At 41.0% G+C, this 144,179-nt stretch overlaps 6 protein-coding genes across 11 annotated transcripts in view; 1 reads left to right on the forward strand and 5 right to left on the reverse strand.

The window, feature by feature from the left end:
- Positions 1-2,366: 2,366 nt before the first annotated feature.
- Positions 2,367-37,932, reverse strand: per2 (period circadian clock 2). 4 transcript variants are annotated; one of them, XM_061839093.1, is made up of 24 exons: positions 37,777-37,932; positions 29,856-30,412; positions 23,664-23,756; positions 23,410-23,564; positions 22,516-22,637; positions 21,854-22,055; positions 20,274-20,325; positions 18,921-19,063; positions 18,536-18,614; positions 17,829-17,935; positions 17,385-17,538; positions 16,775-16,889; positions 16,381-16,536; positions 15,787-15,856; positions 15,529-15,703; positions 14,664-14,779; positions 13,876-14,082; positions 12,693-12,947; positions 9,834-10,672; positions 9,024-9,146; positions 6,581-6,803; positions 6,047-6,236; positions 5,051-5,201; positions 2,367-3,703 (listed from the first exon to the last, which is right to left on the reverse strand). In XM_061839093.1, exons 2-24 carry the CDS (start codon positions 30,305-30,307, stop codon positions 3,542-3,544), a joined length of 4,341 nt encoding a protein of 1,446 aa, XP_061695077.1. In that variant the 5' UTR covers positions 30,308-30,412; positions 37,777-37,932; the 3' UTR covers positions 2,367-3,541. The 4 variants fall into 4 exon arrangements, with proteins under 4 accessions (XP_061695077.1, XP_061695076.1, XP_061695079.1 ...); XM_061839092.1 differs by having other exon boundaries at positions 13,876-14,085; XM_061839095.1 differs by lacking the exon at positions 13,876-14,082.
- An 8,413-nt stretch (positions 37,933-46,345) lies between these two features.
- Positions 46,346-59,636, reverse strand: LOC133511198 (solute carrier family 12 member 9-like). Of its 2 annotated transcripts, XM_061839895.1 has the most exons (15): positions 59,516-59,636; positions 59,194-59,435; positions 58,045-58,179; positions 56,944-57,081; positions 56,755-56,867; positions 55,501-55,702; positions 55,261-55,368; positions 54,141-54,252; positions 53,332-53,489; positions 51,864-51,946; positions 50,565-50,689; positions 49,786-49,978; positions 48,970-49,144; positions 48,673-48,819; positions 46,346-47,523 (listed from the first exon to the last, which is right to left on the reverse strand). In XM_061839895.1, exons 2-15 carry the CDS (start codon positions 59,417-59,419, stop codon positions 46,658-46,660), a joined length of 2,781 nt encoding a protein of 926 aa, XP_061695879.1. In that variant the 5' UTR covers positions 59,420-59,435; positions 59,516-59,636; the 3' UTR covers positions 46,346-46,657. The 2 variants fall into 2 exon arrangements, with proteins under 2 accessions (XP_061695879.1, XP_061695878.1); XM_061839894.1 differs by lacking the exon at positions 59,516-59,636 and having other exon boundaries at positions 59,194-59,509.
- Positions 59,637-65,085: 5,449 nt separating this feature from the next.
- Positions 65,086-68,841, reverse strand: thpo (thrombopoietin). Its single transcript, XM_061839923.1, has 5 exons — positions 68,723-68,841; positions 68,506-68,630; positions 67,066-67,152; positions 66,805-66,969; positions 65,086-65,557 (listed from the first exon to the last, which is right to left on the reverse strand). Exons 1-5 carry the CDS (start codon positions 68,733-68,735, stop codon positions 65,405-65,407), a joined length of 543 nt encoding a protein of 180 aa, XP_061695907.1. The 5' UTR covers positions 68,736-68,841; the 3' UTR covers positions 65,086-65,404.
- Positions 68,842-97,240: 28,399 nt separating this feature from the next.
- LOC133510862 (zona pellucida sperm-binding protein 4-like) lies at positions 97,241-99,885 on the reverse strand. The gene is made up of 8 exons (XM_061839298.1): positions 99,563-99,885; positions 98,902-99,089; positions 98,708-98,805; positions 98,388-98,545; positions 98,137-98,329; positions 97,906-98,053; positions 97,458-97,536; positions 97,241-97,398 (listed from the first exon to the last, which is right to left on the reverse strand). The coding sequence occupies exons 1-8, from the start codon at positions 99,840-99,842 to the stop codon at positions 97,292-97,294; spliced, it is 1,251 nt and encodes a 416-aa protein (XP_061695282.1). The 5' UTR covers positions 99,843-99,885; the 3' UTR covers positions 97,241-97,291.
- A 655-nt stretch (positions 99,886-100,540) lies between these two features.
- On the forward strand, positions 100,541-137,406 carry clcn2a (chloride channel, voltage-sensitive 2a). Its single transcript, XM_061839301.1, has 24 exons — positions 100,541-100,862; positions 109,000-109,131; positions 110,257-110,385; positions 110,738-110,871; positions 111,510-111,590; positions 114,054-114,077; positions 115,608-115,686; positions 115,855-115,980; positions 116,911-116,995; positions 118,468-118,569; positions 120,742-120,826; positions 121,579-121,734; positions 123,852-123,921; positions 124,008-124,118; positions 126,487-126,700; positions 126,857-126,990; positions 128,021-128,232; positions 130,164-130,275; positions 130,360-130,406; positions 131,520-131,585; positions 132,258-132,296; positions 132,657-132,761; positions 132,855-132,941; positions 134,099-137,406. Exons 1-24 carry the CDS (start codon positions 100,646-100,648, stop codon positions 134,600-134,602), a joined length of 3,051 nt encoding a protein of 1,016 aa, XP_061695285.1. The 5' UTR covers positions 100,541-100,645; the 3' UTR covers positions 134,603-137,406.
- A 2,403-nt stretch (positions 137,407-139,809) lies between these two features.
- The window catches only part of fam131aa (family with sequence similarity 131 member Aa), an 8,661-nt gene continuing 4,291 nt past the window's right edge, over positions 139,810-144,179 (reverse strand). For both annotated transcript variants that reach the window (XM_061839300.1, XM_061839299.1), the window contains exons 4-5: positions 140,614-140,763; positions 139,810-140,498 (exon numbers count right to left, since the gene is read on the reverse strand). In XM_061839300.1, coding sequence (XP_061695284.1) covers positions 140,170-140,498; positions 140,614-140,763 — 479 coding nt within the window. In that variant the 3' untranslated portion in view covers positions 139,810-140,169. The remainder of the gene's footprint in view (positions 140,499-140,613; positions 140,764-144,179) is intronic.

A 144,179-nucleotide genomic window follows, 5' to 3' on the forward strand; every position in this document is an offset into this window, starting at 1 on the left:
GGAAATGGCCGAGTTTTTAAAGGATTATTAAGTTTTTCCAGCAAAGATGAGAAAATGACCTTGGTCGGCTTTGTAGACACTCGAAGGGTGCGAACGGGCCTCCGTCTGCAGGGGGGTCGCTGCCTAATGTTCACAGCTCATCTCAACGCGTGAAGATGAGGAGGTGGGAAGGGGGCACTGCTGTCTTTGATCTAACATATTGACCCTGCAGGATCTGACCCCCAAGTCATTTGCATTAGGAAGGTGAACCTCAGCAGGACTTTTCTTTTGGGGAGTCTTGCATTAAACTTTGGGGGAGAGCTCTTCCTTCCTTTCTTTCTTTCTTTCTTTCTTTCTTTCTTAAAATGTGTCTATGAACACCAAAGGGCATTTGAGGGCCATTTCACTTTCACCGCACTTTATAAAATAGTCTGCAAAATGATCACTGTCGTCCATATTTAAGATTTGGACAATAGCGAAGGCCCATTTTCATCACGTCGACTTCACAACTCGGTACTCCTCTCCTGCAAACAGATAAGTGCTCACTCGTTCCACCCAATGAGCGCTTGTCAGATTTCAACGAATACAAGGAGCTCGTCACGCCGGCGACGAGGCTCAAAGTGGACGTTTGACAGCGATTTATTTGAGGGGTCTAAATGAGATTATTACCACATTGAGGGAGGAGTAGGACACTAAAGGAAGATGCTTGAAACTGGCCGAGACCAGCTTCAAAGCCGAGGAAAAAGCCCCGTTGTCTCTTCGAGGGCTTTATTTACTGCAATAACCCTAAAATGTCACCTCAGGCCCTTACGGATGCTCACGTCCACATTTTATGAGGGACGGCGGCGTCGGCCCGTGGAACAAAAGCTCTCAACTTACACAGATGTGCCTCGAGATACGAGAACAATTCATTTCAAATCATCTTTCCGCGTTCATTTACAAGGGTCACTGTGAAATAGTGTTACGTAGTGAGAAAAATACACAACCGGTAAAAAGTCACTTCCTCGCCACATATATTCCACCCGTCTCACTTTTACTTTTTCTCCACAAGTGCCCCTTTGTGGCCGTTAGGAAAAAATGCATAAATTATTCGCATTACCGCATAAACCACAGGGTTGAAAGCGTGTGCAAAAAGTCGCGACTTGTAGGCCGGAAATTACGGTACTATAACATAAAACTCCAGCCCAAGATTTATTCATTTCTCCATTTACTCCAGAATAAACGTAGCTGTCACAGTGAAACAACTTTTTAGTTTAACAGTGAATAATGAATGTACTGTATTTACATGCTCTTTTTACCCTTTAATATTGTAATGAAATGTTATGTGTGTTTATTGGTGCGCATTGCTGTTGGGGGTGGGTGAGAACCAGAGGTGTTCTTTTGTGCTTAGTGCTGATAATTCCAAGGCATCACTCTGCATGTTGTGGGCAAAACGGGAGAGAAAGAGCATCAAAGTACTCTCGTAGTTGACATTGCGCCCATTGTGCCAAGCCCGCCCTATGGGCTGGTAAAAATCCCGTTCTTTTTTGGGGGTTATTTTGGACAGTCAACACATTATTATTGTTCAAGTTGTTGTTTTTATATATGACAGTTGTTCCACTACATTGTGCCCCTCTGGTAAAAGGTGCGTTTGTCATCCTATCGAAATCTGATCTTGCAGTTTATGGAGTCAGGGCGTCTGAGGAGGGTCTAAATTTCCTCGGGGGTACAACAAAAACCAAGCAAATGAACATATTGATGACACGGATTTGTGCGTCAAACGTGCGTACGCGTGGTTGAGGTACAAATCTGCGCATACACACGGTTAGCGATTGAACGTGATGTGCCGACTTCATTCAAATCAGCGTCATCTCAAAATATGCCCCTCCTTTAATTTTCCACCACATACCCTGTCGGATAACAAAAGTCAAATTACCCAAATCAATCTCTTAAATTTTTCACAGCTGTAACTATTTACAACAAATCGACTAAACAGTTTGAGAAAAATGAATGCTCAACAAATACATGCTAACTTTAGGAGATTGTAGGAAAAATGTTACTCGGTGGGGGCAGCACACGGGCGACTAGTTTGCACATCTGCATCACAGTTCTGAGGACTGGGCTTGAATCCCGATAATGCCTATGTGCAGTTTCCGTGTTCTACCCGTGCCTGCATGCCCCCCCCTCCCCCCACCAGGTACTTCACTTTCCTCCCACACCCCCAAAACATGGATGATTGAAAACGCTAAATTGCCCGTAGACATGAAAGTGAGTCTGAATGGTCGTTTGTTTCTATGTTCCCTGCGATTGGCTGGCGACCAGTTCAGGGTGTCGCTGGGACAGTCTCCAGCACGCCCGTGACCCTTGTGAGGTCAAGCGGAACGGAAGACAAATGAATGAATACTCGGTAGACAATGACTTCAGCAGTTCATTCTTTTGAATTCACATTATTTACAATCACAGTGCAAAACTTGAAAAGAATTAGAGGGCACAAAAAGAAGACATCCTCACAATTTCTCCTCTTACATAGCTCACAAAAGTGCACAAGTGCATTCCGATGACTTTTACACACACACGCCCAGCAAAGTGTCATAACAGCAAATCACTAAAGTGTGATTTTTCAGTCAGCAGCCACAATGTGGTCATTTTCTGTGGCAGTTTTTTTTGGTTTTGTTTTGTTTTTTTTAAACATCCTCACGCTCCCTTTCCATGTCTTCTCTTCAGTGTTTCACAAAAGCAGACATAAAAAAGTTACACTTCTGTTTTTAAGTAATGTGAGGAAAGAATTGGGGGTTGGGGAAAATCGCTCATCTCTTGAACCCTCCTGTTGCGTTCAGGTCAAATGGAGCCTTAAAAAAAAAAAAAAAAAAAAAAAACTTCCTCTTGGAAATAATGTACTGTAAATTCATTTCACGTTTTTTTAACTGAGGTCATAATGATTTACAATGGCGCTTTGATATAAGACTTTAGTTCAGTCTGTGATGATGCTGGTAAATCAAAGCATTTGTATCTCAAATCATTGTTCTCCATTGAAATGAACAAAAACGCCATTAATCTGTTCCAGACTGTCAAAAAAAAAAAAAAATCATGATGTGTTGGTTATCACTACATAATGTTATTTGAACTTTTTGGGTGGATTTTTGAGAGCATACAACATCTCTTGTGTCAAACATATTATAGTAACAGATAACCATCCCAAATCAAATTGACCCATTTGAAACAAGCAAAGCTTGTCAAATATAAAATAGGTATGATGTGTATTCATTCTACAAGTTTGCAACTTGAATTTGACAAAAAAAAAAAAGTACAAAATGTCTTAATTTGAGGATTTGGGGAAATAAGAAGTAAACAAAAATAGGACCTCTATTTTTAACATTAAAAGAAAAATAATAATTTGACCCATAACATAACAGGAGGGTTTTTAAAAAAAAAAACTACAAAAATGGTGAGACATTTCAAAGTCTTTAACAGCAAGAAGCAAAGAGGAATGAAGAACTCCCCCCCTAAACCACCCCCACAGAAAAAGGGCTGGTCAGTCACATTTTAAAATTTACAGCGGGGAGAGGGGGAGGTTCACTGTCTACTACTTGGTAGAGTCTGAATGTGTGTCAACCAGAGTGGAGGGATCCTCTCGAGTGGTCCTTTGGCAGCCCGCCTCCATCATGGGCTCGCTTTCAACCATGTTCAAGTCCGGCAGGTCGTCCGTATGCGGTGCGTGGATGGCGCCGTCACAGCAGGAGCACGCCTGGACCACCAAAACATGTTGGATGAAGGAGACAAAGGCCACTTCAGTAGGAACACATTCAAAGTCCTCCACTTTAGTTTCATCAGAACACAGGACATATCTCCAGAAATTAAAATCTTTGTCCTGGTGTCTTGCAAACTGTAATCTGTCTTTTTTTACGTTTCTTTCAGAGTAATTCCTTCTTCATGTTTATACTTGAGTGTAATTGTTTGCACAGATGAACATGGCACTTTCAAGCATCAGGAAATTGCACCCAAAGATGAGCCAGACTTGTGGAGTGCCACAATTCTTTCTCTGATTTCCTGGCCAAATTCTTTTGATTTTCCCATGATTTTAAACAAGGAAACAGAGTGTTTGAGGTATGGCATTAAATACATCCCCAAGAGTGCCATCAATTAAATCACATTGTCATTGAACTTATCAGGAGGTTCCAAAACTGGGCATCCCCATGTTCTTTTAAAGACTTAGTACTTTTTGTGCATGTAAACTTTTGACCTCGAAGAAAATAATAAAACATTCAAGAAATTCTCCCATATTATTGTGGCATTTAACAAAATGAAATAATTTTGGTGATCCTGACTGAATTGAAACGGGAAAGATTTAGTCCGATTTGACTTCAGACAGTGAGACAAAAACTGAAATGTGTTTTTGCACAGCATGTGTGTATGTATATATATATATATACACACACACACACACACACACACACACACACAAATGTACACACGTCATTAGGAATGCATTTTTTAGTAATAGCAGTATTAGTTTATTATGTATTATTGAATATTCAATTATTATTATTATCATTTTCATAATAGACAGGGGACATTGCGATTGGATGGAGACCAGTTCAGTGTATACCTCGCCTTGCGCCCCAACTCAGCAGAGCAAGGATCCAGTGAGGATAAGCGGATAATGGATGGATGGATGGATGAATACACATGTAAAATGATCCACGATCATCATTCATTTGAATTGAAATATTGTATGTGTAGATTTATTATTATTAGTTGTAGTAGTATTATTTATTTATTATTATTTATTTATTGACAATTTAAAAACATTACTGCAGCCAAATCACAAATTCAATATAGTTTAAATTTTTTTTTTTTTTAATTTTATATAATTATCACCACATACAAAGGCCTTAATCTCTCTCGTTTAAAAAAAAAAAAAAAAGACTTTCATCTACTTTAATCCCTGAGTGCTGCTCTTTGTACTTTGTTGGTAGCTTGGACGTTATTAATATGAGCGGACGCTTTAATACACACCTGCTGTGCCAACTTCTCTAAATCAAATGCGTCATTGCCTTCACAGCCATGACTGCCTTTGAATGATGGAACGTACCGTGACATTGAGGACCTTGGGCAGCCCTCCCTTCTTCATCCAGGGGTGCACCTGCATCAGTTCCTTCTTCTGTTCCTCCGAGAACCTTGGCTGATTCTTCTGCATCAGCCTCAGCTTCTCGCGGTCCTCCTTGAGAACTTTCTGGATGTCGCTGCAAACAAAACATATTTTTGATTAAGCCTCAGACATCTAGAAAGTAACATGGAACATCATTTATTCCATATTCTTAAAGTTCCACATAGTAGTACACTCTTTGTCCTCACTAGTACGACAATCAAGTGCACTAGTAGAAAGCCTGTCTTACAAGGAATATTTACTCCACAGCTCTATGATATTTCTGCAGACTAGTAGGCAGTGTTGGGAAGATCATTTCCAACATAAACACCAAAGGCATAGAAAGATGTTTTAAAAATTGTAGGAAAAGTTTGGAGGGGTGTGGCGGAGTTGGGGGGGGGGGGTTGCCCTGTGCAGCTGTGGAGATTTAAAAAAAAATTTCAACATAATGTGGAAGAGTCTGAAGAGTACAATCAGGCAAAAAAATAAATAAAATAAAAAAAAAAAAATCACGCAATAAATGTATTCACACTGCTCAAGTCCATGTTGAGCTACAAATTTAAGACGAGTTACATTTGCCAATTTCTTTGTCTTTTTGTTCTGGTCTCTAACTGCACCTGCACACGATGCTTGCTGTAATTCTCTGTTTCACTTTATTTTTCAGTAGTATCAACTTCAAAGGATAATGCTCTAGGATACTATCTAGTACAATAATTTTCCATTTTAATTTATTGCAGTTGAACCTGAACGCCACCAGGTGGTGCCAGGCCGCCATACTTGAACAAGTGGCAGTCCAAAGCGATGCACAATTGCACTGCAACACACTGAAGGATGTTGACAGTATTTTGGTTCGGAGAGGCAAGGTACACAGACAAAGAGTTAGGGTTTTTGTGACAGGCTTTACACTTGATTTAGGGGTTCAAATTGAAAGTTGGCACTCACCGTGAGGGTAGCTGATAGGTCATCATTACTTTGTCGTCCGCCTTGGCCATCAGGAGCCACACCGGGTCCGGGAGGACGTAGTTGACAAAGCGCTCGCTCTGTTCCATCTCGCTGCTGCTCGTGTGACCTTTCACCTTCTGGCTGTTCTGCGACGAATCCACGCTGCCGAAGTATTTGCTGCTGTTGCTACCTGCCCGACCAACACAACAGTCCATGAATTTCAATTAATGTTTAGGCCTGTATTGCCAACCTTTTGTGAGATAAGGCATTCAGTTTACCTGAGAAAATTGGCAACAGAAATGTCACAAATAAGTATACTGTACACAGTAGGTAGAGTTTTGACTTATTCGCTGAATTCATTCTGCGACCATGCTTGTAACTAAAAACAATTGCATCTGAAAATATTCAGCCTGCGGCCCTAGTGAGGATAAGCAGTACAGAAAATGGATGATTTCGGCCAGTGGACTGGTCAGCAGGTAAGCGCAATCCAAATTTTCAAAGAAAGTTCATATAACGAGTGGAGTCTCAACCCACCTGTCCCACTTCCGGAGATCCCGCTGCCGGAAGCTCCACTGTTGGACGTCCTGCTGTTGGACGTTCCGCTGGCTGAAGTCCCGCAGCCGTTGGAGCGAGAATGCATGGACCCCGAAGTGGCCGAGCCGGTGCCCGAACAAGAGTCCTCCTGCAGGATTATGTCTAGCATGTCGCTGGAGGACGAGTTGTTGTCACTGTTGTTGCTGTCGCCGCGAGAGCTTCCCTGGGAGAGAGAAATGCACAGACTGTAAGTGAATGGTGACATTACTGTGCTGCGTCCTCATAATAGAAGTCAATTGAAATACATTAGGTGTTGTCTAAAATATTACACGGCTCTTAAATGTAAATGATCGCTGGGGCAAAATAAAAAATGGAGTGGGCTGTATGCAAGCCTTTGGGCCAATTTTTTTACCACCCAGGTGTATTTGATAAAATAGGCCAGTGGTGGGACGCACACACAATTCTTCAGTAATGCCACAAAAAGTCACAAGATTTCTTATTAATCTGCTCCAGCAGAATGAGTCTGCTGAAATCTCCACTAACATCACAAAGAATGTTTGGATTTGTCACTAATTGCGTCAGTAAAAAAAATAATGGTTAGTCACTGTTAAATTAGCTATTGGCGTCATTGCGCCAATCATTTGCAGTCTTGAAGTGTGAATGTCCCTCATCCTCTGAAGGAAGGCTCCGTGTCTCCAAAAGTATCTAAACTCACCACAAAAAGTCACAAGATTTGTTGCTAATCCCTTTGATTTAAAAAAAATAAAAAAATTACTATGGTCAAGTCAGCCATTGGTGGGTGACAATGAAAGTCTCTGTAAAGTGAAAATAAATGTTTTTAGAATTTGACACACTACAGAGAAGAGTGACCCTTATGACATCATCTCCAAATGAAGATCGTCTGACCCTTTCTTGCAAGAACACAGCATAAATGCCACAGAGCCTATTCCTGTTAAAAGCAAGTCTACCATCCCATGGATTTTCTGAAACTAGTTAGAGGTTTTGCAGCACAGATCAGAGCTTAAATTTACACACCGTAAGTCAAGAAAGTTAGGGTGGGATGGGGAAGCAAGAGTCAACAGTAAAAACCAGGAATTCAGATACACTATTAAAAAGACACTTTTCCCTTTCACTGTCTGAAATGAAATCGGACAAAAACATTCCTAGTTTAGATCAGTTTGGATGACCAAAATTATTTCTATTCGGTAAATGCCAGAATAATGAGAGTTTTCTTTTTTAGACAATTTTCTCTAACTTTCGTCAAAGTCTTATATACAGTAAGATCAAATTTTTGGAGAAAGCACAGATGACAATTCTCATGTCTTTGGGAGCTTCTGATTTGGTTTGACTTCTGATTTATTGACAGGAGCCAAGTTATTTAGAGGCAAACCTGTGGATGTATTTTAAGGTATCCCTGAAGGAAACTTCTTTATGTCATATTGTGGGAAAATAAAGAATAAATCAGAGAAGATATCATGAAGAGAATTGTGGACGTGCATAAATGATCATCCTTGATCACAATTTACAGATGCCTGAAGGTGCCACGTTCAACCGTTCAAACAATTATAAGAAAGTATAAAATCCACGAGAATGTCTAAACATCACACTGCTCAGGAGGGGGCGGAGTTCTGTGTCCCAAACATTAATGAGCTTTTGTACAAAATGTGCATTAAAACCTAAGAACAAAAGGAAAAGACCTTGTGAAGACCTGTTTCAAGCAGGTAACAGGATGTCATTGTCTACGTTTGAAGGGGGAAGGTGTCAAGCCTGGGACCACCATCCCAAGTGTGAAATAAGGGGATGGCACCATCAGGTTGTACGTGTTTGTTTCAGGAGGGACTGGTGCACTCCACAAAATAGATGCCATCATGAGGAAAAAAAAAATCATTGATAACAGACTGAGACAGTGAAGCAACATCTCACGACATCACCCAGGAAGTTACATTTTGGGCGCAAATAGCTCTTCCAAATGCACCATGAACCAAAGCATACTGCTAAACTGCTTACAATGTGGCTTAAGGATAACAAAGTCAATGTTTTGGAGCGGCCAATGGAAAACCCTGATCGCAATCAATTAGAAAATGTATGTGCAAACCTGAAAAAGCATGTGCGAGCAACATGCCCAACAAAGTTGGCTCAGTTACACCAATTTTCTCAGGGGAAATGGCCAAAATTCTTCTCATCCACTTTGAGAAGCTTGTGGAAGGACATCCAAAGTCTTACAGTTTAAAGGCAATGGTACCATGTCCTAATGAAACGTGAACAATAAAAGGTTTGGTCTGATTTCATATCAGACAGTGAGCGGAGGGGGGGGGGAGTCCGTCTTTTTATACAGTGTATGCAAACATCAGGTTTAAACTGTACGTGCAGTTTTAACGGACATATGGAATTGGGTAGGAATGAAATTGGATAAGGATGGAAACTTTTCGGATGGTCAGCCTACCTCGCTGCTGCAAGCACTCAGCCTAGAAGAGAATACGCCTTTATTCCAAGACAAACGCTCACAGACATGGATCGTGCCCTCGTAATACAATGGTCCAGGCGGACCAAGGAGACTGAGAGATGGCTATAGGGTGCAAGGCATAATACATCATGTGTTAGCACCCAATGGATTTTGGGACCAAATCGGGCTTTTACACACGGCATTGAAATACAGTGGGGGATTTTAGAAATATTTTTGAAAAATGAAATTCGCGGACCAATGATATTTACATTTACTTCTGTTAGACAGGTGATGAGTGTCTCAAGCTGAATCAAAAATCATCTGTGATGACTTTCAAGGAGGTACATAGAGTGAGTACAGTGTTCCCCGATTTACTGCGGAACTCTGTGGGTTGGAGTGACCATTTCTTCAACTATGGATTTTTACACGATACAGAGGTACCTTGACTTATAAGTAGGGTAGGGCATCGAGAACCGACTGGAACCGGGACTAACGTTGCGGTAACGTGTCCTCGCATTGAATCGAGAATCCGTTGAAACTCCGGTCGAATTCAAAAGACCCTTCTTATAAGTGCCACAATTTAGGTGTGTTCAAATAAATTTACAATGTGGTTATGAACTGTGTTTTAATTCACAATGATTTTAAAGCGTGTGGGATAGGTGAACCCTTTTTAGTTTTTATTATATGGTCCCTACATCATGTAATTTCACCTAGAGCGGAGGGATCTGGAATGTCTCTCCCACTATTAAGCGGGGTTCACTCTATGTGGGTATTGAGGGACTTAAAAAGGTGCGTTGATTCCTTGTGTACCTGATTCAGCTCTTTGGCTTTGCCTCCGACTGTCGCTTTCTCCCGCTCGGCCACGTTCCCGCCTTGTCCTCCGGGGGGCAATGTCGTGCCATCCTGTCGGTCTCCAGTTAGCTCCAATTCCAGGAGGTTCAGAGGGGAACTGCAGCGGGACTGAAAGAGCGGTGGAGAAGCGGACTGTGGCGTGGAGGCGCGAGATTGGACCCCCTCCGGGGCCTTGAGGGTTTCCGAAGTCGTCGGGGGGAAGTACAATGATGGCGTCACATAGCCTACTTGAGAAGGAAAGGGGCTCTGGGGGTTGAATGGTGCTTGAGTCATTAAGGTGGCTGGTCCTGGAATGGTGGGTTGGGCGTAAGGTGGGACTTGGATGGGGAAACTGGCAGTCTCTGGGTGGTACGCTGAATGTGGAGGCCCGGTACTCAAGGGTGGGTAACAGTAGGTAGGCAGCAACAGAGCCATGATGGGGGCAACCATCGGTGTGGTGTAGGGAGAATGAGGGACCACTGGCGGGCAAGGAGGATCCCCATGATTGTTACCAAAGCCTTGCAGAGGGGCGTTCAAACGGGGCACCACAGGAGTGTCTCTGGGGACAACCTGGAGAGGATAGCCAGGGTAGGCTATGGGGAACATGGACTGGGACGTGTCGGAAGCAGACCAGGACGTGGGATTAAGGCCCTGGTTAAGGGGGGGGCCTCGCAGCTGGTGTTGTCTCTGATAAGATGCGGTGCTGTCAGAGGATTCTGTCTGCTTGGCTCGCTTGGATTTGTTTTTTTTGTTGCGCACACCGCGTCGCAGCATGTTGGGCTCAGCCCCAGGACTGCTTTGCTTCCCACACTGGGCGGCTGTTGGGAGGAAGGAAAGTGTTATCCAGTCAACTCGGGAACATTTTTAGGAATAAAATTATCCATGTCAAGGTAAATGCATTCTGCCTATCAGGCAAAATTTGAGACTTTTTCCTCTCACTTGCGATCACTCTCAATACCCAATTATCGGGTATATACAGTATAAAAGAGTACATTGAGCAATTATCTCGTGCTATGGTGCAAGCCAAGAGTGAGTTTTCCTTCCGATGCTCTTGGAAAACAGCTAGGGCCAATTATCGTAAATGTTAAAGCAATTCAATAGTTCCGATCAAAAAAATCCTTTTGTGAGAGAGAGAGAGAGAGAGAGAGAGAGAGAGAGAGAGAGACCAACATTGAATTTTACCAAGCGATGGAATTAACGATTCTGATGCAAAATGGAATGATAGCCAATTATACAACGCACACATACACGTACCGATAATCAAAACATTACCTTCCCACCTTGCAATTAAATTCAGCAAATTGCTTATTTTCAGATGTCTTTCACAGATTATTTTAAGGGTTATCGTGGTGTGCGGTGACTTTTTTTCTCCTTACTTGGTCAAGACCACCCATATTAATGATAAAGCAGTTTAATATTTATGATCGCAAATGCTTCTGTGTGTGGTCAACATGGAAAATTCCAATCATAAATATTGATTAGGTTTAATCTTTAGGATTACCATCCCACCACCTGATGACTGTTAAGGATAATCATCCTTTACCACAGCTGGCCCTCACACTGTCCAACTGTACTTTGTCAACCGTGGAGATGTTTACAACATCTTTTTATCTTTTACAGTGTCAAAGGACCCGAAGTGGGAGATCAACATGAACTTCATCGTCAAAAACGCCCAGCAAAGGATGTACTTCCTGCGGCTCCTAAGGAATCACGGCCTACCATGAGAGCTTCTGAGACAGTTCTACACTCAGATTATCAAATCAGGACTGTGTACTGCCATTACAGTCTAAAAATGACAAACTCAGACTGCAACAGACTGGTGAAAAGATTGTCGCTACTAACTTACCACCCTCAAGGACTTTCACGCAACCTGAACTGAGACAAGAGTAGACAAAATCCTCTTACACCCTCCACTTCCTGGCCACCAGCTCTTCCAACTCCTTCCCTCGTGAGTGTAGGCGCTACCGATCAATGCAAACCAAAACTAGTAGCCCTTCCAACAGCTTCTTCCCCCTTGCAATTAACACCTTAAACTAACTTAAAGTTCAACTGCAACATGCTGTCAATTTTTTTGCCTTGAGTTTCTTGTCACATTCTGCCGGGCCAATTATTATTACACATCATGCATTACTCATCAACTCACTGTAGCAGTTTCACCACCTGCACATCTGTTCTTGAAGCAATACTAGCCTCTCGCATCTGAGTAGCGTCAGTCCCACTTGCACAATTGTCTGAGGAATATCTAGAACACTTGCACAATCGACATTGTCCTAGATTATTGCACGGCTAGTCACTTTAAACTTCAAACATTCCTTGTAGTCCTGGCGCCCTTTGCACCTTGGTCATTGCACTGGACTATTACGCTATTGGGCACTCTAACTGCTCTTAATGCTAGAGGACTGCATCCTTTGCACAAGTGTCAAAAAAAAAAGAAAAAAAAAGCTTCCATCATTGTCAGATTACTAGCAGCATTTACCGCTTTATGACTGTTACCGCAATGTCTTTATGTCTCAATTGACTGTCTGTCTTTTGTTGTCATGTATGTTGTATTAGAGCAGCTCCAACTACCGGGGACAAATTTGACACAACTATTAAGATAGTACATGAGGAGCCCTTAACTATTACTATGATTATCCAAAAACATTATTCCTAGCAAATTGGGGAGAATTCTTTTTCACTCACTCTTCGTCACCACAGAAGAATCATCCAGGATAATCTTTAAGAGATGTCTAATTTGCTTATTTTGACTGTAAATCCTCAGAAATTGTGGTTAGCAATAGCATATGAGTTTACCCCACTTCAGAATAGACTGTGTGTGTAACATTTTTATTTCCTCACCGTTGTTGCTCTTCTTTTCCCTCTGGCGCTCCAAGTACTGAGAGCAGTTTGCTTTGAGGGCAGTGAGTCTGCGAAGTTCCTTGAAGTGAAACAAGAAGGCCTGCTCCTCCTTCTGCGTGTGGGCTGCCAAAACCTGCTTGGTCAAACCCAGTTTTCTGTACGACTCCTTTTCTTGGTCCCGAGACGCCACCGCCTGAGCCGGGTTGTGGCTGCATTCTGCCGCCTCGCCCGCCCCTGACACATCCTCTGTGATCTCTGTATTGACGACAGAAGACCAATAACTCGTTTGAGTACAGATAAGATCATGTTATTTCAGATGCTACAAGAAATACGTATACTAATAACAGAATTTAAGACAGCGGAAGGAAGTTTGACTTTGGACACAAACTTAACCACAACTTATAAACACACGCACACTGTCAAGAAGAGAGAAATATGAAGGAAGCACAAATGCGTCACGTTGATCTGGTGATCTGCAAGACATTGTATCATACACTGGAAGGATCTTTTGTCTCATTAGACTTACTCCTTATTTTTGATCACATCATCAACATGTGCAAATGTGCAGTAAAGAGTCACATAAAAAAAAGGTACGAAGATACATTTACAGTGCTGTGAAAAATGACTGTCCCGTTGATTCTCTCTTTTTATTGCATAGACCCGTTACGAGGACTGTACCAAAACTGCAGCGATCCAAAGGTGATAATGCTAACTTTTAACAAATTATTGAAAAATAAATAAATAAACTATGTAGCAGTGCCTTGAGATGTAAGTGAACTGTTAAATTGCCTTGTGCCATCTAATTGGTGAATTGGCGTCAAGTGACACTAGTGATCACGGTGGAATGGCGGAACGGCGCCTTTGTACAGAAGTCAAAGATAGGGTCGAAAAACAGAAGTCCAATTCATTCAAAATGTTACTTGAGTAGGCGGCACGGTGGCTCAGCTGGTAAAGCGTTGGCCAAATTGTCCCTAGGTGTGCTTGTGAGTGTGGCTGTTTGTCTCCATGTGGCCTTCGATTGGCTGGCAACCAGTTCAGGGTTTAATGTGTAGTACATTTAAGAATTAAAAAATGATTCAATAAATAATTATTAAACGATAATAATGATGATGCTACAAGAGAGGAACCATGCATCAAAAAAAGAAAATGGACAGGAGTTCAATCCTTTTTCACAGCACTGTACCTGATTCTTGCTGAGGTTTCTTGTCCCCAACATGCACTATGGTGCTACTGTAGCTACACTGGCTGGTGATGGACACCACACTTTCTGGTTTGTTAGGTAAAGGTAGGGGCAGCGAGGTGCCCACTACCGCTCTGGCAGCGTCACTGGACTTTTTATCGCGATCTTCCAAAGTGGAGAGACTGGACTGATCCTTCAACAAGGCTGGTTCTGCTGAAGAGAACAGAGGAAGAAAAAAGAAATACTGACATGGGACTGCAATTCTGGAATCAGAGAGAGAATAATAGACTTAAGCAGAGATGAAAGCTTTTTCCACTGAGGGCCACATACAGCAAAAACGGAAGCAAAGAGGGTTAGGGGGTGTGGCACTTCACATGTAAAAACAAATTTAATATGCTGTCGGTCAAATATACTTCCTTCAATGCTATTTTGATACCGTTCAGCACTTGTATTCTTCCTTAAAAAAACTGGTGCGCCATCTAACGACATTCCAATGTATTTACAATTTTAAATAAAAACAACACCAAATGTACATTTTTCATTAAGCTTTTCACATTTAAAAGTATGGTATTTTTTAAATTTAATTTTATGTTGTTACATTTTATTATTATTTACAATGTACATCATAGAAAAAAAACATGCAGCTGGGCCATGAGGGGCCCTGGGGCAGACTTTGGACCCTGCTGCATTTGAGGAAGTCCAAGAAGGCCTTCGGAAGAAATATTTCTTATGGTTCCATGAAAATTTGAAGTTTCTTCTACTTTTATGGGGGTGACACAGTGGGGACATACCTCGGGAAGGTTGCCCTGTGGTGCTGATTTTGCCTTTGTCCTCAGATGACGTTGTGTTACTGGAGGATTGGCATTTCCTCTTCAGAGCGAAGGGGACATTGCAATTCTCCAAGTACCTGCAGGGTCAATTAATTTTTTTAAAATAATAATCGGGAATGCGTCAATAGCACTTTTTAAGGGGGGGGGGGGTTGAATAAGAATACAAAAATAATGCTTTTCTTTGAACATGGCATTTCACTCAGGCACAACATCATAAAGTAACAAACTGCCATTACTGACATTTTAACATCCGACGGCATGTTTTTCTGACAATCCTGGCAAACATGTCACTTAAATGTAGCCAATACCACAAGACAATTCAGTTATGTGCTGTTACAGTCTGTCCACTAGGGGGGACTAGGTGAAATGAGTACGTATAAAAAAGGAGAAGAAAAAATAAGATATGAAGAAGAATGCTGCGGCTGGCGGTTATAAAGAAGAAATATTGGTGCTATGTTATCTGTGTGTTATCTATGAAATAAAGTGAGTAAAAAGAAATACAGAACTACTTGAAAATACCGCAGGTTATAAAGTTGACAACTGAAATGATAATTTATGAAACCATCACACACTTGTCTTTAGGCAATAAGTGCTAGGGCTTTAAGACTTGAGCACAGCTCAGTTGGCCAGATCCGACCTACATGGAGCGGACAAAGGCTTAATAATTTGAGCTTTCCTGGTGCCTTGCAGGGCTAAAAGTGTTCTCAGCCATCTTTTTATCTAACAGCATCTATCTCCATACACATCTCGTACACAGAAGCTGTGTCAGTATTTGTGCAGTAGGTAACGGATCGGTATGTCCCTAGTTTTAATGTAATATTTGTACCTGACAACACTGTCCAGACAGCTGATCTGCTGGTAGGAATAGACAGTCTGTTCATTGAGCGGCATCTCCTCGTGGGAAGAAGACCTGCTCTCCTCCATGGCACTTTCCTTCCAGCTCAGGAGGGCGGACAAGTCCTTGGGGCGGACCACTGTGAGTTTCTTTTGAGAAGAATCAACTAGAGAGAAGGAGTATGGGGTTGATTGCAAGGCAGGATGGGGCGTATTGTGAAAGTACAACAGGGAGGAATTCAGGTCTTACGATTAATTTTCTTGCACTGTTCCTGGTGCTTCTGGAGATGGATTCCCTTACAGATTTCCTGGAAAGTTCGCTGACAAAAGAAAGACAAAATGGTTAGAGTCGCCTTTGACCACTGAATATGATTCTATAGTACAGCTCTGACACTCTGTGTCATTTTATGTGGCTGAAGGAAGCTTTCAACTTTTTTTCTTGGCTTCTGCTGAAAACTTAGCTATCTCTCACAAAAAGTGTTGCAATTGCTGGAAGACACTGCATGATGGCGGCAAAGCACTTTCTTTGATTAGACAAGGCTGTGGCCTGACTTAATAAAGCTCCTCCCCTCATGTTAATGGACAAAGATGCTATATGATGCTGCCAAAGCAATACTCTTATACTAAGCGTGGATTTGGTCTGAGCACAGAATATAATTAATTAATATAATTAATTTCTATGCAGATAATAGCAAATAGGTAAAAAAATATAATTGGTGAAAAGGCAAATATGTGGTGATGTATTGGTACACTGTCCCCACAAAAATTCGCAGGGGAAAAGAGACTGAGCAGTATCCTGAATTCTGTTACCAATTGGCTCCATTGTAAATGGGAGATAACTCACTGGGCGGGCTTTGCTGCTCACGTCTTCCTCCTCTTCATCATCCTCTTGACGGAATTTGCTCCCTTTGTTAAGGCTTTCGCTAGACGAGGTCATGCCCAGGAGGTGGTCGGTGCTGTTTAGACTCCTGTAGCCACTAGAACCACTGTTATGAACCGGCTGATGGATAAACAAAAGATATTTTATAGACTGTATCTACCTAACAATCTTATTTAACTTTCCTACAGGAACATGATGTAATTTTGGCATTTATGTATGGTGGATTTTGTATCAGGACTTGTGGAACACCATTAGCTTTCGACTGAAACCCTCGGCAGTTATGACATTCAAGTAGCATCATTGCTAAAATCTCAGGATTTAGCACCTAGCCCTGTGGACCCTCCTAATTGTTTCTCACCTGGAGGAGGAGGCGGTGGATCTGCTCAGTGATTTCCTGGATGTCAGAGTCCATGATCTTTGTGTCGGCTCCAGCGGAGAGAGGGGCCATGAATACGTCTTCATTCACGGGGCCCCTGGGATACAGCAAATGAAAATATTTATTGAACAGAGTGCCTACCTATTATGGCACCAACTGGTAGAACACTGGAGCTTTCAGAATCTTAGATATGGACCGATAACCAACACCATTGTTATGCTTTGTAACAGTTACTTTGCGATGGTTTTTAAACAGCTCTCTGCTCTTAACCATCATGAGATGTGCCGTGACTCACACACCTTGACGATGAGACATTTTTGTAAGTCATCCATTAGGACTGAACCTGCAGATATTCATTTGCACTGTTATTTCAAATTTTTTTTTTTTTTTTTTTTAAAAACACAGAATTTAATTTCTTGTTATTTGTTCTACTTTCTTTGTATGTATGAATTACTTGAATTGTTCACATTTTCTGGCCAATAGCACTTTTGGAAGAATATTTAGTGAAGAAAACGATCTATTCAATACTTTTTACTGGCACTGTAAATACTTTTGCCACCTATGTAAAATAAAATGTAGAAAAAAAACTCACATCCGCACTTTGTGTCTGCCAATCACAAAGGAAACCTTGCGGCTCCAGGGGTTGACAAAGCTGGACCAGCTGGTGTCCAGGATGACGTACTCTCCGTTGCGTGTGCAGAATCGGATTGATGAGTGGTCGAACGGCTGCCCTGCGTATTGGATGACTGCGGGTGGAAAAGCAATCCCATTACTTTTGGGAAGAGATTTTACAGATTCTTTTTGAACACATAGAGAGAGTGATTGAGGTATTGACAAATGTTTACTTATAAGTATTAATGCAGAAACAACCACCAAAGTACAAATAAATACAAGGTGCAGCATGGAAGAGAAATTAAAAGAAAAACTATTGTGAACTATATTATGGACATTGATTTATAAAGATATATAATGATAAATTCGGAGAGAACTTCGATATGTATTGTGTATCTTTTTCGTTCGATTTAAATCTACTCACTTTTTCTGTGAATGGCCAGCATGATGGGTCTGTCGTTAGGATGCAAGTGGAGGAGGACCGGTGCCCCAATCAGGTCCTGGGGGAGGTAACCCAGGAGAGGAACTGCTCTGAAATACACACGCAATACATATATGATATACAGTCACAGGCAGAACAATTGAATACTTTTCCACCAGAGAGGAAGAAGTTACAATGAACCTGTGTAACCACTTGTTGCCAGTCATAAAACAAAATTCTGTGGACAAATTGCGAGGGATAGGGACCTGGACCACAAATTATATTGCAGATAATTGACACCCTTTACATTGTTGTTGCATCATTTGTGTTTGAATATATGTTGCCTGGGGTGTCATCTCAATGCAACATTGACGCTAGCTTTGTTAGCCCATCTATGTGGTTTTGCATTGTCTTTTATTAGACAAAATTATGTACATTCCTACAGCCTTCTTCTTTAGGTTCATTGAAAATTACATTGTCCACAGCTGTGAATGAATTTTTTTTTCATGGTCTATCCAGGTTCGGGGTGTACCTTGCGCTCATTGTCAGTTGACACAAAAAAAACCTGAACAAGAACCATAGAAAAAGGATGAAAGGATAGAACCCAATGGTTCACAACCACCTCAGCCAAATAGAGAATTCCCACTGTTAGTTATTGTGACCAAGTGACTCAAATAAAAATCGGAATTGATAAAGTATGTTTGGCTTACCGCTCATCAACATCCTGGAACACGCAACTTGGAGAATGTGTCGTCGTGAACACGCGCTTGTCTGTTGGAATCCGGGGTGCTATTAAAAAAAGAAAACACCATTACAGTTACCGTAGAGTAAAACACAGACTATATTCAGTAACATATTGGTTAGTAGCAGTAACCTACTGTATATTTACTATTAAAACGCCAATATTTGTTCCATGAAGTTGTCCTTTATTTCAAACAGTCTCTTCTATTCTCAGATAAATTCAGCTATTGCTATTCTGTCTTTTAAGGTTTCTATAATTGCTGAAGGCCGAGGTACCAATTGTACATCCTGCAATAACAATCGAAGTTTTAGCCGCAAAAGCAAAGACGCATTCACTTATGTCTGGGCACTTGCCGTCGTAACCGGAGTGAACCCTCTCGGCCAGGAGCAGGCAGCAGAACTGGTCCTCGGCGTGTGCTGCGACTTGGACCTTCATCAGGTACGGAGTCATTCGGAAGGGATAGTACTGCAGGTCGCCCTTGCACTCCTTACCTCCGCTGGATGAAGAGGTTAAAAAAAGGGGGGGGGGGATGAAAAAAATTAGCAAAGACCATCAAATGCTGATCATGTTTGCTTTTCATTGCTGTTTGTAAAATAGATTAGCAAAAAGAAACAACCAATTTCCACATAAATTTGTGGAAGAATCCCTTCCTGAGACAAGGAAGAAGTCGTTCATTTTAAAATTCAGGTTCGTAATTTATCATTGAAATCAAAAAAATGATACAAATTGTTCATTTTCAAAGGCGCTTATCCTCTCAATGATGTGCTGGAGCCTATCCCAGCTAACTCCGGGTGAACGGCGGACTACACCCTGAACTGGTCGCCAGCCACTGGTGTGGAACCAAATGATTTTTTTTTTCTTCATACTTTCTGAGAATGCCACGTTTCCATGATTGTGACATAAAACAGAAAGATAGATTAAGCAGGTTACACACACACACACACACACACACACACACACACACACACACACACACACACACACACACACACAGATAATCGGACCAAATTTTATCATGGTCCCTCCCTTTAAAATTAAAGGCTTCATTATTTATGAAGGATTCTCTTTCTACCTCTCCGATCTGTTTGGACAACAGTCAGGGCTGAAGTTTGTATATGTAAAACTATCTAAATATTTGCAAGCATGATTTTCTGTGGATATATCGTTGTGTGTGTAGTGTGTTGTGTTGTTAGGCTCATTTTTCTCTCATTTGCGGGGGTCTCTTGTGTGTGTGTGTGTTTCTTTCAGCTTGTCCCTTTCAGGGTCGCCACAGCATCACATCTCAGATAAACGCACATATATGTTTGGCACAATTTTTACGCCGGATGCCCTTCCTGACGCAACCCTTTTCAGGGAGTGGAGGCCCCAGTGGGATACGAACCCACAACCCCTGGTTTACCAAACCAGTGCTCTAACCACTGAGCTACGGGGCCTCTTGCGGGGGTCTCTTATATACTTAAAAATAGGGTACAGTGTTAAAAATCCCTTAACAAAATAACCACGTCAAAGAAAAGTCAATAATGCAGTATATGTTGTTTGCATAACTGCAGCATACAAAAAGGATCTGTTTAGCGGCGTCACGGATATGATGTCACAAACTTCAAATAAAAATAAGAGAATCCCGCACCGGTATCGGAACAAAAGCATGAATAAAAATCACGACCAGCAGATGGTCTGCTTTTGAAGTTAAGTCGGGGCCCACCAACCTGATACGGCAGAAGAAGGACTTCTCCTGCATGCAGTCAGACGGCGACGAGTCTGCAAGGGGAAATGGGGCATGTTTTAATTCAGAGGTAAAGCAATAGTACATAACTTGGCCTGCTTTTGGTCCCCCCGGGGGAAAGGCACTCTGATTTTCATGAATGTCATTAATGTGTAACTCTGCCTTTTATTGCAATGAATTAAATGTGAGCGTCTGGCAATTGGTAGTCGGGAAAAACAAGCAGTGACGTAGGGGAACTATTTTGGAAGGAGTGGGTGTTTTTCCACTTAAGTCTACGTCACTAGGATGTTTAATCAATCCTAATGTCTTTAAAGCAAGAGTGGACAAACAGTTAGGCCAGTTAATTTAATAAAATAAAGATGTTAAATGTAACATATATTTAAATAAATTTTATTTACATTTTTAATTGTAATGTGATTAGTTAAAATTTTTTTCATGTGAATTATAAGTAAATGAATCAATTTTAAGTCTTTTGAAGTTGCATTCTTTGTCGCAGTGATTCCCAAACAGTGTACCGTGGCACATTATTGCACCATGACCGATCTTTGGGTGTGCTGTGGGAAATGATCAAAAATTACTCAATTGCTCAAAAAAAATTATTCAATTACAAAAAACATTGGTATATCGTTCATATCATAGTACAGTATCTTTTTTTCCCCAGTGAGGTGTAGTAACAGACAAAACAACTCTTCGGTTAGATGGCAAGAAACACATCTAATAATTACTGTACCTACTTTTTGTGACATTTTTATGTCAGTGTCATAAAATTTTGCAATTGTAAAATACATGCCTTCGCTCCACAAAGGTTAGAAAATATCGTTAAATTGTCATTGAGCAATTATGTCTTAAAATCAATGTTTTTACATACAGTACGTAAATTAGCTTATTATACTTCTATATCCTCTAAATTGCTCATAGGTCTGAGTGCGAATGGTTATTTGTTTCTATGCGCCCTGCGATTGGCCAGCGACCAGTTCAGGGTGTACACAGCCTATCGTCTGAAGATAGCTGGGATATGCTGCAACACAGCGGTGACCCTTGTGAGGATAACCGGTGTACAAAATCAATGGAAAAATCATTTCATGAGATAAATGAATTGAGAATAATTAGAAATGAAAAAACACGTTCATTAACCAACTTTAGAGAAAAGTAATTGTTTGTTGATGTGTCCATGTTCCACATACACACAGTATAGAGTATGAAGTGCTGCCTCCATGATTGAAAATGTTTTACCGTCGAAAAAAAAAGATGATGTGGGGCAGTCTATATAATTTTCACTTCTCACTTGCGTGAGACAGGGCTACCCCCTTAAAACAAATTTCAGCGAGACATGATATAGGGTCTCAAGAGTCCTGTTATCATTTACTGAGACAGAAGAGAACTGTTTAAAATTCCAAATAGCAATAATAGGCACACCAGTAAAACCCCGTTAAAAAGCAGCCAGTTCTGACTTTTTTCGTTTTAGTTAATTTAGTTTTTCTTTCGTTTAGTTTTACAGCAAAAGCAGCGTAGCTCTGCACTACATTCGAACAAGAAGGGAGAAAAAGATGCGGGTCCACCTACCAGCTCCGGTGCACATGCTCCATGAGGGCAAGCGGTACGGCGTGGTGAAGCTGTAGAACACGCTGACGTCCTGCGGGATGAGGAACTCCACAAACTTGCTGTTGTTGAACACGTCTCTTTTGCAGTTGAGGATGGATGCGGCCTGATCCGAGATGTACACAATCTTTCCCGTAATGAGAGACACAGCCACTGCGAAAATGTCCTGTCAAGGGCAGACAACACCTAAACTTGAATTCAGTCACATGAAAGATTGCAGGGATACATTTACAGAGCATCTGAAAAGTATTCAATGTGCTTCTTTTGTTTCTTTTTTGTTATTGTAAGTATGTAATTTGTTATGTTGTAGCCTTATTCCAAAGTTGATTGAATTATTCCCCCCAACTCCTGCCCTTCCAAAATTCTCCAAACAACACACCATAATTACAAATTGGGGGAAAAAGTGTGAATTTCAAAAATTAATAAAATTAATAAAGAAATCACATACATATAAGCTAAGTATTCACAGCCTTTGATAAGCCTTTGATGGCAATCACTACAGCCTCCTCCTAATATGTAGTCTTTAGTCCTATCTAGACTTTTCTTTAAGAAGTCAATATCTGTGGACTGAAAAACAAAACCACAAAATTCAAAGTATCTCACTGAACAACAATTCAAGAACTTACATTATTTTTGAGGGTGTATTCAGATGTTATGCTGTCTATCTCCTCGATGGTATACGACGATGCATCTAGGCCGGAAGGTTGACTGTCATTGGTCATCAGCAGCTGGTAATACTCCTCATTGGCTGAACACAAAATCAAGAGGACTTCTTCATCAAGTAATTGTTATGTATGTGTGTGTGTGTGTGTCTGTATGTGTGTGTGTATATATAAATAACCCTAAACACACACACACACACACACACACACACACACACACACACACCACACACACACACACACAGTAGACCGACAGATAGATTATGCCTTTATGTCTTTTCCTTTCGGCTTGTCCTGTCGCCACAGCGTGCCATTTTTTTTCCATGTAAGCCCATCTCCTGCATCTTCCTCTCTAACTCCAACTGCCCTCATGGCTTCCTTCACAACATCCATCAACCTTCTCCTTGGTCTTGCTCTCGCTCTTTTGCCTGGCATCTCCATCCTCAGCACCCTTCTACCAATTCTCGCTCATTCTCTCGCCTCTGGACATGTCCGAAACATTGAAGTCTGCTCTCTCCCACTTTGTCTCCAAAACATCCAGCTTTGGCTTCCCCGTAATGAGCTCATTTCTAATCCTATCTATCCTGCTCACTCCTAGCGAGAACCTCAACATCTTCATTTCTACCACATCCAGTTCTGCTTCCTGCTTTCTCTTCAGTGCCACAGTCTCTAATCCCTACGTCATGGCTCGCCTCACCACTGTCTTATAAACTTTGCCCTTCATCCTAGGAGAGACTCTTCTGTCACATAACATACCAGACACGTGCCGATTGCATATCTATAGAGATAACTAAATACCCACATACATATAAATATACACACAGTATATACACGCACAAAAAGGTGTGAGGCTTTTACCTTCCACCTGCTTGACGCAGCGCAGGGCGTATTTGAGCGTGTTCAACGTGGTGGACTTGCTGCCATGCCTTTTCTCGGCAGGCAGGTACAGCTTCAGCTCTTTCAGGGTCTTCAGCACTTCCTTCTGAGTCTTGGCTTTGGCCGACTCTTGACTACTGCAAGTGGAGCAAACGCATTCCCCCCCGGTCAGATTAGCATAAACCACAAGAACCTGAAAATGCCGGGCCTGGTTCACGGTCCTTGGATTTACGTACCTGCAGCCGCTGGTGGAAGGGTTGTCCTGCTCAGAGCTGAGCAAACTGAAGGCATTTGAACTACTGGGGGGAGATGGACTGTGGGAGTTGGAGCTGGGGGGAAGGGTGACAGAAAGAAAAAAAACTATTATGGTGAGGTAAACACCATCAGACGCACTGACCTAGATTTCCTAATATTTGTTCTATGAAATTGGACTGATTTAGTCCAACAGTCTATGCTTTTCAACTGGTAGGTTTTCTCTTGGCTGCAGTATTTCCAGTATGTGTGTGAGACTGTTGAGGTTTTTTTTGGTGTGTGTATATGAGTCTTTTTTGCTGCCAGGTAAAACAGAATGGAGAATCTGTATCCCTTTTGTGCCACAACAGCTTTATTGTGTCACATTGGAGTTGCAAAGATTCCTCTGTGATGTTTAAAAAATATATTCTAATGTTTATCTATCTATGATCCATCTATTTATGATCAGAAAAAGGTTTCAAGAGGGGGAAGAAAAAGACAAAACGCTAGTTATAAACAGAACGTGAAAGAAAAATTTTTAAATAAATCATTACGTATCTATAACAAAGCAACATTAAATGTAGATATTGCCCATTGACACTGTTTAACATGTACAAAGACTGACAATAACGTCTTGCAATTGCTGTGACTGGCCCATGAAGACTGAAGACCCCACCCAATAAATCGGGGCCCACCCGAGAGCCATCCAGTGGACGGGAGGCGTCCCACACCACCAGGCACTACTGTCACTACCCGATCCACCCGGTGTGTGTGTATTGTGATTTAAAAAATAAAAAAAAAAAGGGGGGGGGATGAGTGTGTATGATGCATTTAAAATACAAGGGGTAGATTCACAATTGCACTATGTCAGACTACTGCAATAAAATGTTGCACGCCGATAACACCATATCGCGTTTTTTTTTTTTTTTTTTTTTTTTTTTTACGAACAGTGGGATTTATCTGGTCAACTCAACTGAGAATAAACATGTTACCGAGGGAATGACAATTGTGATTTAAGAGTTTAATTCTTAGTGTCCAAGCTCGTATCTCAATAAATCCAATACATTTTCATCATTGAAATGAATCGGAATGCCATTAATTAGATCAATCCCCAAATAAACACCCCAATTGTTTTGTGATGTATTTAATAAAGTAAATAGTAGCCTAGCCTAAAAGTTAAAAACATAGTAAAAGAAAAGAAACAAACCGATTCAGTAGTGTAATATTTCGGGGGTAGAGCGTGTGGTTTTTAAAAGGCATATCTGCGCGAGTGATTTCAGTTTGGGTTTGAGTTTTGGCCTCCGGGAGCTCCTTGACAGTGTTCTTATTTTTGTGTGCGAGTGCGGCTGTAATTGCCCATAAGCGAGTGCATTACCATGGCTTTATTTCTCCATTATTCAGTGTATCTGAAGATTGCTCATACCTCAAATCATTACTTCCAACGCACACACACACAAGACTAAATGACAGCTGGTTATCTTTTATTTGCCTTTCTTTAAATTTGCCTTGTGTGTGAATGGCGCTATACAACGAATACAGATGTTCTCTCTCACACCGAATGCCAGGTGTGTCATTCAGTATCACAGCATTTATCTAACAAAAAGGACAATCATTTCTTTGACATTTGGTATCTTTCATAATAGCGTACATTATCGTCAACTAGGTGAGGAAAAAAAAAACTACCAAGGAGCCCTTAAGGTTTACACCTTAGTAAAAAGGCCTTATGTAACAAAGATGAAAAAATTGGTGCGTTGGATCTCGCAATTTGCGCCGTGGTTAAATTTGACCTGGAAAAAGATACGCCAGTCTTGATGCCTTTTGTGGATGAGGGGCGGGAGGAACAAAGGCAACAGGCCCCTTGCTGCTTCCAGAGAGGAACTGACAAAAGACAACGTGCTCCTAAAATGTCAGTGGCTCCTTGCGGAGACCCTTAACCAGGTGAGAACAGTGGGAATGGCGGAGAATTAGGAGGAGGATGGGTAGAACTTTTAAATACAGCCACGGTAAACACGCATTATGGTAACACTCTTTGGAGTGTAATGGCTTTTTCTCAGAGAGGGTTAGACAGCAGGGCGGATAGAGGGACGGACGGAGGGCTATATGAACCCATAGTATAAGTACTTTACACACACAATTTCAATGATGTAAAGTACTTTGGTTTGCACTTCAATTGATGAAAAGTGCTTTATAAAAATTGTTCAGATTTAAAAGAAACACATTTTACGACAATATAATAAGGGAGAGCAAAGCAAAGTAAATTTATTTGTGTTGCGCATTTCATACTAGATACAGTAACTCAATGTGCTTTATGTGATTAAAATTATTTAAATACAAAGAGCAATGTTGCAAGAGCAATGGATAAGAAAAATATTGTATTAAATACATATTTAAAAATGATTATTGGGATATAACAGGCGGCACGGGAGCGCAGCTGGTGAAGCGTTGCCCTCACAGTTCTGAGGTCCCAGGTTCAATCCCGGACCCGCCTGTGTGGAGTTTGCATGTTCTCCCCATGCCTGTGTGGCTTGGGCACTCCAGTTTCCTCCCAGATTCCAAAAACATGCAACATTAATTGGAAACTCTAAATTGCCCCTGTGTGTGATTGTGAGTGTTGCTGTTAGTCTATATGTTCCCTGCACTTGGCTGGCAACCAGTTCAGGGTGTACCCCGCCTCCTGCCCGTTGACAGCTGGGATGGGCTCCAGCACTCCCCGCGACCCTTGTGAGGATAAGCGGCTAAGAAAATGGATGGATGGATAGAACAATGACAGGAATATGTAATGACAATGTTGTAACACCCAATATCTCGTGTATGAAACAAGCGTTAAACTCCTGCATACAAATTTACTGACATTCTGTATTTCGTGCACTCATCAAAACGCACATACAAATACCTCCATCAAATACTCAACCTGTTGAAATCCAATACAAGAACAATAAAAGAATGTTCAGTTTTCATCAGTAATAAATGTTATCACCACTAATAGGCACAGAGCAAATGTTTAACCTCAGAAAAAAAGCCAGGTAGAATATAGGATGTGAGGGCTGGTGCGCATTAACCCACAAACCTAATGAGGATCCTGTAAACCCAAAATGGACTCCGAGATGCTATCTCATCACCACACAGGTGTACTCTACCTAAATAGCAGTCTAATGTGGCCAAGAATAGACCACCCAAGGCACAGATAGCAACATCTGAGGACAGGAGGCCATTGAATGCATTTACATGCAGTGCTCCAAAATACAACACCTGGCTTTAGACCGGACAGCCCCGAAATGTACTTTGCTTTTTATGGGAGGCTAACGGGTCTGCGTTGCATCCTCAGACTCGACGGCTTCAGTTTCTCTTGGCTTGAATGAAAATAGTTCTGGAGAAGTGGAAAATGGACTGCATGCGTAATTATTAATGTCGGCTTTCTTAGTGTGTTCAAGTTCCTATCCCTGTACTGATGTACACAAGTAGGACGCTGGAAATTATCCAATTTCATTTAATTGGTCCAAAAATTACATCATGACTCCATATGGATCTATCTCAGTGATGTATAGGAAAAGGCAGAACAATTCAATGCTCTACTTCATGGCAGAAAGTGCATTAAACCACCTGCTAATATTAGAGGTCCCATATTTTGGTGATTTAGACCTCCATTCAGTGACTTCCTAATGTGGATTTAGTATAAATGGTTGACCAAATGAAATAATTTTTTTCATTAGGCCGAAAGCATCTTGAATTTCTTTGCAGTAGGGGATTGTGCGTTGTCTTGCCTGAGAATGATTCGGTTCTGATTGGGATTGAGGTCAGGGAATGAGGTTGACCATACCTGACTTTTGACTTTTTCCACACTTTGCACCCAGAGCAGCTAAAACATAAATGATATATTTTTGTTTACATGAGATTATTTTATTGAAAAAAGTGCAACCTACTCTAAATTGCCCCTAGGTGTGATTGTGAGTGCAGCTGTTTGTCTCCATGTGCCCTGCGATTGGCTGGCAACCAGTTCAGGGTGTACCCCACCTCCTGCCCGTTGAGAGCTGGGATAAACTCCAGCACTCCCTGCGACCCTTGTGAGGATAAGCAGCAAAGCAAATGGATGGATGGAAGGAAAAGTGCAACCCCCCCCCCCAACAACAACACTCAGTTATAAATGCCACAAATTTTGCAGGTCATTTTGACACATTGAGAGACTGAATCACGCACAAATTATTTAATCACAAGAAAAATGCACTTTACTTTATTTTTAGAACACCTGACTGAGCAAAACAGTTAGCCCAAGTCTATTAACAGGTGTCCGTCATGGTGACTCGCACTGAAAATACCCTACTTAAGCTACCAGAAATAGAGTCGCTTTCATAAATAGCAAGTCCAAGAAGAAAATAGTGACTGTGTTAAAAGTGTCTCAAGTTGACTTGGCAGCAGCAAGTAGGTCAGAGAGAGGGGGAGAATGAGCTTAATGCGGCAACCAGTCTCTCTGTTTTAGTCTGCGGAAGAGTTGAATAGGGCAAGGTGGCCTGATGACACTCACCGTGGTTGAGGGTTCTGCGTTGGCAAATTGTGGTACTGCACTGGAGATGGTTTAGACATGAGATTCCTTAACAATGTGATGTGGGGAATTTTTCACTTAAACTAAATAGTATCATTTATTTACCATAAGTACCATAATTCTCCATTTATCCCAGTTGCATACAGTGACAGGCAGAACAGAAGAGACACTTGTCCATCCTTTTGTTGCCATTCATAAAAAAAAAGGCTGTGTTCAATTAAACAGGCCCAGATTTTATTAAGTACTGTGAATAAATTGAGATGTGATTCCCCCCCCCAACTCCAGTGTGTCTATACCCTTGTGATATTTGTTTTTTGTCTTTCTAGCCTTGCCTCAATGAAGGACAGGAAACTGTGGCTTACACCAAGGGAAGGGGAAACCTAAAGAGAGCATCTGAACTAGCTCCCAAAAAACAAAACCTCAGATGAACTGTCACAAAACATGAAAGGAAAAAAAAAAATTTAAAAAAAATAAAATAAATAAAAAAAAAAAAAAAAAAAAATCACCCAGCAGTGGCCAGACAATGGATTGAAGTTTTTAGCAAAGCTAAAACTAAACAGTTCACACACGCCTGATTGAAGGAACTCCCTTCATCACATCATAGGCAGAGCTTTTGACATGGTAATTTTATTCACCGGTGTGGCTAATGTGAGAAATATTTGCATTGCCACATCCTGTTTCAATTCACTATTGGCCAGGTGGCAAGTGGTCCGCGCCAACACTGATCATTGGGATACTTAAGACAGCTATGTGTGTAAAGTTTGGGAACTACCGGAATAAAGTAAGGCTAGCCTAGACTGATATAAGTCTTTTGTACCAATCCCTATGAGGAGATCAGAATGTTCCACTGAAAGGAGAAGCTGGCAGTGTATGGGCCAAAACATGAGCGCTCACAAGCATCACCGTGTTTCACACCCACCCAGTGATAAACATGGATAAATAATGTGTTGCCGTGGTGATTAACAAAGCGATAGACATCATGACACAGTCCCTCCGGCGTTGGTTTGAAGCCAAGAGGCTAGTCTGCCGAATGACATCAGGCCGGACTTCCTACTGGGAGCAGATGTTTTTCATTTTTGTTTCTTTCACAGCAGTCAAAATAAACTCCTCTAAAGTGGGGTACATGCACTGGTAACTATGGATGATTCTCGCACATCTAAAGCTTATCCTGCTGGATTTTCTTATTGTTTTGGGTGAGATGAGAATCTCACATTTTTAAACACTTTGATCAAGGTTAAAATTTGTACTTGCACTGCATAAACTACAATCTAATCAAAAGTAAATCTAAAATTAAGGCGAACTCATGCCACTACATTTGTTCTTACCAGACACTTTATCAAAGTGCATTTTACTTGCTTCTAGCATTTTCTTCTTGAAAAATCTCACGGTCTAATAACTTATTGAGAATGTCTTAATGATAACAAGCAAGTTTAGTATAAAATAAGATAATTTAACTTTTTTTTTAGAATAATCCTGTTCTAATGGCTGATACTTTTTTCCTAAATTACTGTAAATTCCTCACTTCGTTAATTTTTCAAGCTGTTTTACCAATATGTATTCATAAATGACTGAGCCTATTGATTTTTTAGAATAAATCGAAACCCCTTAAAACATCAGGTCTAGATCCAGATGGGAGACTTGCAAATGTTAAGTGACTAACCTTTTGTTGCTTCCAGAAGACTCCAGCAAAGCAGAATCTTTGTTACTGTTGGAGCTGCTGCCCATGGACTCATGGCCGTTGCTCTCATGGCCGTGGCTGTCGTTCCCGTGGCTCTCATTGCCGTGCGACTCGGTCCCGCTGCCGCTGGACCCGCTGCTCTTAATCTCCACGTCTTCCTCCGGTAGAGAATAGAACCGAGAGCTCTTGCGAAGCTTGCGCGACCCGGCGAGAGGAGGGTCCTGGCCGCTACTGTCGCTGCCCTCTGACGGCAGGCCCAGTTCGGGCCCCCTTTGGCCGTAGCTGCTCATCCGCTGCAGCTGCACCATGGAGCTGCAGCCGGAGGTCCCCCTTGGTATGGAGCCGCACGACGTAGACGCTTGGCACCCTGACGCTCCATCTTGGTCCTCCAGCACTGAGAAGCAATAGTGCTTGGAGTCTGAATCTTCTGACATGAGGAGGATTAGCTGACTTCTTATTGTTGTTGGAGAAATTGAGTAGAAGGAGCACAATCACCCCATTGTCAGTGGTGTTGTAGAAAGGAATGAAATGGGAGTGATCTGCTGAGAAAGAGGAATAAAACTAAATGAAATGTGAACAACTTGAATCTTTAAGCACATCACTGGCCATGACATCTACTGGACAGAGGCTGAGCTTGGACCTCTCCTATTCAGCCTCTATATGCTACACTTGGGTCAAATTCTTCAAAACCTTAATTTTGACTACCATAGCTATGCAGATGACACACAGTTATATTTAGCAGTGTCTCCAGATGACTACAGTTCAATTGAGGTATTGTGCCACTGTCTAATTCAGATAAATAACTGCATGAGCCAAAAATTCCTTGAACTAAATCACAACAAAACTGAGACAATTGTTTTTGGCAATAAAGAAGAGAGAATTGCTGTTAGTAAACACCTGCACTCTCTAGCTTTAAAAACCAAAGACCAAGTCCAAAACCTTAGTATTCTGATGGATTCCAGCCTGACTTTCAAGAATCATATCAAATTAAATCGCAAAAACTGCCTTCTACCATCTGAAAAACATATGTAGAGTCAAGTCTTGTATGTGTCAAGCAAACCAGGAAAAGCTCATCCATGCTTTTATCTCAAGTAGACTTGACTACTGTAATGGTCTTCTGACTGGATTCCCCCCCCCCCAAAAAAAAGTATTAAACAACTACAGCTCATTCAGAATGCTGCAGCTCGCGTTCTGACCAAAACAAAGCGGTCAGAGCCTATAGCCCCAATCCTAAAGTCCTTGCACTGGCTTCCAGTCAGCTTTAGAATTGATTTTAAAGTTCTGCTACTGGTCTATAAATCACTAAATGATTTAGGTCCTGAATACATGAAAGAAATGTTCACGGAATACAAACCCAGTAGAGCTCTGAGATTGACTGACTCAGGTCAAATAGTGGAGCGAAGAGTCCAAAGCAAACATGATGAAGCAGCATTTCGCTATTATGCTGCACACAAATGGAATAAGTTGCCAACAAAGGTGAGGTCAGCCCCAAGTGTGAATGGTTTTAAACCCAGGTTGAAAACTCTTCTTTTTTCTCATGCTTTTTTAGAAAATATCCACTTTTTGATCATATCACTTGCACTGTATGCGGTTTTAATTGTCTTTTTTTCATATTTTGTCATTTTTATTGTTTTCATGCCATTTTAAATGTTGTATCTCTTTGCTTTCAAATGCCTTTAATCATGTAAATCACATTGAGTTACCTTCTGTATGAAATACACGATACAAATAAATTTGCTTTGCTTTGCTTTTGCTTTGAGCTGCATTGTGTTTGTTTACGTACTAGCCATTTGGCTACATCAGGGGTGCCCAGACTTTTTTAGCCCAAGATCTACTTTTCAAGCAGCCAGCCTCTCACGATCTACCTGGGTGGGTTGTGCATCGCAGCAACTGCCGTAGAGAAAGCCAAAGAGAGACTGTAAATAGGTCAACTTGCTAGAACGTGCCTTTACGTGCGTGCAATCGACGTATCTGCCACACCAGAATCAAAGCGACAAGATGGATGATTGACTTTTTTGTATGTTTGTTTGTTTTTTGGGGCATGCCATCATGCGATGGACCAAAACTGTCTCGAGATCGACTGACATGGAGCACCCCTGGGCTATAACATCAGTGCTGTAGCCCCCCCCCCCCAAAAAAAAAAAAAAAAAAAAAAAAAAAAAAAAAAAAAAACTACAGAAGTTACGTTGCATGCATTTCGCCAAGGAATGTACTGTATGTGCAGGCAGTCATTTGGCCTATTAAACTGCTTGGTCAGGTCATCATTTTATTTATTGTGTCACTCATGGCTTGAAGACCTTTGAGAAACTATTTGGGAGGATAATATAGTATTAATGGTTTTTTGGTCTGGTCGCGTGGGGATGTGAGCCCAGACTTTGACAGCTGGCGGTGGCAATGTGTCCATGAGCTTCTAAATCAATGACAGCGTAGTAAATTAGTGATGTTTTGTGTGTGTGTGAAATTAGATATTGAACAAGCTTTGGGGGTGGTTGCTCCACAATAGTATATGGCAACAATAGAAAGTTAAGGAATAATACAAACATGAACGATGTAGTGTTTGGTATGTAACTTTGAAATAGCCATACAAACAGGCTCTAATTTATACTAACGCCAAGAAGAGATCTCCAACACAAAAATCAATGTTATAAACGTGTACATAAAACACTCAACACACGACGGGCTTCATCTTCTGACCTCGAAAAACACCACAGGTGCTTCTCTGATCTACTGTTCAGTGAAAATGTTAGGTTCAAGCTGTGTAGCCTTTTAAAAAGAGGGGCCGGGCTCCATCTGAGCCCTCTGATGCTTTCAAAAGTATCCCCCCCCCACCCACATGAAACACAAACAAAACATTTACCTGAATGTCATGTCAGGTTGCCACGATGTGGTGTTGTTTTGTGGCCTTCACTCGCAGACTCAATCAAGGACTCAGCAAGTGAATATGACAAATTTAAAAGAACATGAAATGGTCTGCTCTATAACTCCACTGTGGAACTTTCCAAGAACATTCTGTGATTATGGGAACGGCTTTGTTTTACAATTCAGAAGGAATATTTTGGTGGGAATCTAAGTAGTTATAACCAAGGAGACCACATCTAACAACATCTTGGTCGGGGAAAAACAGTTTTGCGTCTACTCTAATTTGGTGACCCAATACTTCCACTAGCAGTACTATACTTAGGGTCAGGACTTGGGAGAAAGAAGGTATTTTACATTATCCATCAATTTCCTCGAGTAGACTGTTTATCCAGACCATCATTCTCACTTGATACATACTTTTACTGTCGTTTTACATCAGGATAACTTGGGGGGGAAATCACAGCATCTGCTGACTACATATTGAGTTGTCTGGCCGTCTTCAAAATGAGTCACATTCTTTTCATACTTCGTAAACCATTCACAGACCATTTAAATGACATCAAATTACTTCTGTATGAGGCAATCACTAATTAGTTCCATATTTACTTGTTTTGTTTAGCTCTTTAGTTTAAAGTTAAAATACTGGTCATACTTGTTAGCGATACAGATTTTATTAAATATGATTGCTTGTTTATTTATACAGATATTACATGATATATGGAAACGAACAAAGCAAACTTCAAATATTGTAATTTTTAGTAGCTCTGTGGTGACGTGTTTAAAAATAGATTGGAGATGTTTACTGTGGAACTAATTTGATATTTTATATAGTTACATCAAATGTACAAATAAAAAGTTCTTAGAAGCGCATTCATATCAATGCAGTGATAGTGGTTTAAATTGGGGTAAACCTCCTTTTGACTGTTTCCACTCATGGAAACCTGACTAAAGATTAGTTCAGCCCATCCGGGAGATCGAGCCTTCAGGCAAGTTCACTGGAATGCGTATTCATTCAGCACCGTTAACTAAAATGTTTTTCTTGACCTGTTCCATCCTGCTGAACAGATAGTCTTGAGTTCGTTATAATCTGCGCCTAATGGAGCTAAAGAGCCTCAAAATATATCTGAGCAAACTTTCTGACACTGGGCAGGACATTTTGCTTCAGAATGCCTTGTTGTCTTGAGATTTCCTTGTACTAAAATCAAAGATTCAAGTCACCTGGTGCCTGTTGCAGCAAAATAAGCCCCCACCTCAAGTTTCACAGTTGCTAGTGTTCTATGCTCCTGCTTTCTTTCACAAAACAAATGAGCCTACTACAGTACGTGCAGTTGAACACGATAAGAAACACATCTATAGTAAAGTGTGCTTTCATGCAATTCTTTTCAGAGTGCACATTGCCTGTAAATAAAGGCTGACCAAAAATTGCCCTCTGCATAGGAACATGAACAGAGAAAACACACTATAAATGGCTAATTGGACATAACAGGACACATAAAAACAATTGCAGGAAATAAATTCCTCATCTTAAGCCATTGCATTCATTTAAATGCGATCACAAGTTGCTCCAGGCCCTCAAAAGGTGGAAAAGCTTCCCCTGGGAAATGTCTTTAGTGTGCCAGTTAACAATCAATGGAGAAATAAAGCCTAAAGTGGATGATGACTCTTGAGGCTTTATTGGCTGTCGTCAATATGAAATTGAGTTAAATTGTCATTCCTTTCAAAAAAGCTTTGGTTCAGATGTATGAAATTTGTCATGGGCTGAAAACCTGCTTCAAACTCTTTTTTAATAACTGAATACCATTTCCATTATGATTACATTACATAACAGTCCAGTATTTGTGTTTCAAATGGACTTAATAAACCTTATCAATTGTTTTAACTTTTTTTTTTTTACTTGTTTTCATGCTTCATTATCTTAAAGTGACCCAAGGATATACTTAAAAAAAAAAAAAAAAGGACAAAATGTTCCAAGCAGCTGAGAATAACTACAATAGCGACTCCCAACCACTGTTAGCTCATCAAGTGTGCTGTGAGAAATTACACAATGATTATTAATTATTAACAGCTAACGACACATCTACGCCAGTGGCCTATAGAGACAGGCAGTACGATTAAGTGCTTTTCACTGGATGGTAGGAAGTACATAACTGACATCGCCACAAGATACTGTCAACACCATATATTGCACTGTAATTTGGATCTGTACTCCGGGTAATTCATCATTAACACAAACAAATTCACTGGGCCATCTTTATCTATAAAACACTCACTCACTCTCCATTAAGCATAAAGCAGTCCTTTCTTCGCCATGTGATGAGTTTTAAAATAAATATACATTGAGACTTTTATTTTGCTTTGGTCTACTCTGATGCCTGCTACCAGGTACGTTAAATAATAAATAAAAAAAAAACACATCTACAAATTTCACCTATGAAGAATTTGGAGTCTTCAATGAACCAAACGTACATATTTTTAGAACGTGGGAGGAAGCCAGAGTAATTGTTGAAAACCATGCAAAAATAGGAAAAATGAACACCACACAGGAAGGCCTGAGCTGCGACTTGAACCCAGAACATTTGAGTCTGAGGCAGACAGTCCATTGCTATGCTTCTCCTGAATGAAAAGAAAAAGGGGAATAGGATTGCAGATTTCATCCTGGAGTTTATTGAAACTGGATCCTTTTGTATATTTTCCCACACATGTGCTCATATCATAACCACAGCTTGCCGTGATTTCTCCTTTCGGTGTCACTGAAGTTGTTTTTTGACCTACATCTACACTCGGTGACATCCTAGATCGACTTAATGGATCAGATGCACACTGCCCCACACAGTGCGATCACGTAAGGCTTCATCCTTGATCTCAGTAGCTAAAAAAAAGGGACATGTACCAAAACAGAAAGCCAGGGTCACACTGATTTAACAGTACAACTTTAAACCTGTATTATATAAATGAAGAAATAAATAAAAAAAGAGAAAGAAAGGAATTATAAATAAGCTTCCACTCTTCAATGAGACAATAAGATGAAAATACACTGCCCACAAAACAGCAGCAATCACTGTATCCAAGCAACCTATGCATCACTGCAGCTTGATGTTTTCCTACTTCTAACTCATCCCCATCTGCACTCATCTTGTTTCTGGCTGGACCAAAGAAAGAAGCGTATGTGGATTTCTTGCAATCCATCCATCTATTTTCTATGCAGTTTACCCTCACGACGAGTGCAGGCATACTGAAGCCTATCCCGTCTGACTTTGGGTGAGAGGAGGCGTGCGGCCTGGACTGGTTTTCAGCCAATCGCCGGTCAAAGACAAAAACACTGACAATCACACCTACCGGCGGTGTTTTTGGAGTGCGAGGGAAATCGGAACACCCAGACAAGCCACAATACCATGCAATCGCCACACTGGCAACCTGTCATGCACTCACATGGCCATTTCTTGATATTCAAGATTTAAACACTTATACATGGTCATAGAGTATACCAGTTCAAGTCCCCGGTCAAATCTATGTAATTATCACTTGAAGCTGAGCCGCCCAAAGATCTGTCACGCTTCACACGGAAACTGATATGCATAGTATCTAAGAGTGGTTCCTCCTAGCAGCCTGTTTCAACTTCTTTCATAGATGTTTCACAAGATTTAGGTAAAGGCTGCTTTAGCCTAAGCCCTTCTTTGGTGTTTTAAGATATGAGGTTTGCACCATTATTGTTAACGGACCAAGCTTTTGGAGACTGGACAGCAAAATTCACCGTAGACGACCTTGTTAGTCTTCAGATTTCATTGTACCGTCTCCAAGTTCAAGACACCAATGGCCAGACAGAGAAAACAAAATAGCTCCAGAACATCACTGCTGAAAAAGTAAATGTTATTTCTCTGTACAGCTTCAAGACACCTCAGGCCTGACGTAGTAAAGCAGTCCTAGACAATACAACCCGTGCCAGAGGTAGCATATAGAGCAGCCAAAGAACATTCAAAAAACAAAACAAAACACAAAAGTCCATTTTGCTCCAGGTTGCCTGAACAGTCTTGGAATTTCATTGCACTGAACACATATTCAAGACACCCTTTGCTGGATGTAGCAAAGAAACCCAAGGATACAGACCAAGCTGTCCGAAACTGGACAGTACATAATACTCAAGAATACTTCAAAGACGCTCTGTGGTGAAGCAGCCTTACAACACAAAAGAGGCGAAGCTTTCTGACAGCAGACGGCAAATTTTGCTCCAAAATTATTGAAGGTTTCATTTATACCAAGCATCGCACCGCTTCTTTTGTCGTGTGCTTTTTGTGTGTCCACAAAGAGAGAGCTGATGTTACCTGCTGGCAAGAAGCTCTACTTTTTTCTCATCTGTCCACATAATCGTTTTGGGTGAAAAGGTTCACCTGGAGTTGCTTGCTTGTCTGGTGTGGACTGAGTGCTAAATGCACGGAAATGGATGGCTGCAATACTTGCAGAATATATATATATATATATATATATATATATATATATATATATATATATATATATATATATAAAATTATTATTTTTAATACATATAAGGATTCAATTCCGAGCATCATTCACTAGTCGTTGGCGTATGACAAACTCCAGAGACATGTGCTGCACTGCACTCTTTATGTAAGGTGCAGTCTTGAACTTGTCATGCGGTGCCAATCCCAGCACGTACGTCATTATTATTATTATTTATTAGTATTAACGTTCACTTTGCTGCTTATCTGCTGCCTGCAGACAGGTCGGCATTGCAAATGAAAATCTATTCCCAATTTCCTTACGTGGGTAAATAAAGGTTGAATAACCAGGAAAAAAGTACGCTTTTTGGGGGGCTTCAAAACCTCTTTAACACCTTTTTTTTTTTTTTTTGTTTCTCAAAAGAACACACCTTTAATATTCGTCTCCTTTACAAAGTTTACGTTCTCACGTGAAGGCCCACCCGCTGAGTCAGCTGATCCCGCCTTTAGTCCACTGACACAGTTATGCAACTTAGACAACTGTCACATTCTAAAGAGTGCGGTTAGTGCGTATAAAGAGCCCCACGTACCTTAAAAGAACAGATGACCTCGGTCTTGGCGTTGACACCAAACTAAAAACTGGAAACCGAAGTGAAAAGCCGGCGCGGCTGTCCTTCGCTGCCTATGACACAGTTGCACTCTCGGTCAAATTTGTGCTGGGAGTGCGTGGAGAGTCTCCGGCAGTGAGGTAGTAACCTCATTCGTGGAGACTCCTCCTTCCTTACTCTTATTGGCTTCTAAAGCTGTCAGTCTTGACGTCACTGTGCAATCATCCAAGCGGTGAGGCTTTTCCGGGTAAGGAGGCGTTCCGGCGGGACGCCATGGGGTTCTGTGATTGGTCTAAATTACTGTCACTCTATTTACATAAGTACGTCACCCTTTTCACGTGGAGGACTGGCGGCAGGAGGCGGAACAAGGAAGAAGTGGCCAATCAGAAGCGAGCAGGCGGAATGAATGAAGCGCCTGCGACGGCTGTTGTATAAACGCTTATACAAGGGCCAGTACGGCCGACCACGCATGCGCGGGAGTATTAAAAGTTCCCGGCAGTCTGTGTGTGATATAACACAAGGTGACTTTAATTATCAAATAATCACAGTGAGTTGCGCTGTGATTATTAGATCATTCTTCCTTCTAGAGATCCATATTCCTGAAATACTCAATACTGCAACAGAAGAGGCTGAAGTCAACTGGGGTCTGACTACTTTCCGTACCCCCTGTATAAACTTACATAAACTTTTCATTTTCAACTTGAATTTTGAAACTGGACATGGGCCAGACTATTCTTAGATGAGTTAGTACAACAGCATATGTAAGAGCAACATCTTGTTTGCGAGGTGAGATATCTGGTCGATCCAAATCCTTGGTGCATTTGCAGCTTTGCTCACATTTACCACTGCAAAGAAGCCCCACCCCCATCTTTTTTTTTTTTTTTTTTTTTTTTTTTTAAATCTTCCTTAATGTTAGTTTTGTGTTCTATTTTTACAAGACTTGGGACTCACTGAGCTCATCTGGGACTTTGGGTGTCAAATTTAGTCCCATACACGAGTGTTGCTATGACGATTCACATGTAACTGTAGCTCTATGCACGAGTGGAAAGCCCAAAATGCACAACTTTAAAGCCAAAAATCATCAGTCTTTTCATCAGTCATGCTTATAAATTAGTATTGACACGGGGAGGTGGGGGAAAATACATTTCACGCCACGTGTTAGCGCTGCACCATCTGCTACAAGCAGAGATAGCATGCATTAAGTCAGTGTTAATTGGCATATTCAAAGATCAATTTGGTCCAATTTGCATTCATCTGTTAATCTAACGATTCCCTGACAATGAAAAACAGATTGAGATGAATATTTGGTTAAACTGAATCAATCTTCCCACAGCATCTATATTCACTGATCATGACTGAGTAACTCAATAAGGTGTTAAACTCGTGATGTGGCATCCATTATTTATAGCTCTTGGCCTCATTAGGGCAACTTTTGGTGAGAAATGCGGGGTAACACCCTGGACTGGTTACCAGCCAATTTGCAGGGCACATGTAGACAACCATTCACACACGCATTCATACAAAAGGACAATTTAGAGTCTTCAAAAACAAAACTAACATGTCTGAATCGCACTTGACTTTTAAGTCATTGAAGCAGGGTACATCTACCCTGGATTGGTCACCAGTCAATCGCAGGAAACGGACTGGCATTCACACCAGTTTGACAAAAAGTTTTCAACAAACCTAAAAAACACGTTGTTGATGCAAACGCCACACAGAGATATTACAATGGAGATTTGAACATTCAGACAGCACACTACAATCCACCCTCCTTACAGTTCTGTTCTATTAGAAAATGCATGATAAATATTCTCATTTTCTGGTGAGCGTCTCTTTTTTTTCCTTTTCCTTTTTTCCAGGGATTCCAGATGGATGGGAGTCTGTAGAACACTTACACAGAAAAAAATAAATATTTCCACATAAGGGATGGAGCAACAGATGGCAAAACGAACCAGTTTTTTGACAATGTTGTTGTTGTTCTTGGTGTGTGTGGGGGGGGTGTGGAATGTAGATTTTGTAAAGTGACCCACTGTAAGAGAATGTTAAAATGAAATCTATTGGAACATGAACTTGTTTATATGTCCTCACATCCATCCATCCATTTTCAGGAGCTCCTTATCCTCACAAGGGTCGCAAAGGGAGCCAATCCGATCTGTTATCGGGCAGGAGCCAGGGTACACTCTGAACTGGTTGCCAGCCAATCGCAGGCCACATGGAGACAGACAAGAGTTGCGCTCAGAATTACACCTTGGGGCAATTTAGAGTCTTCACTTAATTCATGTTTTTGGATTGTGGAAGGAAACCGGAGTGCCTGGGGAGAACATGCAAAGTCCCACGGATGGGATTCGTTGTTCCACCAGTTCACGCATCAAGTGTGAAATTAAACAAGACGATACATTATCTTTTATGTCTGAAATTGTGTCTGTGAGCTAACCTTTCTGAATTTTAGGGAATGGACCTTTCCGACTTGTCAATCACTCGTAGAATGATAGCCGCATTCTCTTAACCCCTGGCTTGACACGCTCCTCTCGCCATATTGTCCAACAAGCAATGCTGGTTGTCAGTAGCGTGCGCTTGGAAAAGTTAATGTTACGAAGAAAATGGTCCTCAGATGTCCTTGGGGAACGCGCAATTCTGATTAAAAATATCCGACTAGGTTACAAGGGGCCCGGTTGATTCATTTTCCAAAGCCTAAAACACAGTTGACGAAGTGTCTACAATGGATTAAGGCTCGCGGAATAGCACGTGTACAACTAAGTGAGGAGAATATCAACAAACACAAGGCTGTATGTTCGAAGGTAAGTGAGGGTGAAGTATCTTCTCCGAGTTTGATTTCATGATTATGAGTGCTTTATACATTGCAGGAGAACAACTTACACTTTGCTAGCGTATCACTGACCCGCCGAATGAAGTGTGTAATGTTTTATGCCGAAGAGTCGGGTTAGTCATACATAAATGCACCATGTCATGCAAGAGAAATGTCTATTTGCCTATTTGGATCACATCGGACTTTTAAGACAGAGCACTGGGTTCCATTACGAGCCAAGTCAAAATTTTTCATCTGCTGACTACAGTACTGACTGTCACTGTTGTTTAAATGCATTTGTAGGAAATCGAACCCAACTCACTGATAAAGACTACAATTTACATGTGCAGTATGATTCCACTATTTTATTCTGTTGGATCTCAATATGAAGTTTGCGAGGTGTCAAACTTTTTTTGCATCGATTGCCAACGTTTCGCTGTAACTGACATTGCGTCCTGCTCCGTCCAAGATCTTAATTCTGTGTACATATCCTTGCGTGAAATAGTTGAGAACTCGCTGTAGAACTCTCTTGGACAAGTCTGACGCATTTGGCAAAAAACATACCGCAATATTATCTAGAATACGCGTTGGAGAATCGATTTCAAACTTCTTTTGTTCAGTTGCCATTTTGGAAGCTTGTGGGGCAGGGCAAATGTAGCCAAAGGGGGCGGGGGGCGATCTTAAGATCGACAGACGGAAAGGTCCATTCTTAATCACAGTGGGATTAATTTATTTTGTAACAGTCTCCACAACTTTTGCCCATCCAATCTTTGATAATCTAGCCAAAAGTTGTTGAATGACGTTGCCATTGTGATGTTTCATAATTACATATAGTATGTATGTAGATTACATTAGCTCGCATTCCTCAGTGACGTCACCATCTGTTAAAAAAAAAGACTTTTTAAAACTTGTATTATATTTAATATAAAGGTTTATTTTATTCATATTTATCTTGGGTATAATTTTATTGTTTGTACTATTTAAACGCAAAATACACTTTTGCAATTTGGCAAACAGGCTATGTGATATTCTGACAATGTCAAAAACATGTGTTATGTAGAGCTAAATGTTTAGTATTCAAGTCTGTTTTCAAATATATTTTTTAAAGATGCTACAGTAAATTTATTACTAGGTACTTTTTTAAAACAATATACTCCTTTTTTCCATTTTAATTGAACAAACATTTATACAGTATGTATTTAGAGAGAAACATCAATGCTGCCCCATCCCAAGACAAAGAAAACACTCTATAATTGTCAATGTGTGAGAGCAGCATGAACGAAGTCTCACTACTAGCCTTCAACTGTACATTCATAATGGCGATGAACTTTGCCAGTGACGAAAACAGACTTATTTACCACGGATACAAGAGTGCTAACGTCCTGGAAAAGACACCTGTCCAATACGTTGCAAAAGACATGACGAAATGACTCAAATGAATCACTTGTCACTGCGTGAAAATGATTCACATCGGCATTTACTGAAGGAGAAAGGCATCCCCAATGTGTGGGGGTGGACTGAGGGCGATGCCACGTATCAGGGGTGGCAAACACGGGTCTCGTTTCTTGCCAATTGCCAGTACTGTAATCTAATACAGACATACAGACAACATAGAACTAACAAACCGCATTAGTATTTAGGATGTAGGATGACGCACATAACTCCATTTCTGGCCTCCCTCTACTGGCTGCCTGCACATTGCGGGTTTTAGGATCATTTATTTGGTTTAAACCCATTCGTGGGCAGCGTCCCATTTTTGGGACATCATGATTTTCACGCATTATATCCTTCAGTATATCAAAATATTTAAGTGTTTTGATGTGAAGCCATAATTTGGTATCAGGAGAGGATAACTCATCAGTCAAAGTTAGCATACAGTTATTTCCCGTTCCTTCCTGACCCAACATGACTGCCTCAAGTACACGTGGAGCGTTTTCCAAGAGAAGAAAGAGTGAAAGGTCAGTATGCAACCAAGTTTGTCTTCAAAATGCTAATCCATCAGTATTATTAATGCGTAAGTGTCGTTCTAGAATGAGAATTAATTAATAAACATATCTCCAGTATGTACCACTTCACAGAACTGATAACATACCCGTCCCAGTTTTGGGATGCTGCCCGCGAGAGGGTACGTCTTTTTTGCCCTTTGTTTTATGCGCTAAACGAAAAACAAGTTATTTCCTTGATTGTGGCCTGTTCGGAGACTTTTATCTCAATAAGGCAAAAAAATTGCCACCCTGGCCATGAATGGGTTAAGATTCTAAAATGATCTCTCCAGTTTTAACACTTTTCTTTTTAAATCATCATTCTTTGTCTTTTCACGTGGGATTTCATTCTTTAAACTTGTTTTGTGGAATGTTTAAATTGATTTACATCGTGAATTAAAAAAAAAAAAGAATCTGTGTACAGCACTTTGTTCTTGCTGTGGCTGTTTTCAAATGCCTCAATAAAGTTCGAGTTGATCTGAGTTTACAGCCCATGATGGCCAAATGTTGCATTGTAGGGTTTAAATACTGCACATATTTTCCCAGTTATGATGCTCAGCCACTGAAAATATTTTGGACAGTGGAAGTATTGGCTGGGAGGAACAGCAGGCAGACAACAGGATGCGCAACTGTTCCCTACGAGGAGAGGACGCTTGCCAATGTAGGCTGTGAGCAAACAATTCTAAATAAAGCATCCGGAAGCTGACGTTATGAAGCACGGGGAGGTGCTACCTCACACCTTAGACTAAATCCGTATGAGGAGCTCACTCATGGCATGTGTTGCTTGGAATGTCTTTCCAAACTATATTCATCCATCCACTTCCTATAGCACCTTGTCTTAGGGTGGCGACTGAGACTTAAGATGCGAGGCCGGGACTTCCTGAACTGGTAGCCAGCCTGAAGGGGCCATACAGACAACCATTCACACTTATACTCGGACTGCTGGACAGTCTCAAATGATTAAGATGGATGGTTTTGGAACATGTGAGAACATTGAGTACTTGGAGGAACCCCACCCTAGAGCAGAGAGTTGAACCTGCGAACTGAGTCATAGAGATTATCCAGCGGATGCTGCCTTATTAGGCATCAGTTGGTAGGAAAACAAAACCAAGTAGAGTCTTCTGTTGTATTGCAGATTTTTCACAGAATCTGGTCACTGCATATTGTTGGCAGGAGAGATGATGTTATTTTGTTTTTCAATAACTACTAGCAACTGATAACTGTTGACTCACGGCATTTCCCCACCGAACCAAGTGACACCGAAGAATGTTATAGCAGTGTATCCCAAAATAGCGGACTCACTCTTTGACTATCAGTTCTGTTTGAGAAGCAAATAACACCAAATTGAAACATTTCAGTTAAGATTGAGATTTCAAAGTATTAGTTTGTGGAAGTTATTAATTTTAGTGGAATTAAGTTGTGTGCGTTCCTCCTCCCCACGATGCCATGTCACTCACCCTTCTCTTTGCATCGTTGCTCAACGCCAAAGATAAACAAAAATAACTTTGTATTATTCTTTACATTATGTACACTTAAGTAAGGTAAATGAACATAATTTTGCATTACTCTTTATGTACACTTTGAATGCATATTTTTGGCTGCGTTGGGTGGTGCTTGCAACGGATTAGGCTATTTACATGTAAAATCCGTTTCTACTAACAAAAGTTTCACGTTACGAAACGACTTCCGCAACAGATTAATTTCTTGAGTTGACTGTGAGCTGCCCCTTCTAATATCCAAGCCTTGGCCATCAGGGCGCAGTTGAATGCATAATCACACATAAGTGAGAGAAGATAATTATCTAAGTTTCACTGTAAATTTTAAGAGTGCCAATAAACAACTTGAAGCCTCTTTTTTTGTCGCATTGTTCACTATCTGATGAAGTGCTCCTTGTTGTGAAGTGAGTCAAATTCACTGCCACCATACAGCACTCGTTTTTTTTCCCCTCTGCAAGTAAAAGCAAAAAAAAAAAAAAAAAATTAAAATCCTCTGAATCACAACACATTCCCAGCTCTGATTGGGCAAGTTGGGTTATTCATATCTCAAGGAGAAATACTTCAATTGGGTGCAGTCCAGTGTACACATGGCCCAAGTGGGAGAAAATTGTTCAACTCTTATGCTATTAATTTACCTTAAATGCAATATTACTGTAATTAATTTCTACCACGTGAATCAAAATGAAATGTGTAATGCCCTGTCAGAAAGGGAGTAATTTTTTTTTTTTTTTTTAAATTTTAGGGGTGGACAAGTGGACATTTTTTTTTTCCATCTTCGCAGACCTGGGTGACTTCACTCTCAATGCTGCATCAATTTATAGTGGGCCTACTTGGAGCCAGATCTGCCTCCATCTGCGAACACACTCAGTTTGGCCCTTTTGCGTAGGCAGGTGTCGCAGCCGCCTCTGCACAAGCGCATGTGAATGTTCTAGCACTACACGACATATGCCACAGATGGCACTGGATTGACGTCAGAAGGTAGAAGTTTCCACGAGGCCCACTTCAAAATGATTAACTACGTAACTCCGGCTCAATGAAAGTATGTATTGATATGGTCTGCTCATACAGTAGAAGCCCCTAAGACTTCTCAAACTAGATCATAAAGTTTACATTGTTCGCAGAGCTTTTTCCACCAAACATCTAAAATACTGTACATAGCTCTATAAGAACCACAATCAAAAAATGTCTCCACATAAAACGAGTCAGTAATATAAATAGGGGTGCCAACAGTTTTGTAGCGGAATGGTCAAGAATTGATCCTAATTGTTATGGAGATCTAAATTGCAAGGTTCAGGTTATTGTTGCCACAGGTGGGTCAACCAGTTATTTAATTCAACAGTTTGCTAATTTTACTCCCTGTCCCATGATTTTTAAGAAAAAATAAAGATTTTTTTGAGGCAGACTATTTATTGCTCCAATTTAGACTACAATGGATGACCAAGTTAAGCAGAAGTTTAAGAAACTCCAAAGGGTTCGGATACTTTGTTTGCCCGATGTAGATGTGCACATGGAAATAAATGCATTTTGGCACAAACTTACTAAACAATTTAGTATTTATGTTAAGCGGGATACATCTAACAAATTAATTCTTCCAAAAGCAGCAAAGGGCCAATTATTGAACACATCCAAGATAATCCTGACAGACTTGTGGTGTGAGAGTTGCGATTTCGCTCTCTTGATTCCCTCCGTAAATAGTCCGGCCCGACAAATCACAAACTTTAAACCTGTTCAATATTTACCATGACAAACCCCTTATGTGGTGTGTACAGTAAATTGGCTCAGTGACAGAGACAAACTAAATAAAATTAGAAAAGCTCATTGATGCGGTCCTGTTGCTTGGCGCAAATAGAGTAACTGGTCGCTCATTACGTGAAAATGGTGTCTCATAAGCCATCATCCACAAAATGTTTACGACAATGTACAGTAGTTGCCAAATAAGGAACAACCACTACTGCTCTTCTCCCTTGTCATTTGTCAGCTATCTACATTTATGATAATCTGTACTGTAAAATTGTACAATATAGACCGCGGGTGGTCAAAGTATGGTCCACCAGTCGTATATGGGCAGCTCAATTATTGAATGCAGCCCACCAGACCTAACATGCTTCATCTTATTTTACATACACATTTTTTCTTTAAAATCTACAAATGACACATACCAAAGGGCCAATTAGCACCAAAAAAAAAAAAAAAAAAGAAAGAAGAAGAAAAGAAATCACCCATGGTACAAACTTTATCAGCAGGATTTCAATAATGAGGGGAAAAAAAAAAAAAACAAGGTAACAACTTTATTCTTTACACCAACATGTATAAAAGACATTTAATACCCATGAGTGATAAGTACTTATTTCAGTCCACAATACCGATCCAAGAATCTCATGATATACAGTCCATGTACTGAACCTTCCCTGCTTCCTTGATACTTTACTGCAAGGTAGTTGAACTCAAATGTAAAACCGCTGCACTGAAGAATTTATTGCTGTGCTTCCAAATAGCAACTGAATGAGAGTGACTGAAGAAATCAGCGACTGCCAAATGTACTGAATGTGCCTTGACTCAATGAAAGTTGGGAAACTGCTCTAGATGTCTGTGGTGACAACTGGAGTGACTCCGTGGATGAGCAATGTCGGACCTAAATCCTGACTCAATAGATCCACCTGGTGCAGGTAGGCCAGGTAGCGGCCTGTATCCGCAGGTGGGCGCGGCAAATAGAGGAAGCGCACGGCCGGCCGGGGGTCTCCATGCCATTGAATAAGACCCTTGACGGCGTGAATGTACTCATCTGTTAGTTGGGGTGCATTGCTGGGCAATCCTTCATGTCCATCCTCCACTACAGGCCTTTCTCGTGTTCCCCTGTATAGTGCCACCACCTGGTCCCAAGCCACAATCTGCACTTGCGCAGACATCCTGAGTTCCTTGAGCATCAGTCGCAGCTTGGCTTCCGCCTCGTCCCGCAGACTTCCCCCGGTCTCCACGCACAGGAAAATGCGCAACCTGGCCTGGCTCCAGGCACGGGTTTCATGAAGTATGCAGCCCAGCTGAAGCAGAAACAGAGAGCAAATGTCCACGTAGCCGCGATTGTCCGGTCGCAGTAGATTCAGCGGCCAAACGTCAACAAATGGGCCTGCCGTGCCTTGGGGAGTCCTGGTCTTTCTCCCGCATCCTAAAACTTCTTCCCTGTTGAACTGGCTGAAATATCGAGCCAGTGTCACATTCTTGCCCATTTTTAAAGCGTCGGCAATAATTGACACGTACTCCTCTTCCTTGATGTCTTTGGGTTTATCAGTACCACGAACACTGGAGAAGAAAGGGAACAGTGGTCCTCCTGGATCTTTGTTTGTACAGACTGTCGACCTATGGTCCGGAGGTAAAATGCCTTGGAGGTGGTCTCCAGGGGGGCAGTTGTCATAGAAACCCAGGACAAGAGTGTTTGGCCTCATCCCGCCTAAGAAACAAAGGGAAAATTTGTTTTAGTCCAAAGGTCATTCTGTAATAATAATAATAATTAACCCCCCAGATTTTTAGTATGGAAAAGCAAATTTGCCTATTTTCAGATTTTTGGGGGAACCTATTCATCATTCACTGAAAAACCAACCTAAATCAGTGTTTACTATAAAAGTATTTTGTTTTATAGTAGGAGCTTGATCTAGTCTGGCCTGAAAGTCCTGTCTACTAGGAAAGTAGGCATCTACTGGAAGTTAGGAGCCTTTGGCTATAATGAATTTACCCACGTCCGTGTCAAGGTACTGGGATGGCAACTGATGGGAAAAACATCTGTTGAAATATACGATAACTTGGGTTTGTTCAATTGGTATATTTAATCATTTGGTGCTGGTACTTTTCAATGTGGGAATTTCATTCAAAGTTCTTAAAAACGAAGGCATAGCTCTTCTAGCCAACACTATAGTGTGCCGCCCACCATGTTCAGTGATTTAACTTTTTTTTAACTGATCCTGAACAGTTCAAAAAAGTACTACAAAGACTGTTACTCTGCAAGAAAGTTCCAGTAGGTGATGCTCCATCTTTTCTCTCCCTGCTGATCCAGAAACTTAGATGCTGTGAGAACATTGATCGTGACGGTATTGCAGGGTTGTCATTGTTTTGTTGGTTGTGTTCTGTATTTATAACGGCAATTTCTTTAATTTTGCACCATACAATGAAAAAGTTTTTTTTTTTTTTTTTTTTTAAATGTTCAATGTGCCGCAGTGTTAACTTTGCTACAGCAGTGGGTTTTATGTTAAGTTTTGATTAAGATAACTTTACTCCCAAAAGTTTGAAAAAGCATTCAAATGTTTCAGGGATAATGGTATGTAGTAATTTCAACTGTCCTTCTTTCGGCTTGTCCCTTTCGGGGTCGCCACAGCGTGTCATCTCAGATGAACACACATATGTTTGGCACAATTTTTATGCCGGATGCCCTTCCTGACGCAACCCTTCTCTGGGAGTGGGGGCCTCAACTGTAAAAGTACTATATTCAATTAGAAATAATTTCGGCACTCATCAATTTCTCAGTTTTTTCCATTTAGAGGACTGTGCATACATACCCCTTGTGAATACCGTGGGAAAGCTGTACAATATAAAAATGCACACCTACCAAAGCCTGTGATGAAAAGAAGGTTCTGAACTCCACGTCGAACAGAGTCTGCCAAGGTGAGATTGACAAAGGCTTTGATGTTCAAATGGTCCACTAAAGACAGCCAAGAATCATAACAGCTCTGCAAAGGATCAGATGGCAACTCATCTATAGAAGCACACACACACACACAAAGTCAAACGATGGTGGGATCCCCAGCTTCACTCCATGTGTAAGTGTGAATAGGTGGATGTGGCATTATTGAAAAGCGATAACCCCAATAAAATGGTTTAAAAAAAAAAAAAAAAAAAGTTGTACCCAGCAATCCCAGTTTGACATGACCCAATACATAGAGGCCACTCTTCTTTAGGTCATTAACGAACATGAGCAGGCCTATGCAAGTACAAGGGTTGGCCACCATTAGCAGCACTTGAGGCCTCCAGAATTTGACATGGTCCTTGCGCACGTCCAGCATCAGGAGGTACTTGCGGACCTGAGTGACGAGGGGTGAGAAACAGATTTAAATAGTCGAACATGTATACTGGAATCTTGATAGTGAATGGGTTTATTAAAAAAAAAAAAAAAAATTCTAAATAGATTTAAGAATTCATTTAATATGGAGTTTTTATATGAAATGATTTTCAAAACTATACGTATAAAAAATAATTAATTTAACAAAAAAATGACATTTCAGATTCTTTAGAATTTAAGTTTTATATTCAAATGAATAATTTTTTAAGTAACTAATTTTGAACTCTATTCAGTTTTTCCATATACAGGTTATAATATTTTATGTATATAATATTGTATGTACAATACATGTAATGCTACTAACATTTTTGCCAGGTATGATTAAAAAAAATACCACTAAGTTTTTACAGTGAGTAGTTGCATTCACTATTATCAAATATTTTGATAAATAAAAACAGTACTTTGCAAAACGACTCCATAAAAAGATTATAGGTTATACATTAAACGGTAAAAGTGTAATGAGACAAGTGATGCTTTTACTTTAAAATATTCAAATACTTCCTTGAAGTCAGAATTTAAGTGAATTTAATTTGAAAGGCTACAGTTATTTAAACAAGTGTGTGTGCGCACGTATGGGGGTGTGTGGGGATTGGGTATGCGCACCTGGTGGAAGATGAGAGCCTGGCTGACGTAGCCCCAGTTACTGATGGGGCCGAGGTAATGGATGAGCATTAGGAGCAGCAGCATAAATGCTATGCTGGCAAAAGCATAGATGGCATTGATTAGGAATATCATGACCAGGCTGCCAAGAATGCCCAATGTGCAGGTGTGCCATGTGAAACAACGGAAAGAGGGCCTGAATGAAGAGGAAAGAACAAAAAAAAAAAAAAGAAAAACATTCAATTAATGTAGATTTGTTTTTAATACACTATTCAAAAGTATACATTTCGAATTGGTTACATAAACATTTTAATTTTAGTTTTTCAGTCCAAAACAGGTTTGATCATTTCCCAAATGAGCCGAATTAAAGAAAAATTACTCAAATTGGTTGATCAACATTCAAAGCATAATGGGGAAGAAGCTCATGAAAAGTGTGGAATAATCCAATGCCTTGTGAAATGAACGAAAATACAAAATAAAGAAATACATATTTGTGTTACTGACAAAAAACAGGTTGCGATAAAAGCACCAAGTCTCCGTCAGGTGCATGCACCTTATCATAGGTTATCCCTAAAGGGTCGCTCTATGAAGGTGGATGGCATTGTAGCTGCTCACAAAGGATGAGTGCTGGAGTAAGGTGACAATCATAACTTTTTTATTTTTGGTCAAAACAGCATTGTATTTCCAATATACACGTCTGAACGGACACATTTACTTCCAGTATAGTTATCATTTGGAACAGTATTTACCAAATCAACTCACCGCTTGGTCCTGTAGCTTACCTAAAATTTGGTGCAGATGCCCACTCCAGAGCCAAACAGGCCAGGTTTACAGTGGCATACACCAATAAGAAGAAAATGGTCACAATACCAGCGATGGAGTTCAATTTACCAGCAAACAGCACCACCTAGTGGCATACAGAGGACAAGTCACTAGCCGTTTCAGACTGCAATATATTCCGGTATAAGGGTGGTCAGATGTTTAAAATTAAAAATAGGTGTGTAAAATTACGCAATCGCACTATATTTAGGCAAGGACACAGCTCCATTTAGAATAAAAAACAAAACGGAATTTATGGATGAGTAATGATCATTCCATATTCTATTACTCGATCACTCAACTTTGAAAATAGTTTTACTTGATTACTTAGCTTTGAAAGTGTAATTAGTCTAAATACATTATAATTTGTGTGTAGTGGCGGTGCCTTGAGACAAGTGACCCAAAAAGGTTTTGAGGCATGCTGTTATTTGGCCATTTTTTTTTTTTTTTTTGCTCTGACTTGTGAGCAAAAATTTGAGGTAGGAGCCACAATGGTAGCAGCCGAATCAATACTTCAAAACATGGAGCAGAAGGGCAGATGTTGAACAATTAAACAACAAAACCAAAATGGCCTTCAAGCTGTTTAATCCCACTTTCAGTTGGAGGTTACAGGCAAACTAAACACTGAATAGAGAATGTCGCATTCACATCGTAGTTGACAGACAATACAGTTTTTAGCCTTTGCAAAAAAAGTGACTACTACTGCAGCTAAATTAGTCTATGCGTTTGTCCGTGTAATACTGCCCCCATGGGACCAAGGCAAGCACAGGAAACTGAAATTGTTTTTTTTTGTGGGGGAATTACAGTCATTTCTTTACATTCTAATTATATACATTTTGAATGTTCATAAAATACATTGTTACTTATTGGAAAAAACATTACATTAGGGTAAGAAATTCACAAATTCCCACTGGGAAGTGAGCTTTATTTTTCTGGTGGTTGAATAATCTGAAAATTGATCTTTTTCATGCAGTCAATACTTTCAGCTCTCGAGCCCAAAACAGCTTTGTGACTTCTGATGCTGGGGGGGTAAAATTTTTGTGAAAAAATAAATACAAATAAAATACAATAATGGGGGCACGGTGGCCTCACAGTTCTGAGGTACCGGGTTCGATCCCGGACCCACCTGTGTGGAGTTCGCATATTCTCCCGTGCCTGTGTGGGTTTCCTCCAGGATAATCTGGTTTGCTCCCACATCCCAAAAACATGCAACATTAATTGGACACTCTAGAGAGAAACTGTTCCAAAGCAAAACCCTTTACCTGTACAAGCAGCCAAGAAGCAAGTACTGAGGCCCAGGGGTTGCCACGGCGGGATGTCCTCCTTGCTAGAGCAAGTACACCACCTGTAGCGGTTATAAAAAAAAAAAAAAAAAACAAAAAGGCAAGGTTCTGTCTGTTGCTGCTCATGTGGTTCTCAATGAGACAAACAACTGAGTCATCCCGAGGTGATGCTTAAGCAAAACACAGTGATGGAAATTGTGTGTGGAGAAAGTCAACACTGTTAGCCATCTGTTGTCAAATGGTGCATTCCAAATGAGCACTGCGCTATCAGGAAAACAAGACAAATGAGTAACACTAGTCCATTTCTTGCAGATGGCTGGCTATTAAAATGCTGATTCTGGTTTTACAGAGGGGTCATCTGGGGTGGAACCTTACCAGTGAATGTCACCTAAACTATAAATATGATACATTTCATCCTTCCACACGTCAGGAAACATGTTGGGCGATGAATCAATTCCTGACACTTAGCATGCAGTACATCTATGATTTACCATGTTCACTCGTGCCACGGGAATTAAAAAGTTTTTGGGAAAAATGTAACTTTTCAATTTTTATCTACAACAAAGTATATCTTGTCGACGTTAAAGTCTTAATCACAAGAACAAAGTCATAACATGAAAGTCAAAGTTACGTGCGGGAAGAAAATCTTCAGCACAAAAAAAAAAAAAAAAAAAAACGTTTTTAATCCTTTAATATACCTTTATTAAAAAAAAAAAGACTACAAGCTCCAAAAAAATGTATACAATAAAAGTAGAAGATTAAAGCTTATGAAATTAAGTCCTTTTATAATTTAAAAAAAAATGGACTAAATAGAAATACCTGATAAATTTTGCATTGTAGACAAAAAATACATTGAAACAGAAATCATATGCATGGAATATCAATAGTGACATGAGAATTTTAGAGCGTGAATAACGGGGGTTAGGCTCGACAGTTTTCAAGGAGAGACTTTTTAATTATAGATATGAAGAGTGTGGTCTAAACTGGCCCAAAGTTAGGGAGGTGTAATTGCACAATTTGTTTTTTGGCACACTAATCCCCATGTTTACAAAATTACACGACTCTTGTTTCTGGAGTGCTTTGTTAATTTTTTTTTTTTTAATCCCAGGTACAACTAAATGTACATTTGTTTGATCGCAATGATTGAAAATAGCTCACAATAGTTGTACATTGAGCCAGATTGGGGTTTTCTTGACAGACCGGTAACCAGAATCACTGTCAAAAATAAGACAAGGATGGAATCAGATGCATTTTCATCGTTAATTTAAAGTATTCACGTATATACATTCAGTGAGACCAAGCATCAAGATGGATACGTATGCAAGTGAAGAAACAGAGGTTGACTGCTTTTCTGTATCTTGGTAAATGATAAATCAAGCTACACCTCACACACACACCTCAGTTTGAGAACCACTGATCTAGGACACGCAAAAAACGGCCGTCTTACCAAACAGGTCATCTTTGGACAGTGCGTACAAGACTCTGGAGGCTCCGATTAGGTTGCTCATGGCAGCGGACATGGCCGAGGAGTAGACACCAACTGTGACCAGAGGAGGCCAAACATTGATGGGCCCAAAGAAACTGTAGTCTCTTTGCAGAATGGGACTACAGATGGAAGGAGAATGCACAAAATTACATTTAAAACCAAAAAGTATGAAACTAACTTTTTCATGGATGTTGTCAATGAGCCGTAAAAGAGTGAATAGTGCATTTTTTCAACAATTCTCCCAACAGTTACGGTCTCATTTTATTACTGCCATTGTTCTGTGACTACAAATCTTCACTGGAATAGCACAATATGTAACTAACTGGGATTTGCTTTTGTATTTCATTTGTTAATTTAACATATTGGTGTGGATGTATGAGAGGGGGGTCATACTGTTTCATCTCATCTAAATAGCATTCCCATTTGTCAGTGTAACCCACGTTTTGCATACAAACAACGCAGAAGCCATAGACTTCAGAGGTACCTTTATGGTGATATTTTCAAAGTGAAGGATTTATGGAGGTGATTTATTCGATGTCTCCGGAGTTAAAATGTCACTTTAAAAAGGAGGGCATGTGACTCAGCCGCCTCAACACGCCTGATGCTCTTCTAGGAACTGCCTTTTATTAAACGTTCTTAAATGTTAAATATGTGTGTGTATATAATAATACCTTAAGAAAGTCCTTGGCCCCTTTTCCCAGAATTGAAGGACCTCGGGTAAAGAATAGAATGCCAGATTCTAACCCATTTACCCTGATAGCGATACTAACCGTTCGCAAGACAATGCAACCAGCAAACTTAGCAGGTTGTATGTGATGAAAGTTGTAAATACAGCTGCCAAGGTCCCTCTCGGGATGGAATAACTTGGGTTCCTCAAATCACCTGGAAACAACATAACAGAAGTCAAGATAATCAAGCCTGTTTTTATGGCTTCTAGGGCTCTGCAATTTTTAAAATAGCTACTACCTGGATAAATCCTACTAAGAAACAGAAAATGAGCAGAATGATCATAAACGGAATGTCATGGAAGGCAATCAAAGTCCATCGTGCAGAACATTTCCAAAAACAGTGCCTATTTACATTTTGCAAGAAAAGTAATTTCATGCAAATATAAGTACACCGTGTTTAGACACCTTAATCCAATAATGTATATGGTGAACTTAATATGTTGAGCAGTAGGTAGTAGAAAGTCTGTCACTGAACTATGTATATTTACATTTTTATTTCATTGCTACCAGGTGGAATTGTGTGTGTGTGTGTGTGTGTATATATATATATATATATATATATAAAATTAACCAAATTTGGGAGGTTTTTGGCCCATGACCAGCTGTACCTGTGGATAAAAAGCAAAATAGGTTGGTCCCTTGCCTGGTTTGGATGGAGGCTTGGATTCCAATTAGAATTGTGTTAAAAGAAAAATAAAAGAAAAAAAAAATCCTCCAGTAACACCTGAGTCACAATACAATCTGAATTGAATTTGATTCAGTTCCACAGGGGTGAAATATTCTCTCCCCCCCACCCCCCAAACCAATCCAAAGTCATGTATATGGTCAATTGGAATTGTGAGGGTGTGTCCTGTTTGCGCATGGTCTGACATAAATACGATGACGTCATTTACGCAGTGTTTCCAACCAGGGTTTAGCTGTGATGGAGATTCTGTATTTGTCACTTGTTTGTTATTCAAGGTGTTTCTTTAATACTAGTATAAAACAATCCAAACTCCAGCATTAGCTACATGGCGAACCATTTTGATAAATTGTGTTTATACCAGTTTGCACATACCACCTTTGAAATAAAGCTGTTCTGATAAAATGTAGTGTGATTGGACAGTAATTAAGGCGTAATTGTCCAGTTCAGTCACATCATTTTGCGTGTGCCAGGCCTTACCTGACATGTTAGAGCCAGCCATGATTCCTGTGCAACCGTTGAACATGACTGCAAACACTGTGGCAAAATTCATCATGGCTCCAGTGGTATAGTCGACGGTGTAACTATCTATGAGGGGGAAAACAAAAGACACCACCCATTCAATTATGTTGAACTACAAACAAATATCACAGTTCTGAAGAGTATCGTTGCAAATTATCACAAGGCGTCACATTCATTATGACAGCTAAAGCAATGTACCCCATAGGTTGCTCTCCAAGGTGTGGAGTCGGAGGCCAGTATAGTTGGCGGTGGTCTGGGTCGAAGTGTTCAAAATGGAAGAATCTGGGAGTGTGATCATCCTGGGCTTCACAGCCAAGAAGCTGCTAAAGATTGATGCCAGGACAGTTGTAACGATGAGAAAGATGATAAAAGTTGCTTTGGCGTAGATGTGGGCGCCTACCTGTAAATCACAAGCCACTTGACATGAGAGGCAAATTAAATACGATGACTTCATGGATAATCATCAACAGTGGAAACAGTAAAGTTGACAGGCTTACAGGTTGTACAGTTTAGAAAAGGGTTAACTTATTGGGGTTGCACAAATAAACTTTGGGTTGCATACAAAACAGAATGCTGTACCAGATTTCTTGCAAGAATGGGAGGTTATCTTTTTTTTTGAGGAGGTGGGGGGGGGGGTTGATTTTTAGTGACCCGAACTGTCCTACAGGAACTATTACATTTCAATTATGTTCTGTTTTACACTGTCAGTTAAGCCTCCTAAAATGTTACAAGGTCAAAGTGATAGAATGTTTAGTCATCAAAAGTACTGATTTGAAAAAAATATATACCTTTTTAAATGTTATGATGAATAGTACAGTACGTGGAGTTTTTACTTTTTAAAAAAAAAAAAAAAATCTATTTGTAACATAGGTAGCATAGCGGATGACTGAGCGTCTGCATCACAGTCCTGAGGACTGGGGTTCAAATCCCAAAAAGATGCACAAAAAAAGATGAATGAAAAGATGCATGGAAGCTTAATTGATTACATTGCCCGTAAGTGTGAATGTGCGTATGCATTGTTTGTTTGTCCTGGGATTGGCTGGCATCCAGTTTAGTTCAGGGTCTACTCCGCCTTCTGCCCGTGACCCTTGAGGATAAGGGGTTAAGAAAATGGATATTCATAAAAATATTCAGATTTTCCTACTTCAAAAGGGATCAAGCGGACCATTAAAATGAAGGGATTATGAAAGAGCATTGAAGAAGGAGGGAACACAGCAGTTAACTTAAAGTTACCATGCTTGTGAAATCAAAGTGAAAATAAATTGCTAAATTTGACAATCTGGATTAATTTTACAGGTTCTTTAATAAAGAATTTAACATTGAAATTTCTATTATTTCCGATGCCAAAGAAAATTGTTTTGCACATCTAATTATGTGGGCCAGTACATATCCCAAGAGACTGTGTTCAACCTTCAAGATTCCTTTTATATGACTGAATGAAATGTGTCTCACCAAACAAACAAGGAAACAAATTAAGAGCAGCACAGTGCCATAAAGCAAAGACCACCAGTATCCTGAAGGCAACACTCGATGGGATGCTCCAATAACTGCCACAGACTGTGAAGCTTTAAATGCACACGAAAATGAATGGTTAGAGCAAGATACTGCTATGTCACTGAATGTGATATTAAAACAACCAACCTTCTGGGATGCCAAAGGCAGAGGTGATTGCTTCAACCAGACCCAAAATGTAGAGCGCGCTGCCACACACATTGGCAAAGAAAAACATGATACCAATACTGCCACCGAACTCTGGACCCAGCGCTCGACTGATCATGTCTTGACAGCCATTATTAAGGACCTCTTTAAAAAAAAAAATAAAAAATAAAAAAAAAAAAATAAAAAAAAAGACTTTTGAAATGCTTAACGGTTTGTCTCTCAGAAGTGTCCGCCCTCCTCCTCCACAAAGGTGAAATTGCAAAACAGAATATTTTGTTAGCTGCCCATTTTGCAAAAAGTGCTTGAAACTAAACTGTTTTAAATTTTGCCAGATTGTGATGCAACAATAGGTTTTCTACTTTACATAACTTCCCATTTTGCCCCCCCCCCCCCCCCCCAAGTTTTTCCCACCTAAGATTTTGCAGCTAGGCAAACTCCCACCTTTTCCAAACGAAAGCTAGAAACTTTTCACCGCACTACAGGTAAGCACTACCAATTCAGAGTCAAAAGGTAAGCAGAACTGCAGTATTAGCACACATCACTTATGCTATCTTTAACAACTGGCACACATTTGAATTTTTGGCAAAGTCGTAGTGTGCGGTATTCATATTTGGTAAAGTTTCTGCTACACATACGCGCATGTGAACTAGTGGCTTAATGATGTGTAATATTAACCAGTGAAAATACAAATCCTGCTTTTATTTCATATTTACACGGGTCTTGCATTATTCTTCAGAGTGTGGGCACCCCTTGTCTAGTTGCATAAAATTTGCTTCATTCCCATTTATGGCAAAGAAGGCCCACTGGCTTTCTAAAACAGGGAGGTTGGGGAAGATGTATCTGACGGGCCTAATACAAAACTGCCACTCAAATCTGGGTAATTTCAACCAGTGTTCCCTGCTATTGTTTACCCTTTATGGATTTTTCCTGAAGAATGTCAGAGGCCTTTAAAAATATAGAAACAAAAGCATAACAATAACCAGGAGTGCGGGGTACAGATCACGAGTAGACCAACTTCTGACAATTATTAGCAACTAGAAAAATAAGCATATGGTCTCAAAGTGTAGATGAATTGAAAGATACAATAGGCACCTCCCGCATCCAAGGCTCCATTAGTAGAGATGGCGCAGACCGACAGGACAGTCATTGTGATAATGATGTAGGCCAGAAAGAACATGGCAATGGCCTGGTATAGCCCTGCTTGACCAACAACAAATCCTGCAGGCAAGTAAAAAGTTTTACTGTACAATGAATGTGACAGAAGACTCCAATTGCGGTCTGACAGGCAGGTGATGTTCCTTGTAAAGTTGAATCTGAAGAAAGCAGAATGGTTATGTAAATCGTCACGATATATTGCACACATTTAAAACAGCATCCATGTATATGTCACAAGTATGTCAAAGATTTAACAAAATGGTCAATAGGAAAGCATGAACTGGTATTTTTAATGGTTTCGAAGCACTGACAAATGTACATGTACCATGTGCATTTAAAAAAAAAAGTGTAAAACAAACCAGACTAAAAAAAAAAAGAAAAATCACAGATCATAAAATGATCAAAACCTGTAATATGAGGATAATAATAAAAAGCCAACAAAAAATAGATTGAAAGTGTGACAACATTCTTTCATATTCTGTTTAAATGCCTACCATGGTCATTCACTTCCAGAAAGTTTTTAAAAGACAGCCTTGCCAAGTTAAAGTAACAGGATGATGCTTCTTTAATAGAGTTTTACTGTTTTGTGATCTTTGAACATTTGTGGTTTAAACTGAGTATAGATAATTCGCAATATTTTAGGGCATGTTCATTATTCACCTGGTCCTGCAGTCTAATGAGGGTTCAACCTGGACTCTTTGATGCTTTACTATTTGCTTGAAAATAAAGTTTAAAATATAACTTCAACTCTACCGTAATCATTATTTAGTTAGACACTAATGCAGAATCACTACCTTTCAAGGAACAAACAACCATTTTTTTTTTGCGACTGACTTCCATTTGCCTGAAGTCATTTATTATGTGCCTTTAACTCTTCTAAAAGGAAATAACAGAAGGCATAAACTGACAAATTAAATACCGCCACTGGGATTCAGAAAAAAATGCCGAGTCAAATGGGTTTGTTGACCATCGTATTAGCTTGTAGCCCCCAACCACCATGCATGTTAAATACAATTGTCTTTTTCCTCCCCATGTACTTTTAACAAGTGCACTTCCAGTCCTAACTTTCTTACTCACCAATTCGCAGAAACACGACGACGCTAAACATAGACAGCAACGTGGGAATAACAACCCCGAAAAGCACGCCGAGCTTTCGGTCACTTTCCGGGTCAGGCAGACGCTGACCTCGGTCTTCGGCCGGCTCGGGTCCCACGTTTGCGGGGTCATCCTTCGACTCCAGACCGCCACCGGCGAGGGTGCTGTCGGTGAGTCGATAGTTGAGAAGGGGAGCCTTCTCAGACATCCCAACGGTTGCGTGTCTACAACGATACAGTAAGTCTCAATTTCTTTAATATGTTGGAAACGTGGTGCCAAAGCAAACGGCATGAACTGAGCTCACCTCAACCGCAGCCAAGTGGGGAGGAAATAAAGCACTGCAGCCGGTGAGCAAGGTGTACTAATGAAGCCGGTAATGTGACGTCACAGTTGTGTATTTTTTTTGGTGCGTGCGTGCGTGCGTGTGTTGAGGGTTCGGGGGAGGTGTTGTAATTAGTTCCCTTTTGTGCACAGTTTTAGTATCAGTGGTATTTTCTCATACAATTGAGCTAACAACCAAAACGTCTCACTTGCAGTTTTATACCAAAACCGCTTTAAAACAATTGTTAAATATTCAGCCCTATCAAGCTACTGTCATCTTATAAGTGGAAACACACACACACACACACACACACACACACACACACACACACACACACACACACACACACACACACACCACACACACACACACACACACACACACACACACACCATGCAAACAAACTTACACTTTAACTAGTAGTAGCATGTTGCACAAGTGGTTAACACGCCTGCTGCACAATTTAGTGGTTCAGGGATCAAATCTCTCACTTCCTCCCACATTCACAAAACATTTATCCTTTTTGTCAGACCGCTTTTTCTCATTAAGAACCTGGATCCAATTCCAGATCATTCAAGGCCAAAAGTGGAATATATCCTGGATTGGTCACCACTCAATCACAGAGCACATATTGAGGCAGGCAACCATACGGAGCTCGTGGACGTGACGTCACCATTTTCACGACTCCATAGTGCCGGTCAAAAAGAGTTCCTCGACAGTGTGGGGGACATTGAACCGGAGCAGAATATTCACAATACCCGAGACCTGTTGTGCTGTTGGTTTTTACAACATATGGCACAGATCTTCAAAGAGATCATTCTATAGAATACCAGCTAAAAAGACGAGAAAAGATAGATGGATTTCGGCAATTAAACATGACGGATGGTCCCTAACCAAATACACATGACTGTGTAGCGATCACTTCATTTCTGGTAGGAATTTCTCTTCTCAATCTCAAATTCCCAAGAAGTATTTATAATGCCAAGTTGGCTCATTTGAGAACAATGCGTTAAACAAACAAACAAACAAACAAAAAAAGACAGGGAGTCGTCTTCAATGTACACGGAAGCGTGTTGCGGCCACACGCTAAACTTCTGTAAACCTCTCCCCGGCAGATGTTTATTTTTTTTTTAAATATGCATTGTTCTCAAATCAGTCTAATGTGTATTTAAAAAAAGCAGAGAGGTTTATGTAGCTTAACGTGTGGCTGCAACACGCTTCCGTGTGCGGGGGCTGAAGGCTATTCCAGCGGTTTATTTTCTTTTTTTAAATATGCATTGGACTCATTTGAGAACAATGCATATTTTTAAAAAAACATCTGTCACGGAGAGGTTTACCGAAGTTTAATGTGTGGCCGCAACACGCTTCCGTGTACATTGGCGATGACTCCGTCTTATTATTTTTTTAACGCATTATTCTCAAATGAGCCAACTTGGCATTATAAATACTTCTTGGGAAACGCTACGGAGGACCCGACTCTCTTGTCCTCTTTTTTTTTTCCAATCATAGTTAATGAATGCGAGTTTGTGTAAAACCAGGAGTCATTTATTTAAATATTGGTATTTGTATTGAATACTAGCTGAAAAGATTGATGGATTTCAGCAGAGGTTAACGTGTAGCCGAACACAGATCTGCGTTCACGAGCCATCTCCTTGTTGAGAACAAATCCAGCAACGAAGTATTTGTGTGCCTCCAGATTTTTATACGTTTTTTATACGACTCACTCACCAGATACATGTGTAGATCCAGTTGTCCAAGACAAGTGGAAGCAAATTAACAGTCCAATTTCTTATCGGCGAATACATCAACTTCAGCATTAAATATTGGTCCTCTATGCCAAGTGTGTCATTTTTCCACGTACCTTCATTTATTATCACCTTCTAAATATTTCACGGTTTGGACAAAACTCTGGGTGTCGTGCTATAAGACGTATTTTCATGTCGTCTCCAACCAACTTACAATTGAACTGTTTGATCTCTGTTTGACCGGCAATATGGCCAGTCACATGATTTCGGTGACGTAGGTGCATGAGCTCTATTGAGTCAGGTAACCATCTACACTAATCATCTCTGATTTGGAAATGAACACACGCTGGCTGCACAGAAGTCAAACCATCAAACCATCAATGATTTGAAAATATGCATGAGGATAATCGCAGACTCTAAATTGTCCACATGAAATTTAGTCAATTGTTGTGTCTACAGTATATTTGGCCCTCAATTGGTTGCTGACAACTCCAGAATCTAAGCCTCTTTTCTTGCCAAAGGTCAGGTCACTTGCAACTCTGAGGACAAGCACTCCAGAAATCGGGTGCATGAATGGTATTTCATTGAATCGGAGTAGCTTTGTACGCCATGAAATGGAGGTCAGTCCATTGCGTATCCATGTTCCCTCAGCCAAAGTCAACTGAGGTTGGCTCTAGTTCACGTTAGTTGGAACAAGTGTTATAGAAAATAATGGAATTGATTTTATAGTGGGTGTTACGGTGGATAACTGCTTTGCCTGTGTGGAGTTTGCAGATTCTTCCTATGCCTGTGTTAGTTTTGTCCGGGTACTGTGGTTTCCTCTCAGATCTCAAAAACCTACTTCATCGGTTAAGTCAGGGGTCGGCAACCCGCGGCTCCGCGCCACCCTCGTGGCTCCCGGGAGCATTTAAAAAAATATATGAAAATGGAAAAAGATGTGGGGGGGGGGGGGATATATTTTTTGTTTCAATGTGATTTATGTAGGAGGACAAACATGACCCAAACATTCTTAACGTATTCTAATACTGTAAAAATGTATTAAGTGTCAACATTCCTGTCAATGAAGATTGCGTCATAGCCTCCAACATGTGTTTCTTTGAGCTCGGCGTGGCGGGTGCCTGTCTTACCATTTGCCAAAAGCTAATAATGCACAGAAATCAAACTTAAACTATTATTTTAAATTTATATACTTTACCTTTTCAAAAGGGTGCTGATTCATTTTACAATTGCAGGCTGCATTTTATTATTGGTTAGAGCATTGGTTGGTAAACCAGGGGTTGTGAGTTCGTATCTCACTGGGGTCTCTACTCCCCAAGAGGGGGTGTGTCAGGAAGGGCATCCGATGTAAAAACTGGCAAGCAAATAAGAGCAAATATGAAATCTGAGATGTTATGCTGTGGCGACCCCTAACGAGACAAGCCGAAACAAACTTACTTACTTTTTATTTTATTACTATGGGGAGGTCTAAAATTACAGGAGGCATGTTCCATTTTTTTTTCAATCCTCAAAATAATAATGACATAAAAAAAATTCTCTATCTTTCTATAATTTTATCAAGTTCAGCAAAACATAATGCATCAATAATCAAAGTTAAACTTAAAACACCATCGTACAGCAGAGTTGTTACGTGGTACGTCATTTTCTTCAGGAATCGATTGAATCGTGAATGTTAATGATGCCATTTGGATAGTTACACATACAGCATGTATTACCTTCACTGTAAGGCTTATATAAGGCTTTCATTTGAGAGAGATTTGTTTTTTGGATTTTTGGTCCAACATGGCTCTTTCGACATTTTGGGTTGCCGACCCGTGGGCTAAGTTTAAGACTCTAATTTGCCCATAGTTGTGAATGTGAGTACAAATGGCCGTTTGTTTCTTTGTGCCCAGTGATTGGTTGCCAACGAGTTCAAGGGGTGCCCGAGATCACTTCCAGAAATAGCTGGGATAGGCTCCAGCACACGCGCCGTGACCCCAGTGTGGATAAACTGTATGAAAAGTGGATGGATGGATGTTTGGCATCGTAATAGCTTGATTGACTGGCAACCATTCTGCGGTGTAAAGCAGCTTCTCTCGGCTAATGTGAAGATACATCAACTTCAAACTCATGATCCTATTGAGGAAAGGCACTGTTAAAAAAATGGATGGATCATAATGTGTTGCATCAGTCTAGTTTTCATTCTCTTTCTTTTATTATAAGCATTTGGCTCATGACCTGTTAATGGTGTACTTTACTTCTCTCCCCCAAAATTGGGTGAGATTGGCTCTCACAAACCTTAAGGAGTACAATCACCACAGAAAATGGGTTATTCAACCAGCATCATAATAAAATAAGATAAGATAAGAAGAGTCACTGATGGTGTCATGGTACACTTGCCTGACTTTGATATGGGCAGCGTGGGATTGATTCCCGCTCAGTGATAGTGTCGATATCTACCCTGTGACTGACTGTTCAGTGATACCTTTCGCTCGAAGGTAGCCGAGATAGGCTCCAGCTTTCTTGCAACCCTTGTGAGGATAAGCAGCTTGGATAATGACATTTCAATAAAATAAGAGAATGGATGAACTGACTAATTCATAGGAAAATGTATACTTGCTGGAGAAAAATAATGTAAATGCTTTATTTGTGGTGTTTTGAAATTGGCATTCATTTTATGAATAATCAGAGGATAAGAAAAAAAAAAACACAGCATAACTCATGTAAACACAAATCAAATTTGCATCAGGAGTGTGTGTACCAGACACAGTTCCTTTCACTGTTTGTAGGTTTTCAAATACTCTGCATGTATTGTTGAAATGTTACTTTAACTCATTATTTGCTAAATTTCAACCCAGTAATCAGTCCTGGAGCACAAACAAATTCAGACCATGTGTGCTTCTCTGCTTTCTAATCAGTGCTGTGTAACAACAGGGAATATTTATGACACGATGTAGAAAGTGATAGTGATCATCGTCGACGTGAAGCCTGGAGGCTGTCAAAAACCCCCCAAAACATTCTGTTCGGCAGGCTCATTAAATTCAGTAACAGTGGCATTTTGTTATGAAGAGCTTTATAGATTCAAATTTTCCCCATGTGCCTCAGTTTTGACAATGTCATTCAAGTGGTGGTAGAATGAAAAGTTTCATTTTCCCTTTTTCTCTATGATTTTCAGAAATAACTACAGGATGAATGATTGTTGATTATGGTAATTCTCTTTTAAAGCAGACATATGATGGAAAATTTACTTTTTATGGTTCGTATAGCAATAGTGACTGTAGTTGGACTTCTGGCATGCTCACCCATTGACACATTTTCTACCTACATTTGAAAATGTCTCTAAGTGAGCTCTTCTGAATTTTTAGCTTTTATAATATAAATTAACCGATGTGGGACATAACACGTTTGCTAATTTTCACAATACCATCCCTCACCAAGTTTCTTCGTCCTCGACATGATCAATTAGGCTGGGTGAAGGTCCACAGCAACTTTCAGGCAACCTGTCGCCCCACCACACTGTCTGAAACCCTATCATGCAGAACCTTCAACATCCGCCATGGGTGTGATGACAAACCCCAAAAGTTATCATAGCTGCATTGTTGAATGCACAGATAAGCGTTAGCTAACGTCGATAGCTTCTGATAAGCGGCCCATACTGTACTCTATTGCTTAGTGACGTTATCGAAATGGCGCCAGTGGAGGGTCTTTGTGTTTGTGGATCTATCTCTACAAGTCATAAACACATTGTACCATATGAAATGCTACTTCTATGAGGAAAAATGCTTTTACTGTTTTTACTTGATTATTTATTTACTTTCACACTTACTTACTCACCATTGGTTGACATGGTAACAAATCCACATTAAGTCCACATTAAACACGTTAGATTGTGAAAAAAATCCATAGTTTGGCTCCTTTAAAGAAATTGTGGAAAAATGGAGTGCTTTCTTCGGCTGCAACACATAGAGGGGCTCTTGATTTAGCGAGTCAGTTGACTCAACTAATGATTAGTCCAAAGAAGAAAAACATGACTTCAGATGTGTGTTCAGCATCGTCCTCACTGACTTGCAATTTGGGACGATCCAGCATTCTTTGTTTTGTTTGTCACTGGCAGTGACGAAAAGTGGGTCTACTGTAGATGAGCTTCTCTTCATTGCGGAAGACATCTGCTTTCCAGGCTCATCATCAGGCGCTCGAGTTTGCCCATGATCAAGCGCCTGTAGTTGAGCAGGACTGTGCTCAGACTGAGGGTGGTTCGAGGAACACAGGACAATTCTGGGCTCTCCTCTGGCTCCTGTTGCTCCTAAAAGAAAACACAACAGGAAAGGGAAAGGGCATGTACGGATTAGAGACGGTGGCACTGAAGAAACAACAGGAAGCAGAACTGGAGGTAGCAGAAATGAAGATGCTGGGGTTCTTGCTTAGAGTGAACAGGTTGGATAGGATTAGAAATGAGCTCATTAGAGGGACAGCCAAAGTTGGATGTTTTGGTGACAAGGTTAGAGAGAGCAGACTTCGATGGTTTGAACATGTTCAGAGGCGAGAGAGTGAGTACATGGGTAGAAGGGTGCTGAGAATGGAACTGCCAGGCAAAAGAGCGAGAGGAAGACCAAAGAAAAGGTTGATGGATGTTGTGAGGGAGGACATGAAGACTGTAGGGGTTAGAGAGGAAGATGCACGAGATAGGCTTCGATGGAAAAAGATGACACGCTGTTGCGACCCCTAACGGGACAAGCCGAAAGAAAAAGAAGAAGAAGAAAGGGAATAGCGAAGGTGAAACAAAATAACGAGACTGCAAAATCTTCAAATTCAAACAAGTTGTACTATTTGAGGTTCAAACCCCAATTTTTCTGGAAAAATATGTCTCAAAAGCCAACCAAACTAAACGATGCAAATTAATTCATTGCTTTGAAGTTGGAGCAATTTAGTACTCAACCGATGTTATGGAACATAATGTGCTCGAGGTTGGAGACTCCAGTGTCACACGTTTTCAAAAACCTGAATATAAAAACACATAGTAGAGGGTGTACTCTACATTTTGGACTTTTAAGAGGTCTCATGTGGAAAGTATGCACTCCTATCTTCTTCTTGTCCTGAGGAAGGAAGCCTTTGGGGACACAAAACATTCCCAACATTGCTCCTGGAGCACTACTCCCAAACGCCTCTGATTTACAAGAAACCCGGATGTTTTCATCCATTACGTACTGATAAAACGTGTGAATACGATTCAGGGCACAAAGAAGCCCCCATTGACACGTTTTACATTCACTGGCTGTGTGAAAGAAGCTTGAATCAATATTTGTCTCTGTTTGTTGTCATGTGTTTGTGTAATGTGACAAAAGGACACCTGAACCAGTAACCAGTGATTTGGTGATTTTAAAGTCAGTTAAGATTATTGGAAAGATATTCTTGTGAAATAACATACCAGGTTTAAAAATAACTTTCAAGCTCAAGGCATCTCACAATCTGGACAATCCGACTACAGTTGACCAACAAATCACAGAATGAGTGCCAACTGCATATAATTGTGTGACCTTGACGGCCTCTTACATTCAATTGAAGATGTGTAAGGATGAGGAGGTAGCCATTGATGTTATGCTCCAGTCTTTGCAAAAGCACTGAGGCGCATTCTGCCCGGCCGAGGGGCCTCGCAACCTTGACACCCTCGAAAAGATACCTCAAGGATGCACTGATGTCTTGTCTCCTCTCATGGTGCTGTGAAAAGAGACATACAGACAAAAGGATTGTGACTGTTGGAGGCAGTTGTTGAAGAACTGAATTATCAATGGACTCGTGAATGCACTAACATACTGATTTTCTTTCCCAAGATGCTACATGGAGCTCTGTGCAGGGTAGCAGAACTGGCGTGGGCAGGATGGTGGAACAATTGCACTCGTTCTGCCAGGATGGAGTTATGGAAGTGGAGAGACAAATTAGTACGTGACAGAATAAGGTGGGGCCTCTACATTTGAACCCTGTATTTCATAGTTTAGCAGTCAGGCAAGTTGTGCAGTGATATTTGCAGTTTGGCATTCACAAAAAGTTACTTAGATTTATTCAGTTATAATTACTTGTCCCATTTCTAAAACTACTGCATGCAAATACCTAGCTAGCTTTACTTACATCTGAATTGTCCCTAGATGCCACAATTTATACAACAGCTTCAGTGTTGGTATGTACTGTAAATACCTCTGTTTTTGTATTTTGTGTTCTTTTGGCTAGTGTAATCTATGGGGACGCAATTGGACAGGGGCACCCATTTGGCGCTTTCATCGTTTTAAGAGTGGAAGCAAATAACTTAATTTTCACGGTTATGAAAACTAATTTTATGTACTTGTGAGTTTTTTTAATCACTCAAATTTGGCAAGGTTGTTAACAACAGTCTTCTCTGTGGTGTGTCACATTTATGTAATTATTTTTTACTTTAACAAGACCTTAAGTAAAAAGTGAAGACATTTAACGATTTTGGCACAGATTTTAGCAAGAAACATTAAGTACTGTAGACATACATGATTTCCTTTAGGGGGCCATACAAAATGATTTGTGGGCCTTTTGCTTTCATGTTTTCTTATCATTATTATTTTTATTATTATTATTATTGCCCCTTATTATCCCTCGTGAGGAAAAACGGCAAAGAAAATGGATGGATTATTATTATTGGATGGCATGGTGGCTCAGCGGGAATGCGTTCTCACTGTTCTGTTCAAACCCAGACCCGCCTGCGTGGGTTTTCTCTGGGCACCCCGGGTTCCCTCCCACATCCCAAAAACATGCAACATTAATTGGACACTCTAAATTGTCCCTCGGTGTGATTGTGAGTGCAGCTGTTTGTCTCGATGTGCCCTGCAATTGGCTGGCATCCAGTTCAGAATGTACCCTGCCTCCTGCCCGTTGACAGATGGGAGAGCCTCCAGCACTCCCCGCGACCTTTGTGAGCATAAGCGGCTCAGAAAATGGATGGATGGATGAATTATGAATTATTATTCATCACATTAATAATAATATTAATAATAATGATGATACACTTATTTGACAGTTAGGATTATAAAAGTGTTACTCAAAATATGACATTACCGTGAATAAGGGTTTACAAAAGTTAATTTGACTCTAGAAGTGAGTCAAATGATTTTGGATTTTTGATTCCATAGATTTTTTATTTTTATTTTTTGGTATGAAATGGATCGTAGTTGAGTTTAGTGGTACCATTGTACCTCAAAAAGAAATGTGAGAAAGTGTAACTTAAAGCCTCACCAGCGCTGTCTGCATCTCAGTCACAATATTCATCGCTCTCCTGGACGATCTGCTGCACACAAAGTCAATGGGCTTGGTCTCAGCATATCGCACTTCAGAGGCTAGCATATATAGCAACAGGAGTCCTGGATGAAAACACGAGCACACGCTGAAGCGGAGTTACAGCAAAACCCTGAGTCCAGTTCAGCCGGCAAAGTACTAAACTCTCGCTACTCACTGCTTAAAGCCATGCCCTGTTTTGCCACACTCGATAAGTCCACATTTGTTCCATTAACAGGGTGAGCCAGGTGGAAAATGTCTCATACAGAGGAGCTGCGTTTCCTTTTTATGTTCTCCCCTCTTGATTTCCAGCCTTGTAATTCAGAAGGGGGGAAGCGCTATCTAGCCTGAGAACAGGCTGTGCTCCAACTTTCCAGCATACCGAACGAAAGCTGTATGGCACCAAAACTGAATTTAATTTTAATTGTGGGGTTTTTTTTTGCCACCCATGGAGGCTTTTTGGTGCTCATGGGACGGCTTCTTGGCTGACAGGTTAATGATTTATGATTGCGAAAGACTCCATATGTCCACAAGTGACATCAAATCATCAATGCTGGAGTCTATTTACCTGTTGTCAAAGTTTCCAGGAGAGGTAGCACTTCTACTACCAAACCGTAGTAGAGGGAGCAATTTGTGATGGTGTGTGCTCTAAATGTGTGGGCATTCATCAACCTAATGCAATATACAGTACTACTTTATGAATACAGCCTGTGACCAATAGCTAACTAAGTGGTGATCCAAATGGGAAACCTTTTTTTTCCCACGGCTTAACAACAGTGGACGAACGGGTAGCCAGCGGGAAGGTCACCCTTTTGTCTACTATGGTGGACTCACCCACCCTTGGCCGATTAGTCTATCCCGACCGTTTTCCGAGCAGATAAGGGAGAAAAAAACCCTAACCCATCACTCAGCATAATTTTCAGAGAGATCTGACAATCTGGCCTTTGTAGACTTTGATTTGCAAATGAGGTAAAATTCTCAAATTTGCCCCGATTGTCAAAATATGTATACCATTCCTTAGGCCGAATCCCATCCATTTTGGGACATTGCTCTACCTCTGTAAATTGTTCAGGGTTTTTAACAACAGTCCCAACAAACGGAGGTTTTGAATGGTCTGCAAGGAATTAGTTTGTGCACTGCGTAAGAATACATGGTCATGAGGAACAAAAGGCACACAAGTGAGTTCAGAAGAAAACTGGACATTGTTTATCCCATCCATCTGTACCCCTTGTCATACACTGGTGACCAGTCTAGGGGTCTACCCTGTCTCTCACCCAAGTCATCTGGGATAGCGTCCTCCTCAACCGCCACTGTAAATGTGTACAGGTGGTATTAAAAAAAAAAAAGAATGTATGGTTGTTTCATCAGTATCCACGCAACCCAAGCCATGTTGTGTGTTGTTTTGCAGTCATCAGTCATCATCCATCAGGTTGTATGTCTGAGGTGCCACAGCTGCAAGACAGCTAAGCTGCAATGTGATTCTAAGGTTGAGGAGCCATAACACAGCATGTCACAGAGCAGACTGCGGGAAAAAAACACACAAGAATCCCTCATCCATCCTCATTTTGGACACCTGTGTCTGTCTTCTGTTAGTTTTGACATTGACAGAGCTCCCCTGCACCCTCTAAGCTAAGCTGTTCATTATTGAGATGCATAATTCCTTAGGTGGTGGATGCTCAGGGCCAGCAAGGCTTTCTCTACATGCTTAAAATAACAGTTTAAAACAGTTTCTTTATATTTTTTTATTTTGGTGGTGTGCTGTGAGAATATTTGAAAATGGAAAATATGACATGCCTCAATAAAGCTAGTCTGCTCAGGGCCATGAGCTAGTGATAAATTCAACTAAACTAACAATGGGGCTCTTTCTTAGCCAATCAAATTCCCATTCATCCTCCCACCTTGATGACGTCAACATGTTTGCATCATTTTAAAGGTTGAATCAGATCAATCCTTCGACACCACTAACAGTCTGCACACATCAATAATTTAATAATCACCTGGTTCGTTGATGTGTTTAATGAAAAAAAAAATAAACGTTAATTATATTATTAGGTAAATATTGATTGTATTGGGTGATATAAACACTGATTATGCTCTGGATAATGTCCCTTTCAGATTCGTGTTATTTCATTTTGTATAAAATTGTTTCTATAATTGCAACGTTATATGACTGTGGTGAAACTAAGGTGGTGGTTAAGTCTGCACTGAAGATCCAAGTACCAAGTGCACGGCCCCCCCACTGCCTCAACTACATTTTGTGTGCATGCATGGGAGAGAGAGGGGGGAAATCAGGAAGGGAGACTGTTCACATAGTGTTCCTCCTCCTCCCCTCCCGGGTCTCTGCAGACAATGCAGAAATGAGAACAAATGCACACAACGGCTCCCGAGCGAATGACCGGGGCGACAGCGTTTCTGCACGCATGGAGAAAGCTACCGGACGCGGCACCGTCGACGCTACCCGCATTGCATCACGGACACGACTCCCGGTCCCCCGCTGTCTTCATCCTCCCACGTCAACCTACCAGAGCTGGCCTAATAGGACGACTTTATTTCTTCGCCTGGGGGAGTCTAGAGCAGCACGAACATTCATAATCGCAGATGACGATATAGAGCCAAAGGGCTCACTCTCGTGCGCAAAAGCCGCTAATTACGCGCGGCGCAATCAACTTTAGAGCGCCGCTGAATGGATTGCGCATCTGCGGGTGGCCGGCGGGTAGCATCCTGCGAGACCTCCCACGAGTGTCATCTGCGGCCCGATCACGTTATTGATTAAGGAGAGCGCCAAGCACACGCAACCTGTGGCTGCGCGCACCCTTGCTTCAACTTGTTTCTTCTTCCCGTGAGGTGAAATGGAGCGACGCAGCTGACGATTTGGAGAAGAGACGCGGGGGAAAGGTAGGCTCAGTATACTCCACGTCCGACTCGTTTCTTCCTTTGTAAACTTTCAAAGGGGAAGTCTGTTCTCAACTTTGTCCGCATCTTTGCTCAAGGGCAAATGCTAGCAGAAGGTGATATCGTAATATTGGCTGTTTTTGTTGACATTTTATTTCCAACCCTTCTCTGGGTGATTTTTCTAGTCAACTTGAAGACTTTCTGGTCTGGTTCTGGACAGGTTGTTGCATATTGTGCAGCAGAGATGTTGGTGATTGTGACCCCACCAAAAAGCACAGTTGTGCCTGAAAATCTTGACTGGCAGGCAACCCAGGCAGGCCCCTGAGCTGAAGGAGTGACCCATGAGACGGCTGCCGGTGGCCCAAATCAATGACAAAACAATGACACTCCTCTGGTTCCCCTTCCAATGACCGTATGTGGGCAATCCCCCCTGCATTGGGGCCTTTAGAGGTGTTGCTGGCTTGTGGCAAGTAGGGGTCCCCTCAGAGAAGGCTGACATTGGGCCATATCAGCTACACAACTGGAGGACTGCAATGATAAGTCGGGGTTCAGGATTCTCCCTATAAGCAAAGAACGCACTGATATTGAATTGAACTAAACTTATTCAGGTCCTACAAAAACAAGTATAACAAGAAGAGGATGAAGAGGAAACAAATTTAATAGTGGTCATTCAGTTATTTGGTATAAATATATGTGAATGGTTAAAAAAAAATATTTGCTTATTCTGGTTGTTTTGTTGTCAAAATATTTACTTTCAAATACTGTGATGTATTTGTTAGTGGATGATTGAAGCACTCGGGTTAGTCAGGTGTACCGATAGACTGATCAACTGTACCTTCTGCCATTTAGTGGAAGGACATTTAGTTGTTCTCCTTGTTGCTGGACACCACTAGCATGACAAAGATGCATTATTTGTAGTCAGTAATTCATCATTTTTGGTCCAACTAAGTGAAATTCCATAACATTAACGTGGTGACACAGTGTTGGGGAATCACTGGACTTGAGTATGAAGTGCTGCTTCCATGAGTGAAAAATGCTTTAATATTCTTTATTGGAGAGCAACAGTATTGTTTCATGCCGAGAACGAGTGCCACAGATGCATTACTTGCCTTGAGGTTGCTTGTGGTAAAGTACAGAGAAGTTCAGAAGGAGCTACGTTGTGTCTTTGTGGCTCTAGCGAAAGCCTATGACAGAGTACCACGAGAGGAACTGTGGTACTGGATGGGCAGGTACGGTGTGGCGGAGAAATATGTTAGAATAGTACAGGACATGTATGAGGGCAGCAGAACAGTGGTGAGATGTGCCGTATGTGTGTCAGAAGAATTTAAGGTTTAGGTGGGACTGCATCAGGGATTCACGCTGAGCCCCTTCCTGTTTGCGGTAGTAATGGATAGGGTGACAGATGAGGTTAGACTGGAATCCCCTTGGACATTGATGTTCGCAGATGATATTGTGATCTGCAGTGAAAGCAGGGAGCAGGCGGAGGAACAATTAGAAAGATGAAGGCATGCACTGGAAAGGACAAGAATGAATTAGCCGAAGGAAAACAGAATGTATATGTGCATGAATGTGAGGGGTGGAGAAGGAAGAGTGAAGCTCCCGGGAGACGAGATAGCGAGGGTGGACGACTTAAAATACTTGGGGTCACCAATAGAGAGCAATGGAGAGTGTGGTAAGGAAGTGAAGAAACGGGTCCAAGCAGGGTAGGACAGCTGGCGGAAAGTTTCTGGTTTTCTATGTGATAGAAGAGTCTCCGCTAGGATGAAGGCCAAAGTTTATAAAACAATGGTGAGGCCGACCATGATGTACAGATTAGAGACGGTGGCACTGAAGAGACAACAAAAAGTAGAGCTGGGGGTAGCAGAAATGAAGATGTTGAGGTTCTCTCTCGGAGTGAACAGGTTGGATAGGATTAGAAACGAGCTCATTAGAGGGACAGCCAAAGTTGCATGTTTTGGAGACAAGGTTAGAGAGAGCAGACTTCGATGGTTTGGACATGTTCAGAGGTGAGAGAGTGAGTATATTGGTAGAAGGGTGCTGAGGATGGAGCTGCCAGGCAAAAGAGCGAGAGGAAGACAAAAGAAAAGGTTGATGGATGTTGTGAGGGAAGACATGAGGACAGTGGGTGTTAGAGAGGAAAATGCATGAGATAGGTTTAGATGGAAAAAGATGACATGTTGTGGCGACCCCTAATGGGACAAGCCGAAAGGAAAAGGAGAAGAAGATTCATAGGAGCTCACTTTTTCTCCCTCAACACTCTGGACTCCACTTCCACAAGTAGAAGCTCCTGAGGTTGTGTGAAAAATGTTCCTTGAAACAATATATTGATAACAGAGGTTTTGTTGTGCTAAGATCTACTTAATATTTCTCGTGGTGTAGATTTTTTTGAATACCAAAGTAGAACAGTTTGTAAGTCAACCAGTGTCAGGGAACTGAGTGGTGGATTTGAGTTGGGAGTCTTCACAGTGAAATGATTGTTTTAACATCATTTCTTTATAGGTTGTAGACTTAATTTCAGTCTAAGTTAGAAATCCTGCAAGAGGGCAGCATTATGTATTTTTCCCTCATTGTATGGAGATTGTTCTTACTTACTAGTATCAAAACCTATTTATCTTTGTTGTCCTATGTAGAGACGTAACAGGTGACATGCTCAGGCAGTGGCCCTCCATGTGAATGGTGCAGTCCTACATAGCACTGTGGAGATGTTGCGATGTGGGTCAGTGTGCTGGTGCTTGTGGCTACAGAGCACCTAGTTCCTTAGCTGTTGTGGCCACAGTACCTCAGTACTCAGTACCTTACAGGCCGAAAATGAAATTTGTGCAGATCCTCTAGGCAAAGAAATTATGCTTTTTAAAAGACATATTTGGGGGGGGGGGGGGTCTGTATTGCATAAAAATAGTTGGTTCTTTGGATTTCCTCACATGAAAGGTTGAATTGGAAAAGTAATGTCTTTTGCTAGTTGTCTATTTCTGTAAGTGAACCCTTCCAAATGTTCCTGATTTACATAATATTTGCTTTTGAGTTTTTCCGGGCATAACTTGGTTGGTATTCTGGCTTAAGTTCTAAAGCCATATTCAAGCAACACCGTGTGAAACACAATCATGTCAAATACATACTCATTACTTGACGTGACGTTGTTCCCATAGAGGTGTTTGGCAAGGCGTCTGCTGGAATAGAGTGTGAAAATGAATTTCACATGTTTTTTTCCACTCCACGCCCTTGGCTCACCTTCCTCCAGTTGAAGCTGCTTTCCTGATTCAATGCTTATCAAAAGCCTCTATCGGCATTGGTCCCAGAGAAGAAGGGGCCAGGTGATGAGTGGCTCATTTGCATGAGACAGAAAGGCCCCCTCAAAACAGGCTGAGTTCTACCAGGCTCATTTTGTGGAATGTAAACTGGGCTGTAATTCTTGATCTTTGAGGAAGTTTTACGAAAGCAGTGAAAGACATTGTTATTAAGATTGACGGCGTTAGCGTCAAACTCTTTCTGTGTACCGAGGCTCATAACCGGGTGTACTAACGCTAGCGGGACGCTAACACTAGTGCCCCATCACCGCACAAACTGCAGGGTTGAAAGCATGTGTGCTTATTGTTGGAAATTACAGTACTTACAGTATTGCCCTTGTATAAAGGCCATTTGGAAACTGTTTTGAAATGGGGAAAATGCATTAATTTAATTTCCCATTTCAGAATAACCGCCCATGTTCGCCAGGATAATCGTTAAGAAACATCAGATAATCGGGCCTTTGCTGACTTTGATCAGCAGAAGAGAAAAAAACTGCTGAAATTTTTCTAGATTACCTGTGTGCGTGCCCCGCTTAATTGGCGATAATCAAGCAGTCTGTGGATCGCCCAACTCAGTGCTAAATAATGATGGCGTTAAACATTTCCGATTTTTGACATTTTCAGATAGGATTGGGGCCTTTGTTAATTATTAAGTTCAGAAGTCTGGGGGGGGGTTGAATCTGACTGATTATCTATATTTGTCAACCCCATTTAATTGGCTATTGTTCTGTTTCACATCGCAATTGTACAACTGTAGTACGGTTCAACTGAGTATTGGCGATATGTTATATAGAACAGGTTTAACATTTGCTCATGTCATGAAGAAAATTCACTCATCGCACTATGGATAATCACTCTGAGTAGTCTTTTAGAGACATCTGGTAATCTATTTTATGATGACTTTAAATGGAAGGGGAGGGCAAATGCTCAAATTTCAACTATCAGTATGCACGTACCCTGCTTTACCATTACCCAAAGCAATGACAATAATAATAAAAATATTTATCACGTCATAAATTCTGAGCATTCAACCGACAATAAACCTGTATTTACTGTTTTGTTATTATCAAATACTATCTAAGATAATTGTGTAGGTCTGCATGTTAAGCGATTCACTGACACCGAAAAAGACCATAAGATTCATTATGAATTGTTCTACCCAGGAAGATACAACTGGGTTGGGATAGATGAATCTAATGCTGATAATAATGCAAGTTCCCATACATAATGCATTGTTTCCCCTTTGCCTTTGCTATTTACTACTGTATGTTGACAATAGAAGAATATGTTGTTGTCCATTTCAACAAACCAGAACCATACTTTAAGGTCACTTATGTCAGAGAACATAACAGATGATTGTTGATCTCAATAGTCCAATCCCAATCGTGTTTGATGAGTGACCTGCTTCCTGTATGTATACGCACCCCTATTTTCTTCTCAGTAAGTGAATATTCATGGTTATTTCCTGGATTTTCCCGAGGTCCAGTGTGTGAGCTGAGAGGATGTTTTAATCATTTAAATTGGCACAAAGACATTTAAAAATACAGTCACTAATGGTGTAGCGGTACACTTGCTTGACTGGTGCAGGCAGCGCGGATTCAGTTCCCAGTCAGTGGTGGTGTCAACATGTATCTTGTGACTGACTGGCGCCCAGTTCAGGGTGTAGTCTCCCTTTTCCCCGAAGTTGGCTGAGATAGACTCCAGCACTCCCGCAACCCTAGTTAGGATAAGCGGCTTGGAAAATGGACGGACATTTAAAAAATGCAGATGAGTGAAAAAATGAAGTAGCTGGAACATATGCCCACTCCCTTCACTGAGGAACCGTTATTCAACAGCCAATGTTTACTTTTTCTCCAGTTTGCATCAATTTAGAGTGTTTACAAATGGATATACTCCATTGGTTTTAGTCATAAGGATGGGATGATTCATCTGGAGGAGCACTCAGCCACTGAAATGTTTTTTTGACTTTAAGAGAGAGATGAATTGAGATGAATTTAAAACGGTATAAAAGGCTTCCATCCCTAGCCACCAATTTGGAGCCATTCAGTACCTCTGACAGACTGGGACCACCGAGACTAAATACAGTCCTTTGCATGACACTGCTCCACCGCTGATTTGTTCATTTATTTATTACTTTCTATCGGGAAAAAATTGTGATACAATTTCCACATCATTGTATATCACATGTATTTATATATAAATAGAAAAAAAGAAAAGGAAAGAAAAATAAAAAGAAAAGAAAAGTGAAAAAAAAAGTCAACTAAATTCAGGTGTAGAATTAATTCACATTGACTAAAAATGAAACGATAACATTTATAAGAGCCAGCATAGGAGGGTTTCCATTCTCAACCTTAAATAAATCCTTACCGAATCCGATCTCGTAGGTCATCCTCAACCAAGTTCATATCGGTAAGTGAGCAGAGGAATGAACATTAAATAGAAAATAATAATAACAATAATAATCAGAATAAGAAAAAAAAGTTTGCACCACCTCAAAACAGGTTGCAACCAATGTTTTAGAAATAAGGTATAATGATGAATATAATTTGCTTTAAGTAAACATTTTGAGTTTCATATTTTCTCAATATCAAAACCTTTGGATGGTACCTGCTCTGACAATAATAAAACAAAATATAAAGCTTGAGAGTTCAAAGAAAGTAATACATTGCATACAAGTATAACATACTTGGGCAAAATAAAGTGAAAAACAGACTGATTGCAACTGATGAACACAATTAAGCTAGACTTTATTTTACATTATGCATTGACATATTTTAATGTTGTGGTAAACTATCCAGTTTTACTAATGTCTCTTAAACTTGTCTTGTTCTTGCCTCAACATGAAAGTTAACTTCTCCATTTTAAAGATTTGTTGTACCACTTTAATCCAATCCTCTACTCTGGGAGTTTTCATTATCAACCAATTCCTTGCGATAGCTTTTTTGCTTGCTAGTAACAAAATACTGTATATGTATTCGTTTTCTGGTGCCTTAACGATGTCCGGTATTAATCCCTTGTCTTCAGTGGCTATTCTGAACTGATTTTTTTATGGACACTTTTATTAATATATGTAAAATGTATGATCGCAAATCCTTGTGTGTGATAAATCCTACAAATATTTCCACCAATGAGTAGTGGAGCACGGCCCTATGCCGTACTGCATCAAGTGTTATGACACACAAGTGTTGCGAAGTTGGTCCGTGTTTTAATATGAATCAAGTTCTCGATATTACACAGTTTTACCCACATTATTGGATGTAACATTTTAGTCACATAGCTGGAGATTCACTTTTTGCCGCTCCCTTCGTTTCTTGCCACCAGTACTGCGGTTCCAGATCATTGCCTGCCAACCAATAGATTGATAGATAAAAATAAAGTGAGAGTACCTCAGTCTAACAGAGTAAAATGACAAAAATACTCAAATAAAGATAAAAGCTTGTTGCTTTAAAACTCACAAGTACAATTTATTCCAAAAATTACTCATTTGCCACAAATGTAAAGGAGTAAATATTGCACAGTACTTTCCATCTCTGGTGATCAGTTGACTTTAGACTTTAAACCTCGATGCAGATGGGTAAAGTCGAACTATCGACAAGCCAGTTCAAGCCCTACTTTGAAGCATACATGCTGTGTACACTTAATTAAGTTTGTCATCAATGTGTCCATTTTCATCAAATTTTATCATCTACAATATCTCAATCTTGATTGCAGTGCAGCACTCCAACCACAATAGCCAGGAAGCACAAGCACATAACCCACACACATTTTGCCACTTGTATAGCACATCAGTGAAAGCGAGAGGTAGAGGGGGGAGGCGGTGTTAGGCAGCGAAGCCGCTGGACCTGACTCTGTTGCCTCTCACACATGGACTACGGCAGCTCTGTGTCGCCTGGCATTATGATCCTCTCTCCGGTGAGACCTGTTACTCCAAGCTTACACCATGGCGGCCGCGGTGGTGCGTTAATTAACTAGCAGGCTCCTCACGCTCCGGAGGGGTCTTGGGCTGTTACCGCTATGGTGAAGGAGAAGATCGACAAGCGGACGCTGCAATACCAGCAAACTTTGGTGAGTCAACGATGAGGTAATGCATGATCTTTTTGTGTCAGGTGACTTGCGCCCCCCTCCCGGCCCCCTTTCTGGGGCTATAGAGGGAAGCTTTTATTGCATAGGTGGTAGGTAATATGTGATTGTTTGAGGTGAGTTAATGATTGCTCTGGCTCCTGGGCAGCTTTTTAAATGATAATTTTTGTAAAATATGCAGCGTTTTTACTTTTATCAACCACTCTTTTCCCCTTCCAATTCACTTTGAGCCACAGGTGTCGTGTCCCTATGTCACCCCATCAATGTGATTAATTCTTCTTCATTTAGCTTTCACCCTTCCATGTCAAATTAGTTTTAAGGCCTTAAATGAAAGGCAATTATTGGGGTAGGCTGATTACTTTAACTTACGGTCCATTGATTGAAATATATCTGAAGTATTAAGAACAGAGTTTGACACCACTACATTTATAAGCATAATATCCTGTGTCTTTGGACCACCATCGTCTGTATTCCTTTGCCCTCCTTCTTTTTTTAAACCAAAAGAGAAGTGTTTCTGAATATTAATTGCCTCATGCGCAGCCCCCCCCCCCCAACCCCCCACTCTCGTGTAATAGTAGGACTGACAGCTATGCCCCGGAGCACTGCACAGGAGGACAGAAGCTATGGAGAAGCGCAGGCAGACTGTGAATCAGTAGTGGAATCCGTCCAAAATGTCTTGCAGTTCTCTTTCTTCATCTGCTCTTATGCCTTTGAGATCCACGTATTGGGTGGTGCTTTATTAATTACGTGCGCTTGGCCTGTGTGGCAAATGTATACTTCTCCAGATCGATAGCATTCCCAATTTCTCAGGATACAAAATCGATAGTAATGTAAGATGGCAGTTAAAATCTCACTGTGGAGTGAAACATGCTGTCTGTGCCATCGTCGCCTCCGTTTCTGGCCCCAACACTCGGATCAATGACTCTATCGTACGCTTGCAGCATCCGAGTCCATTAAACTCCACGAATAGATGCATGTTTGAAAGTGTAAGCGATTGTACTGGGCTCAGTTGCATTCCCTTAACTGACTAAGCGGGTGACTCAATCAATCTAGCTGCCCATTTTTTCTTAACAAACAGTAAAAACATTCATACACGACAGAACAACCCTGTTTACGTTAGGGTCGTGTTCCAGACAAACCATTGATGAAAGACCATGTCACACTTGACCAAATCCTACCATTTTCTGCTTAATTGTCTTTGTAAGATGTCAGTACACAACCGTCTTCATGCATGACACCATGACATCCGTTTGCGTCACTGGGTGCTTTGGACGGTAGAGAAATGTTCTTCTCCTGACCTCAACCCTATTGAGAACCTTTGGGGAATTATCAAACACAAGATCTGTGAGGGTGAAGCGAATCTCTTGGCGACTGTTTTGACGTGCAAAAAAATTCACTTCATCTGATGACCGCTGAAAGATGTCCATCTCAGCCATTGCGCACACAGGAATGAAGGAGTAAATTCTGGTCTCTGTTTGTAATCTATCAGCCGACATGCTACAATTCAATGGCAGCCTGTATTAGAAGGCAATGCGGTACTTTAGCTTCAACATCACTTCCGATCAGATGCTGATAATGCCTGTAATTTCACCCAACATGGCGCCTCGGTGACAATGCTGTTTAATTCTTATTCCACAAACGCAATATTAATCAGAATACAATACATAACATTGACATACAGTGAATTCTTACGATATAATTGTTGATGTTTTTTTCCCTTTTAAAATGTAACCTGATCTCTGTTGATGTTTTTGATTTGGAATAGATTTCGATTTCAGCAAAATAGCAAATGGCTATTTTCACTAATTAAAAACATGTAAAATTTTTGAAACTCTGCGGTGTGTAAAAATTTAGAACTGTATTTTAGGGTTTTTATTGTTAAAAAAGTTATCCCATGTGTTCACAAAAAATGTTATGCTAACAGTTAATGATTTCAAAATGAGGCTGACTGTCATTTGCATCAACTATCACAAAAAAATCTGAGAAAAATACAACTTACCGAATAATTTGGACTGTTTTGTAAATAAGTAAAAAAAGTACCTATGAGTAAATTAAAATGTAAACAATATCAAAAACTGACAGCATCTAGTTGGCTACTTAAGTAAACAACCTGAATCAGTGTTTCAAAGTTTACACCATTTATGAAGCTATGACCAAGGCACCACCTAACCTTGTTGATACCCACACTAAATTAATTCAGTTCCACATGTTTCACAAAATTCTTAATTAATGTAAAACCAATAGAATTGATGTATTTGTCCAAGCACCATGTTTGCATTTTCAAGACTGTTACACTAATCATCAAATGTCCTCCCTCAGGCGAGACACAGCATGTGTGTTGTCCCTCTCAGGGAACCTGTGTGAAATGCACAGATAGAGAACACATTGAAATCAGATAAATCCAAACCCACGCCGATGGCCTCACGTTTCTCGCAGGCTAAAAATGGATTGCAGTGTTGACAAAGCGTCTTCAGAGTTTTACTGTTTGCCATCAAGATTCAGAGCATTTTCAAGCTTGTCTAACTAGGAATGACAACGGTGAAACTCTCACTCTAGCAAGGCAGAAGGGATGGATATATATATATATATATATATATATATGTATAAAAAAAAAAAAAGATGCATCTTGATATGTTATCCAGGAGGAAATCTGCTCTATTGCAGGTATCGTGTGATAGTGCGCCATATCATGGCAGTATTTTTGCGAAAATTTAAAAATAGAAGCAACATCAGTTGGACAGGACTGTTTTATTTAAACCAGGAAAAATGCACTCACTCCATAATAGCAGAAATTTATTCAGCCTTTCCGAAATATGGAGGGCATAATAAACAGGACTTGAAATGGTCACAGAGTCATTTATATTTCTATGGCTGGATTTACACTCCAGGTCGCAATTCCGATTTAATGTCAGATTTACTACTGTATTTACGCTCAAGGGACATACCCGATATGGCTTACACTGATGGGACATGTAAAACTGTCCAAATTGCACATGAATAACTCTACACGTGTCAGCTGCGAAGTAAACAATAATACATAAGTGATACAAATATTAAAGGCCACATTGCGGTCAGTTGGTCTGGGCAGACAATTTCCCAATTGATTTAAAGTAAATTCAGGGTGGCTACAGCACAGCCGTATGACACATTGGGGAATCGTCATGTGCACTGAAAAGAAAGAAGGTTATTTCTTCACAATCCTCTGTCATTATGTTCAGTAAAAAATACTTGTGCTTTGAGTATCGTGCGTACTGAAGAATAAGTACTCGTATTGTTATTGCTTTAAAAAAAGTGGCAAAGAACATCTCTACTTCAACTGTCTCGAACATCCATCAATCCATCCATTTTCTGTACTGCTTATCCACACTAGGGTTGTAGTAGCTCTACTTTAAATTATCTTAAATAAACTGTAAAGTGAATTCACACATTGTACATGTTTGAAGATTTATTGCTGAAACATGCAAAAATTGAGAACTACACAATACTGAATTGTGGACTTTTTTGGGGGGGGTGGAGGTGACTAAAACCGTAGTTATGCATTTGGGCTCAGACATGAATTCCCCCTCTTCCACTAAAAAAAATCTTGACTGCCTTCATTTACATCAGTTTTTATGTTGTGCAACTTCAACATTCAATTAGCTAGCTTAGTGATGCCTACGCCCTAAAAATGCATTTTCCACTTTAGACCACCTCTTTGTCTGCTGTGAATGGCCACATGTCATGAAGAGAATGGTGAAGGAGAAAGAGCAAAGAGAGGAAAAAAAAGTCCTACATGACAGCCATCGTGTGGTCCTCGGTGGGTTTAGAGCGCCACGTGGTAGCGGTGCGAAAAACCCTCAGACAAGTCAGTGCTATATATTCCAGTTACTGGGATGGGGTGCACGCGTACATTTTCCAGACAAAGAGACATGTATTTATCAGATAAAGTGTATGTATTTAGACCGCATATTCACAGGATTTGAAAGTGGAGGAAACAGCTTGGTTTGTCATTGTCACATTTTTTAAATCATTCAAATATGCCAGCGTAGTTAACATTATTCTTTACTGTGGTGCGTTAAATTTACACGATAGTACCCTTTTCACTTTATAGCTATTTTTTCTAAACTTGTAAACTCTTTGCAACACTTGCTGTTCTCTAACAAAGAGCCGAAAGGCAAAATTCATCACGTGCTTCATCATGCTGTTCACATTTTTGCCATCATGAGACCAAACAAATGATCAATGGCAACGCGCCATTGTGAGATTGCTGAGGAAAGTTGGTGTAGTGTCATCAGTAGGTTGTAACAGAGATACAGAGCAATTGGAAGAGTCATATAAAGTCATAGAAGTGGATGTCCTTGGAAATGATCATGGATAAAACACATCTTGTGAATTTTGCCATTCTGTTCCTGGTTAGAGAATATCAAGTTGTAAAAAGTACCTAAACATTCAAAAGTGGGACATGCATTCAAAAGTGTAGACAAGGTCAAATAAAGTTCACTTGTAAAAGTTAGAATACAGTACATTTTAAGTTTTGTGAGAATTATTCCGGATATTTGTGAGCAAAGCAACTCGTGGCTTCGTTGCGGTGCTCTCAAGTTACTCTGATGCACTTGAGATGCATCTGTGAGGGACAGCAGGAGATCCACTAGGGATGGCTTCACGGGTCACTTGGCTTCTTCACTGCTGTCAGGTGCATTGCATGCTGGGACTGTAGGCGGCGGGTATCTCTCTTGTACGGATTCCACGTGGGATGGGACAGGTGGGCAGAGATTGTGATTTGATGTCAAAACGTTGCTGCTGCCTTTAATCTGCATTTTTTTCCCCTCGCAAGAAACGTGGGAGGTATAAATATGTCCCATTTTGTTACATTTCTGACACGTGTGGGCCCAGTTGCAGCATAAATTTTTGCATGTGCACGTATGCACCTTGCATTGGATTATACACTCCGTCCATAACATTAAGTACACCTAATGAGAATCAATAAGGAGCAGAACAACAAGTTCAATACTAATATTTTTTGCTTTTGTGACATCTCAGACTATAAGACAACATGACTGAGGAAGGGTTTTTGATGGCCAAATAATAATTTATCGACTGATATACATCTAAGAAACCCATTGTGAGTGGCGCTGGCTGACTGCATGGTGCAAGTTGATCAACATTTAGTTTAACTTTTTTTTTTTGTTTTTGCATGATTTTTGTCATGTATTTCATTAATTGCATTATCTTCTACTGCCTACCACAACTTCCAGTATATTCTGTTTGGACTAAACTTATACATACTCTCATCACGTGAGTGCCTGAGGTTGTCCGGTGTCTTCGACTTTCTCTTCCTCGTAATCGACATGACAAACTAAGACTCACCTTCTTCTTCTTCTTCTTCTTCTTCTTCTTCTTCTTCTTCTACACAAAGGTTGTGCTGATCTCAAATCCTAAAAGATGCAAGGCCAACACCGTCAGGGATCTTTTGGTCACACAGTGGTTTACAAACCATAATTTCACAGACAAGCTTGTCGAGAACCTTTTACTCGCAGATGAACAGAAAAACAAATGACAAAAATATTGGTTGTGCCAGTAAATGTTTGGAATCAAGTTGTACTGCTGAATTTAGCCCATTTTTTTGGGCTGGGCCAATGGCGTGTCAGAGATTTGGGGTGGAGATGGCTCCTACAGAGCCTATACTATGAAAAAAAAATGAACACCCAAAAAAGGAGGTCAAAAGAGTTTTCAATTGTGGATGGAGCACTTCATTCACTAACCGTATGAAAACTGATCACTTTCTAACTTTTGGGAGGGGTGGAGTAATGGGCCAAGTAACATTTTGTAGTAATCTTTTTTTTTTACTTTTTTCTTTTGCAAAATGTTCATTTATTCATTGCAAGCAATATTTTCATATTCATATCCTATCTTAGTGAATAATGGATGAATCTTGAAATATTTCAGGCATATACAGAAGCTCGGCATATGTGAGGTGCTGTCTGCACTCCTCTACTGAGTGTAAATTTAGTTAAATATTAAAAGTCAGACTGAATTTTAGTTTTACTTTCTTTTACACTGGTGTTTATTTCATCTCCATTTTTAGTCCATCAAATGAATAGAATATTAAATGCTCCATTTCCTTTGTGCACGTGTACCAAACGAAACGTCAGGAATGTTGATGTGTGTATTGGTGGGCGGGAGCGAGCATATGTTTTCACCTTCATATACATGCCAGGGTGTGGTGCGTCTCAGTAAGAACAGATGTTTTGATGTAGTACGCTTATATCCTTCTGACCCTGGGGAGCTCAGAAATTGGCAGCTGCTGGGATCAAAGTCACGAGTAGGTAAGCACAAACACACCGACGAGCTACATTCTCATATTTGTGTCATGGCATTTTATTGATACTTTCCCAAGCTCTTTATTTTGTGGTGTTTCTTGTGGCTGTTAGATTCGGTTGTCCAATCAGTATTCAGCCTCTTTGTGTTGCCAAGGCAATATAATTTGCCCTGAACCTTTAGAACCTGTAGTGCTTAACTGCTTATTTTAAAAAATATTAGCAATGTTTAAAAAAAAAAAAAAAAAAAAGACTGGCTTATGTAGATGTCACTAATTTCCGTCCTATGTTTGGTCAAAGCAAAACTCTTCAACTAACAAAACTGCACGTATGCCCCACCACTGTGATCCAGTAAGCGCACGATGACAAACACGTACGGCTCACACGCGCACGCACGCACATACACACACACACACACACTACACGGCGCTGCAGCCCCAGTGGAATACCGCAAAGTCCATAGGTTGCCAATCATTCCAAATCCAGCCAATGTGTGCGCATAGATTTTCATCATGACAGTTCAGCACTGAGAAGATCCACTCCTGATCTTACGGAATGGGCTGGGCTGATTAATATTTAAAGCCACACTGCCGCAAGATCTTTATGTAAAACATACTACAGTGCTGCAGTGGCACGAGGCACAAGGTCTGATGGATGCAAGGCAAATTGAATGTTTAGCATCAAGAATGGTATTATCTGAGTGTAGATTGCCTTCTGATTATAGCAGCCTACTGCAATCGCGCCACCCGCACTCACCGGCGTGAGATCAGCTGCTTTTGGTTTAGTTTGTTTCAAAACGTCAGAGCAGCTTGGTAGTTTGCTGTATTCTTCTAGGTGTCAAACCTGTGGTCCACCGTGTCCTTTTATGTGACCCCAGCCAAAGCTTGCGACCATTTCACCTGGGCTACTGTTCCAAACCAGCCCCCAAATTTGTAATGTCTCGCACTTTAGCTACAAGCCTGTAAACAAGCACAGTGCAGCTCAGCTTCTGGTTAGCATGATGCAAGCGCGACTTCGAGAAGCTTTTAAACAGGTTCTCCAGCACTGTTTTCAATGGAGCCAAAGCAATGACAAATGAGCTTATCGGTCAAGAGTTTTATAGCATTATAAATCACAATGTTCAACCCGTTTCTTTTTTGCATTGTTAATTTCCATCAATTGAAGACTGACTTTGGTTTTCTTGTGTGGAGATTATATATTCTCCTCTCGCAATTTTCTCCAATATTAAACACAAAAGCATATTAGGCTAATTGAAGACTAAAATATACACCGGTTCGCATGTGAGTGCCAAGTCTCTATGTACCCTGTATTATGCTGATGACAAGTCCAGGGTGTACCCCGTCTCTTCAATGTCAGATAATATAGGTTCCGGCTTTCCCATCATCCTAATGAGGATAAGAAGTATAGAAAATGGTTGGATGGCTGTTTCATTTGAAATATCATTAAATATATTGTATTCCAGTTTACAAAAAAACACAAGCAGTTTGTTTTGATGAGTGGCTGAAATCACAGCACCCGTCATTGTCAAGGTTGCTGTTGTTTCACAATACTGACATCGTGTGTCCCTATCGTGCCCTGTAGCCTTCTCTTCTTGTGACCTTCCTTTCTTTCTCCCAAGACACTCAAGGTAAAAGTGCTGTCTCTGTGCATTGCCCCTAGTCAGCACTCGTGTCCTTTCTCCCACACCGCAGCTGGCTTGGGTCCAATTCAGGTGCTGTGAATGCCAAATTGGACCCTTACCTGTGCACCTCTGCAGAAAGAATTGCTGCATAGCCTGCAGAGAAAAATGTGAAATCTCTATTCATTTGATTCCTAAAATAGATCAGAGAAAGTTTCACTTTATAATCACCTTGAAATTGTATTCAATTGAACTTCTGAGGTTTAAACGTAACATAATGTTTTTCCCAAAAAATAAAGGAGGAAAAATCACTCTTAACAAAGGCCACACCACAGAATAATTTCTCATGATTAGACATGAGGTATCCGATAATCAGGCCTTTGCTGATTTCTTTCAACTGGGCCAATTATTGGTATGTGTGTATGCCTTTGAATTGTTTGTCGTTCTGTTTCATGCCACAATTATGGTGTCTGTGGATCAGTTGAATTCGGTGTTAGCCACAGACAAGGATCTGTGATCGTAAAAATGTAACAGGTTTAACATTTACAATTGTCAGCCTCCAGTTTTTCCGAGTAGATCAGGAAAGAAAAGTCACTTTTAATACACACTTCATCACAGGATAAATGCTCAGTATGCTTACTTGGAGACATCTGCTAACTAAGATTTTTGTCGCTAAAGAAGGTAGTACCTCTGCGTACTACAAGCAAGATAAGGAAAATGGTTATGCTAAATGTGTACAGAGGCAGTTTGAGGCTAGTGGCGGAAAGGGGGAGGGCAGCCTAGGCCCATTGGTTTTGTCCCCCTAAGACAATTCTTGTCTTGGGCGGTTGATTTCAAAGTTGTTAATCAATACCACAATGGAGGTAATTTATAGAGTTTACTGACTAAACATCATGCATCCATTGGAGGATCACAGCGAATCCTGGAGTGTATCACAGCTATCTTTGGGTCACAGTAGTACAGTAGTGTACATCCTAAATTGGTGCCCAGCCAATTGCAGGATACATGTAAACAAACATTTGCACTCACATACACCTATGGGCAATTTAGAGTCTTCAATTAACCAACCATGCATGTTTTTGGAATGTAGGCTGAAACCAGAGTACCCGAAGAAAGCCCACCCAGGCACGGGGAGAACATACAAACTCCACACAAGCGAGGCTGGATTTGAACCCGAGTCCTCATAATTCTGAGACAGATGTGCTAACCAGTCGCCTACCCTTCTACCTGACTGAACATAACTGCCAAAGCTATTTCGGTGGTAACTTTTTCATGTTTGGGGCTGACCTGATGGAAACCTGGGGTCGCCACAGCAACGACCTAAGCACCGTGTTTGTGGGGTGCCAGATTCGCCACTAAATGTATACCTCTCTGACAGTCTCAACCAAAATTCCGCATTTGTATGGCATTTCTATAAAGCCTATAAAGCTGGACACTCACATACACCGGCTGAAATAAGTATTTAATAATTCACAATTTTTCTGAATAATATACTTCCAAAGGAACCTCCATCCATCCATTTCTTAGCCACTTATCCTCACAAGGGACGCGGGGAGTGCTGGAGCCTATCCCAGCTGTCAACGGGCAGGAGGCAGGGCACACCCTGAACTGGTTCCTAGCCAATCCGAGGGCACATAGAGACAGAGAGCCACACTCACAATCACACATAGGGGCAATTTAAGAGTGTCCACTTAATGTTGCATGTTTTGGGGATGTAGAAGGAAACCGGAGTACCCAGAGAAAACCCAAGCAGGCAGGGGGAGAACATGCAAAGGTGACACAGGCGGCGGCAGTATTTGAACCCCAGTCCTCAGAACTGTGAGGACAACGCTTTTCCAGTTGATCCACTGTGCCGCCTCCAAAGGAACATGACCTGAAAATTTCACCGGGTGTTGGGAACAATCTAAGTAATCCATACATACAAATAAAGTACAACAAATAAAATCAGGATTTAAGTTGTGTGTAAAAATATGAAATAACAGGGAAAAGGTATTGAACTCATGAAGTAAAGGGAGGTGCAAAAAGGCATGGAAAGCCAAGACAAGACCTAAAGTCTATCAATAATCAAACTGCAATACAGCTTCTTGTCCATGTAAATGAAAATCAGATGGTTCAGTCCTAATTGACTGTCTACAAAAAGGTCTCATTGCCAAGGTGCGAGTCAAGCCACATCTCGTAATGAGTAAGAGCAGAGAGCTGTCTCAAGACTATCACAAACTAATTGTTGCAAAACATAATGATGGGATTAGTTACAGGCACGTATCCAAGCTTCCCTACATTCCAGTGAGCATTTTAGGGGCCATAATTCAATCAATTCAATAATTCATATTTCAAGGGGCAAATCATACCATAAATTTGCCCCGGTCAGGCGCTCATCGCAAGATTTCTGACAGAAGAGTGCAAAGAATAATCAAAGGAGTTGTCCAAGAGCCAAGGACCACATGTGGAGGGCTTCAAAAAGACCTGGAATTAGCAGGCACTGTTGTTAATAGGAAAACAGTGAATCATGCAATCTACCGCCATGGCCTGGATGCACACTCGCTGGGGTGAAAAAAACATGTCAAAGCTCATTTGAAGTTTGCCGAACAACATTTAAACAAGCCAGTTAAATCCTGGGAAAATATAGTGCATTCTGATGAGAGCAAAATTGAACACTTTGGATGGAGTAATGCACCCCATGTTTAGAGGAAGAAGTGGCACTTCACATCACCCTAAAAACACCATTCCAAAAATGAACATCAGAGGTGGGAACATGATGGTGCGAGGCTCCATTTTAGCAAGTGGTACTGGTTAACGTCTCATTATTGAAGGAAGGATGAATGGGCAAATCTACCAAGAGATTATTAATAAACATCTGCTATCATCTATGAGGAAACAAGGGTGAACATTTCAACAGGATAACGATCCAAAACATACTCCCTAGGAAACTCTGAATTGGTTTCGTAGAAAAAAAACAAACCTCTGAGAGTTACCGAGAAACTCACCTGACTTGAATCTACAGAAAGAACTGAAACTCAAGGTCCATAAACAAAACCCACAGAACCTTCAAGATTTGAAGACTGCTCGTGTGGAGGAATTTGCCAAAATCTCATCAGAGCAAGTGTGTAGAAGTACAGAGAATGTATAAAGTTTGGGATCGTTGCGCACGGCATGTTTGTAAAAGCACCCTTGTGATTAGATTGTGTGAGCGAGCCTCGGTCACACGTACGGTGATTGTTGTTTTTGTCCTCGGTATACTGTGTCTGACTCTAAGTAATGGCCCTTTTAAACCCGTTGTAAATGTCACGTTGGCAGGTTTCAGGCAGCAACAAGCAGCTCTGCCCCTTCCAGTCTTTTTCTGAGGCTATCATTCTCTCAATCTGATCCCTCAGCCTCCGCATCACTCCAGCACCTTCCTCCTTTCTCCAGCCCTTGTGCTAACAAGATTGCGTGTCGCTGCGCTTCCTTTTTTTCTCTCTCTCTTGGCGTCACATTCTTGTCACATTCGGTCTGTTCGACAGCAGTGAGGTTTTTTTTTTTTCTTTTGGTCTTCACCCTCCTTTGTGCGCCCTGACTCGTGGGCAACCATTTCTAAGAGTACCTGCAGTGACGCAAACATTGATGGTGAGATTAGTCCAATTTGTCTTTCCTGTTGTAATTTAATTTTCTCTCTCATCCCTGATCTTATAGGGCCCAATTATTTTTGTTTTCATCGCATTGATGGTCTTATAAATCAGTTGTGGTGTTAAGAGCACTGCAAATAAATGAGCTCAAAAGAACACGAAAAATGTCATGACATGAGGAATAGAGTGGTACCTTCACTTGACGTGTTTAATTTGTTTGCATATGTTAAAAACCTGATATCCCATACTGAAATGAATTCAAATGTCATTAATCTGTTTCAGCCCTCAGTCAAAAGGATCTGCCAACAGAAAATGAAAATATGACTTGGCAAATGTTCTTTTATAATGTAAACATAGCATGAAAAAAAAAACACTGTCTTCACACTAATATATAATTTATACCAGTGGTGTAATTGAGGGCCACTGACAATTTCTTATTGTCATTCACTTTTACAGACGTGAAGAACAATACAAAACATGAATTGTTTGAAAATAGCATTAGAATATGTACTGTATGTGTCATTTTAAAATTTAAGTTACAACACATGCTTACATGTTCATAGTGCCTTTCAAAGCACCTTATAATTATAATTGTAGTTATGATTACAGTAGCTATTGGAATGAAAAAAAATCTTGATAAATATAAAAGATTCCAAATGCAAAACAGTAAGTAGAGGAGTAATTGTGCGCCATCCATAACCTCTGAACTTATTTTGGTAGCTGTCTGCAACTCACCCATTATAGGTCCTTTACTCACTTCTGGATTCTGACCTACCAGTTGAAAATCGCTCGGCGGCACAAGTGATCCACCCTCTCTTGACGTAGTTTAAAGAGTAACTGAATTAAAGATTCGCACTGTGTGTCTTGTTGCACGGGCTTAAAATCGAGTGCAGTACATTTATGTACATTTCTGTTGTCTATCCATCCATTTTCTTTGCTGCCTATCCTCAACAGGGGTTGCGGGATGCTGGAGCCAGTCCCAGCTGTCAATGGGCTGGAGGCAGGGTACACGCTGAACTGGTTGCTAGCCAATTGCGGGGCACAAGGAGACAGACAATCATCGCGCTCACAATCATACATAGGGGCAATTTCGAGTGTCTAAAAAAAAAAAAATTTTTAGGAGTTGAAAAAAAAATTACTGCTACTGTACTTTAATGCTCATTATTCAAGTGGTACTTGAGCAAAGTATTTTTTTGTTTTTTGATGGTTGAAGAAGTTTGCAAATATACCTGAAATTTTTAAAGCTAAATTTACTCATAACCAGTAATAAAATCTTATACCTTATTAAGACATTTAAGGGGCATGAAAAAAAACTTAAAAAAAATGCTACTAAATAAAAACTGCCTGTTATGAAGAAATATTTGCTTTACTTTTGGGATACTTAGCGGTACTGTAATCTTGGTTATATTTACTTTCTCTGCTATGTAATCCACATTAGTCCTTGAAAAAATAACAGTCACACTGTGATAATACTATGAAGATATAATGAACAAATTTTTGTTCATATCAGTCATAACCCGTTTCATTCACGTTTAATCCAGATTTAAATCAGTGTTCAGGTGGTTCCATCACTATCAAATTTGTTTTTTTTTCTTTCTGCTTCTATTATGAAGACCTTCAACAAAAAGTGCTTGTAGCAAAAACACATAACATTTCATCTTAAATTTATATTCTAGATTTTACAGTGATGTTTGTGGCGTGTGAAATCAAAATTTTGATGAGCTTATCTGGAAGGACGCACAAGGCTGTGGTCATTAGAATGTCAAATATTTGTCCTTTCCACCACCTCCCTCTCATCACGCCGAATTCATTACTCCGCAGCGCCTTGGGATTTGCTGAATAATGAAGAACTTTAATCTCATCTGTTGTGCGATGCTCGCACATGGTCAGGCTTGAAAAACGTGGCCGGGAGAGTCATGTGCCACTCGAGCGGAGGTTGTTTCCCAAGGGAAAAGTTGTGTGGATATGAGGCACTCTGTCCTTGTTGTTGGAGAGGTCTCTCGTGGGGGAGTATGTTTAACACTCACTCAGGGAAGGTGTGCAAAATAGCATGATGTTAAGCACACATACCAAGAATCCGAGATTTTACCCAGGATTTTTTTTTTTATTCATTTATTGCTTTTAACTCTTTCATTGGCGTGGACATCTATATTTATCCATTGGAATCCAAATTTCCTGCTACAAAAAATATATATTTAAGTACTTTTTTTAACGGTTAGGTGTAAAACACGGTCTCGCCCAGCTTGTCTGTCAGTTTCAAGGTGGTCTTGAATGACTTAAGGATCCCTGTAGGTGATGGCGTTGGATCACTTTGAATTTGAGATTAGACTAGCATTTGATTCGAAATCGACATTTTGGAGCTGATTCTCATCTCGTCACATCGATTGAGAGGAAGACAAATGGTAATGCGTTGAAAGTCAGTTTAGGCACCTGACAGCTGAACAAACTATGAAATAAAACGTAAATATAATGTTGTTTATTTTTGATAGTCCCTGTTCTGCTTGACATGTTTATTTTCACCTAAAGCTATTTTTCAATAGTCACTGATGGTGTAGTGGTACAAACACCTGACTTTGGTGCAGGCAGTGTGGGATCAATTCCTGCTCAGTGATGATCTTGGGATCTGCCCTGCAACTGACTGGTGACCAGTTCAGGGTGTAGTCAGCCTTTTGCCCGAAGCTAGCTGGGTTAGGCTCCGTCTCTACTGTGACACTTGTGAGGATTAGTGGGTTGGCTAAAGGAAGGAGGAAACTATTTTTTTTTTTTTTTTTTTTTGTCAGAAACCTTTGATTTATTGATTCCAGGCCATGTTTGACTGTTGTTGATTAAAGAACAGAAAAAGCTTGGAACAAACTTTCTTTTTCTGATGAAAGAAAATAGTCTACACTTTCTTTTGGTAGGCTCTAGTGCTTCTAATCTCTCTGAAAATATTTAATGTCTTTAACAATCCATCAAAATGCTCAAAATGGCTGTGAGCTTTGCTTTGGATGACAGTGGATTAGTTCCACAGCGGTACTGGATATGAACTTTCTATCGTTAAAGTTTGTTTTTAACCTCTTTAGTGTGTGTTCTTGCATCATCACATGTGTTATCCTACTAAAGCACTTTACACAGATACAGATAGTCCAGCTGCATTCTCGAGGGTTTGTGCCGCCTTTTGATCAAACTCAGCTACTGTTTGGGTTCAGCTCCTCACAATTTGGAGAAACTGTAGAAAATGAATGAATGATTGGAGATTTTTTTCCATTATCATGAAATTGCTTCACAGGATAATTACAGAATGCAGAGCAGTTGAAAGTAAGAACTTGTAACAATGTAGGCAGGACACTTCAATAATCACCCACCCCCCCCCCCCCCCCAAAAACAACACTCTCCCTGCAGTGCAATCACAAAGCATCCAACTGCAACCAGATGGGAGGTGCGGGAGATGAACTGGTGTCCGGGGCTGAGTGTGGGCGTTAAACTGACTAATTCGGATTCTGAAGTTGGTCAAGTGGGAGGTGGACCAGTTAGAGATGGCAGCTCTAGTAACCCACCTGCTGCTCTCTCGCAAGGGCGCCGGTAGCCAGATGGCCAGGTACTGCTCTATCTGTCTCTCACACCAGCAGGACCAATAGAGAACCAATAGCATGCCCCAATTAAACACTTTGTGGGCTTAAATGTGTGAGTGCAAGCTGTCTACTGTGAGTCATTATCACTTTGGATGAAGTCACGGGTCTCAATTGCAGGGCGCACACAGCAAACAATCTATGGACAATTTATAGTCTTCAGTGAAGCTTAAATTCTTGGCAAGAGAAGCAGGGTATGCCCTAGAGGGGAGAGGATTCCAACCCAAAACCTCAGAACTATGCGCCAGACATAGTAACCACTATTCTACTGTGTTCTCTGTATCTTAAATCTTGTTTTAATTAAAAAAAATGCAGCCTTAATTAATACCTTGATACCCGTATCACTCGCGTATGTTTTTCACCCCTCCCAAAAACATGCAAGACTTGTCCACAAGTGTGAATTTGAGCGTCAATGCTTGTCGATATTTGTGTCCTGCGAATGGGCGGCGACCAGTCCAGGGCGTAGCCCTCCTTTGACCAAAAGTCAGCACGGTTCGGTTCCAGCTCACCCGCAACCCTGAAGAGGATGAGCAATAGAAAATGATTGAACGTCTTTTCAATATCAAATAAACACTTCACAAGTCTAGTACAGAATGCCAAGTGGTGGAAAACAAGAACTTCTAACAAGGTAGGCGGAACACTATAAAAAGGGAGTGAGACTATAAAATACTATGTAGTGAAGTGAAATAGCTAATAAAATATGCAGCTGCCATTAACCAGCAGGATGGACCCCAATTAAGTCTTTCTTGATCCTTTTGGCTCAAGGACAATTTCTCTCATTCATCACATAGCTCTCATCATTGCATTTTTTTAAATGTTCTGAGGATCATAAAATACAAAATCTCCCAAATCCGTCGATCTGCGAATGTAATTGACGCAACTTTGCAACCATGTTTTATTGAACTGACCGGTCCTGCAATTGATGCAAGAGCATTCAGCCAAACAAATTTTTTCTGCTTCTATCATTTACCAAACATCTGTCCATCCATTTCCTACGGTGGTTCGCAGCTGAGCTGGAGCTGATCCCAGCTGGCTTTGAGAGAAGCAGGGTACACCCTAAACTGGTTGCCAACTAATCGCAGGGCACATGAAACCTTTCACGGTCACACTTAAACAATAAGGAGGCCTCAACCTGACTTGCGAATGTTGGGATTGTGGGAAGAAGGACAGGAAGATTCAAACCCAGAACTACAGAACTGGAAACACTGTGCTGCCCAAACCAACAAACAGTTGCCCGATTTCCCCTAAAGACAGATTTTATTGCACAGTAATAAATCGTCAGTTGCTATGACGATTTTTTATTTCAACCTGTAACTTTAGCATTTGGACCTAAAACCCCTCCCTCTGGGATGAACATTGTCAACAGCAGATGCTGAATGCTTGTTTGTTGGCACTCTTTTGTTCTTCTGTAGGGATTAGTGGGTAAAGCACTGTACACGCACCAATAATAATGTTCAATAGCACCAACAAAACACGTGTCATGTGAAATTTTCTGTACATTTCAAAAACTGCTTTACACAAACGTGATTCAGTTTTTAACATAATTGGATTTTAGATTACAGGTTAATGCTTGACTCAATTTACCTGCTGTGGATCAAGAATGTTTTATAGCTCTTTGTGTGGCATACCAAAGATGACCGCAAGCATACCACACATCCATTTTTTGTGGTTCCAAGAATGGGCTAGTAGTTGAACAGGTTGATTCGCTTGTTACATTTACTGTGATAAGATTTGTCTGTTATATTGAACAAGCTTAGCATTCACAATTTTCAATCTCAATTTTCCCTTCTAGAACAGGGAGGCAGAAAAATCAATTTGGCCTTTGCCAAGTTTGATTGTACAGGTGTGTGTGGCGGGGGGGGGGCTGCTTTTATACACCACTTGACACCCTGCATATAGCTCTCAAAACTGTATGTAAATAGTAAATTAGCATGAAGGGAAATAAGCACTGTTCTCTTTGCCTATCAAGAGTCTACGTAGTAGAGAACTGCTTTGCTTTCCATCTGCAACCCTCCACCCCCCCCCCCTCTGTTCATATGAGCAGAACAAGCAAGTCTGGAAGAATCGTGATGCCCATTTCAATGAAAGGAGGGGGTGGGAGAAGGCAGTGTGCAGAGCAGTGAGGGAATGATGCACAACTTGCAAGGAAAACTACAAAGGCAAGAAAGTCTCAGACTAGATTCGCAACTATAAACTTGATTCCCAACATTAATGGAAATATCCCTGTAACCATTAGCCACTTGAAACATCCTCTGCCAGGATTTGAGAGATACTGCACCAGGTTTCCATTGAACAATAAGGTCATGCCTAATGTGTTGTAGATTATATGGCCTACAGCAGGCGTGACCAGACTTTTTTTTAAAACATCTACTTTAAGCAGCCAGCCTCACGTGATTGACATTTTACAAAAATATAAAAGTATTAAGGATGCTTCATGTAAGTTTGTGTGCCTTGCATAACCGCATGAGCCAATATTGCACAACACTGAGCCATACATATTTTTGTAAGAGTTCAATCACTAAGCATACCATAGAAGGAAAATGCACACCTGGGCTGTCACGTCAGTGGATTTCTCCAACTACAGCGAGAAACACGATCTCCAATGTCCTTCCAAACATCAGCCATGGCTTCACAGCACCATGTAACTGTACTCCTTTACAGCTGCAGAGATTTTGTTGAAGACATTGTCCACCTTATTTTTAAAAGATCAGAAGAACTAGTCAGCTTTGCTTTCAGCAGTCCTGGAAAGACTTAAGTGACATGACTAACCCTGAACGCTTCTGTTGTGGCTTTCACTGAACTGAAGTGACTGCTGTGTGGCCAATTGGGATTTTAGTTCAATTTTCCTCTCTGCTTGCTTGTCGGCAGAATGTTTGTGTCGTATTTTCCATGAACAGTTTGAAACTGCCAGATGAAGCAAACTCTTTGAAAATGACAACAAAAGTCCACCTTACATTCCATATGAAAGTGATGCATTACTCAGACATCCATAGTTTAGATTTAAGAGTGCTTAAAATAAGTGAAACCACTGACTGTTTTCCTGTGCTGCTGTTTGCACATACGCAGTGAGCTAAAGTTTAGAAAAATACAGCTGATGTCCCCCCGCCCCCTCATGGCACACAGTCTCGATCGAAGGATTGAGCACCCCTGGCTTACAGCATCCAACTGACAAGTCAAGAATGTTTAGTTATCCATAAACTTCTAGAGAATTTCAAACATTCTATCTTAAGGGCAAAACTAGTTCCATTAGTGCCTCTGCACACCAAGTCAAGGCAGTGACCTTCACATTAGCAATGAGACAAGATTTTGCTGAAAGTAGTTTTAACAAGCCTTTATTAAATGTCATGACCAGCTTTGGGGGAGGTGGTCATCTCCATTTTTTCAGCGGCTCACTGGAGAAACCCCGCACTGGAGTCAAAATCACCTGGTTGCTTGAGACCACGTCCTGGCTTTGAGAGATACGAGTTCCAGGTTCTGAAAGAAAAATAAGCTTAAAGCCTGAAATGCAACAGTCGTAAGTTTTAAGCAGTTACCATGTCGATGATGGCATAACTGGGCGCAGGAGTTTGCGCTGGTGGGGTTGCACACAGCTGTAGAGCAGTGGATGAAAACCTGGAAAGAAGTCTGTATTAAAATTGTGGATAGCATGTATGCAGTTGGGGGGGGGGGGATTATATTGTACACTTCGTGAAATTATTTTTCCAATATCTGCAAAAAAGGCCTGACAAGAGTTTAAGGGCAGGGGAAAGAAAGCCCAATAGAGGTCAGAATCCAAAATGATTCATGTGGGGTTTATCACATGATTTCATGCCAATCAAAGTCAGTCACATGATTGCTTGTAGCAAATTATGCCCATAGTGATATTAAGTCCTCAATATCTATTTAAAAAAAAAAAAAAAAAACAGGTTCAGTATGATTTGGAACAAGTTATCCTAAATAGAACAAAGTTGACACCTAATTTTTCTGAGGTTTTGACATTACCCTGTCCTTCTGGGGACTGTAGTACTTAGGATCAACAAAGGTAAACATCTTAAAGATGAAACGCTTGTAGTGTGTTGGGTATTCTATGGTTGAAGACTCCCGCACAGGCACCATAATAGTCTGGTAGCGGTCATCGTGGTAGGGGCACCTGCAACCAGCAAGAATGCATTTTTTAAAGCCTAGAAGACGATTCGTCAAGGAATTGCCACTCAAGTCAAATATTCATTGTACCCATCAACCAGAAGATCCCACTGAGGAACGCTGTTTGGGTTGGGAGCTGTGGTGGCCCAGCACCGCTCCAAGTTCAAAACAATGTTTGGATCAGACCTCTCAAGGATGCGGACCTCCACATACACTGGTTGCTTCAGAACTTTGGTGACTGGGTAGTCCGCCGCAGTGTAGAAGGAGTTGTATGCTGCCTCTTCTGCAAGTAGTTTTCACTTAGACCCATCCTAAAACTTGACTACTGTGGCAGTACCCACCTTCAACACAACCCTTTGTGAAACACTCTCCATTGGCCAATCTGAGCTCCACTCTGAGGGGCCCAGCAGCAGCAACTGACTCAGGTGGAGGAAGGTCATTGACCTCCACGACCAGAGCTTCAACAGCGGTGCCAGAATATCTGCACTGGAACAGTAACCTGGAGAAGGATTGCATCAGGAAATTCAAAGTTAGTCATTTAAAAAGCTGATAAGGCCCAGATTTAAAGATTGTCTAGTTTATATTCACATTTATTCTCCTTTTGGCTTCCAAAAAGTATACAGTATTTAATATATATATATATTTTTTTTTTTTTACTTACTCAAAATGGCTGTCCCTGGTGATTGAGCCTCTGGGGCCAATTCCCACTTCATACGATGATGACATATGGTTCTCATACACCACAAAGTTGTCCTCCTCCTGCAGTTAAAAACCCATTAAGCTTAGATAGTAAAATCTACTTGAGTGCCATTAATTTTAGTAAATTTAAGTCTCTGCATAGTTTGAAAACAGAACCTTGATTGTTGTGCCACACATGGTCATGGGGAACTGAAAGATAGCAAATGTGGCAGTGGTGTCAACGGCATTGCAAGTGGGGTCGTTCATTTCCATCAGGCTGATTGAGTTCACATCCACTGGGGGCGATGTAGAGTCACGAGCCACCACCACCACAAATTGGCCATCTCTTGTGCACTGCACAGTCACTGACAAGAGAGTGGGGGGCAGTGCAATAGCATTGTTATGTATCGCCTTTCTAAAATTTACATTAAAAAAAAAAAAATAAACTAAAAATGTTCACCTTTGTAGATTTAGTTAGCCAGGTCATGGTAAGGAACAAATTAAAAAGGAAACTGCTGCTGTTTTACACCCCCCCCCCCCCCCAAAGAAAGTAGGGGGGTTAACAAAACCCAATTTGCTTAACTCGAGCTAAAACACAGATTCAGTTTTGGGTTGAAAAATACACCTAGCTGCCAACTCTTAAAGTTACTTCATTTTAGTGCATCTTTAATTGAACAAAATGCAGTAATGTGCAGCTATGCAAGCTACATAAAGTGCCATTCAGTGGAAAAGCATTAGTTTTTGTCCCCCCCCCCCCCCCTGCACATCAGTGATAGAGAGCTAAACAAATTCAGCCATTGTTTGTTATCAATACATCAGATAATGGCAAAAGAGTTACCCGCTTTGCCGTAATAGCACTGGTGTCCATTGTGGCAGCAGTTGATGGCGCCGCATTGCTCCCGGGTGATGTCGCGGGTTCCGCACTGGATCATCTCACTGTGCTCCACTTGGCATCTGTCGACATGAGTCGCTTGCAGAGGGGCCCCCGCCTGTTTCCGAGGGAGCGAGGCAGGAGGGTTGCGGTTCAGAGCCCCCATCCATTGCTGGGCCACAGCATGACAGGCCAAAAGCCCGACAATCGCCACCAAAACATCAACCAGGTTCCTGGACCACGCCATGACAGTGCTCAAGAGTGCAGGGACACTGTTTACAGCTCCGATGCAGGCTTTATACTAGATGGATGGCAGTGAAGTTGGGTGGGGGGTCTGCTTTTTGTCATTAGTTGTCAATTGAATGCCATCCGCGTAGAGTTAATCAGGTGACAGCTGACTGGTGGAGCTCATTGGCTGGGAAAATTCTGCCAAAAATGCCTGGATTTGAAAAAAAAAAAAAAAAACCACACATTTTGTAACAAGTTGATTGAGGTTGCTTTTTTTGTGTGATCTGTCATCTTACATTTCTTTAATCAGTAGAAATTTTTTTTAAAGTTTGACCACCTCACATTGATGACATTATCCAAAATGAAAATTAAAAACAAATATATTACCAAGTTTATATGTTCACATGGATCAATCCAAGTTTCATGGTTGATTGGAATCAGTCTTGTGTAGTGTGGTTTGTAGTCAGGGGGGACTATTGTAAATGTTAAACATGTTCAATATTTATTGATTGAAAATTCTTATGTATGTGGTCAACTGAGTTTGGGTCTTTGTAGAATCATTTCTACAATATACTGTTTATATTGCCTAGTTGGTAATACTGGACAAGTGAAGTACACATATGTCAATAATCAAATCTAAATGAGCCCAATTCCCACTTTCTTGAAAGTCAGCAAATACCCGATTGTCAAGATGTCTTTTAAACATTATCCTGTGTGTGTATCCTGTGGTTTGTTAAGAAGAATTTCTTCTGCTTCTGTTGTGGTCATCTAACATTAATGTGAAACATGTACAGTGAACAAGCTTCACGATTGTAAATCTAAATGATTGTGGCCAATGAACTCTGTGTAAAATCTTTCTGCCACGTACAGATGTATGGGCGCTACAGCCAGGAACTGGGAGTCTACGCCAAGGCGGAAGCGGCCCGCCTACGGGATGGCGGCGTGCGGAACGGTGGAGGTCAGCGGTGGAACAGCGGAGTACGAAGTCGCGCAGCAGACCTGCAAGAGTACCAAAAAGACCCATGTACAAAGTGCCAGTGTAAGTGCTTTTGTTTTTTTGTGACTTTTTTATTTTTTACATTCCCTTCTCTGTCATTCTACAGCAGGTGTGGTCAAAGTTTTGCATATACATAATCCATCCATCCATCCATCCATCAATTTTCTTAGCCGCTTATCCTCACAAGGGACGCAGGAGTGCTAGAGCCTATCCCAGCTGTCAATGAGCAGGAGGCGGGGTACACCCTGAACTGGTTGTCAGCCAATCACTGGGCACATAGACACAAACAGCCGCACTCACAATCACGCGGAGCGGCAATTTAGTGTCCAAATAATGTTGAATGTTTTTGTGGTCTGGGAGGAAACCGGAGTGCCCGGAGAAAACCCACGCAGGTACGGGGCGAACATGCAAACTCCACACAGGTGGGTCCAGGATTGAACCCGGGACCTCAGAACTGTGAGGCCAACGCTTTCTAGTTGATCCACCGTCTCGCCCGAACAGTTTATTTTAAATTCAACTATGTTCCAGTTGCAGTTAACAATTTGCCGAATTTTATTTTATAAAAAAACGTGAATACATGATGATTAAATGAACTAAAAATAGTAAAACTTAAAACTGAGAATGATCTCCATTCATGATCAAATTTAACACCTGCCTTTTAACTTATTTTCAAGTTGATCGAGGAGTGTTTTTTTTTTTTTTTAACACTTTAAGATTAAAAACTCTTTTGGAACAATCCTTTTGCAGCTATGTAGAATTGCAGCTTGAAAGTGGAGCAGCCGGTGCACCTGAGTGGAGGGGTGGTGGAAGGGGGGTGAAGATATGTGACCATGATTCGATTAGACTGATCTGAGCAATGACCTCCAGCCAAGCAGGCTGGGTCAATGTCAAAGACAAGTGCCCAACCTTCCATTGTGGGTTTCTGAGGGTGTTGTTTTCTTGTTGGTGCAATCTCGACTGTCGGATTATTTCTTTTGTGTCATTTTGTGATGAGATGAAGGACTTGCCCCTCTACTTCTGCCAAGCAATGTGTGGGAAAGCATATCAAGCCGGATACACGCATAATGATAATCAGCCTTAATTTGACCAATTTTCTCTCCTTCCAATCAAAGTCTGCAAAGGACCAATTATCAAATATCTATTGTTGTTCGCCAGTCTGCTTGGAAAATAAAATCTATCTATCTATCTATCTATCTATCTATCTATCTATCTATCTATCTATCTATCTATCTATCTATCTATCTATCTATCTATCTATCTATCTATCTATCTATCTATCATCTATCTATCTATCATCTATCTATCTATCTATCTATCTATCTATCTATATCTATCTATCTATCTCTATCTATCTATCTATCTCTATCTATCTATCTATCCATCCATCCATCTATCTATCTATCTATCTCTATCTATCTATCTATCTATCTATCTATCTATCTATCTATCTATCTATCATCTATCTATCTATCTACTATCTATCTATCTATCCACTGTGATTATACTTGTCAGAAGTGCACCTTTCGACAGCAGCAATAATATTAATAATATTTGTGAGTTTGCCCTCAAAGATGGAGGGACCGCGACACAGGTGAAAGCACCTTTAAATCAAGCCTGACTCCGTCTTTATGGGAGCCGTTACAAACCCTCACAAAACAGCCAAACATGGATTTGTGATCTGGATGCCTTTTTATTAAAAAATCAGGAATTCCCAACCAGGCGGCATGGTGGTTCAGCTGGTAAAGTGTTGGCCTCACAGTTCTGAGGTCCCAGGTTCAATCCCGGACCCGCCTGTGTGGAGTTTGCATGTTCTTCCCGTGCCTGCGTGGGTTTCCTCTGCGCACTACGGTTTCTCCGACATTCCAAAAACATGCAACATTAATTGGACACTCTAAATTGCCCCTCAGTGTGATTGTGAGTGCAACTGTTGTCTGCCTCCATGTGACCTGTGATTGGCTGGCAACCAGTTCAGGGTGTACCCCACCTCCTGCCCATTGACAGCTGGGATTGGCTACAGCACTCCCCGCGACCCTTGTGAGGATAAGCGGCCAAGAAAATGGATGTATGGAATTCCCAACCACGGATCAGGTGTATACTGCAGTATTGATCCAATTTCACTTACTGAATCAGGAAATTGTTTATTCATTCAACTTCCAAGCTGCTTATCCTCACTTGGGTCTCTCGTCAACTCCACTCAGCTGGTTGTCAGCCAATCACAGGACACGTACTGGATAAACAACCAACCATTCACACTTTCATTCAATTAACTTGTGTCCACCTGTTGCTTTTCATAGAACAGATTAATAGCTTTATGTTCAGCAAAGTACATGCATATTTTACATAGAGTCTTCTTCTTCTTCTTTTCCTTCCGGCTTGTCCCGTTAGGGGTCGCCACAGCGTGTCATCTTTTGACATCTTAGCCTATCTTCTGCATCTTCCTCTCTAATCCCAACTGCCCTCATGTCTTCCCTCACCACATCCATAAACCTTCTCTTTGGTCTTCCTCTCGCTCTTTTGCCTGGGAGCTCCATCCTCAGCATCCTTCTACCAATATACTCACTCTCTCGCCTCTGAACATGTCCAAACCATCGAAGTCTGCTCTCTCGAATCTTGTCTCCAAAACATCCAGCTTTGGCTGTCCCTCTAATGAGCTCATTTCTAATCCTATCCAACCTGCTCACTCCGAGCGAGAACCTCAACATCTTCATTTCTGCCACCTCCAGTTCTGCTTCCTGTTGTTTCTTTGGTGCCACCGTCTCTAATCCGTACATCATGGCTGGCCTCACAACTGCTTTATAAACTTTGCCCTTCAGACTCTTCTGTCACATAACACACCACCTTTCGCCAGCTGTTCCAACCTGCTTGGACCCGTTTCTTCACTTCCTTACCACACTCTCCATTGCTCTGTATTGGTGACCCCAAGTATTTGAAGTCGCCCACCCTCGCTATCTCGTCTCCCAGGAGCTTCACTCTTCCTTCTCCACCCCTCACATTCATGCACATACATTCTGTTTTACTTCAGCTAATTCATTCTTGTCCTTTCCAGTGCATGCCTTTATCTTTCTAATTGTTCCTCCACCTGCTCCCTGTTTTCACTGCAGATCACAATATCATCTGCGAACATCATACTCCAAGGGGATTCCAGTCTAACCTCATCTGCCAGCCTATCCATTACCACTGCAAACAGGAAGGGGCTTAGAGCTGATCCCTGATGCAGTCCCACCTCCACCTTAAATTCCTCTGTCACACCTAAGGCACACCTCACCATTGTTCTGCTGCCATCATACATGTCCTGTACTATTTTAACATACTTCTCTGCCACACCAGACTTACGCATGCAGTACCACAGTTCTTCTCTTGGTACTATGTCATGGGCTTTCTCTAGATCCACAAAGACACAATGTAGCTCCTTCTGACCTTCTCTGTACTTTTCCACTACCATCCTCAAGGCAAATAATGCATCTGTGATACTCTTTCTAGGCATGAAACCATACTGTTGCTCGCAGATACTTACTTCTGTCCTGAGTCTAGCCTCCACTACTCTTTCCCATAACTTCATTGTGTGGCTCATCAACTTTAACTACTTCATCTAGTTCCTTCCAGAATTTCTCTTTCAACTCTAGGTCACATCCTACCTGTGGGGCATAGCCGCTAACCACATTATACATAACACCCTCAATTTCAAATTTTAGTCTCATCACTCGATCTGATACTCTTTTCACCTCCAAGACATTCTTAGCCAGCTCTTCCTTTAAAATAACTCCTACTCCATTTCTCTTCCCATCTACTCCGTGGCAGAATAATTTAAACCCTGCTCCTAAACTTCTAGCCTTACTACCTTTCCACCTGCTCTCTTGGATGCACAGAATATCAACCTTTCTCCTAATCATCATGTCAACCAACTCCTGAGCTTTTCTTGTCATAGTCCCAACATGCAAAGTCCCTCCACTCAGTTGTAGGCTCTGTGCATTCCTCTTTTTCTTCTGACGATGGTTTCCTCCTCTTCTTTGTCTTCGACCCACAGTAGTTAAATTTCCACCGACGCCCTGCAGGTTAGCAGTGCCGGTGGCGGGCGTTGTTAACCCGGGCCACGACCGATCCGGCATGGGATTCTTTAGATGAACGCTCATATTTGTTTGGCACAGTTTTTACGCCGGATGCCCTTCCTGATGCAACCCTCTGCATTTATCCGGGCTTGGGACCGGTCTACAGATTGCACTGGTTTGTGCCCCCATAGGGCTGCATTATTTTTACATAGAGTAAGTACATCAATCCATTTTCCAAGCTGCTTTTCCTCACAAGGGTCGCAGGAGTCCTGGAGCCTAGAGGGCTACAAAACTTACTAACATTGAGGGAACAGTTTTCTGTCCATCCATTCATTTTCCTAGCCGCTTATCCTCACAAGGGTCGGGGAGTGCTGGAGCCTATCCCAGCTGTCATGGGGCAGGAGGCAGGGTACACCCTGAACTGGTTGGCAGCCAATCGCAGGGCACGTAGAGAGAAACAACTAGGAGACAATTTGCTCTAAGATTCAACAAGATGGCGCCAAAGCTTTTTCTAACCAATATTGGTGTCAAGGAAGTATGTTGACAAATGAGCTTTATATGTCAGGGAGGAGTTCAATTCATCTTGGGATGTTAGTGGAGTTATGAGGAGTCTTCACTACATGTACAACTCATCATCTGTGAGTTATTCATTTTCAAGGGTAATCTTGTGAAATGATTTTTGAATAATATTAAATTGTTCTCCCATCATAATTTGTGGTTTGGTTACATTCTAAACTATTAAAATAGGGATGTTTTTTTTTTTTTTTAAATTGGGCAGGTTTTGCTCTTTGGACATGGCCTTGGTCCCTATTACAGTACCTAATCCTAAGAGTACCCTGATTTATCAGACACGTCAGGTTTTTTTTTGTCATGTACTGCGAGCAAAAATTTGAGTAATAAGCACTAGATGGGATCACTGACCAAATCTAGTGACTCTGGGAAACCACTTGCCACAATGGCTGGTGACACAAAGAAGTTGAATGGTTATAAGCCTTTAAACAACATATATTTGAACACAAATAGTGCAGAAACACGTGTAGACAGATCAAAACAATACTTAGTCATGTATTTGTTATTCTCTGTGAAAATGCTCGAGATTACTGCACATTACTTAGCAGTTTGGAAGTTCTTCTTCACATTTCTACCTATGCATTGATTATACTGCTCCCTGGCGGCCAAGGTACACACCAGAAATTGTGCGGCTCAATGAATACATGAAATTATGACGTGCAATGTACAATACTGTACAGTGTTGTAAAAATATATATATATATATAAATATATATAAATGTGTTTGTGTTTTGTGGGTGACTTGGATCGAATTAATGGTGTTAAACATTCATCTAAATGGGGAAGGATCATTTCAGAGCGTGGTCACACAAATGTTCTCTTGTCAGTGTGCCATAGGATTAATTAGGCACCGTGGCATAACGAAGGTCAGAAAACCATTTTTCGAACTATGTTCATTTGGACTCCGTGGCTGGACAGTCACTTGTTAGGTAAGAGCTGAAGCAAGACAAATTCGACAGTGGTAGTTTTAGTGATTCCCTCTCGCTCGCTCGCGTGCGTGCGTGCGTGGGCGGGCAGGCTGAACCACATTTGTGTGCTTTTTGATGATGAGTAACCAGAGCTGGAGCTTTTTGGACGAGGGCAGCCCACGCATGCAGCAAAAGGACAAGCTTTTGGGTGGCACTGAGCTAAAAACAAGCCCCACATCCTTGTGTGTGTGTTTGTTTTTAAACTTCAAGCGCTAAAGCTTGCGAAGACTTCTTACGCCTATCTCCGTCTTGCAAGCGGTGGCCAATGAAGTGTAGAGAGGAAAAAAATAATAATAAATGTGTGTATGTGTGAAATGTTACACGTCTTTGTCCAACTGACAATGAAATAATTCTCGGTGGATTGGAGTAAAATGTAGATTTTTTTTCTCGTATAAAAAAAATCTACTCTCCGGAAACATATTGGAATAAATTCGTTTTTCAAAATAAAAAATAGATTTTTGGGGAAAAAGAAATGAAAACAATACAAAAATATTTTTTAAATGAAATTAGATTTTTTTGGGCATATAAATTCAGATTTTTGGGTGGAAAGATCTAGAATTGACTGTTCAACCAGGAGAATACTTCAAAAGGTTAGAATATCTCTTTGATAACATCGTTATCATTACAACCGTATTTCGTCTCTGAGAGTCAACAACTGTCACTGGCTCTTCTTTGTATTGTGTTGCAGCTTGATGAGGTTTCAAATGGTTAGTATTCCCGCTTTATATAAATACACTGATTAATACCCTAAATTGAATCTCCGGCTCTGTCGCTGGCTCTTCTTTGTAATGTGACACAACTATATGAACTTGATTCATTCATGAATCTTAACTATCCTTAATACTGTACCTTGTTACAATGCTTGATGTGTATTATTTTCTGATATTATCGAAATCATTTTGCTCACTGTAATGCTGCAGTGAAATTTTCATACCGTCTGATCTCTGGACTGAACGCTCGGTTTGGACAACGTGCCATGCAGCGTTTTTTTTTTTTTGGTTTTTTTTCTGGAATATGGATCTGGCAAATGTGTCAGTAGAACATGTGTGCCCTCTCCAGGGACTACCACATCTACCAATGCTCTGGATAACTGAAGCGGATTGCAGTCTTTGGCCGTGTCCGCAGACGAAATGAGTCCAGTGATGCTTCTTTTAGCTGACCTAGCTCTCACTTTATAATTTAATGTAACAGTAGAATTATAACCGTGACCCAGCTCTGTAGTGTTTGTCATTTTTCAAAATATTCGCCATGTAATTGCTTCGTTTTCAATCACTTGTACCTAGTACAGAAAATTCACTGTACTGTATATACTGTATTTTAATTTGACAATGCCTTGCTATTGCACCAAAAAAAAAAAAAAAACAGCTTGGATGTGGTGCTCACATTCTGTCAAATTGACATGAATTACGAGGATTTTTGCATATTTCATTATTTCCCCAAGTGGGTTTACAAAAGCAAACGCTTTGTCATTAACGGTGGATCTAGAAAAGCCTCTCCACAAACATTTCACATAATGAGGTTATTTTCTAAGCCTCGCCACTGATTGCCATTTGGATCTTGGAGTTGTTTTTTTTTTCTCTTGTTGTTACAAATGATTATTCTCTCCATTCAAATGGAAATGCTGCAGAAAGAGGAAAAATTGGTCTCCAGCGACATTCCCACATGAAAGAAAAGTCAATTGCTGTCCTTGGGGGTACAGTAACGTAGATTGTGGGTATAATATTTATGATACTGCTTTTTTACTCTTGTAGGGATTAAATATGTACATCTTCGCAATCCTGTTCATAGTGATCTAAATTAGCATTATCAGTATTTAGATGGTATTAAATAATGCACCTTAAGCACTGCAAAGTTGTATTTTGAATATGAAAAATGTTAACATTGGCAACCCTAAATACTTTTTACACATGAAAGGGTAGCAATGAAAAGTTATTTTCATGCATGCAGTATCCCAACATTCATCACACGCTTGCCGTGGAGCTCTTCTCTTTTTAGTCAACAGAATGTAAATGAGAGAGTATTTGAAGTATGAACTAGCGATAGATGCCCAGATAAATCTTCACAAATAATCACAAATTGGATCGAAATGGGCGGCATGGTGGCATAGCTGTAGAGCGTTGGCCACAGAGTTCTGAGGACCGGGATTCAAATCCAGGCCCCACCTGTATGGCATTTGCATGTTCTCCCCGTGCCTGTGTACGTTTTCTCCAGACCCCGCCTCCTGCCTGATGACAGCTGGGATAGGCTCCAGCACTCCCCGACCCTTGTGAGAATAAGCAGCTAGGAAAATGGATGGATGGACAGAAAATGTTTCCCTCAACGTTAGTAGGTTTTGTAGCCCTCTTTCTGCGTATTCTCAGGATGTCATTGTTGCCTTTTCCCCTCACTGATTTAAAAAAAATGGTTCCTTGTTTCCCAAGTGTTTCCTCAGCTATTTAACCTTGACAATGTTTCATTTTTTTGCCCTTGTAAAGTGTCTCACTATGTAAAATTTGCCTTTTTTTTGCCTCCTCCTCACATTGTGTACACATTAAGTCATTTCTTTCACAACCTGCTGATTTCTATCATTCCTTTTTATCTTTCTCCACCTTCAAGCGTGTGCATCCAGATGCCAGAAGTTCCTGATCTCGCGGGTGGGTGAGGACTGGATCTTCCTCATTCTGCTGGGGCTGCTGATGGCGCTGGTCAGCTGGGTCATGGATTACGCCATCGCCTTCTGCCAAGAAGGTAGGAAAGAGGCACAGAGCAGACAAGCAACCTTTTAGAGAGCTTACACTCACAGGGGCGGCAAACTTGCTTTCATTCATTCAACCAGATTTGTGCCATTTTCTTGTTGTAAGCATTCATTGAAAGTTCTGTCATTTTTTGCAACCATAAATCTGATAATAAGGTGAGGCTTAGTTTTTTTTTTTTATGTCATTGTTTTGTTATATTGAATGTCCTTATTTGAGTACCAGGTCTGAAAATACCAGGAGTGGATTTTTAGCACAGAATAGAAAATGCATAAACTACTGCCACATAGCAATTATGCTAATGGAATGTTGACCCAAAAAGAAAGCATTTAGAAAAGAAAAAAAAATCTAAAACACTTTTTATATAATGGTACAGAGCTAAGATTTGAACCCCTGGAATCATATCTTAAATATAATCAAATATACGGAAAAAGAAATGTGTGAACTTACTTTTGGGCTTCTTACGGCCTGGCGTGGATCTCAGTAATGCAACTTCCTGTTGACCATGTGACTTGTGGCATATTAGAAATTTCCACATGGTAACAGGAATACGACTAAAGCAGAATTTTAATTTTTTTTTTTTTTTATTATTGTAACCCAAATATGTAAAGGAGTCACTGATGGTGTAGTGGTACACACGCCTGCCTTTGGTGCGGGTGGCATTGGATCAATTCCCGCTCAGTGATGGTGTCAATATCTGCCCTGCAACTGACTGGCGACCAGTTCAGGGTCTAGTCCGCCTATCGCCCGGAGCTAACTCGGATAGGCTCCAGCTTTCCCGCAACCCTTGTGAGGATAAGCAGCTTGATTAATGACATGACAACTATGTAAAACTATAAAATGGATTTAAGGTAATTAATTATATTTCATGGTAAAGTTTTATCTTAGGACATGGCACATGCTATTTTACTGTCGTTCAAGGTGGTTGGAATGAATCTTTTTAATTGTATGTATTGTGTAAAAAGAATATTATTCTTTCATTTTTTCGTGCATTTTATTTCCTGGAGACGCAGGGCGGGCGCCCATTCGGCCGAATGGCTCACAAATGCTTCCGCAATCCACCGTAAAAGGTGAAGATTTCACCGCCACTGATAGCGCACGTGTATACATGTGTGTGCAGCACAGAAGTGGATGTACGGCGGCCTGGACAGCAATCTGCTCCTGCAGTACATCGCCTGGGTCAGTTACCCCGTGGTGCTCATCACGTTCTCTGCAGGATTTACCCAGATCCTGGCTCCTCAAGCCGTGGGTGAGACGCCTGTTTAAAGACTTAATTCACCGACACATGTTATAGATCGTTCCGATTCGCGGCCGCCGCTCTCTGTTCGAACAACGTAATTGGCTCTGTAATGCACCATAAGGCCTCCAAGGACGCGGACGTAGGTCTCCTTTCATGCTCACGTCGGCGGGAAATTCATAAAATATCGCTGTGATAAGATGTGCATACAGGAGATTATATGAATATCAATCAGCACACACCCCACACCCCTCCCTCTCCCCTCCTTTTTGTTCCTCATTTATTCCTGTGTAATTGCTTTCTTTCAACTCCTCTTTTTCCTCCACTCCATCATGGCAACACCTGGTTTCTTGTCGTTCCTCAGGCTCAGGCATTCCTGAGATGAAGACCATCCTGAGGGGAGTGGTCCTCAAGGAGTACTTGACTTTTAAGACGTTTGTGGCCAAGGTCATCGGGCTCACATGCGCCCTGGGCAGCGGAATGCCTCTGGGAAAGGAGGTAGAGGATCCGTGGGCCATCTTTGATGCTTGACAGCTTCCTGTCGGGGTGGAATCTAACTCACAAAGGCTTATTTTTTGTCTCATGGACATTACACTGCTAGGTGGATCTGCAATTTTGCTACAGGATTTGAAGGGTGATCAATTTATGCAATTGTATGAATACATACAAAATGTATCTCAAATCATTTCTCATATTGTCGCTGTCAGGCGGAAATCCCAAATATTCGGGATTGGACACGATCTTGAGGTGATGTACTGTTGATTTTGGTGGTGATTTTGGAAATGCGAAGAAATCACTCGACAGCAACAATATGCCACACCGAAAATCCAAACTGAGTTTTTTCTTTGTTTCGGACATACTGTATATCGATCCAGAGATCGACATAAAATCTAATCAAAACACAACATAAATCAACATAAACAAATGGCTTGAAGGCAAACTTGATCCGCTCTGATTCTGCTCCCCTTCAGTTCAAAGACTTTGTCACTTTACCCTTTAATACACAAGGCTGCAAATGAAAGGATAATTGCTCAGAATAGTATCTTGCAGACATCTGATGGGTTGAATTCAATGGATTAAGGTGTTTAAAGAAGTTTGCATTCATCTAACGTCCCATTCTCCGTCCTGCACCTCAGGGGCCTTTCGTCCATGTTGCCAGCTTGTGCGCTGCCCTTCTCAGCAAATTTATGGCTGCTCTTTTTGGTGGCATATACATGGTAAGGCACATTCAGCCTTTTATTGAACCCCTTTGAATATTTTATTTCAATAAAATTCTATGGTGCATTAGCAAGTCAATGAATAGTTGTATAACCGAGTCTGACGTCATCAGATTTTGGGCAGTGAACCAGACTTTTCAGAAAACAGCTGTTAACTTCATTATGTGTTTATTATGTTATTAAGGACTTATTTCACGTAAATTATCAAGGTTGGATTCACACTGCAGGACCAAGTACCCAATTCCAATGACATTCAGTTGGGGTGGGGGGTGGGGGAGAGTATTTGTACGGCCACACATTGTGCAAGTTATCCCCCTTAAAAATGTGAAAGAGTTCTGTCATTTTCAGCGTAGCCATACTTCAAATGTAAGAGACAGAATGTGAAAAATAATTTCATGAAATCAAATTTTGTGTGTTGCATTCTAAATATCTCGCCAAACATTTATTTTCCATGGACATCTACCAACCAGCAAGAATTCTGGCTTTCACACACCTGCTCCTTTGTCTTTAAGAACGTCTTTGATCCTCCTCACATTAACTGTGACACTTGTTTTAACTCGGTATCTCAGACGTAATTATTAAAAGATGGATGACTGACAATTTCCCTCGACCAGGGACTCCGTCCAAGATCTCACCTCGTGGGGTATCAATGATCGTGAGAACGGTGAGGTATTAGCCTAAAACTACATTGGGGGATCTGGTCAATGACCTCAAGAGATCTGAGATCACAGTCACGAAGGTTACCATTCGTAACACTCTACGACATAATGGATTCAAATCCTCCAGCGCCAGTAATGTCCCCCTGTTTAAGCCAGTACATGTCCAGGCCCGTCTAAAGTTTGGTGCGACCTTCTAGAATGATGCAGATGAGGATTCAGAGAATGTTATATGGTCAGATGAAAGGCAAAATAAAAATGTTTTGATATGAACTCCAGTTGGCGAGTTTGGAGGAATAAGAACGATGAGTGGCGTGCCAAGAACACTATCACAACTGTGAAGCATGGGGGTGGAAACTGCTTTCTGGAAAAGGGACAAAATGACTTATCTGTGTTAACGAGAAAAAAAGTCCTTTCCTCCAAAACAGCACTGAAGATGGAATATGACTGGGTCTTCCATGACTGTGACCCCAAACACACAGCCCGAGCAACAAAGGAGTGGCAGCATGGGAAGCATTTCAAGGTCCTTGAGTGGCATAGCGCGTCTCCCGAGATAGATAGATAGATAGATAGATAGATAGATAGATAGATAGATAGATAGATAGATAGAGATAGATAGATAGATAGATAGATAGATAGATAGATAGATAGATAGATAGATAGATAGATAGATAGATAGATAGATAGATAGATAGATAGATAGATAGATAGATAGATAGATAGATAGATAGATAGATAGATAGATAGATAGATAGATAGATAGATAGATAGATAGATAGATAGATAGATAGATAGATTATGTGGAACAATTTGCACAATCGGTGGCTGTCCAAATACATTTTTCCCCACTGTATCATCTTGTGCCATCAAGTCACAGAACTTGTATTTTATGCCCGGGATTTTTGTGTTCAAATAAGTTTTGCAGTGTGTATGAATATGTCTAAAACATATTGACGGGGAAAAACTATTGCATAAAAAATGTATTTAATGTGAGGTCCCGGGTTCAATCCCAATCAGAGTTTGGATGTTCTCCCCGTGCCTGTGTGGGTTTTCTCCGGGCACGCCGATTTCCTCCCACACCCCAAAAACATGCAACGTTAATTGGACACTCTAAACCCCAACGTGTGAGTGCGACTGTTTGTCTCGATGTGCCCTGTAATTGGCTAGCAACCAGTTCAGGGTGTACTCCGCTTCCTGTCCGTTGACAGCTGGGATAGGCTCCAGCGCTCCCCGCGACCGGAGTGAGGATAAGCGGAGAAGAAAATGGATGGATGGATGTATTTAATGTAGTTTCTGTGTAATGCGGCTTCTTAGTCACCCATCATGGTTGACATCAGATTTCTATTTACTACTAGAAGAGGCTTGAATATCCTTTTTTAAAAACTCATCTCCCAATTGAGTTTAGAGCAGAAAATCAAGGTTGTATCACTTGAACCACGCAGTGTAAATCGACCCTCTGTCAATCTACGCTAAAATTCCTCATGTCTCTAGTCTTGCAAGCAAAAGGGACTGTGCCAAACCCAAGCTTTGATGTCGGTGTCTCTACCACTCAACAGGACGCACTCTCAAAGACGGACGCCGGCGACGCAGAGGAGAGAAAACACCACTTTCCGTTAGACTCAAATAGTCCGAGGGGGTCCAACTCCCGTTAAAAGATAGTCAGTCCGGGAGGATGTTCATTCAGTCCAACTCTGAGCGTTTGCCTGAGTTCATTTGCTGCTCGTTTAAGTGGGAGAAGGTAACTTGTGCACGCTTGCACTACTCACACATTTCTCTCTTTTCCCCCCACCCACAATCCCTGCTAAAGGAAGAACCCTTTGAAGGAAGCAAGGTATGAGTTGTGGCCACTTCCATCAACATTAATCATGAAAAGACATTTCAGCATTTATGCCATAGCCTTCATATTATTTAGCTTAATGTGGTCCCTGTACTAGTACGCTCTCTGTAAGACAATTCAGCGCACTAGCAGAACAACTGTTTTACGAGTATTGTTTTTTTGCACTACTCACAACTGTTTTGGCCAACTATTACAATTTTAAGATGGATGTTGTTCATTTAATATCCTTTGCTGTAATATACACCTTCAAGTATGCTCTTTCTCCAAGTAAACATTTGAATGACTATCCTACTAGTAACATTTTTTTCCACCACTGTATGACATTTTTCCAGACTACTTGCACAACTTTGGCATACTAGTAGGATTTACATCCATGTCCAACTAGTACTATGAGTGAAGCGCTAAATGTTAATTTGTCAAATTTTACCCGTAGTATTAGTAGTATACTGGAACTACTGCACAGTTTTGTCTCACTAGTAATGTAGTTGTCCTGCTAGTATACCAAAGTTGTCTTCCTAATGAGGACAAAGAGCATACTAGTGCACAGACACTAGTACGACAATAATTGTTGTATGATAATTACAACCCTTACTTACCTCCATGTAGTTGTATGCTCTTTGTCCTCACTAATAAGATGACTCAACGCACTAATACAACAACTGTGTCTTACTAGCAACGTTATTCGCCACTACTGCATGACATTTCTGCACACTAGTAAAGTAACTTTGCCACACTAGCAGGACAAATGCACGTTGCTAGTCAGGCAAAACCACAAGTTGGCATTTTGGTTCTACTAGTCGGGTTCAGGAGGCTACTACCTGACACATGCACCCTAGCTGGGCCTAGAACGGTTACTAGTGCAGCACGGTAGTTTGCTAGTGAGGTTTCATAATGCTCATGAGTGGTGCTACTGTAGTAGTAGAAAACTATATTACTAGTAAGACACAGTTGGTCTACTGATGCACTGAATTGTCTTACTAGTGAGGACAAAAAAGCATACTAATACCTCAAGCTGGATATGAATGATATGGAATAAATGCTCAGAGGGGCCGCCGCACGCTACGTCCATTTGCGGGCACGATGAACGGAAGCTTGTGCATTGGAGTGCGGCGTGTCCTCCATCCGCGTCACTCATCATTCTGTGCAAACGCGTCCTTCCACGATTTCAACGTGTCTCATACCAAATGTGAAACGATGACCGCAGCTTTGTAGGCCGGCTTTTTGCTTGTACAACTTGTGTGTTCGTGATTTGCTTGAATGGCAGCTGTCTGTGTGAGGGGAGGGGGGGGAGGGGGGTGTAACGAAATACTGTAAGCGGGACAGAAACGGATGGATGGCTACTACACGGCTACACTTGGATTAATGTTTCCCACAAATAGTCATCATGTCGCTACACTATGGTGCATTCAAAAATCAGGTAAAGATGCAGAACTCCATCATAAAGTGAGCGCACACTCTGTATATATGTATATATATAGATATATATTTGTATTTTATTTTCCATATGTGATGCTGTTTGGACAGAACGAGCTGCGAAACACTGAAATGCTGTCCGCCGCTTGTGCCGTGGGTGTGGGGTGCTGCTTTGCTGCGCCTATTGGAGGTAAGATGACACCTATAGAAATCCGTTTGAGCATTTATTCTATAAGCACTTATGCCACACGCCACATTTGATTTATTGTATGTAACTAGAACCTGTACACAGTGCATCAAGAAGTAAAACTGGATCCTCTATGCCAAATAAAAAGTTGAGTTTGTGCATGTGCCAAAGGGGTGTTGTTCAGCATCGAGGTTACGTCGACGTTTTTCGCGGTGAGGAACTACTGGAGGGGCTTCTTCGCTGCTACCTTCAGTGCCTTCATCTTCCGAGTGCTGGCCGTGTGGAACCAGGAAGAAGGTACACAACTACAAAGCCTCCATTCTTATTACCTCTCACATATTTTTTTGGGTGTGACAGTTTGTGAGGAACTTTACATGAGCCTTGTTCGTCGCAATTGTTAGTATTGTATCAAAACAGTAGCTACTTGTCTCCCATGAAACTAGCGTCTGTCGGTATTAACCGTTATGGAACGGGTTACAAATAAGGGTAATTTAAAAATGTCTCCTTTCTGTTTGTCAACTTCTACTGAGCCCAAGCACATATTATCCAGTGGAAAAAAAATAGCACACCACAAAAAAAAAAAAAGGATGGGGGGACTGTGATAATTTCCTCACGCCTAAATATTCAACACTCGACTGTCAGCTGCATTATAAGAACATGGAAGTGCCACTGAAAATTTTATGTTGTAAAATTCACATTGTTATTTCAAATTGATCCAATTTTCAACTTTGTTAGCTTTTCAATGTCAACCAATCTGTCATTTAAAAAAAATTTACCTTTAAATTTCAAACGGCAGCTACGCTTTCTTAGTATGTGACGTCACGTGACTAAGAAAGTGTACCTGGATTGGCTGGGTGTTGGCTTCTGACCTATAGTAACCGTGCATTCTTAACACTGAATTTGGGTGGTGAATTTCAGACAGCGAATTGTAGCCAGTTGATTCTCGGAAGACGGAAAATGTCGCTTTTGAATATTAATGGTTGAATTTTTTTTAGATGGCGAATTTGTTAACATTGAAAGCTTAAACTGAAATACAGCTATTGAAAATGTGATCACTTTGGAATAACAATGGGAATTTAACAACATAAAATTTTCAGTGGCATTTTTATTTCAAGTCCTTGTGGCACATATTTACTTCCATAGATTTCATTAGGAATGATTTGAAGGAAGGATTACATTATGTTTATATGCCACATTTGTTGATTAAACTTACCTGTTTTTCATCAGAGACCATCACTGCTCTCTTTAAGACTCGCTTCCGACTGGACTTCCCCTTTGACCTTCAGGAGCTTCCGGCCTTCGCCGTCCTCGGGTGAGTTGTGGCATCTTAACCCAAGCGCCGAGTTGTTCGCCCGCTTGGGTTTTGCGAAGGACGTCTCCGTCCGTTCAGCCTCCTCATTTGCATTCCTGTCTAGTTGAGTTGATTTGTGTTTGATGATCCGGGCGTGAAATTAGCTTTTTTTCCCCCCATTGATTTACTCCATTTTACACTCTTGTCTTTTTTAATACAGTGTTCCGCTACTATATCACCGTTCATCGTTTACGCCCTTGCTATTGCTCAGATTTTTAAGCAAACATTATTTATTAATCCTTATCAGATTAATGCGATGTATGAATATAGAATTTCTCGTCTTCAGTGTTGTAGCACTTTGTACCGCAACATGCCAAGTGAGACTGAGATCCACTAGGAAGTGATACAGCTGATTCTTATTTGGAGAAAGGGGGTGAGGGGCGGGGGCTGTGAAAACAGGCACTCAGGAATACTTTCAAAAGTGTGTTTGATGAGTTAAAATGTGTTTAAGCGTGTGGGAACAGTAAAACTGTCAAACTTCTTTTCATGTGGTCATTCAATATTGCAGATTTTTACGTCTGGAATGTATCTCCAGCCACAAATGGGCATTTACTGTCCAGTTATCCCCGCATTTTTGCTGTTTGCTATTCACAAATACACGCAAATTTGTGTGTGTATTTTTTTTTTTTAATTGTGGAACCTATCCCCAGCTATTTGTTGAAAAGTCACCTATTTTAGTTTTTGTGCTGGTTCACCCTTAGTTACCACATGATGCCACCATAGCCCTGTCTAATAGCAAAGTAGTGGATTGGTGTCAAGTAAGTATGTTGAGGTAATACATCATGAGTAATCGACAAACTGTAGGTTGGGGAAGAGATAAATTTAGCCAGGGTTGTTAATGGAAATTATTCGACAATCTTTTCCTCACGTGCATGTCCATGCACACTGCAGGTGAATTATTTCTCAAAATCGAAAATCTGGAACCCATTTATATTTTAGTGCATTATCTTAAGGTAACGGGACGGTGAATCAGCTGGTAAAGCGTTGGCCTCACAGTTCTGAGGATCCGGGTTCATTCCAGGCCCCGCCTGTGTGGAGTTTGCTTGTTCTCCCCGTGCCTGCATGGGTTTTCTCCGGGAACTCCGGTTTCCTCTCACATCCATGTGGCTGTTTGTCTGTATGTGCCCTGCGATTGGCTGGCAACCAGTTCAGGGTGTACCCCGCCTCCTGCCCGTTGACAGCTGGGATAGGCTCCAGCACTCCCCGTGACCCTCGTGAGGATAAGCGGCAAAGAAAATGGATGGATGGATGGATATGTTAAGGTAACTTTTAAATGACATTGAACTGATTTTCGACCACCTGATTTTACTAATCGTGGCAGCACTCAACTAAATCACTTTACGAAACTTATCCTTATCAACAACCAAAAGTCAGTGGCTGAACCCAGTCGTAAAGAGTCAGACTTTCTGATGTCATTGGTGTATTATTTGCAGGATCGCCTGCGGTTTCGGGGGAGCCCTTTTTGTCTACCTGAACAGGCTCATCGTGGAGTGCATGAGGAAGCAGAAGACCATTAACAAGCTCTTGCTGAGGAAGTAAGTATCTCTTCCTTTCCAGGCAATTGAGTGGCACCCTCACAGTAGCCCTCTAATTGTTAAGATGCCACAAAAGCAGCCGGATGATGTAGTTGAAACTCCAGGGATTGATGAGCTTTATCTGTGAGAATTGAACTTTTTTTTTTTAACTATTCTATCTTTAACAAGAGATTTAAAATGGGATAAACGCAGATATTTAACAGATTATTGATATGATAGAAACATTCTTCTTTTCCTTTTGGCTTGTCCCGTTAGGGGTCGCCACAGCGTGTCATCTTTTGCCATCTTAGCCTATCTCCTGCATCTTCCTCTCTAACCCCAACTGCCCTCATGTCTTCCCTCACCACATCCATAAACCTTCTCTTTGGTCTTCCTCTCGCTCTTTTGCCTGGCAGCTCCATCCTTAGCACTCTTCTACCAATTTACTCACTTTCTCGCCTCTGGACATGTCCAAACCATCAAAGTCTGCTCTCTCTAACCTTGCCTCCAAAACATCCAACTTTGGCTGTCCTTCTCATGTGCTCATTTCTAATCCTATCCAATCTGCTCACACCTAGCGAGAACCTCAATATCTTCATTTCTGCTACCTCCAGCTCTGCTTCCTGTTGTCACTTCAGTGCCACCGTCTCTAATCCGTACGTCACGGCCGGCCTCACCACTGTTTTATAAACTTTGCCCTTCATTTTAGCAGAGAGTCTTCAGTCACATAACACACCAGACGCTTCTGCTAGCCATTTCACTGCAGGTTACAATTATCATCTGCGAACATCATGGTCCAAGTAGATTCCAGTCTAACCTCATCTGTCAGCCTATCCATTACCACTGCAAACAGGAAGGGGCTCAGCACGGATCCCTGATGCAGTCCCACCTCTATCCTAAATTCTTCTGTCACACATACGGTGCATCTCACCACTGTTCAGCAGCCCTCATACATGTCCTGTACTATTCTAACACATTTCTCCGCCACACCGTACCTGCCCATCGAGTACCACAGTTCCTCTCGTGGTACTCTGTCATAGGCTTTCTCTAGAGCCACAAAGACACAACGTAGCTCCTTCTGACCTTCTCTGTACTTTTTCTCGAGCATCCTCAAGGCAAGTAATGCGTCTATGGTACTCTTTCTATGCATGAAACCATACTGTTGCTCGCAGATACTCACTTCTGTCTTAAGTATAGCCTCCAGTACTCTTGCCCATAACTTCATTCTGTGGCTCATCAACTTTATTCCTCTGAACGATACAATGAACAAAGAAAGAACACGATAGAAACATGACGAGAAAAAAAAAATGGACCAGTGTGTGGTGACTACTCTTACTAATATGAGCGGCACTCCACGCACATAACCAAAAGAAAAAAAGAGTGGAAGGAGAAGAAGAAACAAAAGAACAAGAGCGTCGCTTCTTAATTGGCTGTCATTCCGTGTCACATCACATTCGCGTCATCCGTGGCTCAACTGAATTCTCCACACACATACACACACACACGTGTTTGAGATCGTAAGGTTTAACTTTCACGTCAGTCTTTTATTTACTTCTTGACATACGTATGTGAGAAAAGTCACCGATCAGGAGTTGGAGGATAGTACACACGTACTGATAATTGGACCAAAACCATTCGGCTCCTTACGTTCAAATTAAAAAAAAAGCCCAATACCTGATATCACAAAAAGATGATCTCATGCAATCATCATATGATGTGCAAGTGGTGATGATGAGTTTTCCTCTCCAATCTGTTCAAGAAAACAAGACGCTAATTCTAAATGTTAAACATCTTGAACTTTTAAACGCAGTAAGAATACGTGCCCATTTTCTTTTCCACAAGTGGTGTGTCCGAATACCTTTGTGGACCCTGATGCAAAGTAGATTTTATTTTATTGATTGTTTTCAAACGTTGGAAGTCCACATAATGACGGCATGAAAGGAAGACGCATTTAAATCAACTGACGTTTAAATATGCTGGTGAAGGAGAAAAATTGCACTGGATTGCCCCAGACTTGTGTTTAAAATTGGCCTGGCGGCGTGTTAATTGGGTCAGTTAGTCTCAGACATCACACAGGAGCTATTTGCGGACCATGCTCCCTCACCACCTGCGCTTGAAAAATAAAAATCTCTCTTTCCCCCTGGATGACGAGCGTACCCATTAATGACCTGGCAGTCCTTCTCTTCCTGTCAGGCGTTTGGCGTATCCGGCGCTTGTCACCCTGCTGGTGTCCACCCTCACGTTCCCGCCAGGCTTCGGGCAGTTCATGGCAGGCCAGGTGAGGACACTGCATTTTTTGTTTTCAGGGAGGAGTGGGGGGCAAAATGAATGGGGACTATTTTGAAGAAAAGTGAGCATCACCTACAGTAGAAATCTTACACACGTTTGCGCTCAAAGGCTACATTTGACTGTTTTAAAAGGCCTTTAAAAAAAAATAATACGTTATAATGCATATGTAAAAACTGAAAAACACTATTTCAATAATAAAATAAGGAAATTCTGTTTATGCAATTACTCCAATAAATAAACACATACATTGTTAAATGTGTATGTAAATAGATAATATGGTTAATTTTAATAAGAAAGCAAAAAATTCCTTGTTTCACTTATAATCAACCAATTATTCAATTTGAATCTCTGTATATGTAAAATAGTTTATTTTTTAAAAAATTAAACACTAATTAATTCTTTTTTTAATGGAGTTAATTGGCAAATTGGTTGATAAAAATAAAAATGTTACATGTATGTAAAATGTGTTTTTTTTCAATCATAAAATAATAGTGATCATTCGTATTGATAATTTATTTAATTGTTTAATTCTAAAACGATTTCCTTTAAGATTCTACACATAAAATCCCAGAGTGACATATTGACACCATGAAAAAAATGAGACTTCTTTTGAGACTTTTGCAAAAAGAAAAAAAAATCCATTTGGGAACCAGGTTGTAACATAAAAAAATGTGGGAAAAATGAAGCACTGGGAATACTTCCCAGATGCTCGTAAAGTGTAACTTGTGGCTGTGACCTCAGCTGACACAGCACGAGTCGCTGGTGGCGCTGTTTGACAACCGCACGTGGTGCCGCCAGGGCGTGGCCGAGGAGTTCGACTACATCAGTCACCACCACGGCTGGAAGCACCCCCAGGTCAACGTCTTCATCACGCTCATCCTCTTCATTGTCATGAAGGTGTGTCTGTATTTCTGGTACACGCTTGTAACTCACGCAACTAGTATCTCGAATCATCGGTTTTCATTGAAATGACGTGAAAAGCTGTTCACCCCTTCCAACCTCCCAAGTAAAAATCCATAAACATCTTCAATGTGTGTTCATCAACAATTAAAATAGCACTCTATAAAATTGTATTTCAGAAAAACATGCAACAATGACATAATAAAATGTAAAGAAATGAAATTTTTTTTCCGTTTTGTTCCAATTCAATGAATATTGTGCTGCTCTTTTCGGTGAGGATCTCTTGGCCTCCAGGGGGCTGTATTTTACAGTCATATAGACATACACTATAATGCCAACAGTATTCGCTCACCCATCAGAATAATCAAAATCAGGTGTTCCAATCACTTTGACCGGTGTATGAAATCAAGCACCTGGTCATGAAGATTGTTTTTACAAACATTTGCCAAACAGTGAGTTGCTCTCAGGAGCTCAGAGAATTTCCAGCATGGAACTGTGATAGGATGGCACCTGTGCAAGTCGATTCGTGAAATTTCCTCCCCCTAAATATCACACAGTCGACTGTAAGATGTATTGTAAGAACACGGAAGCATTTGGGAATGACAGCAACTCAGCCACCAAGCGGGATGTCACGTAAGACTGTGACCGAGCGACGTCAGTGGATCCTGAGGTGCATAGTGAGAGATTTTCTGCTGAGCGAATCACTACAGACCTCCGAACTTCACGTGGTCTTTAGAGTTGATCAAGAACAGTGAGCTGAGAACTTCATGCAATGGGTTTCCATGGCCGGGCATCTGCATTCAAGCCATACGTCAGTGAGTACAATGCAAAGCGTTGGAAGCGGTGGTGTAAAACACGCCACCGCTGGACTTTTAGAGCAGTGGAGATGTGTACCGACGCGTCTCCATCTGGCAATCCGAGTCTGGGTTTGGTTGTTGCCAGGAGAACAGCACTTGTCTGACTGTGCTTTGCCAAGTGTAGCTAAATTTGGTGAAGGGGGAATTATGGTGTGGGGTTGTCTTTCAGGCGCCGAGCTTGTCCTGGTTCCAGTGAAAGATTTTGCACAGCTCCATGTTCTCAACTTTGTGGGAACAGTTTGGAGCTGGCCCCTTCCTCTTCCAACAGGACAAGGTCCATGAATGGATGATAGAGTCTGGTGTGGATAAATTTGACGTGCCTGCACAGAGTCCTGACCTCAACCTGATAGAACACCTTTGAGATGAATTACAGCAGAGACTGAGAGCCAGGCTATCTCTTTAAAGATCAGTGTGTGACCTCAGAAAGAGGAAAAATTTCTTTTAACACACTCCTAAACCGGAAGAGATGAAGCTGTTATATTTGCAAAGCGTGGACAGACATCATATTGAACCCTCAGGATTAGTAATGGGATGTCACTTAAGTTTATGTGTAGTGTAAGTCAAGGCAGGAGAGCGAATACTTTCAGCAATATAGTGTGAATGGAGATGGTAACTCTTCATTAAACCCCAGTAATATTGGCTGTTTTTCTCAGAGGATAAAGAATATGACTGAATATTCTATTCTCTGTCTACATCTGTTTTTACCGCTTGAGTTAAAATCAAGTGTTGAAATGTTTATTTTTTTCAATTTTATTTTGTGTAAAGGTTTTTAATGCAACATTGATGCTAGTTTTAGAATCTCCTCTGATATTTTGCATTGTAAGTTAGTATTAAGCTAGTTCACTTCCTAAGGTACTTATGTGGTGGTTTTAAATATACGAAGTAAATCTTTTGTTTTATTTTTACTTTGGCAGTAAACCTCAGTTGGGAATGGTTTTTTTTTAGATAAACTGCTGCTTTTCTCAAAGTTAGTCAGCTGCCATCATGTAACGCTAGTAACCCAAATTTTTGGCTCAAAGTCAAGATAAAAAAAAAATAAAAAATCTGCCAAAAAACTGCTTCCCAAATGTAGCCCACTAGGTCCTTTGCATTTCACACTCTGCTCCAGGCAAATAGAGATTGGACCCTTTTAAGTCAGAAAATTAAAGATTTCCTTGTTTAATTTCACACATGATTTTTGGGTTTGTATAAAAGCTATTCACAAGTCAATTTTCCATAATACGTACGTCCACTTCAATGTCTACTCTGTCATCTCAGTTCTGGATGTCTGCCGTGGCCACCACCATGCCTGTTCCTTGTGGGGCCTTCATGCCGGTTTTCCTCATCGGTGAGTCACAGCTGGCGCAAGTTATTTCTCATCATAATGAAAATTTTAAAGAAAGAAATCATGTCGTGAATGTACGTGATGGTTAGGTGCAGCATTTGGCAGACTCGTCGGAGAGAGCATGGCTGCCATGTTTCCTGGTGGTATCCATGCCGACGGCAGCGTGTACCCCATCGTGCCTGGGGGTTATGCTGTAGTGGGTGAGCATCTCTTGTTATCTGTAAGCCATTTATTTATGAAAGTAAATATGTGCCACCAGGATTTTAATGTGAAATATAAAGTGATCACATTTTCAATGGTTGTATTTCAGTGTAACTTTTCAATGTGAACAATTCAACTGTCTACAATTCGCTGTCTGAAATTCACCGTCTGTGGCACCAGGCAGGGTTACTTCAGGTCAGAACCAAACAGCCAATGTCAAGTATATATTTCCTAAAAACAGGAATTCAAAAACAGTGGAATAGTGTGGAGAAATCAGCCCAAATTTTGCAGGCCATAAATGTTTTAAAATGAGTGTCGCACACTCATCGACTCAATGTGGGTTTCTCTTGGGTGTCATTACGGGAAAATTCCAGTGGTTTGGAATAATAATGTATCCAATAGGTCATGTAATATGTACTCTATTATGATAAAGTGATGTTAAATCCTCTCTCATTTAATAATGTTTTGAGAAAATTTTTATCGACAATTACGAATTTGCAGGGGTGCCGCCATTTTCGCGAGTCACATGACCTACGTGGGCTAATGTGAGGTGTTACGTGCCGTTCCAAAAGATGGATTACATGGGACATCATTATGCCCAGCGCTGATTTCTCGGATTTATCCTCATCTGATGAAGAAATAGCAGTATCGGTTGATCGGGTAGACGGAGGAATACGTCCATACAGATTTGAACCTGTAGGTGTAAATAATGTTGAACATTCGGATGGTTCTTCGCGCGGAATGACGCTCCCCACCGAGCCACAGAGCTCCGTCGAGCTCGCTCGTCAGACTCCGCATCATTCCACTCGAAGAACCATCCGAATATTCAACATTGTTTACAGCACCTGAAAATTCGTAATTGTCGATTAAAAATCTTCACAAAACACTATTAAATGAGAAAGGATTTAACATCACATTATCAAGATAGAGTACATATTACATGACCTATTGGATACATTGTTAATGCAAACCACTGGATTTCCCTTCAGTTTGGTTCAATTGTCTCTGTTGGCTTCAGTTTGGAGAAGACTGCAAATTTGACAATTGGCCAGACAGCCATCATTGACACCCTCCATAGGATGCATAAGCCACAAAAGTTCATAGGTTATGAGGGTGGCTGTCCACAGAGTGCTGTGTCCAAGCACATCAATGGAAAGACTAACAGGAGAAGCAGGAGAGGATGCACCAGGAAATGAGATGATTCTCAAACAGAGAAGATTCAATCATCTGGCAGAGATCCAGAAAGAGTGGAATGAGGCAGGAGTCACAGCGTCACATTCAGATGCATCCTCCAACTCTCGAGTTCCTCTGGTCAACTAACTTCTGAGCCTGAGCCAACATAGGAAGTGTCTCAACTGGGTCAAGGAGAGGAAAAAAAACGGACTCAACTGCAGGCCAGTGGTCCAAGGTCCCTTTTTTCCGATGAAAGTAAAGTCTGACTTTATTTTGGCAATGAAGTTCCAAGTGTTTGGAGGAAGACTGGTGAAGAACAGAACCCCAGCTGCTTGAGGTCCAGTGTCAAACGTCCACAGTCAGTCAGAAATTAGGGTGCAATGGCCAGTGTTGGTGTTGGTAAATGCTTAAATCCAAGGTCCCCGCAACAGTCCCCTAGATTGTTTACAAGGTCTAGGAAATAAATGATCTTAGCTTTTTAGATGATACTAAAATGTTTTGGCATGATACTTTCAGGTAAATTTATAGTTTAAACTACAATATCAATAAAGGTAATGTTAAACATTTCATTGGGCGGGCGGGGTGTCAATTCCAGGCTGATTTTTGGTACTCACGACGGGGCTTGGTCTGAATGATTTCATCGCTTCACAGCATCACCGTCCTTTACCTAATATGGCTTCAGACAATTTTCAGGAATAAATCTGTGATCTGCTGCCATTTTTTATCACCTCATCGCAGCTTCTGGGATGTGACTGATGAAAATTGATCCCACTTAGGTTCAAGATTATACTGTATCTCGGGCAGACCAGAAACAGAAAACGATTTGTAGATAAGATCGCCACGGTCTCGGCACAAGGTTGTCTCCCATACGCCCAAATATATAAATTTGTCGCACACTGAGCGATGCGCCCAAATTTGAAAGAAGTGTAGTATTGCGGGAAAAATTCCAGTTTCCAGCCGCACGTCCTTGTTGCAACGAAGGAACTGCAACCGTGTATCGAGTTGGTTGTAAGCCAATTTCCGTTTTTGATTGATTATTTACCTCCTGGACTTTGAACAACATTACATGGTTCGGTATAACACATTGATATTTAAATATTCAGTCCATGTTTAGGTTAATTTTAGAGTAAGCTTCAACTATATCACTACAACTATTTATTCTTAATCATCCTCCACTTCACCCTACTTGCTCAGGTGCCGCAGCGCTGTCCGGGGCCGTCACCCACACCGTCTCCACCGCGGTCATCGTCTTTGAACTGACCGGTCAGATCTCGCATATCCTGCCCGTGATGATCGCGGTGATCCTGGCTAACGCCGTGGCCCAGGCGCTGCAGCCATCGCTGTACGACTCCATCATCCGCATCAAGAAGCTGCCGTATCTTCCGGAGTTGGGCATGGGGCATCACGAGTGAGTCGTTACGCTTTAATAATAATATAGGTCTTTTTGATCAACTTTTTAAGTTAAGTTATCAAGTCCATTATCTTAAAGTCCAATATCATGAAATTTTTGGCAGACTTTTTCCTTTCTTCGCATTGGCCATATTGCTTACCGTCCACTTTACAGGAAGTATAATATCCGCGTGGAGGACATCATGGTGCGGGACGTCCGCTTCATCACGCTCACCTCGTCCTATCGAGAGCTGCAGGAGATGTTGGTGACCGGTCAGCTCAAGACGCTCGCCTTGGTTGAATCTCGAGGTAGGGCTGGATGTTTTCTAAACGAGACATATCATGGGATTCCATCCATCCATTTTCTGAGCTCCTTATGCTCACAAGGGTCACGGGAGTGCTGGAGCCATTCCCAGCTGCCATCGGGTAGGAGGCAGGGTACACCCTGAACAGGTTGCCAGCCAATCGCAGATTTTATGCGATTGTTTTTCACTATTTTGATTATTTTCCACTTATTTTGATAACATGCCTTGGACATGCTTTTGACCAAATAGCCAACGTTATCAAAATACAAATAATATTATGACAAATTCTGTAGAATAAAAATAATACATCACGTTTTGGGGCGTGATGAGGGTGTGCGCTAGAGCAGAGCACATATGAATGCTGGTCCAAATTCTTCAGTGTGGGTGTGGATTTGTGCAGAAAGATAAACATGCTTCAATATGGAGCTAGTAGAAAAATTACCGATACATATCCATTACTTTTGGTGAGTTCATGTGACGCTACAGGGATTGAGAAAATCTATTTTTTATTCTATTTTATATATATTATATATGTTATATATAATTCTATATTATATATATATTTCTATTTTTTTAATTGCAGCTTATAGTCTAAACTTCACTGTACTCTTAAAACATATTTTACATAAATACATATTCACCACTGTTGATAAGTTTGAGGGTCACTGAGAAATGTTCTTATTTTTTAAAGAAAAGTAGTTCTTTTGCAACGTTTTCATTATTTCTGATGAAAAGTATATATGCGCCACCAACATCCGCATTCAGCAAAGGAGTTGAAAGCAGGAACTTTAAATGTCTACGATGTCTTTAGTTTACACACGATGTCCTCACAGCGCTACCAAAGATGGCAATATCCCATGTTTAGACTTTTGTTCCTGTGTACATATTTCATATCATATTGTATTTGACTCATGTGTCATAAAGAAAACATTTTAGCATGACCCCAAACTTTTGAGCAGTTCCGTTCTTATCCAGATGTGTCCAATGTTAAAGGTGACACCCACTCGCCAATTTCCATCCCCTTCCCGCTCTAGACTCCATGATCCTCCTGGGCTCCATCGAAAAGCTTCAGCTCCAGTCTTTGCTCTCGCTGCAGCTGAGCCGCCAGCGCCGCCTGACCCACCTGCGCCAGCTGGTCCTGGACAGCGACGCCAACGACAACCTGACCAGCCTCACAAGCCTGACCGGCGACAGCGCCCCCCCTTCTCCGCGCAGCAGCAATGCTCATCAAGGGGTTCGCTTCCTGGTGAGCACCCAAGAGGTGTGGAGGCGTTCGGGGCTGGGGCCCAAGAGTGAGGGCGGGGTCCGACCGGGACTGCGCCTGACTCCTTGCTTGGGTTGGGAAGTAGCGCTTAGACCTAAGACACAGCATGTGGGCTGCATGTACTGTCACAGGAGGTAAAGGCACAGATGGAGCTTGTGCAACAGTGTGGTGGTAAATAATTTGGATGTAAAGTGAAGACGACACAGTGTGAAAAGGTAATTATGATGAGCAAAATAATCACAATTATTGGTGGAGCTGTACCTTAAACAGCTGATTCACTTTAGTTGTAGCAATGGAGCATAAAAAAACTGTGACGTCTAAGCAAAGTAACACAACATCAGTTCCAAGGTCGGAACAAAATATAGTGTACCAGATGACAGCCTTCTTCTGAGCACAACAAAATGACCTTGTTGTGTTTGGCATGGTAACTAATCCAAGATGCAACACCATGGCGTCGCTAGGAATATTTTGGGGGGGATCCCCTAAAAATGTTTTAAGCCCCCACCCCTCCTCTAAATGTTGTTTATGTGATGGTGTTAAATTTGCTTTGCCTCAGCCACCCCAAAATGCCTCTTAAGCCCCTCTCAAAGAAATCGTTCTTCACAAAAATAGAAATAAGATCATTATTGAGATTAAAGAGGTGGCACGGTGGAGCAGCTAGAAAGCGTTAGCCTCACAGTTCTGAGGTCCTGAATTCAATCCCGGACCTGCCTGTGTGGAGTTTTCATGTTTTGCCTGTCTGAGTTTTCTCCGGGCACTCTGGTTTCCTGCCACATCCCAAAAACATCCATCCATCTATTCTTTTTGCCGCTTATCCTCGCGAGGGTCACGGGGAGTGCTGAAGCCTATCCCAGCTGTCAACGGGCAGGATGCGGGGTACACCCTGAACTGGTTGCCAGCCAATCGCATGGCACATACAGACACACAGCCACATGGATGTGGGAGGAAACCGGAATGCCCGGAGAAAACCCACGCAGGCTCGGGAGAACATGCAAACTCCACACAGGCGGGGCTGGGATCAAACTCGAGTTCTCAGAACTGTGACGCTTTACCATCTGATCCACCGTGCTGCGCTCCCAAAAACGTGAAAAATTAATTGGACACTCTAAATTACCCCTAGCTGTGATTGTGAGTGTGACTGTTGTCTGTCTCTATGTGCCCTGAAATTGGCTGGCAACCAGTTCAGGGTGTACCCCGCCTCTTGCCCGTTGACAACTGGGATAGGTTCCAGCACTCCTGCAACCATTGGGAGGATAACCAGCTAAGAAGATGGATGGATGGATGGATGGATGGATGGATGGATGGATGGATGGATTAATCATACCCCCAATCAACAATTATGTTTTTTTTTTTGGGGGGGGGCAGAATTTCTAAATATGGATCAGGGGCTAAGCCTCACCAAGGGATGCCCATGATTCAAGATGTCAGTTTTGTTACTACTTTCTGTAGCTACTGGTTTCAAAGTACTAAATCACCAAGTTTTAACACCACCTGGAGCAGCCCAATGTCAATTGAATGTTTTTCCTTTACATTCTATTTAATTATGCCATTTTTTATAAATTACATATTCAGTGCTGTTATTTTTTCATGTAAAACAATTGGGCTGTCTCCCCCCTTATATTTCAATTTCTAAAGATGATTTGAGCTATGTTTTGCATTACAAGCGTGGTCGTGGAAGAAATGAAACCAAAGCCACCACCTTACTTTTAACTGTTTTCATCCCCATTCTAAACTGTTGAAATATGCTTTCAATCGACATTAACTCGCTTGTCTTGTGTGTCTCTTGTCGTCTGTGCCCTTACCTGTGCTGTCTCTGTGGTTCCTGCGCATGTGATCCTTTGTCCCGTTTTGTGTGTGCATGTGCATGTTGTGTGTGTCTGCGGCTCTCCTTCGTTAATGTATCTTCCATCCAGATCTCCACAGAGGAGTCATCCTCCTTCAGCCCGGTGGGCTCCAACATCCAGCTTCCTCTTAAATCGGCACTGAAAAGCGTATCGGCCGTCAGCAACGCCGACACGCCCAACGGTACGTCATTTCTGAGCCACCGCGTGATTCCAATCCTTTTGGGATCTGAGAATATGAATGTGTGTTTTATTTTCTCCCCCAAAGGCTCTCAGACACTGTCCTGTGCTGACGCAGACAAGGAGCTCTTAGAGGTGAGAGCTGAAGAGTTGACCTGTGTGACAGATGGTGCGTTCGGAAAGTATTTCCAGTGCTTCACTTTTTCCGCGTTTTCTTCAATACGACAGCATTTCAGCGTTGATTTAAATATTTATTTGTAATTTTAATAATAAAGTAGGAATTGGCTTTCTGGGAAAAAAATTTCAATATATATATATATATACATATAGCATATACATATATATATACTATATATATATATATATATATATATATATATATATATGTGTGTGTGTGTGTGTTCCATTCCAATGTTTAATATTGTTTTAAATTTAAGTATTGAAATAAATAAAAGTGGATTATTTTTCTACCATAATATTCAAATGTATTGGGATGTACCTGTCAATTATAATTTCATTTTATTGTATTATTTTTCATTTTCACTTGAAAATGTAACTATTTCTAAATATCACAATATCATGGGAATACATGTAATTATTTTTATTGTAATTAAATTAGAATGAAATTTAAAAATCTATATTTTAAATTGTATGAATAAAAATAAAGTGGGTTTTTCCCTCTAATTGGAGTTTACCTTTTTTACAATTTAACTGCTTAAATAAACTTTTCCAGCACATTAAAATTTGAGATGCACCTGCAAATATATCCAAATGCGTACATCAACTAAACTTAAAAACAAAAACAGTCTGAACTAATATCTTCTTTGCAAGCTCTGTGTTTTTGTGTGCTTATATTTAGTTTATGTTTCATTCCTCATTATTTTCCTCCCTTGTCAATGTTGATGTTTTCGATTTTTGGGGGGACATGATCGTGATCCTTGTTTTTTGGGAGGGGGTTGAAATGAAACTGGTTTCTGAGACTTTCATACGTATGTCTCGCCTCCCCACTTCCCTTCACTTGGCTCCTGAAGGTTTTGCCTTGGTTCCAACACCATGCAACCCGGACCCTGACACATGTTTTCCTCCAGTGCTTCACAAGCACTGATGTCATCAACACAAACTTTGCGCTACACCACAATGCTTTCTTACTATTATTATTATTTTTAAGTCAAGCCCCAAATTGTCTTTTGTCACTAATACGTGTTTATGTTCTCATACCTGTGTTTTTCTTTCACCCCTCTCGGTGAGAAGAGTCCATCTGAGTCGGCCCCGTCTAAAAGAAGGAAGGCAAAACGTGTGAGGATCTCCATGGCGGTAAGCGTGTCGTCTGTTGCCTGGTAACTGTTGCCTTACGACACACACGCAGCAAATACTGGACCCAAGTATTTGTGGTGTGTGTGTGGTGGTGGTTGAAGGGAGTCGGAGACGGTCGCCAGCCAACGGCATGGAACATACACACAACCCAACAGCCGCACTCATATTTCCACCCATTAACAATCGAGTCTTCATTTCACCATGAGGGGTACACAGCCAGCCAATCGGAGAGTAAAGCTACACAAACAAATATTCTTACCACGAAATGTCTGTTTTGGGGATTCATTCATTCATTCATTTCCTCAGCCGCTTATCCTCACAAGGGTCGCAGGGAGTACTGGCTCCCAGCTGTCATCGGGCAGGAGGCGGGGTTCACCCTAAACTGGGTGCCAGCCAATTGCAGGGCACATGGAGAGATAAAACACCTTGGGGCAATTTAGAGTGTCCAATTAATGTTGCATGGAGGTGGGAGGAAACCGGAGTGCCCGGAGAAAACCCAAACAGGCAAGTGGAGGACATGCAAACTCCACACAGGCAGGGCCGGGATTGAACTTGTGTCCTCGGAACTGTGAGGCCAACGCTCTACAGCTGCTCCACCGTGGCGTACATAGAGCATATATATGTAGTATATAAGTATGTGTACATATATAAATATATATATTGTCTTTACAGGAATCAACTGAAGTAGAAGATTGTATGAGCCCAACTGAGGTGAGACCTGACAATCAGACACAGAAGAATTAAGGGGCTAGATCTAACCTACAAGTAGGGTTGGGGTTAGGGTTATGGTCATAATAGTCATAAAATAGTCTTTGTAGTAGTACATTGTTTCCATTAAAAAGCATTAAGTCAAATGGATTTGGTGAAAATGGAACAACAGCCTTTTCTGGTTGGAGTTACCCGTTTTTCCAAGTTGTATTGATGTGCATGCCGTAGGGCATTCAAATTGTTCTGTGTCAACAACAGCATTGAAAAATATTAAATGATAAGTGCTGAGAAAAAAAAAAAAAACAAAACTTTAACCCCGGCAGTTGTCGCAGTGGTCTGATGTCCATCTCGCTCTTGTCTTAGATTGCCGAGTGGGAGGAGCAGCAGCTGGACCAGCCGCTGGATTTTAAGAACTCCAAGATTGACCCGGCTCCGTTCCAGTTAGTGGAGCAAACCTCCCTGCATAAGGTGGAGCCACCCACCAACCCCACCCACCTCTTGTGCTTACCACTGCACTTCTGTTGTTGTTGACATCCTTCTTTCTTTCTTACGCCCCTGCAGACCCACACCATCTTCTCCCTGCTGGGTCTGGATCACGCCTACGTGACCAGCATGGGTCGTCTGGTTGGTGTCGTGTCTCTCAAAGAGGTTTGTGTTTTTCTTTACACCCAGAAAGATTCTCAACATGCTAATGAGAAAAACATACATTGCGGAATTAGTGAGCTTTTAGAGAAAATCGGGGTTGAGTGGGTTTTACTTGGGAGGGGTGATGAAGAAAAAAAATCTAACACACACGACACCACAGGATAATCACTCAGGATTACGTTTGAGAGACATCCAATAATTTAGCTTTTGCTGACTTATGTCAGAAGGTCTGCTTTGGGTTAAAAACATCTTACTGACTATCAGTATGTATGCACACCGTTTAAGTAGTTATTGTTCCAACTTCATACACACACCTCATTCACATAAGAATTTGTGATTGTAAATATTGAACATTTTTCACATTCATGATTATCTGTCTTGTCAGATGATTTATGATGACAAGAAAATTACTCAAGATAAAGTTTTAGGGCCATCTGACAATCGGCCCTTTGCTCACTTTGATGAGAAGGAATGAAAATATTCAAATTTTGCTTGAGTGCACCTGGTTACAAGCCTCACCGAGTGCATTTGTAAAGGAAATACCATTTGGTAGGTACGTACCCCGCAGCTCTGTAAAAGCCGCAAGTGCGCACATTGAAACACAAGATATTTACAAAGACAGTACACAGAAAGGGCTAGCACAGCGCTAAAGGTGCCGGTAAAATTCCCTTCCTCGGCACATATATTCCTCTAGTCTCAGTCGCTAACGCTAGCGCAGTAAAAAGTCTTTTCCTCAGCACATATATTCCACTAGTCTCATTCTTATCTTTTCTGCTTGAGTGTCCCTTGCGGCCGTGAGGAAAAAAATGAACAAATTAGCTGCAACACCGCATCACCGCATAAACGGCAGGGTTGAAAGCCTGTGAAAGAAGTCGCGGCTTGTAGGCCGGAAAGTACGGTGTATATATCTCACCTCACATTGATAATTGTCAATCCCAAACATTTTTCCCAGTCGATTGGGGAGAGAAAATCCCTCGTAACACTTCCCAGATCACAAGATAATCACTCAGGGTAGTCTTTTACAGACATCTGATAGCAGGGACTTTAAAGACTCTGATTGCAAGAGAGGTAATCAGGTTCGAAAGTGACCTGCTCATCGGTATGTGTGTACTTGAGCCTTGTTTTCTTGTCACTGATGCCGCCGGTGCCCGCGTGTGCAGCTCCGTAAGGCCATCGAGGGCTCGGTGACGGTGACCGGGGTGAAAGTGCGCCCCCCTTTGGCCAGTTTCCGTGACAGCGGCAACACCAGCAGCATCTCCGAGGTAACGGAGCTCCACAAGCTGTGCATTCGCCACCGGGGACTCTCGTTGCCGCGGGAACCCCACCCGCCGGACCAGGTGGAGGACCAGTCGGACGTGGCGTACCAGGAAATGCCCGTCGACGTGTCCCAGCAGACCGGCTTACGGTTCAAAGCCGGCCCGGGCGAGGTGCCGCATCCTTCGTCGGAGCTCCAGGAGAGCCCGTCATTCACCGAGGACCAATCGGACTTTACCTTTGACTGCAGCCCCTCCCACACCGAGGAGTCCGAGCTGGTTTGTGACTTTGAGCCACCGCCGGGCCACACTTCTGAGGCAGACCAAGGGGAGGAAGGAAACGGGAGTTCACCTCTGGACCAATCAGAACCTGAGGGTGGGAGACCAATCGCCAACGTCCAATCAGAGTGATAAATGTTGACGTTGCAGCCGTTTGTATACCTATAGTACCATCGTTGGGAATGACTCCCTATCCAGTATTTAACATCCTAAATACGCTAGTGGGTTTGGCATTTTTAAGGCTGTTTAAATGTATTAAACGTATCCTGACATCAGTGGTTCTTAAACATTTGACACCAAGTGACAAACATTACAATTGATTTATAATTCCTAAAAAGTGCATTTCTTATTAATGTCAGCAACATGCAGATACATAACAATTACTCCTAGGCATATTCTTTATCCTCTGCAAAAACAAATATTATTACTGCAGCTTATTGAGTCAGTATAACTATGTTATACTGCCCCCTGGTGGCCAAGTCTCGCACAGCAAAAGGAGCTGCAATGAATTACTCATGAGACGCAAACTCAAATTCTTGACATTCTATTCCATTTTCATTTCAGTATATTTTTACAAAGTACAATATTATATAGTGCCAATTTACTCATTAAAAAAAGATTTTATAACTTTTGAAATTATTTTTGTGGGGCCAGAAATCTTTTCAGTGGCATGCAATGAGTTGCATTGCAAGCATGAGGTAAATTGGACCTAAATAAATCTTAAACTGTTGAAGTTAAATACAACTGTACTGTAAATCAGGGAGTGATTTTTTTTTCTTTTTTGCGTGCCACTCGAGAGATCTATGTACCACTACACATACCACCCTTTGGTCAATACTGTATCGTGCAATTAGTTAATCCCACGATGCATCTTGTAAAGTAATGAATGACGACCCAAGTCGGAAAGATTTTGCCTCGTCTGATGTGATCATATCAACATTTTTAATTGGCCCAAGTCGTTAATTTATCTTTGTTAGCATGCCGTTCCCGATATTCACGTTCAGAATATTTTCAGCATTGTAAATTATTTCAAATCATGGCTCGCAGACCACCGGGCATCCCCAAAGTGCAGTTTGAGAACTACTGATTTAGCCAATCCACTCAAAGTGGCAGCCATGTATACGCTCCAGACCAATAGGGGGCAGCATATTCTACTCTGTAGGTTGACTTTGCCCGATCAAACGCATATTTGATTGTACGACAATACCTCATATTTATATTTATTATTATTATTTGTTTTTTTTTCACTCCAGTAAAGTAGGGATGGGGAACCGACGTGGCACAATAGTTAACCCATGGATGCTCACATGAGTCTCAGAAAATCGCACTCTGGTAGAAAAATTCTCATTTTTTCTCAATAGTTTCACTTTAAAAGTAAAACTCGATACATGGGAATTTGCCTTTAAAAAAATATTTTTTCATCTAGAAATCTATGTAAAAAAAAAAAAAAAGGTTCCCCACATCTGCTTTGAATCAATGACATGAATGTTTTAATATATTCCAGTCACTCCTTGGTTGCCATATTTGTTGTTATGGATTATGGGTTACACTGTACTGTAATCACCATCGAGCAACGTGTTGTTTATGGATACGGACAGCGGCGGCGCCCGTCGCATTCCGAATGATTGCCCAATCACCAGCTCTCATTTTGAATTTTTCCCATGTGCGTGTGTCTTTGTTTTTTTCATTCTGTACAGACAAAATGAGTCAAGAGCAAAGCACAGTCGTTAACTACCTACGGTATTGCCCCAACGTGGCCTCGTGTATGATGGATGAGGTTCTATCTATGTAACGCAGTATGTGGACAGTACTGTACAGTATATTTGTAAAGTGGTGTTGGCTTATTCATCGCCACATATGCAATAATTACACAGTAGTAATGCAGTCATGGGAGTGAAGCGAATTCACCCAGCCTGCGTTGATTCGTGTCCTGGGTGAAATTTTACTGCATGTGACAATGTTACTCATTTTTTGTCTGCCAGGAACGAGTATTACTACCACACACTTAAAAGAAAAGAAAAATTGCACCAAGAGATGAAAGTGCTCCACTTGAATACATTTGTATATACAATTTTAAAAAGGGGACGTATAATTTGGAGTAATAAGTTGAAGTTGTAGTATTACAAAAATGGGTCATATAGTTTTCAGGAAAATGCTGTCTTTTCTATGTTACTTATATATTTCCTCGAAAATATATATACAATTTTTAATCTGAAAAAAATTAATGAATTTATTCACAATTTACCCCCCAAATATAACCATATTTATTTATTTCTAGTATTAAGAGAATAATGTTTTAAGAAGTTGAATCTCTTACTAATCTTATGTAAGTCACTTTATATTTCAAATAAAAATGTACAACTTTCCCAAATCCATCGAATGGACTTACTTTTAGCCCCAAAAAATTGATTTTTTTGTTCCTCAAAACATTTTTTTTCCCAAAATTACTTGTAAGATTATGACTTTAATATGAAAAATATCAATTTACTCTCTCAAAGATATAGCAATAAAAGAGGATAATGTATACAACTATTTTTTTAAACATTTCACCAAAAATAGAAAAATGAAATACTTTGTCTCCCCAAAATATTTGACTTCATCTCGTAAATTACAATTTGAATCTCAAAATATGACTTTTACATTCTAAGAAATATAGGACTTTATTCTCATGCTATAATGACCTTAATTTCAAATATTTTTCATCAAAAAAGATACAGCTTTTCATTTCAAAAAGATCATTTTTCCTGGACAAATATAGAAAAATATGCAACCTTACTTTGAATTGCCATTTTTTTTTTAACATGAAAAGGTACAACCCAATTGTGGAATATTTTACTTTACTACTGCTTTTAATTTTTTTAAATCTGGAAAATACGTTTCTCAAAAAGGTACTTTTATTTAGAATATTTTTTTCTCCATAAATGCATGACTACTTGGAAAATGTAGGATGTTATTCTCAAAATATTATGTTGTAGCACAAAAATGGAATTTTTTTCTTCTTCTTTTTTCTAAATCTCTATAAATACACAACATTTTTCCCTTGATTATGCTATTAGGCTTAAACAGATATTTATTTTAATTTTTTATTTGAAAAATTATTGTTTTTTCCTGAAAGATATTTTTATGTCCAAAATATGAAACTTTATTTTAACAATATATGAAAACTAGAATATACAAAAATATTTCTTATTAAGGTCAAAAAGATACAACTATATTGTCAAAAATACACAACTTTAGTCCCGTAATATCACAAGGGATCTAAAAAAAAAAGTACAATTTATGTCTTGCGATATATATATAACTTTATTCTCATATTTTTTTAGACTAAGCGCCAAAGTAGAGAACTTTTTTTCCTCTCTAAAACATACAACTTTATTTTTCTAATATTATATTCATCTTGAGAATATATACTCTTTTTTTTTTTTTCCCCCTCCAAATATTCTATACTTTGTGTTGTAGTAAGTTACTATCTGCATGTTTTTTTTTTTCTTCTTCTCAAGTGTATTGGTAATACTCCTTCGTTGTCCTTGGAGGACCCACTCCACAAAATCCCCAGCGTCTCGCTGTCCGTTCTTATTCCTGCCAACAAAGGCAGCTTCCAAAGGTCCACTAGGCTGGGCGGAGACCTCCAGGTATAAGTAGTACAAGTACAGGGCTCCGAATACGCATGAAGCACACAGTAACTAGCGCCACGGCCTCTGGTAGCTTTTATAAAGGCAACAGCGCATACAGTAACAAGTGTATCACCCCACAAACATACGGCAACGTGCACATATGATATGCTGTTATATTACAAGATATGACCAAGAATATACAAATATAATCCAGCCTGGCCTTGAACGCAGTGATGACATGTAACTAAGAAGCACACACGTTGTCGTCGAGCTTTCTGTCAAATATGGACGCAAGTGAGCGTTCCTTGATCTTTTTTGAGCCACTTTTTATTTTGATTTTTTTTTTTTATTATGGGGCTCTTGCGTAAAATGTCTGTAAACGTGTGCGACGAACTTCTGTTTCCATTGACGAATGTAAGGAAAATAAAGTTCAATGTCAACTGGTTGCCAGCGTTTCTAGTTCAGCAATAAGTCTGTAGTACCCTTTATATGGCCTGTACATGCTTTTGTACATACTTACCGTATACGTGCACGTGTAAATAAGAGCCATGATGCGTTCACAGTCAGCCATCGTTACTTTTCAGAGAACGTGAAATATGTTTTTGTACATGAGCAACTAACTGGTTTTGGTTTCATGAAAAAGCACCTTGGGAAAAAATCTGGTTGTCTGTCTTTTTTTTTTTTTTTTTAATTAGGGCGTAAAAACCAGGCTAGGGTCACTGTTTACTTTTATTCTTCTGATGAATGGGTCTCCTGTTGGGGGACCTCAAAATGCCTGAAAGCCAAGCACGTGCAAACATAGACCCCGACTGGTGCTCAAACACCTGCCCTTTTTGTTTTGATGAAGAAAAAAAATGGCCCTTTTTGCTGCAGCCCTTTTGATATTTGAGTGGCATTTCTTTGAGTTTTTTGGAGAATCCTAAACTTGCCACTTTCATTGATTCGGGATTCATCAGTGGCACTTTTCAATGGTCGCCATTTCACATTTGAACACAGCCAAGCGGTGTGTGCATTTGTGCAACCATGTGATCTGAGTCGTTTGTTACCTCCCTTCTCTGTTTTTTTTTTCAATTGAGTTGTACAGATGAAAGGATATCTAAAAATGGATTTTTTTTTAATGATTCATTTTTATCTCCTTTTTGGATATCAGAAAAACCTGTTTTAACACCTCCATTGTTAATGATTGTATTATTGACTGTGTTGATTGTGTTCTAGAAAATAAATACTGAAGTTAAATGTGGACTACTGTTGTTTGTTAATTTTATGAATAATTATTGGCAAAGGGTATCCTTTTTGGGGGGCTGGGGGCTTGAGCACCTGCCCCCAAAAACGTCTGTGTAAATACCAGCTGAAAGAAAACCAATTTTGTGTTTCATGGTAAGAACGTATGCATTTTAGTGGTCCCTATCATGGTGACCCAAAACTCACTTGGTACCACCGAGTGGAATTTTGCGGACAAAAATAACCCGTGACATTAGATTGATTAAAAAAAATAATAATAAATCATAAAATTGGGTGGAACGCATTTAAATTAAGAGGACACGAAAAAAAGTCAGACGTACCACTGACTCAAATTTAACAGGAAATCAGTCATTTTGGTTTGAAGCAGCCATTTTGTAGCCAATCTGACAAATTTCCAATTTTGCACATTTTGCAAAGCATTTCGAGCTACTTTGGTTTGAACCTGCCGGGAAATAAACGACAAGACTCTCATGTGCTCCCCTCAGAAAAAAGTTACCGTATATTTCGACGTGTGCAAGGACACTCAGTATCAACATCCACGTGACACAGCATGAACCCTGATAAAATACAACACTACAAAATATTCCATAGAAAAAACAACGGCATAGCAACACTTGACACCAAAAAATGTACAAAACTGACAGTGTTACATTCCGCTCGCAATTCTTCACTGGTGCTTTTGGCCTGACAATAAATGGGAGAGAGAGATTAAGGAGAAGAAGAAGATGAAGAAGGAAGAGGAGGAGTAGAAGAAGAATGAGAAAGAAGGAGCAGAAGAAGAAGGACACAAGGCAAAGCTAAACAGATGACGTCATCTCCACAATCAAAGACATGGACGACACATCACATCAAATACTCCTTATCTTCCATCTTCCCTCCTCCTTCGTCCTGGTTCTCCTGGTCTTCCTCGTCCAGGGACGCCACCCCGGAGGAGGCCCGGTCAAACGGGACGGCGCCGGAGCTCCACAGCCGAGCTTCGTGGAACACCTCATCTTCCTCCTCCTCTTCCTCCTCTCCGGGAGATTCCGAGTGCGAGGTAGAGTAGCAGGAATCGAAACGAGCGGGCCTCCCCTCGGGTTTGGGGTGGACGCACACCTCGCTGCCGCCGCCCTCTTCGGGAATCTCTTCAGACCGGACCGGAGCTCCTGACGTAGGCTCGGATGTGGTGGCGTCTGAGGGAGGAGTAAAGAGTCAGAAAACCTGCGTGGGTGGATGGATGGACGGAAGAGATGGATCAGTCACGGAGTTGAAACGATGGCTGATGGCGTGGAAATGATTTTGGCGTACCTGCTGCGCTCTGAGGTGTAAAGTCGGAGTGGAATCCCGCTTTGGCGTCCTCGTCATTGGAGTCTTCCTCTTCCTCGTCCACGTCGTCCTCGTCCACGGATGCCCACGCTCGCAGCTTGGCCTCGGCGATGGCAAACTGTTCGGCCACGCCTGTTGGGGGGAGGGGGGGGTGTCACGATGATCCTCTAACTTGAGTTTAGACGTGATGGTTTACTGTGGGTCAAACTGACCTGGTTCTAAATATCAAGGTGGTCAAATTGATATTGAGTGATATGATTTGATATTGTGTGTCAGATCGACTCATTTTTAAGTTAAATATATATTCATCCATTTCTTTAGCTGCTTATCCTCACGAGGGTCGCGGGAGTGCTGGAGCCTATCCTAGCTGTCAAAGTTCAGGAGGCAGGGCACACCCTGAACTGGTTGCCAGCCAAACGGAGGGCACATGGAGACAAACAGCCACATTCACAATCACACCTTGGGGCAATTTAGAGTCTCCAATTAATGTTGCATGTTTTTGGGATGTGGGAGGAAACAGGAGTGCTCGGAGGAAACCCACGCAGACACGAGGAGAACATGCAAACTCCACACAGGCGGGGCCGGGACCTCAGAACAGTGAGGGCAACGCTTTCCACCTGAGCCACCGTCCCGCCCCGCCTAAATAAATACATACATATTTTTAAATATACAAAAAAGTCCATTTAGAATCACATTGCTTCGCTGACAGACCTGAGTCAAAGAGATCTGTTGCATAGTTTGAAGCGAGTAAAATATTTGGAGGTTTAAAAGTTGGGACAATTTTTTGGGGTGGAGGGAGTGAAAACACAGACATTGTTACAAATCCCACGGCCTTTCTCGGCAAGACCCGCCCCCGCTTCAACGTGATTGGCTCTTGCATTGCGGATGGAAGGACTATAAATAAAAAATACACATGAATAAAATACAACATTGTTGTGTCGCTCAAGCCGGTCCTGGGTTCAATCCCGGCCCCACCTGTGTGGAGTTTGCATGTTTTCCTCGTGCCTGCGTGGGTTTCCTCCCACATCCCACAAACATGCAACATTAATTCTTCTTCTTCTTTTCCTTTCGGCTTGTCCTGTTAGGGGTCGCTGCGGCGTGCCATCTTAGCCTATCTCCTGCATCTTCCTCTCTAACCCCAACTGCCCTCATGTCTTCCCTCACCACATCCATAAACCTTCTCTTTGGTCTTCCTCTCGCTCTTTTGCCTGGGAGCTCCATCCTCAGCATCCTTCTACCAATATACTCACTCTCTCGCCTCTGAACATGTCCAAACCATCGAAGTCTGCTCTCTCGAATCTTGTCTCCAAAACATCCAGCTTTGGCTGTCCCTCTAATGAGCTCATTTCTAATCCTATCCAACCTGTTCACTCCGAGAGAGAACCTCAACATCTTCATTTCTGCTACCTCCAGTTCTGCTTCCTGTTGTTTCTTCAGTGTCACCGTCTCTAATCCGTACATCATGGCCGGCCTCACCACTGTTTTATCAACTTTGCCCTTCATCCTAGCAGACACTCTTCTGTCACATAACACACCACCTTTCGCCAGCTGTTCCAACCTGCTTGGACCCGTTTCTTCACTTCCTGACCACACTCTCCATTGCTCTGTATTGTTGACCCCAAGTATTTGAAGTCATCCACCCTCGCTATCTCTTCTCCCTGTAGCCTCACTCTTCCCCCTCTACTTTTTTCATTCACGCACATATATTCTGTTTTACTTCGGCTAATCTTCATTCCTCTCCTTTCCAGTGCATGTCTCCATCTTTCTAATTGTTCCTCTGCCTGCTCCCTGCTTTCACTGCATATCACAATATCATCTGCGAACATCATGGTCCAAGGGGATTCCAGTCTAACCTCATCTGTCAGCCTATCCATTACCACTGCAAACAGGAAGGGGCTCAGAGCTGATCCCTGATGCAGTCCCACCTCCACCTTAAATTCTTCTGAAACACCAACGGCACACCTCACCGCTGTTCTGCTGCCCTCATACATGTCCTGTACTATTCTAACATATTTCTCCGCCACACCAGACTTTCGCATGCAGTACCACAGTTCCTCTCTTGGTACTCTGTCATAGACTTTCTATAGAGCCACAAAGACACAATGTAACTCCTTCTGACCTTCTCTGTACTTTTCCACTAGCATCCTCCAGGCAAATAATGCATCTGTGGTACACTTTCTAGGCATGACATGCAACATTAATTGGACACTCTAAATTGCCCCTAGTTGTGATTGTGAGGGCGGCTGTTTGACTGTCTCCATGTGCCCTGTGATTGGCTGGCAACCAGTTCAGGCCGCACCCCGCCTATTGCCCGTTGACAGCCGGGATAGACTCCAGCACCCCCGGGACCCTTGTGAGGATAATTGGCTAAGAAAATGGATGGATGGATGGATGGATGGATGGATGGATGGATGGATGGATAGAAAAGAAACTAAAAATAAAATTATGTGGCTCCTCTACCAGAGCTTCTCCCTGCTGTTTATGTTGCAAGTCACAATTGACCCGTTTTATAGTTTCTCCATAACCTTTCTTTCCTACTGCGGGTTAAATGAACCCATTTTAACGGTTAAAACTCTGGGATGGGACCTGTTGTCAAGTTTAAAACTTTAGGAAATATATATTTCTGAAAAGAAACTTCTTTTCTGCTCTTGTTTTTAGTATATGTACATATTTCTTTTCAATTGTTATTGAAACTATAGTGCGATAAATCAAGCGAATGTACTACACAGCGGTTAGGTGGACAGGGTCCTGGCAGAGGATTAGTGTACCGCATATTTTTTTGTGACACTTTTATTTGTCAGAATGCCGTAAGAATGTCAAATAATAAGTGCCACCAGTTGTGAAACTCTGTCAAGTGTTTTGATTGCAGATAAGCGCCGCTATGTCCCCCAACTAAGCGGCTAACGTCACAGCCGAGGATGAGTCACGAGCAAACGACAAGAAGCCGCCCGAGAGATTCGAAGAGAGCGAGCCGGCGCCGTCGCCGCCGCGGCCGCTGCCGCCATCTGCTCGCCACCAAGAACGGCCATTATGGTTCGGGAGACTTTTAAGGGATTAGGCGCTTGACAGAAGGTCTGAAGGTGCCAGATGATGCCGCCGCTAAAGCCGACTGAGTAAAAGGACGAAGCCCCCCCCCCCCACCCCAAAGCAATCGATCGGAGTGGGCAGCATTTTGAAGACAGATATACTCAACATTTAATTTAATTAGTAACAGAATTCAACGGGATGATATACGCTGCATAGAAATTGCTGAATGTATGTTGGAAATATTTACTTATCTGTATTTTAATATTGGCAACATTTTGATAACAGAAATGTTATGCTATAAGGTTAAAGAATTAACTGTATTTAGTTTCATCAAAGCAAAATTAAATAAGTTACCAAAGGACAGTATGTGGTTAGTAAAATACTGCTAAAATGATTATATTATGATGTTTGACTTCAAAATGTTATTAGCATTAATGTTATGATTATTTTTTAAAGAATTAAGTGCATTAAATCGTAAAAAGATGAGAAGTAGAATATTGGTACAGTATTACAAATGTGAA

This window comes from Syngnathoides biaculeatus, chromosome 13 (genome assembly GCF_019802595.1).
Source record: "Syngnathoides biaculeatus isolate LvHL_M chromosome 13, ASM1980259v1, whole genome shotgun sequence".
Classification (NCBI taxonomy): Eukaryota; Metazoa; Chordata; class Actinopteri; order Syngnathiformes; family Syngnathidae; genus Syngnathoides; species Syngnathoides biaculeatus.

Coding starts and splice junctions, on each gene's coding strand:
- LOC133510862 (XM_061839298.1), bottom strand. CDS start 99,842: ATGGCGTGGTCCAGGAACCTGGTTGATGTTTTGGTGGCGATTGTCGGG. Junction 99,090..99,562: donor GTGCTATTACGGCAAAGCGG/GTAACTCTTTTG, acceptor CTCTCTTGTCAG/TGACTGTGCAGTGCACAAGA. Junction 97,537..97,905: donor ACAGTCCCCAGAAGGACAGG/GTAATGTCAAAA, acceptor ACTTCTTTCCAG/GTTTTCATCCACTGCTCTAC.
- per2 (XM_061839092.1), bottom strand. CDS start 30,307: ATGTCAGAAGATTCAGACTCCAAGCACTATTGCTTCTCAGTGCTGGAG. Junction 23,565..23,663: donor CCTTCCACCAGCGGCTGCAG/GTACGTAAATCC, acceptor CTCCACTTGCAG/TAGTCAAGAGTCGGCCAAAG. Junction 18,615..18,920: donor GGTTCACTCCGGTTACGACG/GCAAGTGCCCAG, acceptor TTTTTTTAATAG/CACCCCGGATTCCAACAGAC.
- clcn2a (XM_061839301.1), top strand. CDS start 100,646: ATGATTGTGGCCAATGAACTCTGTGTAAAATCTTTCTGCCACGTACAG. Junction 110,386..110,737: donor CCTGGCTCCTCAAGCCGTGG/GTGAGACGCCTG, acceptor GTCGTTCCTCAG/GCTCAGGCATTCCTGAGATG. Junction 116,996..118,467: donor CCGGCCTTCGCCGTCCTCGG/GTGAGTTGTGGC, acceptor TATTATTTGCAG/GATCGCCTGCGGTTTCGGGG.
- LOC133511198 (XM_061839895.1), bottom strand. CDS start 59,419: ATGTCTGAGAAGGCTCCCCTTCTCAACTATCGACTCACCGACAGCACC. Junction 55,369..55,500: donor CTTGGAGAGCAACCTATGGG/GTACATTGCTTT, acceptor TCCCCCTCATAG/ATAGTTACACCGTCGACTAT. Junction 50,690..51,863: donor CTTCTTGGCTGCTTGTACAG/GTAAAGGGTTTT, acceptor GTATGCCACTAG/GTGGTGCTGTTTGCTGGTAA.
- thpo (XM_061839923.1), bottom strand. Junction 66,970..67,065: donor CATCTTGGGAAAGAAAATCA/GTATGTTAGTGC, acceptor CTCTTTTCACAG/CACCATGAGAGGAGACAAGA. Junction 65,558..66,804: donor TTACACATCTTCAATTGAAT/GTAAGAGGCCGT, acceptor GTTTTCTTTTAG/GAGCAACAGGAGCCAGAGGA.